The 144,179-nt window shown below is 41.3% G+C and overlaps 3 protein-coding genes and 1 non-coding gene across 6 annotated transcripts; 2 read left to right on the top strand and 2 right to left on the bottom strand.

Annotated features, from left to right (window-relative positions):
- The first annotated feature begins 10,892 nt into the window (after nt 1-10,892).
- Nucleotides 10,893-22,061, top strand: Dnaja1 (DnaJ heat shock protein family (Hsp40) member A1). The gene is made up of 9 exons (XM_046457219.2): nt 10,893-11,049; nt 12,155-12,296; nt 12,427-12,604; nt 14,746-14,850; nt 14,980-15,207; nt 19,065-19,179; nt 20,544-20,659; nt 20,917-21,017; nt 21,677-22,061. Exons 2-9 carry the CDS (start codon nt 12,165-12,167, stop codon nt 21,893-21,895), a joined length of 1,194 nt encoding a protein of 397 aa, XP_046313175.1. The 5' UTR covers nt 10,893-11,049; nt 12,155-12,164; the 3' UTR covers nt 21,896-22,061.
- LOC124101467 (U1 spliceosomal RNA) lies at nt 15,676-15,845 on the top strand. The gene has a single exon (XR_006854619.1). It is a non-coding gene; the product is annotated as a U1 spliceosomal RNA (small nuclear RNA).
- A 4,810-nt stretch (nt 22,062-26,871) lies between the features above and the next one.
- On the bottom strand, nt 26,872-50,166 carry Smu1 (SMU1 DNA replication regulator and spliceosomal factor). 3 transcript variants are annotated; one of them, XM_046457218.2, is made up of 12 exons: nt 50,057-50,166; nt 45,599-45,809; nt 42,892-43,044; nt 41,210-41,320; nt 38,401-38,529; nt 36,862-36,981; nt 34,461-34,577; nt 33,725-33,852; nt 32,683-32,809; nt 30,465-30,632; nt 28,026-28,178; nt 26,872-27,392 (listed from the first exon to the last, which is right to left on the bottom strand). In XM_046457218.2, exons 1-12 carry the CDS (start codon nt 50,080-50,082, stop codon nt 27,294-27,296), a joined length of 1,542 nt encoding a protein of 513 aa, XP_046313174.1. In that variant the 5' UTR covers nt 50,083-50,166; the 3' UTR covers nt 26,872-27,293. The 3 variants fall into 3 exon arrangements, with proteins under 3 accessions (XP_046313174.1, XP_058434030.1, XP_046313173.1); XM_058578047.1 differs by lacking the exon at nt 50,057-50,166 and adding an exon at nt 50,003-50,019; XM_046457217.2 differs by lacking the exon at nt 50,057-50,166 and adding an exon at nt 49,896-50,010.
- Nucleotides 50,167-71,543: 21,377 nt separating this feature from the next.
- On the bottom strand, nt 71,544-124,501 carry B4galt1 (beta-1,4-galactosyltransferase 1). The gene is made up of 6 exons (XM_046457213.2): nt 123,943-124,501; nt 94,102-94,337; nt 79,855-80,042; nt 76,944-77,066; nt 74,689-74,793; nt 71,544-74,468 (listed from the first exon to the last, which is right to left on the bottom strand). Exons 1-6 carry the CDS (start codon nt 124,352-124,354, stop codon nt 74,336-74,338), a joined length of 1,197 nt encoding a protein of 398 aa, XP_046313169.1. The 5' UTR covers nt 124,355-124,501; the 3' UTR covers nt 71,544-74,335.
- Nucleotides 124,502-144,179: the final 19,678 nt, after the last annotated feature.

Below are 144,179 nucleotides of genomic sequence, written 5' to 3'. Positions count from 1 at the left end.
AGTTTTCAACTCTGCAGTTTCTTCAAATTTAGATGCCTATATCCATTCAAAAACACATAAGAGTGCCTCCTCTGCCAGGCAGTAAGCTAGGTTTAGGACAGAGAGGCCATGAAGCCAGACATAGGCCTTCCTCTTAAGGAGCTTTCAGTCTAATAAGGACAGCTCTAGCACACATTCCCTTCTCCCAGTCTACTTCTCTGAACTTACTAGTATCCTACTGCTAGATAATGACTTGCCAGTTCTTTCTCTCATTTGTCTTTCCCATTACATTTTAGATTGGATGCTTAATGGCATTTTCCTGAGCATGGTTTGGCTCCTCTTGACACTAAATTTGTAGCTCTACACTTTTATACTATTCAGCCAACCCTCGGACCCTCCTTCCTTGTTACCCTTTTCACTAGCAAAGCTCCAGCTCTCCATATCAAAATAACTCAATTTCATCAAATATACTCTTTCTTCACCATAGTTTCTTTTTTTTTTTTAGAGAGAGAGAGAGAATTTTTTTAATATTTATTTTTTTAGTTTTCGGCGGACACAACATCTTTGTTTGTATGTGATGCTGAGGATCGAACCCGGGCCGCACGCATGCCAGGCGAGCGCGCTACCACTTGAGCCACATCCCCAGCCCTCTTCACCATAGTTTCAATCAGAGTAAAATTTCAATTAGGTAGAGAGAAGTCATGGGAGGGGAGGGGAGGGGAAGGGGGGAAAGGAAGGACAGAAGACTAAAATAGACATTATTATTGCTGTATGTATATATGTGACTGCATGACCAACGTGATTCTATAACCTGCACACTCAGAAAAATGAGAAATTATACCCTTCTGATTCAAATGTATGATATGTCAAGATCATTGTACTGTCATGTATATCTAATTAAAACAAATAAAAAAAAGATACAGAGTAAAATTTCTACTTACACAGAATATTACTAAATTATATGGCCTATAACAAAAAAATTCAATTTCCAAAGGGCTTTGATATAGGAGAGACCTACTTACCTCTATAAGAAATCTTATAGAAGTCACCACCTATGTGACTTCTCCCCAGATAACTTGTGTGCATGTGTACGTGCGTGCTGCTGTGAATCAAACCCAGGGCCTCCTGCATGTTAGACAAGTGCTCTATCACTGAGCAACATTCCCAGGACTTCATGAGATATTTTAGAGAGAAGGGAATAGCAAATATGATTGAGGGGGAAAAAAGAACACTTTTTTGAAAACATTTATTTAGTCTTTTTCTCTATGGTAGTCTATTACTTCAGTAGATCCAGTGATTCACACTTCTCAGAATTTTCACCTTTGTATAGTTTCGCTCAACATTTGACTCAGGACAAGGCCAAGTGACTGGCTTTGGCTAATGGGACATTAACAAGCTCAATGCAAGCAGAACATTGATAGTGTTTATACACTACAGCCTACATAGTTAAGTTCTTGAGGTGCTCCTGTTCAGAACCCAGCTGCCATGTGGTAAGGAACCCAAACTCAACACATGAAAGAGAACCAAGCACCCAGCTGAGCTCCCAACCAAAAGCCAGCATACAAGAGATCTAGCTTGGAAGTTAGATTCTCCAACTCCAGTTAAGCCAACTCAGCAGATGCTATATGAAACAGAGATAAGCTGTCCCTGCTAAACCCTGTCCCAATTGTAGAATTTTGAGCTATTACATCACCAAATTTGGAGATAGTAGGGCTGGGGATGTGGCTCAAGCGGTAATGCGCCCGCCTGGCATGCGTGGGGCGCTGGGTTCAATCCTCAGCACCACATAAAAATAAAATAAAGATGTTGTGTCCACCGAAAACTGAAAAATAAATATTAAAAAATTCTCTCTCTCTCTCTCTCTTTAAAAAAATTTGGAGGTAGTACATTAAGCAGCATGAAATAACTAGAATATTCCCTTTAAAAAGAAAAAAAGGCACTATACCTACTGTATACTGGCTTTTTGGGGGTGCAGTACTGGAGATTTAACCCAAGAGCACTTTACCACTGAGATACATCTGTAGTTCTTGCTAAGTTCCTGAGGTTCTCACTGAATTACCCAGGCTGGCCTCAAACTTGCAATCCTCCTGCCTCCACCTCCCAAATCACTGGAATTGCAGGCATGTGCCACCACATCACACCTGACTGTGTTCTGGAATTCCTAAAACTAATATTTGAGTCAAGGTTCAATTTTCCTTATAGGAGAACTGCCTTATATACTGTGTAAATGTCAGTTTAATGTCTGTACCCCAACTCTTTCTGTAAGCTCAGAGGGAAAGGATTATGTCCATCATGGTCAACATTGTTTCACTGACCTAGAAAAGACCCTGGTATAGCAGGAATTCAATCAATATTTTAGTTAATCAGTTGGGGGTGTAGTTCACTGGTAGAGAACACTTCAGTGGAAAAAAATAAATCAACATTATATTATACTAACTAGCTATATTATTTCCTCTGCTTGAATTAGTATAGTAATTTCTATGACCATTATTGTTATTAGCAAACACTTATATAATGCTTATTATATGTAGATACTGTTCTAAGCACTTTGTATATAGACTCATACATTGTTTAACAATGGAGATATGTTCTGAGAATTGCATCAATAGGCAATTTTGTCATTGTGTAAACATTGTAGGGTATACTTGGATAAAATATGATAGCCAAGAAGTTACTAAGTAATATAATCTTATGAGTCCACCACTGTATATGTGGTTTATCGTTAAACCAAAACCATTATATTATTTTAATCTTCACAATAACCCAATGAGCTAGATACTATTATTATTCCCTTTTTAAAAATCTTTTATTGATTTTATTTTTTTAAATACACGACAGCAGTGTAATGCAATGCAATTCTTATTATATAGAGCACTTATTATTCCTTTTTACAGATGAGGAAAACTAGACATGCTTATGGTAGGACCAGGATTAAAATCCAGATAGACTGTTTCCAGAATCCATTCTTTTTTAATATTGGGGATCAATCCCAGGACCTCATACAAGCTAAGCATGCATTCTACCACTGAGTTACATTCTCAGCCCTCAGAATCATACTCTTAACTCCTACACTATCTTTCCCTGTTTCCTGTCCTAGGTCTGGCAGTGCCCTTGCACTGTAAGATTGTAAGATTATGCAGCAGAAGAGGAATAGCAGAATAGCATCTTCTTCACCACTTGTCACCATGAAGGCATTATCATGACTAGGCAGGTTGAAAGCTATACATAGGAGTCAACCTCCTGCTCCATAAAGCCTTTATGATGTCAGTGACAAGAGGAAGATTAAAGTCAGGGATGAGAACTGGTAACAACCATCTGGAAAAGACTTTTACACTAGGCCCCATCCTAGGCCTCTAACTCTAGTGGCTAAAATGACTGAACTCCATCCTGTGAGCTTAGCCCAACCCCAGTCTCCCAACAGGACTATAAATAGCTCTGAGTCAGTAGCTGCTTAGCTCAGTGCTAAATCCCTTTTAATGTTACTATGACTCGTGGTTGGGTCTTCCTGATGCTCACATCGAGACTGACAGCAAAGGCCAACTTTGGTACCATTACCAGACCTGCTTTTGCTCTGAGGAACATCCTGGATTCAGGAGTCTAAATATAATTCACGGTTACCTGAAGGCTGACCTCTCAGTTGGATAAGAACAGTACTTTTCAATGCTATCACCACCAGCAAGTGTGTAGGCACACACATAAAAACAATGCTGGTCTCCCTCCCATATTTGGAGAAAATATGAGTAATTTAGCATTAAAATGGTAGCTAATCCAACAATAAAGAAATATTCCCTTAATAGCTACAAAAGAGATGCAGATTGCAGAAGCAGGACTTCAGGTCTTGATAATCACAGAAGTCTTCTAGAAGAAGTCTTTGAACTGGATCTTCTCCTTTAGACATTAACACTTTTTTGATACCTACTATCTGCCAATCACTGTGCTAGATGCTCAAGATAAAACATTAAGCCATGATCATCAAGACAGCCCTCCACTTCAAAAGCATTGCTTTATCCTAGTGAATTGCCTTTTGTTGTGCTGCCATCAGGCTGTAAGAAGCATCCCTCTGAACTGGTCATCTAGTCAGGAACACTGTCAAGAACACTGCTCCTCATATAACACAATGTGCTCTTCACAGGCATTTCTGGGAGACATTCCAATCTGATCTTACTTCCAGGAATAGTTTTACTTCTCCAGAATAAGAGGGTTTGTTTTTGTTTTATTTTTGTGGTGCTGGGGATTGAACCCAGGGCCTTGTGCATGTGAGGCAAGCACTCTTTCAACTGAGCTATATCCCCAATCCTGTTTTTTATTTTCATACGTCATGAATTGTAGGACCAATGATGTTGTCTGCTTAGAGACAAATTCATGGCTCAGCTGTGGTAAATATGAAGATCATTTCTATATGCATATTTAGTTTTGCCTCTGGTTTTATGTTGTCTCTGACCATGTCTTTCAAATTTCTTCATTCTTCACACTTTCAATTTACAGCATCTTGGGGTGTGTGGTTGTTTCGTTTGTTTTGGTTTTTGCATGTGTGTTTGGAAGTGGCTCTTAATTCTTTTGGAAGAAGGCATTTTCATTATCTTCAATGTTTATAATATAGTATATATATATAAATGCAAAGATAAAGTTGTGTCCATAGGGTGATGTAGGACCATGACAGAGCTTATAAATTAGTCAAAAGCATTAGAGAAGTTGGGCATAGGGGCATTCACCCGTAATTTCAGTTACTCTGGAGGCTAAGGCAGGAGGAGGACAAAATCAAGCCAGTCTGAGCAACATAAAAAAAAAAAAGAGAGAGAGAGAGAGAGAGGGAGGGTTTTGCTAAGAGAGAGAGAGAATATTTATTTTTTAGTTTTTGGCAGACACAACATCATTGTTTGTATGTGGTGCTGAGGATCAAACCTGGGCTGCACGCATGCCAGGCGAGCGCGCTACTTGAGCCACATCCCGAGCCCTGCAAAACCCTCTCTTAACAAAAAGTTAAAAGAACTAAAACCTGGGGCTGGGGATGTGGCTCAAGCGGTCACGCGCTCGCCTGGCATGCACAGTTTGATCCTCAGCACCACATACAAGTAAAGATGTTGTGTCCACCGAAAAACTAAAGAATAAATATTAAAAAAATTCTCTCTCTCTCTCTCCTCTCTCCAAAAAAAAAAAAAAAAAAAACTAAGGCTGTAACTCACTGGTAGTGCTTACCTAGCATGCACAAAGTCCTGGGTTCATTCCCCAGTTCCACAAAATAATGATAATAATTTTAAAATAAAGCATTAGAAATCACTGCGCTGGGGTCACTGCTTGAGGTGTTTTTTGTTGTTGTTGTTGTTGTTTTTTGCTGTTCTTTGCTTCACTGAGGATGTTGTAGAGTTTATTCATAATACATCAATCTTCAAAATTAGGTGGTTGCCAAATGCAAGATACTTTTTAAAAATCTTGTAGAAATTAGTGTCATAGCATGGATTTAGGGAACACCACAGAAATTATTTACAGTAAATTGAAGCTATTGCCACGAGTTCCCTTTCATCAATTTTTTTCTCACAAAAAGATTATGGGACAAAACCATTAACATCTATATCAGAATTTATGTGCAGAGAAGGAAATTCAGATGGAATATCCAACTTTACCTAGAAGATATTTGATAGCAAAGTGAGCAGAATCAAAATAATTATCTGGAAGATGTATATACACAAATTACCACTAACTGAATTATTGAAATAAATGATGCCAAATAGGATTAAGGAGTTTCATTTATGCAGACTAAGTGCCTAAGATTTGTCAGTGATATTAAAAGTCATTTTGTTGCTGGGCACAATGGAACACACCTGTAATCCCAGACACTCAGGAGGTTGAGGCAGAAGCATCATCTTTTTTTTTTGGGGGGGGGGAGAACGTACCAAGGATTGAACACAGGGGCACTTGACCACTGAGCCACATCACCAACTCTATTTTGTATTTTATTTAGAGACAGGGTTTCACTGAGTTGCTTAGCACCTCACTTTTTGCTGAGGCTGGCCTTAAACTCATGATCCTCCTGTCTCAGCCTCCAGAGCCACTGATATTCAGGTATGTGCCACAGCCCTCAGCTGAGGATCACCTTCTTAAAAACAGGATCTTCCTAAATTGCTTAGGGCCTCATTAAATTGCTGAGGCTAGCTTAGAATTTGAGATCCTACTGCCTTAGACTCCCAAGTCACTGGGATTACAAGCTTGGGCCACTGCAGCCAGATAAAAACATAATAATAATTAGTTTAATAGATAATTTTTTGGCAATACTAAGAATTGAGCCCAGGGTCTCGAACATACTAGGCAAGCATTCTGCCACTGAGCTACAACCCAGTCCTTTCTATTTTTAGATAGGATCTCACCAAGTTGCTGAGGCTAGTCTCAAATTTGTGGTCTTCCTGCCTCATCTTCCCAAGTAGCTAAGATTAGAGACATATGCCACCATGGAGGATCACATAATTTTTCTTTAAAAGAAAGGAAAAAGTACACCAAGTGTACCTATGTTTACTATTAAATATTTCAGCTATCAGGCTAGATCTTAAAAAGAATACTACTCTGGGGTTGGGGCTGTAGCTCAGTGGCAGAATGTCTGCCTGGCATGTGTGAGGCACTGGATTCAATCCTTAGCGATACATAAAAATAAACAAATAAAATAAAGGCATTCTGTCTGTCTACACTACCAAATTTTTTTTTCTTTTTAAATACTACTACTCTGTCTGCATTGTGCATTCTTAAATTAGGCTAAAACAGAATGCATTACTCTTTATATCCCTCACCCTTTTCTCTTCCTTTTTAGTGCTGCAGATTGAACTCAAGGCCTTCCACGTGCTAAGCCCATGCTATACTACTGAGCTATATTCTCAGACCTATCTTTCACCTTTAAAGCAATTTGAAAAAAAAAAAAAAAAAAAAAAACTTGGGCTGGGGGCTCAATGATAGAGTGCTTGTTTTGCATACAAGAAGCCCAAGATTCTATCCCCAGCACCACAGGAAAAAAAAAAACTTTCAGAAGTTTTAAAATATAATTCAAACTTCTTAGTATAGTGCCCAAGCCCTTATGACTTGGCTCCTGCCATGGCTATAGTCATCTCCAGTTAAACTCCATGGACACTTATGATCTAGCCATACAATTTATTGAAAGTTGCAAAGTATCCCAATGAAATGTGGCTTTTACTTAGCCTTATAAACTTTAAATGGCCAAAATATATATATATATAGACATTAAATGAAAACCTAATACACTAAAGGCAATAACTGTAATGTGTCACAGACTAATATCAACAATCCCTAACATAAAAGTGCCAATATAGCTGGGCATATGCCTGTCATCCTAGTGACTCAGGAAGCCAAGGCAGGAGGAGAGTATGTTCAAGGCCAGCCTGGGCAACACAGAAAGACCTTGTCTCAAAATAAAATATTTAAAAGGCTAAGGATGTAATTCAGCGGTAGAGCATGCCTTGGTTCACTCCCCAGCACTGCAACAACAAAGTGTTTGTAGAACACTGGAAATTGCTGAAATGTTCATCAATGGGAATAGTCATACTATATATTATGAAGTTTTCAAAAAAAGACAAGGTAGATTTATTTATCCTAACAATAAAAAGACAATAAAGTGTAAAAGGCAAATTGTAAACATCATGTGTAATATGATCCCTTTTTTTTCTCTTTTTCCTTGGTGGTACTGGGGATTGAACTCAGGGGTGCTTTCCCATGGAGGTGAATTCCCAGCCCTTTTTATTTTTTCTTTTGGGAGTCTCCCTAAGGTTCCCAGGTTGGCCTTAAACTTGCAATCCTCCTGCCTCAGCCTCCCAAATCCTTGGGATTATAGGTTGGCAATATGATCCCACTTCTATACAAAAAAGATCATATATAAAGTTATTGCTAATGTTTTTATATTTTATGTAAATAAGAATGTTTTTCTTTTTTCTTTTCTTTACAGCAGTGCTGGGGATTAAACCTGGGACTCTCACATGTTAGGCAAGCACTCTACCACTGAGTTTGCTTCTTAAAAATGTTAATTTCTATGACTGAAAAAGAATATTCATAAGTACATTTTCTACATCATTGAAATCTATTAAGAAAAAAAGTCAAAATATGTAATGATAGGTATTTGGGGGGTTTTGTGCTTTTTAGTGAATGCTTAGCTTACATGTTTATCAGTGAGCTACATTCCCAGCACTAATGATAGCTTTGGGGGTGGGGGGCGGTACCAGGGAATGAACCCAGGGGCACTTAACCACTGAGCCACATCCCTTGCTTGGATTTTGTTTGTTTGTTTTTGTTGTTTATGGCCTCATTAAGTTGACTAGGCTGGATTTGAACTTGCAATCCTCCTGCCTCAGCCTCCCAAGCCTTAATGATAGTTTTTAAAGCAACTAAGAATTATCTAACTTTGGGTGAGGTTGACAAGTTACTAATTCAAAGCTTATATAATAAAAAGGGGATGTTATTCTTTTTTAATTTTTTAAACAAGCACTACATTCAAATGAATTAAAAATTCAGAATTTACACAATGGTAAATTGTGAAATCTCTTCCTCCCATCCACTTCTACCCAGTCAGCACCCCCACGTGTAACCATATTACATATTTCAGTGTATCTTTCAAAAACAGTCTCCACACATACAGTTCAAGTAAAAAGTACATTTTTTCTTTAAAAAAAAAAAAATTTATGACCTTTATTGTATTGTTCAAATGAGGAATTCCCAATAAATGAGTTTGTAAACATGAAATGTATTTTCAATGTCAGATATCATAGTCTTATGTTGGCAGTCTGAAGGAGGTATTTTTATGCTGGAATCATACTTGCACCTTTCTCAAGTAGTAGGAATTTCATTGGGTTCCTGAGGGAGAAACAAACACTAAACAATGGTCATCTAAATGATGGCAACATTTACAAAACACCAAACATGGTGATCTTACTGTAAAAACTCCTGGTTCATATGCTTAACCAACATTAGATTCACAGATGCATAGCTCATGTTATAGTAAAAAGTAGGAACTTTAGGACTATAACACCATTGACGATATTTAACTATTGTTCTCTACTAATTTTTCATTTTTTCACACTTGCTGTTCTCTGCCTCAGATGTTCATCTGAGTACTTGTTGGTGCAAGACTCCCCTTTTCTACTAAACATGTCAGTTTACTTTTATTATCACCTATCACACTATACTCCTTCATGTTTCTGGTTTCCTATGTGCTGAGTTTCTTCAAGGCAGGGACCATGACTTTTTTTTCCTTGGTACTGGGGATTGGACCCAGGGGTGTTTTACCACTGAACTACATCCTCAGCCCTTTTTATTTTGAGAGAGGTTCTCCCCTAAGTTGCTGAGGCCGGCCTAGAACTTGCCTTCTTCCTGCCCTCAGCTTCCCGAGTCACTGAGCAACCCCACCCAGCAACTTAAACAGAATTTCTATATTACCAAGCCCTAGTATGATGCCTGGCAGTATTAGATTTTCACTTAAAAGTGTTAAAGGAAAAAAAAAATTATACCAAAGGTGATACTTGAGAAGGTAACACCTAAAGTGTTTGTCAGGCAAAACAAAAGCACAGAGGTAAAAAAAAGTAGTTTGCAAAACTGAAGATAGTTCTGTGTGAATGAAATAACAGTTCAAATTAAGAGAGAAGGTGGAAGAGGTAGCATGGGATACTTCCAAGGTAAGGTTCAAAATCTTTAGCTTAGTCAAGATATTCCAAGAGATGAAGGTGTTCCCAACTAGCTTTGAACCAATTCAGTTCCCTTAGCTATGGCTACAATTGCTTGCAATTTTCTAAAAACATATTCCACCACTTTAGTCTTCCCTTTTGCCTTGTCCTTTATACTTTCTCCCTTCTTCAAAACTCACCTCAATTGCCAACTTCATAGCAAAACTCTACCTGATCTATCTGAAAACAGGAACCTCCCCTGTGCTGACCTCTATTGTAGTTTCTCTTTCAGTTCTTTGACTCATTTGGCTCCACCCTAAAGTCTAAGCCTAAAGTCTAAAGTGAATCGGGTATTTTTAACTTTGTCTCTCCAGTTTCTTCGGTGGTAGATACTGTATTTGTTGTGTTGTTGAATAAGGTAGACAGACTCCATTTCTCACTATGTTTCTGTCATAATATTTGAAAGTCTAAAGACTCACTTTACAGACTGCAAATCCTGGTTAACTGACCGGTGCGACTTAAAAGTGATGTCGAATAATTAATTTGTTAACAGCCTTTATTGCTATTACTCAAACTGGGGGGAAATTTGACCACAATCCATAGTTCTCTTTGCATCAAGGTTTTCCAATCCTCTCCCTGTTCAGCCCCAGGATACCTGTCCTCGACACAAAGCAACCAGCAAGATCCAGGAGCCTGCAAGGTCGGACGCTGATATAACGAGTGTCTAGGAACCCGCAGTCTGGTGAACTACGAAGCTCTGAGCTGCGCGTGGAAAAGAGCAAGAGGCAAGCCTGTGTGAGCTTGGTCTGGGACTAGGCCCGCCTTGCTTGGCGAGTTTCTAGAACCTCCGGGCTCAGAACTAAAGCGATTAAACACGCCGAAAAGAGCGAAGGAGGCGCCGGGGGCTGGGTGCCGCGCTTTGTTCCAAAAGGCTCCCCTTCTGAACACAGCTCCTTTCCAGGACCCTGTACCCGATCCCTTCCTGGTCCTCCTGAACGGTGACCCCACTGATTTGGAACCCCAAATTGCCTCAGAATCACACCGCTCCGAGGCCATACCGGCTCCAGCAGGAGACATCAGTATTTCCTAGCCCGCACAGCGGAGTTAAGGGCTCCAGAAGATTCCACGAGCCTCGGGAACCCGGGCTTGCACCCTTCCCCACAAGGCCGTTCGGCACAGCCCTTCCCGGCCCTAGCGCCCCCGCGCCGTTGCCGGGTAACCGCGGGGCGGCGGCAGGGGCTGAAGGGGCGGGACTTCCGGCGAGTGACGCGCCCCAGCCCGGCTACAAAAGACGACGGCTGCGGCGCGCCGGGCGGAACTTTCCAGAACGCTCGGTGAGAGGCGGAGGAGCGGCGGCTGCCCCGGCTGCACACAGTTACGCGCTCCTTCCCACTCCCTCACAACGGCCCCAGCCCGCTCACCGGTGAGTTTCAGCCCTCGCGCTCCTCTGTCTCCTAGCTAACGCTGTTGGCGGCACCAGGAAGCTGGATGGAGCCGCAGTTGGGAGGCGGTTGGCTCCGCGTGGGCGGGAGGGTTGTCGGTTCCTAGATCCATAATTCCATTTTTTGGAGGGCCGGTGTGGTGCCCCGGCAACCTATTCCCAGGTCGTAGGGAGAGGGTCCAAGACATTTTTTGAGCCTCCCCCACCCAGCCTAAGCTCTCCAAGGAGCAGCCTTGGGTTTCCCCTCCGTGCGCGCCCCCGCGCCCCTCCGCCCGCGCTCGCTCCGGGTGGGCAACTCTGCGCGCACGCGCAGGAGTGAGGCAGGGGCGAGGGGCTGCGGGAGGAGCCGAGCGAGGCTGCTGCTTTCGCTTCTCCTGTCTCCCCTCCCTCTCTTTGTTGAGGGCTGGGCTTCCCCCTCCGCCCCTTCGATCCTGGGTGGGAGGGAGAAAGGAAGGAAACCTTCACAGTCGGCGCCAAGTGCAGGGGGGAACCTAAGGACGATTAACTACGCTCACCTGAGGGGCGAGAGGGGTTCGGCTGTGAAAGTAGGGAGGTTTTAAGCAATGTGACAAAAATATAGTTAAGCGCTCCTTCCCAAATAATTGTGACTCGGCGGTGGGGGGGGCTTGCTTTCTGGAACCAGTTCCATAAACCCCTCCCTCACCGCATGTACCTCGGGGTCTTGGGGATGGTGTATGGCGTTTATCAGTGTAAAGACAGTGAAAATGTAATCAATGGAGTGAATCTATTAGTGCCCCTTTTGATTACTGTTGTCACCACCTCAGGGGGAAGGGAGAACACAAGAATCCAGATTACAGTCGTGTTAACACTACGGAAGCTGTAGTGTGGGAGAGAAGGAACCAGCTGCTAGAACGCTTTTGAATTCCTTGATGATTTTTCGCTTACATTTAGTTAACTAGAACTTGTAGCTGAATTATCAGGAACTGTTACATTTCTGTGAAGTTTAGCGGAGGTGGTGTTTTTAAAATCAGATTTAACAAAGTAACAGTTTGCTGTGCCCTACTCTTGACTTTACTAATTAAAAACTACCAGCTGAAAGCTGATTAAAATTGCATTTTTATTTCAGGCTGTAGAAAATGGTGAAAGAAACCACTTACTATGATGTTTTGGGGGTCAAACCCAATGCCACCCAGGAAGAATTAAAAAAGGCCTACAGAAAACTGGCCTTGAAGTACCACCCTGATAAGAATCCAAATGAAGGAGAAAAGGCAAGTAACTTGTGAACATCTGAGTAGTTCTTTGCCGATATGTAAAGTGTTTCTATTTCTGTCTGAAATTGAGCTTGTTGTTGTTGTTGTTGTTGTTTTTAAGAAAATTGACTCTCCTTTTCTCAAATAGTTTAAACAGATTTCTCAAGCTTATGAAGTTCTCTCTGATGCCAAGAAAAGGGAATTATATGACAAAGGAGGAGAACAGGCAATTAAGGAGGGTGGAGCAGGTGGTGGTTTTGGCTCCCCCATGGACATCTTTGATATGTTTTTTGGAGGAGGAGGAAGGATGCAGAGAGAAAGGAGAGGTAAGAAAGATCTACATGCAGCAAGTTTCATTAGCTGTTGATCAAACAAATTTTTGAGAAATCACTCCTTTTAAATGCTTGTTGACTTGTTGGTATAATGTTGTAGATTGACCCATAAACTGCTTCTGTTTGATTTCTGGTGTAATTTTATAAATGAGATTTTGTGTAACTAAAAATAGCTAAGCCAATCAAATGGTAACAAATGAGTGCTTTTAAAGCCCTTGGTTGGATACATCCAACTCCCTCAGGTTACCAAACATTAATTAAGGAACAAAGCATAGCAACATAGTTTTAAAACGCTTTGCAAATCTTATTTGGTTCCTGTGCCTTGGAACCCATGGTATGTGCCTTTTTCAGTCAGGTGAGTTATTAAAGTTCAGAAATAAATTATCCAAGCTCATAGCAAAAGGAACAGTAGAGGTAGCATTGAAAACATAGGCTCATTGACTATATAGCCCATTATCTTTTTAATCTTGATTCATCTTTGTTTTCTCAAAATATGTACATTGACTATTTAGCAGAAAAGTGATCTGTAGGCTGTACATGGAATAAGTGTTCCAGTCAAGAGAAGACAATCTCACTTTGTTCCCTGTGTAGTTTATACAAGCAAGGGCAGATGTTTTTATATACGGGTCTTCAGGAGAGGATTATGTTAATAGTTTACTAAAAACAAAATCAGAAACCCAGAATCACTTGTTTAATAAACCATTAGATGGTTTGTCATACAGAAAAGTATTTGTAGTTTTTATCTTTTTTAAAATAAAGAATTGGCCTAAAATTTATCACTTGACCAAACTCTAGAAACTTTTACTTTTTCCTTGCCTGTACTTTCCACATAAAAGTTACAGTGAGCTGAGAATGGTGATATATTCCTGTAATTCTAGATACTTGGGGACTGAGGCAGGAGCATCACAAGCCTCCCAGGCCTGCATGAGCAACTTAGCAAGATCCTGATTCAAATTGAAGAAGGGCTTGGGTGTGTAGCACAGAGGTAGAAGAAGGTTCCTGAATTCAGTCCCCAGTACTGTAAAAAGGTTGATGAAAAGGGTGGCTTTCAGCATGCCATAACCAACTACATGGACTGTTTGTGATAATAGAACCCAAAGATATAGCTAGGAGCAGAAGGATATAGTTGTTAATGCTTCACATTCTATTTAGGAAGTTAAAATGTTCAATAGGCATATTGTCCAGAAAAGAGTTTGAGAACTTTTTTCAGTCATGCATAAGGCAATAGTGTTGCAGTGGATAAAGTCCTTGTGGAATCATTAGCTAGAAACTTATTAACTAACCATTGGGAAATGGTTTTATTTCTGTTGTCATACTGTCCTTATGTGATCTCAAAACTCTACTCCCTGTTCTAATATGAAAGTAATGTGTGACACTCCTTTGAAGCCTCAGGCCACCTGGAGATCTTTAAATTTGTATTAATTTGGGATAAAAGAGAAAATGCAATTCTTCAGTTGAAGTAGTCATCACACTTTTATGGGCCCACTAAACACATGTGACTAGTGGCTGCTATACTGGACAGTACAACTAAAACATTTCCATTACTGCAGAAAGTTCTGTTGAGCAATGCAGTTATGAAGGGTATGATAAATTTATCCTTTAAAACAACCAGCGCTGGCCCAGTGGTAAATGTGCTGTTCCTACTGAATCGGGAAGAAGTAGAAATTGATATTTCAGTGGTGTCTTAATTGGCTTCCCTGTCCAATCTTGACTGGTAGGAATTTACTGTGCTAAAGAATTTTGGATGAAGTAATTGACTCTGTTGCTCAATGTCACTGAGTGAAAGCTTCAAAGAAAACATTGGCACAGAAATACGTATTTGAATTATTTGTGAAATGAGCTTACTTAGCTAACCTTGAATTTGGAGGTAATATCTTTGATTGCCATATTTCTAAGATAGTATATCTGTGTCCTTGGGCATGTGAGTCTCTGACCCAATTTTCCTCATCTGTAATTTTATCACAGTTCCACGATCACATGTGATAATGTGGTAAACATTCTGTGAATAGGTGCTCAACTGGTGATGGATCCTTAGGAGGCTCATTTTTCATTATTCTTTACCAATTTTTATAGTGCCTTCAACATAAGATAATAGCATTTTAGATGGATTTTTAATGAGTAGTGTTTTGTTCTAGGTAAAAACGTTGTGCACCAGCTCTCAGTAACATTAGAAGACTTATATAATGGTGCAACAAGAAAACTGGCTCTGCAAAAGAATGTGATTTGTGACAAATGTGAAGGTATGATCTTTTAACATTCCTTTACATAACTGAAAATGGAGCTAAAGACTGAATAGGTAAAACTTGACAGATGTGCATTACTGTATCTGTTGCTAAACTTACACATAAATTTCTTTTAAACACTTTAAGGCCGAGGTGGTAAGAAAGGAGCAGTAGAGTGCTGTCCCAACTGCCGAGGTACTGGAATGCAAATAAGAATTCATCAGATAGGACCTGGAATGGTTCAGCAAATTCAGTCTGTGTGCATGGAGTGCCAGGGCCATGGGGAACGGATCAGTCCTAAAGATAGATGTAAAAGCTGCAATGGAAGGAAGATAGTTCGAGAGAAGAAGATTCTGGAAGTTCATATTGACAAAGGTGAGTTCTGATCCCTAGAGGAAATTCCATGGCAAGTTTAATAATACTATTTAAAAATATATACTGTTTTTATAGGTGGGGTTGTGGCACAATAGTAAAGTGCTTGTCTAGCATGTGTGAGGCACTTGGTTCAATTCTCAGCACCACATGAAAATAAATGAATAAACTAAAGGTCCATCAACATCTTAAAAAAAAAAAAAGGCACTGTTATTAATTAGGAAGATTCAGAAACCCTTCAATGTAAGAGGGTCATTTTTCTGGCATAAGTGATTGAATAATGTCCCATGCAAACTTAATTCCTGTTGCACCAGAATTCTTTTGACCTTTTAAAATTAAATTACAGTTAAGCTGTGTACCCATTCTTAATATCTTTAAGAATTATTAGATTAAAAGATATGCATACTTTTAAGGATTTGGGAGGAGAGAAAGGTTTAAATGAAGAATGGCCTCGTTAAAATTCATCTTAAGATACTTACCTGGCAGGGGAGATACCATGATCAGGAAGGTGGTTTTCCCAGGGCGAGGCTTATCCATTGCACTCCGGATGTGCTGACCCCTGCGATTTCCCCAAATGCCTTATCTTAGTTTGATTTGGAGTATAAAAAGTGGGGGGGGAAGGGGATGGACTTTGGCTTTCTTAGTGTTTTTTTGTTTTGATTTTTTTCCCCCTAAAGGGTGACAGTGCTGATGTTTCTATCAATTTTACACACAATATGTGGCTATAGAACCATATATCTCATGTATCTATAAATCATTGTCTATTATTTAAAAGCCAACAAAACAGTATAGCAGTTTTAAGTTCAATAATGTTAAGTATTGTATAGAAATATATTGGAGGCAAAGTTCAGTTGATGACAATTGTGTATATGTTACTGATGCTGTAAATTATTTTTAATAAAGAAAATTGTATTATCAAAAAAAAATTCATCTTAAGAACATGTTTAAATGTTCTTATTTGTCCACTTCTTAATTGACTCTTCTCCATTATTGTATTAAAATGCTGAATTTCTTGTTCCCTTTTTTCTTTGCCCCGTTTTCTTTGAAAAACATCTCAATGTGTTGCCCAGGTGCCATCAAACCCCTGGGCTTAAGCCATCCCCCTGCCTCAGTCTTGTGACTAACTGGTACTGTAGGTGTATGCTACCATGCCTGTCATAATGTTCCGTTTCTTAATTGATTTGTAAGGATTTAGATGACTCATTCTGGTTTTTTGGCTTTTGAAGTTTTATGCTATCCCTCTCAGTTTCTACCTATTGGGCTCTAGGTTATAACTATGTAACTTTTTTATATTTATGCATTTTAAGATTAAACTATTTTTGTCATTCTCTTAATTTTGTTGGTTTATTTTAAAATTTTAGATGTATTACAGCAATGCATGTTCATTTTAGAAATATGTATAACCCCAGAGAAAAATTGGTTATGTGTAATTCTGTGAAACAGTCAACATTATGGTAATAATCTCTTTCAGAGTGCTTTTATAAAATGAAACTAGTATTGTACCTGTCAAACTGGAACTGATAGTATGAGCATCTTTCCATAGTAATATACAACTCACATTAATTAAGTAGTTATATTAAAGTTACCCTTTGTTGTGCATCTGCAGATTTAGCCAACTTTGGGTTGAAAATATTTGGGGACTGTATATATTCAATACAATATATATTCAGTACAATATTCATTGTACTGAATATGTATAGATTTTTTCCCCCCTTGTCATCGCTTCTTAAAACAATGTAATACAAAAACTATTTGCAACTTAATTGTACTATGTTACAAGTAATTTAGACATGATTAAGTGTGCAGGAAGATGTGCATAGGTTATATGCAAATGCTACATCATTTTATTGTATAAGGGACTTTAGCATCCTCAGTTTTGGTGTTTGAGCCAGATCAAGGACCAGTTTCCTGCTGGTATCAAGGTATAACTATAGTTATATATATATATATATATATTATCAGGAAGAAGTAGAAATTGGTATTTCTGTGGTGTTTTAATATTGGCTTCCCTGGCCAATCAAGGTATAACTATAGTTATATATATTATCGGGAAGATGTAGAATAAATATATATATATATAAAGTCTATCATGTAAATCATGGTAACTGCCCTCTCACAAAAATTTTTAATTAACCAGGTAACTTTTACGTATTTTTATAAATTTGATTTACAAATGAATTTAACTGGCCCATGATGAATAGGGTTTGTGCTGAGTTTTTCTCTTTAGTTTGATGTCTTCTCTTAAACACAGCAATATATACTTAGAGCATTGATTGCAAATGATGCTATTAATGGTGTGCTCTTTACATTGAGAACAACCAAGAAAAATTAGCTGAATTTAACTGTTTTACTGATGTAACAAGACAATTACTTTGCTAGTATATAGTTTAAAGACAGATTATTAAATTTTGTCAGTACTGATCGGTATTGGTTTTAAGTCCATACTGGAGTATTTATGGATTAATTTTGCTTCAGAATAACGTGGGGAGAACATGTGGAAGTACAATACATAAAATATTAATGATAGGTTAACCATGGAATCTCGATTAATCTATGGAAATCCATTGTACTGTTGACTGTATTTGTATGGAGTGGACGTTTATGTATGCATATGTATGCTTATTTCTAAAATGTGGAATCACAATTGTTTATGTTCAGTGACCTTGGTAATCATTAGTTGTTAGAGATGTTATAGCCTTTACTGAACTAAAGTATATGGGGCAGAGAGGAATAGAAGTTGAGGAGAATCAGTAAAAATACTGATCTTTTTAAAAATATCCTGCTGGAAAATCGTCTTCCCTGTGTTTTTTCTTTTGGGGGGGTGGTGCTGGGGATTGAACCCAGAGCCTTATGCATGTGAGGCAAGCACTCTACCAACTGACCTATATCCCCAGGCCCCCATCTGTGTTTTTGACATTGGCCACTAAACCTCTTCCCCCCTTCCCAGTAGTATTTTTATTGCTGTAGTATTGAAGGATCGAAACCAGAGCCTTGCATGCATATGCCAAACAAGTGTTCTACCATCAAGCTATACCCTTAGACCCAATATTGCACATATTAAATATTTTTAGTTTATATCTAGATACTCTATTATAAATGGTACAATAGTGAAAAGAAAGTTGATTTATTACTGTTAGACTTAATATAAATAACTTGAAAAAGCCTTGTTTTAAATTTTTTTTTTAAGATGTTGATGGACCTTTATTTTATTCATTTATTTGTATGCGATGCTGAGAATCAAACCCAGTGCCTCACATGCTAGGCAAGTGCTCTACCACTGGGCCATGATGCAAGCCTCTTGGAAAAGATTCTTAAATGTGATAGTGGAAGTAATTAACATTTATTGGCTATAATGTTTACCATCTGCCAGTTTGGTACTGGCCTAGGTATTTTGGGGTGGGGAGCAGTTTGCACAGTTGCTTTGTACTTTTGTGTATAACTTGATGGCCCTGTCCCTTTTTTTTTTTTCCTCCCTTAATGTGATAGCATAGGCGTTTTTTACTTAAATCCTCTCAAAAGCTCTAATGAGTTAGGTGTCTCTTTGGGAAAGTTGAAACTTAGAGAGGTTATGCAACTTAGTTCCCCAGAGTAGTCCAGCCACTAAATAGCAGCTCTGAGCTTTGAAGTCTTGTCTGTTTGCTTCTAGAGTTTGTTTTCTATTTGATAGCTTTCTTTAGTAACAAACTGAACTGATTAAGAAGTCATTAGACATTTCTCTGATAATTTACCATCCACAAGATTTTAGCATTTGTTTTTCATGTATACACAAACAAATCTGTGTGTTTTAGTAAATTTTGCAGTTCTCACCTCAGTGATGGATGGATATTCAGCAAAAGTACATGTTGTTCTCTTGTTTTTAGGCATGAAAGATGGACAAAAGATAACATTCCATGGTGAAGGAGACCAAGAGCCAGGACTGGAACCAGGAGATATTATCATTGTGTTAGATCAGAAGGACCATGCTGTTTTTACTCGGTAAATACTTAAATGACATATTGTATATTTGGTTGTTTTTATATTTAAAGGAGCTTCCCTTAGAACGTTATTTCTGGAAATCCTAATCTGAAACTTAAAAGGTGTATTTCAATTAGGAGATGTTTTCTATGAGCATGAGTGGGTGCTTGGAGGGAAACATCCCTAGACAAAATTTTACCCTCAGTCATAAGGTCATAGTGCTTTCACCAGTTTTCAATCCTGAGTTAGTGATATATTGAGTTGCTTTTAAGTGTAACTATCTAAAACTATCTCAAAAGAGAAGTTTGGGCTCAGGTGTATGTAAATTCAGGTCTACTGCTATAAAATATTTAACATTGAGTTTATGATGAACTTATGTTGAAACACAAGAAAGTTGATCGTTAACAGTGAACATATTAAATATATCCATCGCTGAAACATGAGAGACTGATAATAGGATTGGGGACAACATCTTCAAAGAACTGGTTTAGAATGGATTATGTGGGGTGGTGTTTCACAAATGTCTCAAAAATAATGAGGAATGCTGACGAGTTCAGGATGACATCAATAAGGAAATTCTTACTATTCCTTGAAATCTGTTGTCTCCATTATTTAATTTCACAGAGCCTAAATAATCTAGGACCCAGCCCAGGTCTGTTTAAATTTATACACTGTAATGTTTTCTGTTCCTGATGTATATTTGCTTTCTTTTTATTTATTTACTTTTTTACTTTTTTTTTTTTTTTTTACTTCTTTAAAAAATGTTTTTTAATCCGTTGTAGATGGATACAATGCCTTTATTTTACTGATTTTTATGTGGTGCTAAGGATCAAATCCAGTGCCAGGCCAGTGCTCTATCATTGAGCCACAGCCCCAGCCCTGTATTTGCTTTCTTTAAACCTCATTCTTATGAGAATTTTTTTCTTTTCCAAGAAACTTTATTTTAAATGTTAAGTGGTACAGGTTACCAGAATGTGTGGAAGGATTTTAAAGCCTTGTCCAGGAACTGCTGTTCCCAGTTCTTAGCTCTGTTCCATTTTTAGGGGGATTGGGAGGGGTTACTGTATGTGAACTGCATCGTTCAAGAAGAAAGCAGCGAGGTGCATGCCTATAATCCCAGTGGCTCGGGAGCCTGAGGCAGGAGGATCACGAGTTCAAAGCTAGCCTCAGCAACAGCGAGGCACTAAGCAACTCGGTGAGACCCTGTCTCTTAAATAAAATACAAAATAGGGCTGGGGATGTAGCTCAATGGTTGAGTGTCCCTGAGTTCAATCCCTGGTACCCAAAAAAATGTTTAAAAAGAAGAAAGCAGTTGCCCACTCTGGTACTTTTAATCATTGGTAGTTTGAAAGATGTAAATATGTGCCATGTTTGCATTGATATAGACGAGGAGAAGACCTTTTCATGTGTATGGACATACAGCTGGTGGAAGCATTATGTGGCTTCCAGAAGCCAATATCTACTCTTGATAATCGAACCATAGTCATCACCTCTCATCCAGGTATGGTAACTAGATGAGTTTTTCCCTATTCTAGTTTTCCTAATCTCCTAATAACTAAGAAGTAGAGGCACTTGGAGATAACTGGTATTTTTACTTCCTCTATTATATATCCTTCCCTAGGTTGATAAGGTCATAAACAGAAGAGACTAGGATTGTTCTGCCTCATAAATGAACTATCAGTTAGGACATTTCCTTTATTGTTTTCCTTGCCATGTAAAAATATAGCCATACTTAGAACTTGACTTTGATGTTTTTAGGTCAGATTGTCAAGCATGGAGATATAAAGTGTGTGCTAAATGAAGGTATGCCAATTTATCGTAGACCATATGAAAAGGGTCGCCTAATCATCGAGTTTAAGGTAAGCTATAATACTCTAGGGTATTTGAGAATGGTTAGCTTAATCATTGATTAGAATTAACATTTTCTGAGTGCCAAATAATCTCATTTCCCCCTTGCATAAAAAGATATATATTGATCTTATTGTTACTTAATAACAAGTTGGGGATGGGTTTATTTGCATCATTAAGAAAGGGATGACCTTTTTAAAGTCAAAAGAGCTTTGTTAATCTCTTAAGGAGGATTAAATGTTTCTGAGGGTGGATTCTTATGTTTTAAATATCTGTTTGCTGAGTGAAGCAGTGCTATAACCAGCGTTTTTTGTTTTGAAGACCTGGCTTTTGCTTGTTGTATTAGCACATGCTTACCAATTATTCATGAGACTGTGGCAGGAGATCACATATGCAAGCCCAGCCTGGGCAACTTAGATCTTCTGTCTCAAATTTTTCTTTAGAAGTTTGGTATGTAGATTAACACTTGGCCCAATATACACAGGGTCCTCGGTTTGATCCCAGTACAGCAAGAACAAAAAAGACCTGACTTTTGTCAAAATTCTTAAACTGGGGTTCACAGTATTGACCTTTGACATATTCGTTTAAAAATTGTTTTTCTGGGGAAAATGAGTCCATGATACTTGAAGAAGCTAATAATGAAATTGAATTAATAAATTTCTTTTTGTAGGTAAACTTTCCTGAAAATGGCTTTCTGTCTCCTGACAAACTCTCTTTGCTGGAAAAACTCCTACCTGAGAGGAAGGAAGTGGAAGAGACTGATGAGATGGATCAGGTAGAACTGGTGGACTTTGATCCAAATCAGGAAAGACGGCGCCATTATAATGGAGAAGCATATGAGGATGATGAACATCATCCCAGAGGTGGTGTTCAGTGTCAAACCTCTTAATGGGGCCAGTGAATAACACTCACTGCAGGCATTTCATATGCAGTAGTGAATGAGTGAAGGACTATAATCATAATATGCTCACTACTTGCTATTGTTTTTGTTTTAATATTCAATTATAGTAGTGTTTTAAAAGTTAAATGAAGAATAAACGCAAATATAAAAGCTCTGACTTTGCCCTGTATGTATGATGACTTCAGTGTGCAAGAAGTTGTTTGATACCTGTAAAAACTACTTTTAAAAAAGTTCCCCTAGCATCTGTTAGGCCATACCTTGTAATTGATTTCAGCTGTGTATGTGGACAAACTTAGACTGAAATACTAGGTATATGTGTTGATTTCAGTGTATGACCCTTCATTGTTAAGCTATAAAATTAAAAGTCTGTATTTAACTTGCAATCAGAAAAAGAAAACTTAATTTGTAGAGGAGTGTTGGTCTGTCTAGTTATTTGTATTAAGTGGGACTCTTGTGATGACTCTGCATTCTATTGCCTCAACTTACTTGAAGGTGACATAATGTATAATTTTGCTTCTGGTATCAGTGAAAGAAATGATACCTTTCAAAAGATGGGGTTTATCATTATATGCTGCTTCTTAAGGGCTTGCACTTGTAGAATTGCATTCCCTTCTATTGTGCCATCTTTTAAAATATATATATATACATACACATATATACAAAACTGTGTTGACCAGTCCTGGTTACATTTTTCCCTTCTCTTTGGACCATGGTAAGCCCTGGTAGTGAAATCCAGACCTATACATGGAAAAGTAGTTTGCATGTATAATATAGGAAGGTGTTCCTTAGGTATGTTACAGGCTTAAACCATTTGACTTATGCTCCAAAGTAACTGTAATTTGATGTTGGTAGTCTAGCAAATATGATGAATAGCTTTAACTGTATGTTTAAAAGTCATCATATGTTCACATGCTTAAATCTGGATATCAGAATTTAAGCAATTCTTGAAATGTATGAATGTCTCCTTAATATACTGATTACAAAGCATTTCCAGTGTGTCACTACAAGCTTTTTTTTTTCCCCCTCAGATCATGAAAGCATTAGATTTTAATTAAGATACATAGCTTCATTTTACTTAAAATTAGCAACAAAATTAATATTAAGATAATTAAATGCTTAATATTAAACTTGGGTGGGGAGTGAAAGTAGAGGGTTGACTTGGTATGAATCAAGAGGAAAGGGGCTTTAAAAACTTGTTAACCACTGGGGTTGAGGATAATAATAACTTCCTGCCTTAAACATTTCCAATCTGGAAGTAGCCTGAAAGTTTCCCTCATGCACTAAAGAGGAGAAACTAAACTTGGGGTAAAAAATAATATCCAAATCTTCAATGTTGGTTTGACACTGGTTCTCAATCTTGGCTATCACTGTCAGGAGGACTTCCCAACATGATGCATACTGTACTTTACAACAACTTCTCAGATAGTGGGAAAGGAAGCTCTAAAAGCACAGAAAAGAGAATGCACAATACAAAAAAATGCCATTCTTGCACCTTTTATCTTTCAAAATGTGTCATCTCGTCCACCTTTGGAGATAGCAGGAATTTAAACACCTTTTTTTTTAATGGGAAAACCACCCTCTCTAGTCTACTGGCTTCTCAAATTTGAACATGTTTGCCAGGCCTCACTACCAATTTGATGCTGTAAGTCTGGGGTAGGACCTAAGAATTTGTCTTTGAAACAAGTTGCCAGGTAACATTAAGACCAGTGTTCTAGTCTGAGTAAAAGCTAGTGACTACAAAGACAGGTCCAGATTCTTGCAATTCATTTATTTCCACTTACCTCACTACCTGTGGTTTGCTTGGGTAAATATTTAACAGAATGTGGAGAAACAATCCATGGTTTCTTTGCCTTAGCCTAAACTCTTAAAAATTGAGGAAAACAGCAGGAGAAGAAGAAATGGAGCTCTGGAATTACCTGGTTTTCAATGTGAGCTCCATGCAAGTTGTGTTATTAAAGTATGTCATGTCTGGAAATCATTTTTTCTTATGTATTTGTGGGGTCTTTTATCTCTTTTTTAATTTATTTAAGTAGGTATATATTACAGCAGAATGCATTTTGATTCATTTTACAAAACAGCAGCACAACTTTGCTTCTCTGGTTGTACACGATATAGCTTTGCACCATATGTCCAGTCATACATATACTAGGGTAATAATGTCTATCTCATTCTACCATCTTTACTGTCCCCAGTCTTTTATTATTTTTTTATGTGGTGTATCTCATACATGTGAAACAAGCATTCTACCACTGAGCTACATGCCCAGCCCCTTATTTGTGGGGTCTTAATAGAATCTCCCTACTGAAGTGGTTCTGAGACTTAAATAAGGCTGATTACATAGTTACAAAGAGCTTAATAAAGGCTATATTAGTGGAAATAGTAAAGAGGATGTATACCTAAAATTTCATGTCATTTAAAAACATGTTGCTTTGGAATACCTTAGGGTGGTATCTCAGATATTAAGTGGAGCATAGGACATAGGTTCTTAATCTAATGAACTTTAATGCCACATATTTTTGAGTTTATGTACTAAACTCCCAGGAACCTAAACCCATATACTTAATTTCAGAATAAGTGCACATAGATCCTTGGCACCCAACTCCCTTTAGCCTCTGCCATCATAATGGTAACATGATCCCTGGCTGGAGGTTGTTGCCCTTCAGAACAAATCCAGGGCCTCCTGCATGCTAGATGAGCATTTTACCTCCAAGCCCAACCTTAGTCCAAGGCTGTAGTTTTTAGAAAGTAAAGGAGTAGCACCACCTGATCTTCAGCCCCTAACCCCATGTAGCTGGGGTGGGCTCTCCTGCCAAAGTGGCCCAGATTCAGGTGCTGATCCCTCTTTCTCTGGAACCTAGGGAGATGCAAAAGATGAAGTGTTGGAAAGAACTAAAGTTAGTCACGAGACAATGAGTGCACTACCATTTTTAACCCTATCTTAAGTTTTGTGTGGAATAAAAGGCAAAAATATTTTCAATTTTGTTTGCTCAACATGCATTACGTTAATTTAAAAATGTAATGGCTTCTAATCCAGGCTTTGGCCTGGTCTCCCAAGACTACCAATTTGTCTAGCACTTACCTTGCTGCCTTGCCAATTTGCCATTCCTGGAAAGGTTCTCTCTCCTTAGATGCCAAACAACTTTACTTTCAACTCTTCCTCCTGGTCCTTCTTTTATGGTCACCTCCAGAAATGTTTTCCTAACCCATCAGCATATCACTCTTTTTGTCTAGCTCTTCTTTACCATAAGGCAGAAACTAGCCTTTTTTGCACCATCCCCAGCACTTGATGCTAGGAATAGAAGTGCTCCATAAAAATTCCTGGAAGAAATGAATGTGTGCTGACTGACTAGATTCTTGATTGTAAACTAGCACAAACTAAGCCATATCCAGTTGCCAGCTCATGAAGTCAAGGACTAAATCAAAAACCTAACTTTTCAAAGGAAAGTTTTTGTAAAGAATTTGAGCATAAGCTGTTTTCATGTCCCAGTTTAAACTTTTTTAAGTAAAAGACTTAACTGGAATGACATTCATGAGAATTCTAAACTAATGGCTACATTCAACTCCCAGCATTTTTTTTTCCCCCAGTACTGGGGGACTGAACCAAGGAGGAATTATATTCCCAACCCTTTCCCCACCTCTTTTCTTTTTGAGACAGTCTGGCTAATTTGCCCAGGCTAACCCCAAACTTAGGATCCCACTTCAGTTTCCAGACTCACTGGAATTGTGTCCCTATACCTGGCTTTCAACTAGCATTTTTAAATGTCAAAATGACATCTTGGACAAAAGCTGCAGGTTTTTTTGGCAAAAGGGAAATAGGTTATAGAATGTGAGAGATTTCTTAATGCTGTGCCAAATTCAGCCAATATTGAGCATTACATGCCAGGCACAGGATCAAACTGCATTTCAAGTAACAATCAAAGGTAAAATAAAGTGCTGAGGATGCAGCTCAGTGGTAGAGCATTTATCTAGCATTTGCCCTGGGTTCAGTCCCAGTAGTATTTAAATAAGAAGTCAGGTGCAATGGCACATACTTAATCCCAGCTACTGGGGAGGCTGATCAGGGCAAGAGGATCACAAGTTCAAGTCCAGGGGCTGGTAATGTAACTCAGGAAGAGTACTCCTGGATTCAATCCCCAGTACTGAAGACAGCTAAGTGAAGTGGCATAAGCCTGTTATCTCAGCGGCTTGAGAGTCTGAGACAGATTGCAGGTTCAAAGCCAGCCTAAGCAATGGTGAGGCAACTCAGACCCTGTCTCTAAATAAAATACAAAATAGGGCTGGGGATGTGGCTCAGTGGTTTGAGTGCCAGGAAAAAAAAAAAAATTTAAAAGGCTGGAAATGGTAAACCTGGGTTCAGTCTCTAGTACCAAAAAAAAAGAAAGAAAAAAATGCTAACATTAAAAGGGAGCATAGAAGGCCTACAGAAACAAGATCACATTCTTGAAAGTGCCTAGCACAGATATATGGCACTTCTGATGTATGAAGTTTCCTATATTTGTTGAAACAAAAAAGGTATCCATATGTAAAATGGTTTTTTCAAGAGTAAATGCATTACTTTAGCTAACTGGTAAAGATGCACATTGCAAGAGATTTCTGTAAGTCTTAGATCTTAGGTTTTCTTAAAAACAGCACATTTTCAATGCTAGACCTTCCTCCACAAAAAAGAGATGACAAGACTCTGAATTCTCATAACTGATCCTGCAGCTAGCTCCATCCAGAAGATGGAGACAATATTCCCTAGAGTTGGTCTGAATGTGTAAGAAGGCCAGCCAAGAATGGGCTGATGAGAACATAACTAAACTGAGACCTTATTCCATCAACTGACCTTTCTCTCTCAGACCAGTCTATCCTCCTATCCCAAGAACAAGCTGGACTTGAGATTCGAGGATAACAATTATTTCTTCCCACCGTGACACCCACCCCCACCTTTTGATCCTAACTAAATATGTTAAGTACATGAGCACTTATTTACAAGATCTCCAGAAAGGTGTAAAGTTTATTAACATCTTTAAAAAAAAAAGAAGCTATTGAATATGGGGATACTTATTTACAAGTTTTAAGATGGGATGGGCACATTTTAATCAGCATTTCAAATAATCAAAGGAGTACATTTTTTTTCCTAGAAATATCATTTTCACTCTCCAGAAAGAAGATAAATGAAAACATTAAGTGAATGCCCCAGTTAGAAGCAGATAAACTAATACCTTAAAAATATTTTTTAGAAAGGGTAACTGCTACTTCGGCAAGAATTTTCACAAAATTATTTCCATGGCTAACTCAGACAATTTCTTTGCTTAGAAAAGCTGGCCTAAAGAAGCAAAAGAGCAACACATGAATATATCCTCACTTAAACACATGCTTTCAAGCTAGTTTCTGAAAAGCTGAATTAGGGTTTCCAGAGCTTTAGGAGTCCATCTTCGCTATAGGTAGCAATCAGGTTCTGATGAGGGTGATGTGCAATACCAATCACATCCTTCTCGTGAACCTGGAACAAGTTAAAGCACAGATTAGGGTATGCAGATCTCTTAACAAATCACTCTTTACAGGCTTCTAGAGCTGGGGTGGGTGGGATGGAAGAGTGATCCTGAGAAGCCACATATTGCAAATGGCACAGCTAGAAGACATAGAAGAGCTATCCAACTCACATTACATTGTGTTATAATAAACTTTTATTATGTTAAGCCCCTGAGATTTGAAGACTGTTACAGTAGCTGGCATTACTTTTTGTACTGACTTTAATATCATGAGAGTTAGAAATTTCAAAAACTTCCTAATCAATTTAATTAAATAATACACAATAATGTGCCTTCAAAAGGGTTCCACAAGAAAAAACTATTTGGCTAGACAAGTGTATATCTTTCCTTCTCTTTGTATGCTCTCATTCTCTCCACCTGAAGTTTGAGGGGCAAGGCAGGGTTGTCACTAAAGGAATGACTTGACTTGATAAAAGGGGCAATGCCACACATTTATAGACGTTTAATTTTATTTAGTGTAAAAATGCCCCCATTACATTTTTTATACTGAGGTTCACAATGACAGCAGAGTGTGGAAATGGTGTGTACTTCTAAGTTTAGAAAGACAAGGTTATCATAATTTCTTCTGATCAAGTAATACTCACTGTCAAGGTTCTCTCCAGTTTGCCAGTCACTGTGCTAAAACAGTACAGCACAAAGTCCTCCCCCACACAGTAGATCCATTCACCACGGGGAGAGAGGGCACAGCAAACAAAGTCACCACCTTCTCTTTTACCAGAGCTGAAGCTTCTGACAATCTAGAGCACACCCATATCCCAAAAAGACAACAATGAAGAGAAAAAGAAAAACATTAAATCAGCAGCAGCTCACCCATGGATAGCATTCTAAACGTTTTTTAAATGACATTCTGAAATAACTTACAGTTCTGGGGATTGAATCCAGGGACACTCTAAGCTATATCAATGAGCTATCTTCAGTCTTTTACTTGTTTGAGACAACAAGTCCTACCAAATTGCAGAGGCTGCCCTCAAACTTTTAATCCTCCTGCCTTAGCCTCCTGAGTAGTTGGGATTATAGGCATGTGCCATCACAATGGCACTAAATATGACAAAACTAAACTAACATTTTTACATTATTAGTTTGCCCCTTGGTATACCATCATTTATAATTAGAGCTCCAATTCTATTCATCATGTGTTAAATCTTCTTACCTGGGAAATAGTCATTGGATAAGCTACCTATAAAGTAAGTGACAAACATGAACTTCAAATTTATACAGCCATGTCACAGATCCTGATCTTTGGTCTACTGACCATATTACCCTGAAGCAAATTCATTACCACAGAACAATTTTAAAAATCAGTATAACACTAGTTCTCAATGCTTTAGACTTATGTTCTCCAACATCCTCTAATAAAATGTGTTGCTTTCCTCATGCAGGATGGAACTGTCTCCAACACTTTACTTAGTCTATGTTCTGCAACATTAAAATCATCATAAATCAATTTCAAAAGAGAAACCAATCTCAAAGGCTAAGTATATACTGTGATTTTATTTATGTACCATATGCAAAATACATTATAACAAAAACAGATTAGTGGTTGCCAGGTGGTTAGTTAGGGTTTGAACAATACCATTTATATTAGCACCAAAAACAAAAATAGGAAATACTTAGATATACTTAGATATAAAAAATAGGAAATACTTAGATATACTTAGATATAAAACAAAATGCAGTGAGCTGGAGTCGTGGCTCAGTGGTAGAGTGCTTGCCTGGCATGTGTGAGGCCCTGGGTTCGACCCTTAGCACTGCATATAAATAAATAAAAGATCCATTGACAACCAAAAAAATACTAAAAAAAAAAAAAATACACATGATTATATGAGGAAAACTATAAGACTGATGAAAGATATCAAAGAACTAAACAGAAATATTCCATGAATAGGAACAAGAAATATTCCATGAATAGGTCAAGATATCTTCCCAACTTAATATATAAATTCAATACAATCCCAATCAAAATCCCAGCAAATTATTGTAGATAATGAGAAAACGATTCTAAAGTTTAAATGGAATAGTCAAAAGATCCAGAATAGCCCAATTCAGTATTGAAGGAGGAGAACAAAGTTGACTGGCACTACCCAACCTCAAGACTTATTATAAAGCTTCAGTTATCAAAACAGTATGGACTGACAACAGAATAGAAAAATAGATCAATGGAACAGATCGGAGTCCAGAAGTAGGGTCACATAAATACAGTTTAATGATTTTTCAGAAAGGCACAAAAGCTCCTTTATGAAAAAGGAGAAAAGATCTTTTTTTGGTATTAGGGACCAAATCCAGGGATGCTTTTACCACTGAGCTACATCCCTTTTAATTTTAAGTTGCTGAGGGTCTTGCTAAATTGCTAAAGCTGATCTTAAACTTATGATCCTCCTGCCTCAGCTTCCCACATCACTGAGATTATATAGGCATGTGCCACCATGCGTGACAAAGATAGCCTTTTCAACAAGTGGTACTGGAACAACTAAATACACGCAAAACCATGAATCTAGACACAGATATTACACTCTCCACAAAAAGTAACTGAAAAAGTAACCTTGATGTATCTAATGCCCCTAACTACCTCATAGTCCACAAAAAGTGAGATTCCTTTAGAACCTCATAGGTGTCCTTGTTGGAAATAAACAATAGGAGAACACTGTTGTCTTTCTCTCGGTATTGGTGTTCCACTTTAGCTCATGTGGTAGCTAGGAAATGTCCTGAGTTGGTAATCCACACCACACTGCATCTCCCTAATGGAGACAAAGATTGTTATCTTAGTCTTCCTTGACATTCTAAATGAGGCTTAAAGAAAGATCAAAGACTCATTTATCCAAAGGAAGAAAAAGAAACAGCAAAATATGCAAATACCCTGAGGGAAGGAAATAATTTTTGAAACACCAGAGAAATTTTGTAGAGCTATAGTTTAAGTGTCTGAAAAATAAATACCCCTTATACGGTTAATCAAGTGGTGAGCCCTTATTTGGTTACGGGGAGGGCCAGAACTGAGTTCTGTGCACAGGTACTTTCTGAGTACTCACCTGCCCTTGCATGTTCATGATGACCACTGTGTTTGATCTGTTGCATACCACAAAATGCTCTGGATTTTTAGGAAGCAGGATCACACTGTTGACAGTAATATCTGTCCCTGCAGTGCTTCCCAGGGATTTAAAGGTATTTGAACATTCTGTAGTCTTCATATTCCAGATCTACCACACAAAAATTTAAATTAAAGCATAAACTTTTTTTAGTATAAGAATTTCTAAAGTTTATGGCTTACAAAATCAATAATTATGTTCTAAAAGTGAGTAAAATTCACTAAGAAAATGTTTTTTATGATTTTTATACAAATATCCAGTAATGCCACGTATACATACAGTAAGCACTCATCTTTGTTAATCAACTGGCATAAACAAAATGAAAGTTACAAATTAAGTTATAAAAAAAACCCCGACTGATGAACTTTCCTTACAAGTTTTTCTTAGCTAACAGAGCCACGTATTTTTGAATCTATGCTATGTATCAACATTGCTATGTCATAAACAACCAGAAGCTACCTTCGGATATCAAAACCCAAAGGGGATGGACTGGGATTGTGGCTCAGCGGTAGAGCGCTTGCCTAGCACATGTGAGGCACAAGATTCGATCCTCAGCACCACATAAAACTAAATAAATAAATAAAGCATATTGTGTCCGACTACAATTTTTTTAAAATTATATATATGTATATTATATATAAATAAAACAAAGGGGATCGTGAGCTTGGGATCCTATCCCAAAACTCACAGTAGGTCTGGGATGAGGCACAGGTATGGGCCTTTTTATAAAGTTTCAAGTTTCAAAAAATGATTCTAACACATAGCTTGTATTGAGAATGATCAAACAAAAGTCACAATGTTAGAAAACACACAGATCCATGAAGAGGGAGCCACTCAGCCAACAAGGTTTTACCTTGTCCTTCCAGGCTCTTAAGAACTGAAGGAGTTAAATCGGAAAACCCAGAAATCTGCAATGTGCTTACAGGAGTGCCAAGAATGCATGGCACTGTCCCAACATCATTCATTTAATGAGGTATAAAAGCCTCTAAAGCACATTTGTGTCACGTTTCCTCTGTGACTAACACAGAGTGTGGCACAACACAGCTGTTTAATAATATCCAAAACAGAAGGGACATAGTCCCCCTAGTTGCTCCAGTGTACCATCACTTGTCCCAGTCTTCTCTCTGAAGCCCAGATGCCTAAAGCAAAAATGAACAATTAAGGGAGCAAGAGTTCTAAGGCTTTTCTGTTCAAAAAGTCAATGAAATGCTTTACACCAATCACTACTGAACTAAGAGGAAAGACCACAAAACAAAGAGGCATAGACAAGCCACCTCACAGTGGCATTTACAAATTGTGAGGCCCATAAGCAGAGCACAAAGGGGGCAAATCCCATAACTAAAGCGCTGAGAGTTGTATGTTTCCCCATCCATCCCAAGGGAGAGTAGACCTATCTTCAAGTCTCTTGTTCAATTCTCAAACAAGAACAAACTATTTCAGAAGGTAGTCTGACATATAAGTGCTTTTGTTAAAAATCTTCTACCAACAAAGCACTCACTTATATAAGGCAATTTAAGAGCAGTAAGTCCAGAATATAAAGGAGTATCTCAAATATCTAGACAATTTTCTACTTCAGTTTTTCATCTTTTCCTGTAAAAAAAAGGCCATCTCTTTAAATCTTTTAAGATACTAGAGCTCGATTACTTTCAGCTGAGAGCTAACAGCAGTGGATAAGTATGTAAGAGGGAGTTTAGCTCTACTCTATACCTCCCCTAGTCCTCTAAAAATGCTGTAAGGTAGACACTAAATGTGGTGGCCTGGTGTAGGATAAAGCTGTGTAACAAAAAGCAATCTATACATTTGGCTACTGAGTCTTGTGCATTTGAATGGTAGGGATGGGCCATATTACAGCATGACAGATTCAACAGCTGTACCTGTGAATGCAAAATCACGCAAGTCCACATATTTCCTCTTTCTCTACATATGATAAAATCTGTTTGGACTATAGATATGAGATTTAGGCTCCTCATGCCAATAAGGATTACCCACAGAATATTACTCCTGGCTCAGATTCAACTGTGGTTCTGACTAAAACAGCTAGTAAAGAGATTTACTCCACCATCATCAACATTATCACCACTGCAATCTTCTCAAAGGACAAAGATTTTTAAAAATAAATAAATTATAACATGACAAAATGAACCAGTAGCAAATACTTAACCTTTACAGTGCCATCAGAGGATGCACTAATAATATAATGTCCATCTTGTGTAAATGTTGCTTCATTAACAAAGGAGGAATGGCCACGAAATTCTTTCAGGGTTTTCCCAGACTTTAAACCATGAATTCTATCACCAATAAAAGAAAATGTAAAGAAAAATTAATATTCTATATTTTATGGTTGGGGCCAAGTAAATGTTGAATGCATTTCAGATGAACTATAGAAACTTATAATATTAAGTGAAGAAAGAGAGCTATGCAACTATGTAAATGGTATAAACCATGAAACAAAACCAAAACAAATTACACAGAGAGACTAGGGGAAAATGTAATGATACCACAAGCTTCTGTTCAGGGTTAGACCTCTAAAAACTCGGGTCCCAGGAATCTATTTGTAACAGGCCTTGGCTCACTAAAGTGATGATGCAGGTGGGTCCACAGACCACACTTGGAAACATGAAACACCCTTAGAGTGTTAGCTTTTTTTTTTCTTCCCCCCCCAAAGAGTAGAGGGTCTTGCTATGTTCCAGGCTGATGTAGAACTCCTGGGCTCAAGCAGTACTCCTGCCTCAGCTTCCTGGGACTACAGATTTGTACCACCAAACCTGGCTTATGTTGGCAATTTTTACAATATTAGTTTGTATTTTGTAAAATTATTTATTCCCAGCAGTATCAGTTGTTCACTAGAAATGCACACACAGCACTGTTATCTGCTTTGGAGGATTAGAGTGGATGCATTTCATTTTCCTGTTTCTAGTGAGTTTCTAGAGACCGAGGTCCACTTGGGTCTTGGCTTCTGTGTTATTAAAAAAAAAGTCAAACACTCTCCTTAGACACCCTTTCAAAACTCTCTTCTGGGGATTGAAGGGAAGAACTCAAATTGACAGAAGAATACTACTATGAATACTATTATGTTACCTGTATTTTGGGCAAAAGAAGGCTCTCATGCCCTAACTTTCCCTATCATCCCATACTAATGAAGTCTCCTCTGTAACCTCATCACATCAAAGCAAAGCAAAGGTAGTTTTGGGATTCTTACTTACCTAATTGTCTGGTCAAAAGAGGCACTAAGGATTTGACTGCTATCCTTAGAAAAACTCAGACAAGTAACACCTTTACTGTGTGCCCTTTCAAATCTCCTTAGACACTGTCCACTCTGAATCTTCCAGACCTTTATTTTAAAAAAGAATAAAAAAAGTTGTAAATAATACCCCATCATAGCCCACAGAATCAAGCAAGATGCAATGTTCACTAATGTACTAAAACAACATTAAAAATGCATGCTAATAGCTGAATATGATATGTTTGGCTCTTGTAATACAATGATAACTGAATCCTTTGTAACTTGAAACTCTCTCCTTATAAATTATTTAAACAAAAATTTAGACTCTAAATCCACTTAGTAGAGATCATTTCTGTATTTTTATCTAGGACAGGGTGTATTACTAGCAATTAAATACAAACCACAGCTAACTGGCTATCTACCACCCACTAGAAAAAATCAAATACAATATATCATACACAGCAAAATAGAGTGGTATGACCGAAAGGCATGAACAGGTTAGGACTAAAGTCCGAAAGCTATCACTCATCTACTGTGTGACCTTAAGCACTGAACCACCCCAAGAAGAGTTATTATTAGGAATAAACAAAAAATACAGTGATTAGCATAAAGTTAATGCTGTATAAGTTGCTGAATATAATGTGTAGGGCATTACCCCATTACAAAAGTCTCAAAATGTCTACACATATATAAGAGCTTGTGTCACTAATCCATACCTTGATTTTTCCATCTTGGGCTCCGGTTGCTAACATTTCTGTATCTCTACTGAAACACATGCAGAGAACAGCATCATCCATCATCATGAAGTTATCTTGGGCCTGGTACTTAAGATCCTAAAGGAAATGATAGATAGTAGTTATCAAAATAACACAGAAGCCAAGATCCCAGTAGACCTGGGTCTCTAGAAACTCACTAGAAACAGGAAAATGAAACGCATCCACTCTAATCCTCCAAAGCAGATAACAGTGCTGTGTGTGCATTTCTAATGAACAACTGATACTGCCGGGAATAAATAGTTTTACACAATACAAACTAATACTGTAAAAAATGCCAACATAAGCCAGGTTTGGTGGTACACATCTGTAGTCCCAGCTACTCAGGAAGCTGAGGCAGGAGGACTGCTTGAGCCCAGGAGTTCTACATCAGCCTGAAACAAAGCAGGACCCTCCACTCTTTTTTTTTTTTTTTTCAAATTTTTAATATTTATTTTTCAGTTTTTGGCAGACACAACATCTTTGTTTGTATGTGGTGCTGAGGATCGAACCTGGGCCGCACGCATACCAGGTGAGCGCGCTACTGCTTGAGCCACATCCCCAGCCCAAGACCCTCCACTCTTTAAAAAAAAAAAAAAAAGCCAACAAAATACCCTAGTCTGTTTACTAATCTTTTCAAGGCAAAATTACTCTATAGTTTCATATTTTACATCTTTAATAAACCTGAATTTACTACTTTGAGTAATGACATGAAAAAGAAAACTAATATTTTCCTCCAAAGTGTCAACTCCTTTTCCTAAAACCATTTGCTAACTATGTTATTTGTGATGCTTCTTATCATAAAAATACTAGAAGAACTTGTAGGAGAAAAGATGGAAAAATTTCATCTGTAAAACAAAACCATAGCAAAATTAAAATATAAAGCCAAAATATTTGCAATGCATATTCTGAGTTCCTCAATACACAGGGCTCCTACAAATCAATTTTTAAAATGTCCAACAGAAAAATGAGTAAAGGATATTAACAGACTTCACAGAATAAGAAACACTGGTAGCTTTTCACATGTAAAACCATGTTGATTCATAATAAGAGAAATAGAATTACGTTAAATTGGGGCTGGGTTGCAACTCAGCAGTAGAGCGCTGCCTAGCATATGCGAGGCACTGGGTTCGATCCTCAGCACCACATAAATAAATAAATAAAGGTATATTTTTTTAAATCACATCAAAAAATATTTTTAAAAATATTATGTTAAACTGAAAACAATCTTAAATATGGTTCAATCCATGCAATGAAATATAATACCAGCAATTATCTGCAAGATATACTATAAAGGGAAAAGTAAGAGGCATAACACAGTATATATATATGCTACGATCTGTATTTTTTAAAAATGGAAAAGGAAATATATTAAGTAACTGCTTGCACAAATATAGAATATTCTGGGAAGGTTACACCAGAAACTGGAAACCCTACCTGGTACAAAGAAAACTGACTGGTTAAGGGGCATGGATGGGAATAAAACTCTTAAATAAACTTATTCTGTTTTTTTTTAATGTGTTATCAGATGAACATATTACCCATTTAAAATATAAGTTTTGGGCTGGGGATGTCATTTAGTGGTAGAGTGCTTGCCTACCATGTATGAAGCCCTAGGTTAAATTCTTACTTAGCATAGCAAAAATAATAATTATACATATATATATATATATATATATATATATACACACACACACACACATACACATTATATATGTAACAAGTCAATTTATTTAAATGTATATATAAAAATAATAGGTAAGCAACTATAGCTAACACAGGTCCTCCCTTTTGTTAATAATAAATTTACAGTTTAATTAAAATTATTGTGTGGCTTGTAATCCCAGCTACTAGGGAGGCTAAGGGAGGACAACTACAAGTTCCAGGCCAGCCTAGCAATTTAGCAAGAACTTGTATCAAAAGAATAAGGGCTGGGGATATAGGTCAGTGGTACAGTAATTGTCTAGCAGGTTTGAGGTCCTAGGTTTAATCCCCAAGCACTACAAAAATAAAAGCAAAAAAACTTCAAAAGGATTTTAAATCACTAAAGTACTACACATGCATTACATACAGAACCTTCTTCAAATAATCTATGTCTTAGAAATAATCAGCCTGGGCTGTAGCTCAGTGGTAAAGCACTTGCCTCACATGTGTGAGACACTGGGTTCAATCCTCAGCACCACACAAAAATAAAGATACTGTGTTTTCATTTACAAGTAAATAAATATTTTTTTAAAAAAAGAAAGAAAAAGAAAATAATCAGCCTGAGGAAAAACACATAGATAATTAGAAATAAGGCATAGATAATTCAAAATCAGTAATTCTTCAACTGGGAAAATTAGTTTACATATTTAAAATACTTTACCTTCCTGATTTTTCCAGTAGTAAAGTTCCATACTTCAATGAATCCATCAACAGACCCAGTGACCAGATACTGACCATCTGGAGAAAATCGAGCACACTCCACATGTGATTTCTGACCAAACTGTTTCAAATGAAACATAAAACATGCATTTTTATCTAGTGAACTTAAAAAACAATTCCCATTTTAACCTTGCATATAATCATAGCTGGTCCATATTATGGAATACTAGAGGGAAGTATCTATACCTGAACAGAGGGAGCTGATAGACAGGTTTCTAATTATAAGATTGTTATTTTGAAAGAAAAAGGAAAAAAACTATTTTAACAGGGTATTTAGAACAAATAATCTTGTTAATTCAGACCATAGTTTTTGCTAGATCAGCTTCTTTAGTATATCTCTCACATTCAACTTACTATGACCTAATATGTTCCTGTGCATCTGGAGAAAAACCTCTTATTTCCAAAATAAAAAAACATATTTTCCTATACTACTTTGCAAACAAACTTCCCATCACTGTTTCATAACCTTCATTTAATCTGTGATAATGTGTTTCTCATCAAATTGAGGACTAATTACAGAACATTAGACAGATGGGAAGAATAGAGAAAAGCTCTACTGTAGATTTTATTTTCAATGCCAAAAATAAAGTATTTATACCAGAAAACCTTGATCTAGAGGCATAATTATAATGGATTTATATTTGTCTGAAGGTTTCAGCCAAGTTAGATAAAGGTGCTCCTCAAAAATATGCTACATATAAATGAGAACATATAATCCAGAAAAGACAAATTCAAAATGCTAAACCAAAGTGAAAGATTTGAAGAATATAAAATATTTTTAAATCAATTTCAATGTAAAACCATGTTGATTCATAATAAGAGAAATAATAAGTTTTTGAGCAAAAACCCAGAGAGAAAATGTAATATAAAGGAAATGCTAAGGTAACATATATTTATAATTCTGGGAACTGCAGCAATTACTTGATTATGCTTTTTCCTAGAAAAGTACCAGATTAAAATTTTAAAATAAGGACTCAGATGAAGGTCAGTGGTAGAGCACTTGCCTATCATGTATGAGGCCTGGAGTTCAATCCCCAGCACCACACACACACACACGAAAAAAAAAAGAATCAGAATTAGACATAAGCCCACTTCATAACCCCACAACTGGCACTTTGCCTGACAGGCACCAGGCAAAAACACAAATATTTAATAAGACAAGTATATAGAAAGTTCAGTTTGTCCCAGGCTTAAACAAGGAATTAACCATTCTTCCAAATGCAGGTTTCATGAGAAGAAATGCAAAGGCAGATGATGGGCCAGATGTCAAATAATATACCAATATGTCCACTTGGTTACACTTCTGAACTATGCCGCTACTAAGACAAAGGAGTACCTCAGTGAACATGAAAAGTAAACTTGAGTGCTGTCAGAGTAGAAGATTGAGTTCACCTCCCCAGTACCAAGCTCCTGACATAGGGTTTAGCTGAGCCATAAATACTCTACAAATGATTACCATCTGGCTGATTAAAGATCTTACCTTAATATGCCTGCTCAGCTGTGTAGGAAACTTTTCCTCTTCCACATCTTTGACAGCTGCTTTGCCACGAAACAAATCTATGGTCATACCAGGAGGAAGCAACCCTTGGTGCTGCTGCCACTTTAGTGCCTATGAAAAAAGAAAGTTCAGCAATCCATTTAGGTGCTTTTAAAGTCTGGGCATGAAAACTCAGATAAAAACCAAGCCTGTAGTGATGAGGTCCAGAGGAAACTGAGTCTTCCAGACCCCAGCAGTCTTTGGCCATCCAAACACAACATAAACTGTGCTTTTCAGTGTGTCTAAGAACACAGGCAGGGAGAGAACTCTAAGAACCAACAAGTCCATCAATTCAATACCTACTTTCCTTACATGAGCAACTCTTTTATTATAAACAAAACTGGGAAAACAGAAACTTCCCAAAGTTCCAAATATTTAAACACAGCAACAGTTAATTTTATATTCTCTTGTTTTCAGCTATCATCAGATCACACACTAAGACATAACTATCACTGGATTGTTATACCTTGTGTGATACCCTGTCTAGTGGATGTTTCAGGGTTTACTTAATCAATATATTAGTGGACATTTACACTGCTTCCAACTTTGTTTTCTTTCCAAAAAACTTTGTTTTTTTATGTGGTGTTGAGGATCAAACCCAGTGCCTCACACATGTGAGGCAAGCACTCTACCACTGAGCCACAACCCCAGCCCTGCTTCCAACTTTTTTCTCATCTAAATAATGCTGCATTGAATCTCTGGATATAAGACAGAGTATATTTCCCCACTGAGTATATTTCTAGAAGAAAAATTTCTGAATCCAAAAAACAGAACACGAATGGTTAAGACTCTTAATGTAGGGCTAGGGATGCAGCTCAGTGGTAGAGTGTTTGTCTAGCATGCTCAAAGTCACAGGTTTGATCCCCAGCACCAAAAAACCTAGACACAAGAAGTTCCCATGTTCTATTAACTGTGGGTGACTACAGATAATCGTAATTTGCTCTATATTTAAAAAATGCTATAAGAAGTGTGGGGCTGTGGGGGTTGTGGCTCAGTGGTAGAGCACTCGCCTAGCACGTGCAAGGCCCTGGGTTTGATCCTCAGCACCACATAAAAATGAATAAATAAAACAAAGGTATTGTGTCCCACTATAACTAAAAAATAAATATTAAAAAAAAAAAAAAGTCAGATGTGGTGGCACACACCCATAATTCCAGTGTCTTGGGGACTGAAGCAGAGGGATCCAAAGTTTGAAGCCAGACTAGCCTTGGCCACTTAGGAAAACCCTATCTCAAACAAACAAAACAAAACAAACAGAGCTGGGGAGCTACAGATATAGCTCCAGGGATCAAGTGCCCCAGGATTCTATCCCCAGCATCACAAAAGAAGAAATTTTTAAAAGGAAAAGAAAAGCTAGGAGTTTAAATGTTTTCACCATAAAGAAACAGTAAGTACTTGAAGAGATAGATATGTTTACCCTGATTTGAACATTATACAATGTATAGATGTATCTAAATATCACAAGTTACCCCATAAGTATGTATAATTTTTTGTGTCAATTAATTAAAGAGGAAAAAGAAGCCTAACTCTGAACCTCAAAATCAACACAAGCCTAGGGTGGGGGTGCAGCTCAGCGGCAAAGTACTTGCCTAGCACGGGCAAGGTCTGTAATTCAATTCCCAGCACCATATACTCATATCCGAAAAAGAAAAAAATCACTACATATAAGTGATAAAATTTTTGGTCCTTTCAAAATGCAGATTTAGCATAAAGAAGCTATTTTTATCCCTATTCACTGGTGATCTTTGCTATTTGTAAAACATCTATTATTCTAGGTCGTTTTATAATAACAACAATGCTAATAAGCCATAAGTCCTCAACAATGATTACCATCTGGCTGATCTAAAGATCCGACCTTAATATGCATTAATATTTAATGTTAAAAATACCACTACTACTATTAAAAAAAAAAAACATCACCAGCAGCTACCATTTACTATTTATTAGGTGCCAGGCAACATATGAAGTACTTCAAGAGCATTATCTCATTTAATCTTTACTACACCACCACAAAGAATGAGATCAGAATAGCTGTGACTCGCCAAGACCACATAGCTGGTGAGTGAGCTTAGATTCTACCCAGAGTGACCATTTATTCCAATTTCCCCAGGACAGTTCTCATTTGCACCTGATATCTTGGCATATTGATCAACAGAATCATCAAAGATATCCCAGACAGGATAATATGTTCAACCTATGGTCACACGAATTCTGACACTAGAGCTTTTTTATTTTTTTATCCCAGCCCAGAGTTTATGTTCTTAACCACTAAATGACATTGCCTCTCCCAGGAAGGGGAAAGGTGGCCCAACACAGCTGCTAACACACAAATGGAGCACAGCTTCTCATTTCTCTGGTAGTATACAATATAGAGTTGCCCATATGTGCAGTCATACATGTACCTACCTAGGGTAATTATTCTCATTCCACCATCTTTCCTACCCCCATGTCCCCTCCCCTCCTCTCCCTCCCCTTTGCCCAATCAGAGTTCTTCCATTCTTCCCATGCCACCCCCCACACTCCCATTATGGATCAGCATCCACTAATCAGGGAGAACATTCAGCCTTTGGTTTTTTGGGATTGCTTACTTCACTTAGCATGATATTCTCCAACTCCATCCATTTTATCTGCAAATGCCAAGTAGTGCCCAATTCTTATGGTGTCTGATTTCTTTAGCTCAGACATATATCTTACATACAGGAAACAGTATGAGAAGTTCACAGTAATTTCATTTCTATGGGTATTTAATTACCTGTCCCAGCAATGCCATGAGACGAGATGGAGGCACCACACTAACTTCCCCAGCTAAGGCCTGGGCAATTGCTGCTCTTCTCTTCTCTTTGCTACTTCCATCTGGATATGCCTAAAAAAAAGGAGAAGAGGTGGCATTATTACCAAGAAACAAGAAGACACGAATGTGCTTATTTAAAACAAAGAAACAAGCAAAAACATTCAAAAAGGGAAACATGAAAAGAAACTACCCAGGTAAACAGAGAATTAATTAAACCAATTTAGTTTGTTGTTGTTGTTTTTTTTTAATGGCTTCCTAATTCTGCCCACTTGCATTTCAAAAGTTTGAGGTAAGAGAACTGAAGATGTCAAATAATCCACACTGTTATTTCTGAAAAAAGAGTCCAGATAAACCATGTCAGAGCAAGAGATGTTTTAACAATTTTTAAAACGTTTCAGGGTCAAGAATTTTTTTTTTTTTTTCAGTACATAGGATTGAACCCAGGGCCTTGCATATGTCAAGCAAGCACTCTACCACCGAGCTATACCCTCAGCCCTTTTTTATATTCTTTAGAAATTTACTTTAATCTAACAACACCTAGATCAGAAGCATTTCACCACTTCCCTAACATAAATTCTGTCCTGGTAGTCAAAACACTCCTTCTTTCATTTTCATGGTTTCTGTAAGCTTACTTTAATTTTCTATTATCCAGTACTTATTAAATTCTTCCTTTTGACAATCTTCTATGGAAGGTTAGGGGTATTTGTCACACACATCCCTACATAAGTAAAAAATGTTTTAGAAGAATAAGATATTTATGCTGGGTGTGATGGTGCATGCCTTAATCCCAGCAACTGAGTGGCTGAGGCAGGACGATCACAAGTTCAAGGCCAGCCTCAGCAATTTAGTGAGCACCTAAGCAACTCAGCAAGACCCTACCTCAAAATAAAAAATAAAGGGGCTGAGGATGTCATTCGGTGTAAAGCACTTCTAGATTCAATCACCACTACCAAAAAAAAAGACATAATCAGCTCAAAGGCAAAAGCACAAGCTTTCTGAGAGGAAGAGGCTAGACGTAAACTGCAACTGTCAGGGGCAAGGGACACAAATGTTCAGTGAACATCCATCAGTCTGGCAGCATTTCAGGGCCAGATAAGTACTTGGGCTAATGTGGAAATGACATCAGAACAAAATTTTTTGCTCCTTTTTTGTGTTTTTATGAAATTCATTTTTAAAATTTATTTATTTATGTACGGGGGATAGAACCCAGAGGTGCTCTACCTTTTTGTTTTTTATTTTGAAACAGGGCCTTTTTCTTTTATTTTGAGACAGGAACTCACTACGTTGATGTGGTTGACAACTTGAACTTGCAATCCTCCAGCCTCAGCCTCCCATGCAGCTGGGATTACAGGTATGTACCACCTTACCTGGCTAATTGTGTTGTTTCTTTACTAACCAACACACAATCCTCAAAAATGATGATGTGTATACAGAAAAGACCCTCAAATACTCAGAAAACTGAACAGGACTATTTTCTTTAACATACGCACATTTTTCAGTCAACATATAAACAGAAAAGCATCATTCTCAAAAATTAAATCAAAACCACAAAGTGTCTAATAAATTATTAAAAATAAAAGACCACATTATTGCATATTTTATATTTTCAGTTAACAAATTTATTTTCATTACCACAGTCATACCTCACGAGGATCAAAATAAGACCTTGCCAAGAGGTTCTCCAGATGAATATACCGCTCTGGCTGTGTTTGTTTTAACATGATCATGGGGTCAGTCTGTCTCAGAAGTGACCTAGCAGCACCCAATTCACGGAGCTCTATCAATTCCAGAACAACCTGGATAATGGAAAGAAAATGGATGTTTCAACACATTGTTATAAATATTTCAATTCCCCAGTTAAATTTCTCCCACATACACAGCCTGCCCAAATGATATCCAATACTGGGAAATGCCCCTTTTCCTTTTCATTAGTAGTTTTTAGTGGACAATTAAAATAACTATAAATAACAACTTCAATTCTTCAAACTCCACCTTTCATTTTTATCTGCTAATCTCTTCTCAGCCTTCTTGCTCATAGTATATATACTAAAAAAAAAATTAAGGTGGGCAAGTTTATGGTGGTGCATACCTATAATCCCAGTGATTCAGGAGGCTGAGGCATGACCATTTCAAGGTCAAGTCCAATTTGGGCAACTCAGAAAGACCATCTCAAAATAAAAAGGTCTGGGGATATAACTCAGAGGCAGAAAAAAGAAAAGTACCATAAAAAAGAAAAGAAAGCAAACTAAAGGTAGGAATACCTCCATGGGCTCCAGAGAAACTTTCTCCAGTTACTAAAACTTTCTTTGGGGAATTACTGAACTTATGTGAATTATAAAGAAACAAATCAATTATTCTATTTTTACTTCAAACAATACTATAATCTTATTTCCAGAAAATCCATTCTGTTCTGTTTTTCTGTTTTCCTACACAACAAAAAACTAATGGTTATTCCCTTCTTGTCAATTCTTATTTTGTAAGATTTTTTTTTTTTTTTTGCATTTTTGTTTTGGGATTTGTTTGTTGGTACTAGGGATTGAACCCAGGGGTACTTTATCACCGAGTTATATCCCCAGCCCTATTTTATTTTGAGACAGGGTCTCACTAAATTAATGTGGCTGGCATAAAACTTGTAAATCTCTTGCCTTAGCCTCCCCCAAGTCTTTGGGATTAAAGGCATGCACCACTACATCCAGCTGCTTGTGTATTTTCTTTTCTTTTCTTTTTGGTGGCAGATGGACATAATACCTTTATTTTACATGGTGCTGAGGATCAAACTTCACACATGCTAGGCAAGTGCTCCACTACTGAGCTGCAACCATAACCCTTGTGTGTTCTTAATATGTAATAATTTGATTTTTGTCCTAGGATCCTAGCTTAAAATCCTTGGCATTTTGCCAGTGACTGGAGTATCTTTGTTACTCATAGGGTCCTTTGGGGGGGCACGGGGAGAGACAGTACCAGGGACTGAATTGAGGAGCACTCGACCACCACTGAGCCACATCCCCAGCCCTATTTTGTATTTTATTTAGAGACAGGGTCTCATTGAGTTGCTCAGAACCATGCTGGCTTTGAACTCAAGATCCTCCTGCCTCAGCCTCCCAAGCCACTGGGATCACAGGTGTGCGCCACCACACCAGCTCATGGCTTCTTGAATCACATTGGAGTTTGTGCTAAGGCAGTGGCTCAGGATAGGGACCAGTTACCAGAAAGACCAACCATGTAACTAGAAGGTTAAGACTTTGAGCCTACCCAACCTCTGGAGACAAGGAGTACTGAAAATTGGGGCTGGAGACTTAATTATCAATCATTTCCACATAGTGAAGCCCCAATAAATAATTCAATGGAATCTCCTGCTTGGTGAACACACTGACATGCCAGGTTGGTGGTATGCCCCAATTCCACAGGGATAGCTCAAAAGCTATACAATCAGAACCCCCTCAGACTTTGCACTGAAGGTCTCTTCATTCAGCTGCTTCTTATCTGTATCCTTAATGATAAAACTATAATCATTAAGTATAGAGTTTTTCTTAGTTCTAGTCAGTTATCAAGCCTGACCATGTCAAAAGAACCCTCAAATTTACAGCCATTTCATCAAAAGCATGGGTGGCCTGAAGACCCCCAAAGTGTAGCTAGTATCTGAAGTGAGGACAACCCTGTGGAAGAAAGAAAGCAAGTCATTCAGTTCAGGAATTCTCACTCTCCAGAAGCCTAAAAGTAAAGCCTACTCCAGCTTATTTCTCTACTTAATGGTCCTCCTTTATCAACTTTCCATCTCTTTATCATGTGAGAAAAACTTCCAAAAAATTGTAGAATCAGCATTTAACTTATGGAGTCTGTGTTAATTACAGGTGTTAGGACAGAATTAAGCCACAGTACAGCAGTTGGTATCAGAATAGTTCATTTAATAATTCATTTAATGATAACTTAAGAAATAATTTCAGATTGCACAGTGGCACACATCTATAATCTCAGCTACCTGGGATGCTAAAGGAGGAAGATGGCAAATTCAAGGCCGAGTAGGCAAGCAGTGAATCTCTGTCTCAAAATTAAAAAAAAAAAAAATTAAAGGGACAGGTATATAGGTCAGTGAGAGTGTTTGCCTAGCACATGTGAGACCCTAGATTCAATTACAAGTATCACAAACAAAACCAAAAAAAGGGAAGAATTTCAATTTTGGAAAATCTTGAGTTTTTCAAGAAAGAAAGACACTGTCAAGCCTTGAAGTGTAAGTTTTACAGGCAGTTATAGCCCTATAGTGTTTAAAGGAATGAATGCTTAAACTTGAAAGACAGGGGGCCATCCCACAACAAACCAATACATGGGGATCAGCAGCATCATCACTCTTACCTGTTCATAAAGGTCAATAAGGGTTTTGTCTGGCAACTTCAAGGACTGTATAGCCTGTAGAACAGTATCCCAATGACCACTGTTAATGTCAGCCACAAAACTCTCAATGCTGTCCACAGTATTCAGAGACACAGTAGTCTCCTCCTGTAAGGTGGCCAATGCCCGATGTAAACTGTTCTCCTTCAGGTACTGCATGATCAGACGGATCACACTGAAAGAAAGCAAGTCATTCAGTTCAGGAATCCTCACTCACCAGAAGCAAAAAAGTAAAGCCTACCCCAACTTATTTCTCTACTTAACGGTCCTCCTTCATCTACTTTCGATCTCTTTATCATGTGAATAAAATTTCAAAAAAATTGTAGAATCAGCTAAGTGTGGTGGCACATGCCTGTGTTGCAGCAACTCGAGAGGCTAAGGCAGAAGGACCTCAAGATCAAAGTCAGCCTTGGCAACTTAGCGAGACCCTATCTCAGAGTAATACAAAAAGAAAAAAATTTAAAAAGGGCCAGAGATGTAGCTCAGTGGTAGAGCACACCTGAGTTTCATCCTCAAAACCAAAAAAAAAACAAAATCACAGAATCTTAGTTCCAAAGGACCCCTCCCCAACCCTGCCCCACATCCTAGAGTAAGGAGAACTGGAATTCAACGAGAAATCATTTGCCAAATGTCTCACAGTCAAAAAGGGAGTTGGTATCAATGTGACTCTTATTTCCTAGGTCAGAACCCACTGTCTTATTAATTCTTATCATTATAATTATTGCACACTTTTCGTGAAAAAAAAAAAAATTCTTTTTCTGAGCTACAGTCCCAGAGCTTTTTCATTTTTCATTTTGAGACAAAGTATTGCTAAGGTGTCCAGCCTCAAACCTAGAATCCTCCTGCCTCAAGTCACTGGGTCTACAAGCATGTACCACCATGCTAGGCCTCACGATATATTTTTTTTAATATCTTTATTTTATTTATTTTTATGTGGTGCTCAGGATCGAACCCAGGTCCTCGCGCATGCTAAGTAAGCTCTCTACCGCTGAGCCACAACCCCAGCCCGTCATGATATATTTTAAACCTATGTTAATCATAGATAGAAAATCATCTAAATGATTAGAGGATGTTTTGGTCCACTGACATTAAGACAAACAAAACAAATCATGAACTAAAATTATCTTACTGGGGATTTGTGGACCACAAATAAGTACAGTCATACTGTATGTATAAATAAAGCTACACATTTGGAAAAATAACACAGTTTTTATTACCAAATCTTCAAGACAAGTGAAATAAAAACATCATGGAACCAATTTCCCAAGAAAAAGAGGACCAAGACAATTTCTGCATATTAAAAGAATAAGAAGGTGGGCGCCATAGCACACACCCATAATCCCAGAACCTTGGGAGGCTGAGGCAGGAGGATTGCAAGTTCAAAACCAACCTCAGCAACTCAGTGAGGCCCTAAACAACTTGGCAAGACTCTGTATCAAAATAAAAAGGGTTAGGGGGCTGGGGCTATAGCTCAGTGGCAGAGTGCTTGCCTAGCATGTGTGAGGCACTGGGTTCTATCCTTAGCACCACATAAAGATAAACAAATAAAATAAATGTATGCTTTCCATACACAACTACAAAAAAAAATATTTTTAAATAAACAAATAAAAGGCATTCTGTCCATCTACAAATACAAAAAGGGGGTTGGGGGGCTGGGGATGTGGCTCATGGTTAAGAGCCCCTGGGCTCAATCCTGGTAACCCTCCCCACCTCCAAAAAAAGAATAAATAATCACTGCCAATATATGACAGAAATAACTTATAAGTATTTTATATTTGTTTTTAATTAAATACAGTTACTTACAGTACAAAAATTTTTAAAGGGCAGGGAATATAGCTTGGTCCCCAGCAAGGGGTAGAGGGAATCACTGAATAGTGTTGATACATTGTTTTCCTTCTCTTTCTTTAAAGAAAGCATGTGGCTCCCACTGTATCTGTATTGGACAGCACTAGTATAGAGGGCCAGAATGTCCTGGCTGTAAAGACTTCAGATTGGAATTTAATCAATTCCCTTTCCCAGAAAATGAATAATAATAATACAATAACCAATAGTATGTATTTACTCTCAGATACTGCTCTAAACCATTTTAGATATATTCATTTACTCCTCAAAAAACCCTATGACAAAGAGAGGTACTGGGGAATGAAATTGGTCAAATTACATTTTTGTTTTAAAAATATTTTTTAGTTGTAGACAGACACAATATCTTTATTTTATTTATTCATTTTTATGTAGTGCTGAGGATCGAACCCAGTGCCTGACACATGCCAGGCAAGCACTCTAGCACTGACGCATAATCCCAGCACCCCAAAAATTATGTTAGATGCATGTATTATCTATACGCATGCCACAATGAAACCCACTAGTCTAAATATTTAATATGTACCAATATAAAAAAAATATATCCCAACCCTCTGACACAGATATCACTATTATCCCCAATTTACATTGGAGGATTTGACTGAATAACAGAGATAATAACTGGAAAAATGAGGATCCAAATTGGCAGTATGGCTCTTGAGCATATATCCCTCTTGGAAAAGCAAACACCCTCTTTTTAAGAACTCAGGCAGAGGGGCTGGAGTGTGACTCAGCGGTAAAGCGCTTACCTCACACATGCAAGGTGCTCGGTTGGATCCTCAGCGTCACATAAAAAAATAAATAAAGTATTGTGTCCAACTACAATTAAAAATATATTTTTTTTAAAAAAAAAGGCTTTAAAAAAAAAAAAAACTCATGCAGAAATGAGCCAAGTACTGTTACCTGCAAAAGTTTTTTTTTTTTTTCCCCCTCATGGCTCTTTCACAAAGTACACAGGGCTACACCTCCAATATTCTAATATGAAAAAATATATATTATAATATGGGACTATCTTCCCTAGCACAATTCCACTGACTTCTACTTTGCATTCTTCCCCTCCCCACAAAGACCTCATACTTCCCACTGCAGAAATCAAATTCACTACCTTCAAACACAATGTAATAGAGAGCTAAGTTTTGGAGATAGCCTGGGATTTTAATCAGAATTCTGTCATTTACTGTGACCTGTTTCCTCATCTGTTAAGAAAAAGGCCTGTCTTGGAGTGTTGATAGAAGAACTGACTAAACTAGTTATAGCATGCTCAGCACAGAAAGTATTTACTAAATAGTATGTATTATTGATAAGAACAAGCAGCAGAGCTGGGGATGTGGCCTGGCTCAAGCGGTAGCGCCCTCGCCTGGCATGCGTGCGGCCCGGGGGTTCGATCCTCAGCACCACATACAAAGATGTTGTGTCCGCCGAAAACTAAAATAAATAAATAAATAAATATTAAAACTCTCTCTCTCAAAAAAAAAAAAAAAACACACACACACATTTAAAGAAAGCTTAGAGTAAAATTTTTAAAAAAAAAAAAGAACACGCAGCAGCCAGTGCTGCTACAGCAGGGTCCAGATCCAGGCTGGAAGAGTGGCTGTTACAGCTATCTTTCAAGCCCAAAAGCATGCAGTCCTTTCCAGCTCTTACCCTGACTTAATTTTAATCTCCAGCATGCCTTATCATTCTTCTTTGCTTTATTTTTCTCCACAATATTTACTACTATGTTACCTTATTGCATCTATTGTTTGCCTTCCCCATTCAAAATGTGCATTCTATAAAGGCAGGGATTTTTGTCTATTTTGTTCACTACTGTACTTCCAGCATCTTGAACTGAACATAATAAACTTTAATGTTTATTGAATGAAAAACTCCCTTCCGCCTATTCATGTCTTCAGGATACGTCCTCTCCCTTACACTCAGAACACAAATGTTATGTCTGCTAATTTAATTTTTAAGTTTTCGCAAGGACAGGTGGAAGGTGAAGTCCTGGAAATGTCCACCATTTCAGTCACTCATCATTTCCCCGCCTCGCTCCCCCACCAACTATCATTGTTCAGGCCAATCTCCAGATTCTGTCTCTTCTTTTTGACTATGCAGAACTCGCAGACAAACCAAAATTCAGCGCCAGACTGAATCTGATAAAAAGGGCTAGTTTTTCGTTCATTCGTAAAGCAGTAACAGAGAGTGCTAAGCACTAGGACTACAAGGAAAAGAAGCCCATAGACACCTTACAGTCCAAGGGTTGCAAGGAGGCAGCAAACACCAATACTGGGAGGTAAGTGTTAAGCAGAGAAAAGCAAAGATTAAAACCAAGTCTGCAAAGTGTGCCTTTTCTCAGCCCCGCACCGCCTCCCGTGGGGCTTTGGGCTTCGTGTGTCTAGTTGCTTCCTTCCTGTGGGCCCACCTCTGAGACAGCTGTATCCAAGAAGCTTCTCTGTGGTTAAGGAAACAGCCCTTCATTCCTTAGTCCCTCGCACGCCTCCCCATGAGTAACCTCCACCCCACTCCCACCATTAACTTCCCGGTCCCTGCCACGCCGCGAACATCAGCCACAGCAGGACTCACTCCGAAGACTCGATTTCGATCGACATAGTGGTAAATTCCCAGGAGGAGGCCCCACTCCACTCCAAAGCCCAGTCGCGCAACACACCGACACCTCCGGCGGCTGCCTTACGTCACTTCCGCTGAGTGTCGGACACCCGCCCTGGAGGTGGTATGAACGGAAGGCGGGGCGTGGTTGCGTGGGGGCGGGGCCTCTGGTGGACAAAGACTTCCGCTTAGAAGCTCTGGATGGGAAATTTTGCTTTTATTTGATGCAATTAATACTTGATTAGGAAATTAGTACATTTTAAACCAATAGAACACTAGCCAGTATTCCTAGAAGGATTTGAGGTTTTTTTTTTAAAAAAAAGGACAATCTACATCCTGGGAACAAATCTTTACTCCTCACACTTCAGATAGAGCCCTAATATCCAGAGTATACAAAGAACTCAAAAAATTAGACAATAAGAGAACAAACAACCCAATCAACAAATGGGCCAAGGACCTGAACAGACACTTCTCAGAGGAGGACACACAGTCAATCAAAAAGTACATGAAAAAATGCTCAACATCTCTAGCTGTCAGAGAAATGCAAATCAAAACCACCCTAAGATACCATCTCACTCCAGTAAGATTGGCAGCCATTAGGAAGTCAAACAACAACAAGTGCTGGCGAGGATGTGGGGAAAAGGGTACACTTGTACATTGCTGGTGGGACTGCAGATTGGTGCAGCCAATTTGGAAAGCAGTATGGAGATTTCTTGGAAAGCTGGGAATGGAGCCACCATTTGACCCAGCTATTCCCCTTCTTGGTCTATTCCCTAAAGACCTAAAAAGAGCATGCTACAGGGACACTGCTACATCGATGTTCATAGCAGCACAGTTCACAATAGCAAGACTGTGGAACCAACCTAGATGCCCTTCAATAGACGAATGGATAAAAAAAATGTGGCATTTATACACAATGGAGTATTACTCTGCATTAAAAAATGACAAAATCATAGAATTTACAGGGAAATGGATGGCATTAGAGCAGATTATGCTAAGTGAAGCTAGCCAATCCCTAAAAAACAAATGCCAAATGTCTTCTTTGATATAAGGAAAGTAACTAAGAACAGAGTAGGGACGAAGAACAGGAGAAGAAGATTAACATTTAACAGGGATGAGAGGTGGGAGGGAAAGGGAGAGAGAAGGGAAATTGCATAGAAATGGAAGGAGACCCTCAGGGTTATACAGTGGAGGGGGTAGAGAGAGAGGAGGGGAGGGGAGGGGAGAGGTGGGGAGGGGGGAGGGGGGAGGATGGGAAAGGCAGCGGAGCACAACAGACACTAGTATGGCAATATGTAAATCAATGGATGTGTAACTGATGTGAATCTGCAATCTGTGTATGGGGTGAAGGTGGGAGTTCATAACCCACTTGAATCAAAGTGTGGAATATGATATGTCAAGAAATTTGTAATGTTTTGAACAACCCACAATAAAAAATTAAAAAAAAAAAAAAAAAAAAAAAAAAAAAAAGGACAAACCAAAACAGTTTAATCAACCTAAGACATGTTTGAGGATTTGCATACCCACGTCTTATCGTTTTTTATTTCCAACTAAGTACTTAGTTTAAAAGGGTTGCACCGCAGTGGAACAGTTATTAGAAAACTAAGCAAATGTGTAAAGAGATTTGAGACTCCTTTTAATAAACTTTAAATAATACATTATTAAATCCGTAGTGACAAAATGTAGAAATATCAATGAATTTCATAAATAAAGACTATTTTTAAAATATTGATGCATATTTTAAAAACTGCTTAAAACAATGATGAATTTATGTTGTGAAATTACGTATTTAAATAAATAACTTGGGGCTGGGTGTGGCTCAGTGGTGGAGTGCTGTCTAGCACACATGAGGCACTGGGTTGGATCCTCAGCACCACATAAAAATAAAATAAAGGTATTGTGTTCACCTACAACTAAAAAGTTAAAAAAAAAAGAAAGAAAGAAAGAACTTATTTGGGGAGTTCCTATACAATTTCACTCTTATCTGAAGTTGTATCTGCCACACAACTTTTTTCTTTGTAGTATCTCTGTCTCTGTGTCTGTCTGTCTATGTGTATGTGTCTCTCTCTCTCTCCCTCTCCCCCTCCCCCTCTCCCTCTCCCTCTCCCTCTCTATGGTTCTGGTTATCAAACCCAGAGGGTTTTCACTGTACACTTTTCACATTGTCCTTTATTTACCATCAACCTCACCTTATTTTTCTCAGTACTGGGGATTTAAACCAGGGGTGCTTTACCACTGAACTACATTTCCAACTCTTTTAATTTTTATTTTTTTATTTTATTATTATTATTATTATTTGAGTCAGGGTCTTGCTGACTTGCTGAGATTGATCTCAAACTTGTGATCCTCCTGCCTTAGCTTCCCCATTCACTGGATTGCTAGTTAAGACATCTAGAACCATTGGAAACCCAGGTTCTAGACGTCTTAACTAGTTATTAAGAAGAGAGAGAGAGGAGAGACATCCCTTGGTCTCCCAGGACCTCCAAACAAAAAGAGGGTAGAAAAGGGAAGGAGGAAGAGAAGAAGAAAGATGAAAGGGTATAAACTGCAGGGATTTGGGGCTGGAACTGTATTCTGTTTACCTTGCTTGCTGCTTGAGAAAATCTCTAGTGCCTAGTACTTTATTTCATGTCAGAACTTGTTATTTACTGCTGTGCCTGTGGTTTATGCATCCGTGTCAGTCAGATCATGGACATCAACCTTAAGACATGAAATGTTACTGCTTTGCTTCTTAAATGTTTTGAATTTTTTAAATTAAATTTAATTTCTTTGTAAGTTAGTAGGGATTGAACCTACAGTTACTGTATCCACTGAACTATATCCCAACCCTTTTTATTTTTTATTTTGAGACAGGGTCTACTAAGTTGCCTAGGTTGGCTTCGAACTTGCAGTCCTTCTGCTTCTGCCTTTGGAGTAGCTGGTGTAATAAATAGGCATGCAACACAAAGCATTGTTGATGTATTGAATTTTTAATCTCTGATTGACAGCTAGTGCCCCTGTGCCTCTGCTTTCTTCATCTATTTTTCCTCTGAGAAGTTGGATTGGATTATGATGTTTTTGTTATCATATATAATGAAACTGCACTCTTTGCTTTTTTGCGTGTGGTACTGGGGATTGAATCACAGGCCTACCATACACTAAAGCGGCACGCTGAAATTCAGCCACATATCCATCCCTGAAACTGCAATTTTCCTAGTTAGGGAAGGGTTGTTACCCCTAAACTAGTTTTTTATATAAGTATCCCAACTATGTAATCAATTTCCATCTCTTTCCAGACCTAGAAGCATAGCTTTTGTTACTTTGTTGATCTCTTGTTAGCAAGTTGATAAACTTTGCCAATTTCTAAAGATCCCTTTGTCTAGGAAACTTTATTTTTAACACTAGACAAGTGAGGTCTCTTATACTTCCCTCATCCATATATGGACAAAAAAAATCTCAAACAGGCACACACAGAGAGACAACTTCTAACCTCTAAACCAGACAGTGGTATTCCCCAGGAATCTTCCCATCCCATTCTCAGAGACTAAGTCAGAGATTTCTGGACATGATTTCTAGAACAAACTGCCCATAGTAACACTGAGGGAAATCCTACTCATGTCCCCACTTTTCCAGAAAGCTGACCCTTCCCAGAAGTCCATTATCGGCAGCTCACCTCCCTAAGCCAGCAGAGGGCAGGACAGCCACAGAAAAGCTACCATTGGAAACCCTGGTTCTAGATGTCTTAACTAGTTATTAAGAAGAGAGAGAGAAGAGAGAGATCCCTTGGTCTCCTGGATAAAAGAAGTAGAAGGCAAAGTCAATATTTGAGAGCCAAACTGGGTGAAAGTTTGACTTTACTTCCTTCTAAACAAGACCAATTTCACCTCACATGATAAGGCAAAGTCTAGAGAAAAATTACCACATGATTCTACCTGCTTGTGGCCAGACATGGCTTAGAGAATCTTCTAACACAAACTACAAACTCCTTCTTTTTTTTTTTCCCAATACTGGGGATTGAAACCAAGGCCTCACACATGAGGGGCAAGTGCTCTACCACTGAACTTCATCCCTAGCCCTTCTTATTCTTTTATTTGAGACAGTGTCTAACTACCCAGGCTGCCCCCAAACTTGGCATCCTCCTGCCTTGGCCACCTGACCTCTGCACCAGAAAATGAAATTCTCTTCATGGGTCAATTTTTATCAGGGACAAAAACCTTTCCCAAACACCCATCCTATTTCTGCAGATACACTGGTCAAGGCAGCAGCACTTGTACTTTACTAAGAGAAAGCCAACACTGGCAAGGATAATGGAATTATCTGACCACATACATGTACCCTGGGACTGTGGAAGGACCATTTTCCAAAGCATCCACACCAGTCTCAGGTCATCTGGCGTTCTGCTCTACAGGACTGCTACAGGGCACTAACGAGCCCCATCACAAAGACAAGAAAGTACAGAGGAGGTAATGAAAGGCCCCACCCAAATCTCACAATGAGGGAGTCTCAAGCTTATAAAAACCTATTTCTGCTGACTCCTGTCCCTTCCCGGCCTTATTTGTCCAATGCCTGAATTAATGACTGCAGATAGCTGTCCTTGATGGACTAGCCAAGTAAGTAGAAAGTGCCCAGGCCCATGGGATTGGAGGGAAGCAGAGGGGGAAGAATTCTTCCTAGGAAGTGAAGAAAATGTGACTGAATTGGGGAACAAAGATTAGTATTAGCCTGAAGGTGTGATGCTTGGACAGAACTTGCATTACACTTACCTGTCATAGAGGCACCTTCTAAAAACAAACAAACAAACAAACAAACATCTCATCCATACCACTATCTAAAAGGACAACTGTAGGTGACTGTGTTTATGCCATGTGATGTCGGTCCCCACCACTAGTCCCAACTGACTGCACTACAGGTAGATATCAGCTCCAAGAGCAGCTGAACCATAGGCTGATCAGTATCTTACAACCTGCACTGGCTCAAGAAAATGAGTTGAGCCACTTAGTTTTTCTCTCTGCCTTAGAAAGACCTGGAAAATGTGGAGAAACCAAGACATTTAGGAGCAAGTGCAAAAAGGTCCTAAGGGAAAGGTCTAGAGACGTGAGATGAGTAAAAAAGGAATGTGGCATTTTTTCAGAAGAGAAAGAAAAGATATTGAGATGAGGAAAGGAAAGCTGGTGAGTACATATATAAACGGAGCATAGAGGACACGGGAAACCTGGGGAGTGAGGTTCATAGAGGCGCAGGGGAGTGGGGAGCCTTGAACTTCACCTTTCTGCTGAGAATGCTAGAGTGAACTTTGAGCCCGAGAGAACTTCCATTACCAGGCTTCTAAATGCTTGGCAGCCCTGTGTTACCTATTCTTAGATTTCCACAGCTTCCATCTCTTTTCTTTTAGCCCACTCCTATCCCTTCTAATCTTCTAGTACCTTCTAGGAAGTTCTGCTTGCTTCCAAAAGAGCCTAAAACAAATACACATTGCCGGAATGAGAGCAGCAGTACGGAGAGCAGTTAAGATCACATATTGCCTGGGTCAGAATCCCAGCTATACAATATACCAGCTGTGTGACTTTAGGTAAATTGCTCAACTTCTCTGTGCCCTGGTCAGAGAAGTTAAAATAAGAATAATGATAATATCTGTCTCAAAATGTATAAGGATTAAATAAGTTTATGCATATAAAACACTTAGAACAGTAAGTGGGGATATAGTAAGCACTGAATAAAGAGTGCTATCATTATTATCTATTAAAAAGTCAAAGCCTTTTTGTTTTTTGTTTTCCTTAAAACAATGAGAAAGTGAATACTGTAAGTCAAAATTAAGTCTAAAACTGGTCAGTGTGGGAATGAAGGACTACTGGTCTCATCAGTGAGATGCCACTCAAACAAATGGGCTTAGGGGGTGGGGATGTGGCTCAAGTGGTAGCGTGCTCGCCTAGCATGCATGAGGCACTGGGTTTGATTCTCAGCACCACATAAAAATAAAATAAAGATATTGTGTCCATCTAAAAATAAAAAATAAATATTAAAAAAAAACAGATGGGCTTATACCTGTGCCACCAAATGGTGGCTGGCTGGTCCTCCACTTTGTTCTGACCACAGGAATCCCTGTGTTCATTCCACTGGTCAATTAAGCCTCTGTGACACAAATCCACAATGAAGCATGAAACCAGCACCTCCTCTGTTTATACAGAAAGCATTTTGCCACAAGGCTGAGTTCAGGTGAGAGGTCAGCTCCCCACACCATGACTTGTTAGCACTTGCAGTTTGCAGAGGTTTCCCTTAGGGCACCTTTGATCTTGGATCTGTGCAAACAGAATCCACAGGGCCAGTCACAACGAGCCCTAGCTTCTTGTACTTTTCCCATGGGATTTCCCAGTGTAATTGTCCTTTTAAATGGCATCTATGACCTCCTTCCCATACTGCTTTTCTACAACTTCCAGGCACTTTAGGGCACAGAATAAGTACTAAACGTATATACCTGGTATGTCTGGCATTCCTTTAACTAGATCAAGGGGAAGATTTCACCCTTATTCCCCATATTATCCCTGCCCACAGAATATCAAGGGATTCTCCATTTCTATCATTGCAGTGGATAGTTTTTGGGGTGTCTGGAAAGCTCACAATTCCCCTTTCTCCCTGTGGTGCTCCAACCACCCCCAGGGATAAGCCAACATAAGCCACATTCTGTCAGGTATTTCTCTTCCCACCATATTTAATGGCCCAGTGGTAGATCCTGACCCAAGATAAGTTGATTGGATTCTCTTTTCTGGACATTAAGACTTGGGACCAAAATAGTCTCATTTCAACTGGCCTGAAGTGATGAAGATTTTGAACAGTCACTTTCTTTTATATGACTAGGAAGCAGAGAAAGCCAGGCTGCATAGAAAAGATTGAAACAAGCTGTGTAGTGCAAAAGAGGCTTGAGAGCCACCAAGAGTACTATCTGGGTTTCTGGTTGTTTTTCTTCCCTACTAAAACTCTATGTGGGCCAGGTGCAATGGCACACACCTCTAATCCCAGTGGCTGGGGAGGTTAAGGCAAGAGGACTGCAAGTTCAAAATTGGCCTCAGCAACTTAGTGATACCTAAGCAACTTTGTGAGACCCTATCTCAAAACAAAACAAAACTGGCTGGGTTGTGGCTCAGTGGGTAAGCACTCCAGAGACTACTAGAGACTATTTATATCCCATTTTACAAATGAGGAAACTGAGGCACATAATTGATCCATGTTCAAACAAATGATCTAGCTTTTCCTAAAAAGGATACAACTTGGGTATCCTGGTTGTGTGACTTGGGAAAAGATCCCTTATTTTCCCTAAACTGGTTTGACTTGGGATTCTGTCATTTTTGGTTAAAAGAATACTGATGAAAGACAGCTGAGATGGATTTTTTTTCAGGGCCTATTTTGCTTTCTTTTTTAACAGACTGGGGACTGAGCCCAGAGTCTTGTGTGCTAGGCAAGTGCTCTACCCCTGAGCTCTGCATATCCCAGCCTAGGATGGACCTAGCCTTGGATATGAGTGAGGACACCAAGACACAGGAAAGGCGATGAGAAGGGGGATGGGCAGCTACAGGTATGTTTAGAAGTGGGAGGGGGCAGGAAATGGAGAAAGTTCATAACCCTCACCTCCGGTTTTTTCTGTGATGTGGTATAAGGCAAGGTCTTTGTGTTGAGATCACAGCACTTGGGGTGGGGAAAGATGGTGCAGGTGGGAAAAGGAATTGCTGAGGGAATAGGAGAGGAAAGGCAGTTTATCAGGTTGAGGAATCCCCAGCTGTGGCTACAGGTGTTCAGTTCCTGGTGGGTCCATTTACCCAGCTGTGAGCTTTTCTTTAAGGCTTAACTGTATTATTGAAGATTAAGTGGATGGGGCCATAGAAGGCGGGGCTAGAACATTAAGGGTGCTGAGAAGAGAACGACTGGGCTGTGAAAGTCTGGAGGCCTCTAGGAGGTGAAGGCAGGTTTGGTAAGATAATGTGCAAGAACTAAAGAGAAAGAGATGTGTGTGAGAATGGAGAGATTGGATTTTGACTCTTCTGAGGTGGAGCCTTTCTTACTTATGACAGGATTCAGGACATGACCACAAGAGGGAGAGGCTGAAATGGAGAGAAGGGGAAATATGAGAGTGGAGGAAACAATGAAATTTGGGGGCAAATACATATAAATATGTATATACACAAACATATCAGATATACCCAGACACAATGCAGACAGACATGCAGATACATACAGACACACAGTATAGGCAGGCATCTACAAATTCATGGATACAGGACACAACACTTCTCCCTTCCAGTATACAACAGAGAGGGGTACACACAATAGGACACATGCACAGATGTGACACATATATAAAGACACGCATATCATGTGACAGACTTGGAAACTTTGACATACACACCACCGTTCTGTGACTTAAGGGAGTTTGATTTTCCCCCGGGTATTGTTTTTCTTGTTGACTCTGGCCACTGTGGTGTCCACGTGGCACATCCACAGTTCTTAGTAAAAGGACAGAAACCCGAAGCCTCTCCCAAGTTAGAAACAGGCCCTGGCACAACCCAGCCCTGGCTCACTAGTCCAGGATGTTTGTTCCTACCTTTGTCTCCCTGGAACTGGCATTCTGGCTCAAATGCTGCCCTAGGGGCTCTTAGGGGGATCAGAGCCTTCCCCCAGTGCAGGGTGCCACTGGGACAGATGGCAGGGCTGAGCAGACAGTCTGACACCCAGAGACTTCACCATCCCCAACCCAAGCATCTCTTTCCCTGATAAACCAGCCTTACCCATACTCGGCAGCCTGCTAGGGAGGAGGATCAAGGATGAGAAAAGTGAAGCCGGAGAGACAGGTTAGAAACTAATGCTTCAGCCTGAAGAAAATAAGGGAGTCTGGAGGTATTACTAAATGGGAGACTGACATGTTTAAATTTCAATTGTAGAGCTCCCAACTCCTAGCACATAATAAATATGGATGTGTAATAAAAAGTGTAAATAAATATAATTAAGAGTGTGTGCCTAGAACATAATTAATGTGAATGACTCTGGTAGCTCCATGTAGGAGGAGTTGGAAACTGGTAGCCCTGGTTCAGTCAGGAGCATTTGATCGGGTAATGGGGGGTTGGTCTATGGCCAAGGATAACATGAGGCAAAAATTGAAAGAAATGGAAGGGGCTGGGGATTTGATAAGAAAGGCTGGCTAAAGCTGGCCTGAACTGGTTTGCTCATACTAACTAAAACACCACTATGAGGCAGACATAGAAAGTTAGCTTGTAATTTACTATGAGAAAGATATCTGTCATAGAGATAGAAAATATATTCACCAGCATAAATTTTTCCATCAGCATATAAACATGCTCTAATGTCTTTCATTGGTAAAATTCTTCCTTGACTCAAATCATTCCATTTCATATCCACTCCATTTCTCTGCTTTCCTTCAAAGACAAATTTCTAGGAAGTTTCTCCCAAATGGTATTTCTACTCCCTTACCCTATTTACTCTACCCTATTCCAATATGACTTTCTTCTACTATTCCACAAAACCTTCTCTTGTCAAGATCACTGATGATTTCCATTTGCTATATCTAATAGGCACACCAAGGATCTCATCTAGAGAAAACTGAGGCTCAGAAAGTCAAGTAGAATTTCACTTCTTGCTTATTGTTCCAGTCCTCTTGCTGAAGACATCTGAAAAATATAAAACAAATATGCTTGAAGGCATAGAAGAGATAATAAATAGGTGTTTGTGACTACTTTTTCCCCTGAGGCTAGCTAAAATGGATGGCCCAGAGGCAAATTACTTTTTTTCTTTTTTAAAATTCAATGGTAAATTGGAAATTCTAGATTTTTTAATTGGTTATTTTTAGTTATACATGACAGTAGAATTTGTTTTGATATAATTGTACAGGCATGAAATATATCCTATTCTAGTTAGGACCCCCTGTAGTTAGGACCCCCCTTCTTATGAGTGTACATGATGGTAGGATTCACTACAATGTATTCATATAAGTACATAGGAAAATTATTTTGGATTCATTTCACTGTCTTTCCTTTTCCTATCCCCCTTCCTTTCCTTTCATTCCCCTTTGTCTAATCTACTGAATATCTATTCCCCCCACCCCATCATTGGTTAATTTCATATATCAGCAAAAACATTTGACCTTTGGTTTGGGGGGATTGGCTTAATGCACTTAGCATAATAGTCTCCAGATCCATCCATTTACTTGAAAAATGTCATTAAGTCATTCTTTTTTAGATTGAAGTCTTAATGTCTTATTTATTTGTTTGTTCTGGGGCTGGGATTAGACCCAGGGCCTTATTCATAGTCTCAAGATTGTAAAGGTATAAAATCTCAGGCTGGGGGTGTAGCTCAGTGGTAGAGTGCATGTGTCAAAGAAAAATAAAAAAACATAAGCCCTAGATTCACAGTCATTTCAATCAAAATTTCACAACTGGTGGGATTGTTTTCAGTGGATGTTGATAAGCTGATTTTATATATGTGTGTGTATATATATCTATATGACTATATCTGTGTGTGTGATGCTGGGGATTGAACCCAGGGCCTCATGCATAACAGGCAAATGCTCTACCACAGAGCTGCATCCCTAATCCTTTGACAAGCTAATTATAACGTTTATATGGAACTGCAAGGGCCAAGACACTCATAAAGAAAAAGAACAAAATCTATTAAGAAGCTGCACTAAGCTGGGCTGCATGCCTATAATCCCAGTGACTTAGGAGGCTGAGGGAGGAGGATGCCTCGGCAATTTAACAAGACCCTCAGCAACTTGACAAGACCTGTCTCAAAATAAAAAATAAAAATGACTGGAAATGTGGCTCAGTAATAAAGTAATAAACCCTTGGGGTTCAATCTCAAATACCCAAAGAAAAAAAAAAGTTACACTAATTGGGCTGGGGATGTGGCTCAAGCGGTAGCGCGCTTGCCTGGCAAGCATGTGGCCCGGTTTGATCCTCAGCACCACATACAAACAAAGATGTTGTGTCCGCCAAAAACTTTAAAAAAAAAAATTAAAAAATTCTCTCTCTCTCTCTCTCAAAAAAAAAAGTTACACTAATTAAGACAATATGGTAGTGGCACTGATAGAGAATGAATTAGAATGTCTAGAACAACTCCTCACAGGTCTGAACACTTTCTTTATAACGAAGGTGGCACTGTAGGACTATGGGGAAGGGATGACAGCCTTGTCAATATATGGGACTGGGATAATTGACTATCAGTATGGAAAAAGCCATTTGCCCAGGGTTGGGGTTGTAGCTCAGTGGTTGAGCACTTGCCTCGCTTGCATGAGGCACTAGGTTCAATCCTCAGCACCACATAATAAATAAATAGATAGATAGATAGACAAACAGATAGATAGATAGATAAAACAAGGATATTGTGTCCATCTACAACTAAAAAAAAATTTTTTTTTAATCATTTGCCCAAAATCCTACAATGATGATTGGTGAAGCCAGGTACTTGAATCCAAATGTGTCTAGCTCTTAAATCCATAGTACACATTTCCAATCACTTGTCACTTCGCAAAATTGTTGTGAGCAACAGGCCCTCCAAGTGTGGGAGTGCTTTGTCACCCAGCAGTGCTATGAACTCTTGTTGGGGAGCCTGTGGCACTGAGGAAATTAATTACTGCCTTCCAGGTAAGCAGGCATGGCCTTGGCCCACAGCCCTAAAGCCCCTGGTGGGTCCCCTCCAATTGTCAAGTGCAGCTGTCACCTGAGCACCAGGTCACCTAGAAAGAGAGTGGCCCTTTGGCTGGCTTCCCACAGGGGGACTGGCAGGAGACCAACCTTTCAGCCCAGGTGCTCATGGCTGGAGAAATCCCACGGAGCAATGAGGGGGTGATGTTTTGAGGTCCCCTTTGGGTCTGCCTCAGGCAGCGTTTGGGAGGAAGCAGGAACTGGGCCATCAGAGACACTCAGAACAAGTTTGATGTCTCACTTTATAAGTGGAATTTTCGTGTTTTTGAGGCTTCAGTCCAAGGGGTGAGGCAAACTGAAGAAGGAAAAGCAACAGGCCCTTCCAGGAAAACTTACAGCAAAGGCCTATTTCCCTTTGGACTCTGCCATTCCCTTGGGGTTCCTTGGATCTGCCAGGGGTTGCCCCTTCTTCCTACTTCCCTACCCAGGTTTCCTGGGTTGACAAAGTGAACCTTTGTTTCTAGCCCTGGGGCCTTAGGGGAGAATGAGAGCCCTTAGGCTTCCAGCAACCTTGAAATTGGCTGGAGGGCTGGAGAAATAAAGTCCAAAATCACCCCAGAGAATTTTCTTAGAATAAGCTGGCAGCTCTAAAGGGCCTTCACAGTCATCCCACCAAGTTTCTAGATAAGGATTAGAGAGGCATGATCTGACCTTATTTCCTCAAGAGTCAACTGTGGTCTCCCAGGCCAGGGCTTCCTCAGTTCCCTGTGCTGCCCACACTCTCCAAAAGTGAGGCATCCCCAGCAGTGTGCTAGCATGTGTCCTTGCCTCAGAAGTGGAGAGGAGCCAGGGAAGGGTTTGTCGGGCCCATGAAGAAAAGCCCTGGAACAATCTCATGGAAGTTATGGATGGTGAACCTGAAAGATAGAGTAGGCACAAGCCAGGAAGAGTGTCGACAGATGTTTGGAGCCAGCAGGGCCAAGTTCCATCAGGCAAACACAAATGGACAAGTCAGGGCAGGGGGAGAGACACACAGCATCAGAGTCAGACACAGACATTCAGAGCTACCAGGAATGGCCACATTGACGTCTGAGATACGTGCCCAACAGTTAAACTGGCTTTGGGGGGGGGGGGTGGCGTAATTCCTCCTGTCCCCAGCCTGTAGTTCTTTTCTCCCCATTCCACAGTCTCACTGTGGCTTGGTAAGTGTTTATCCAGAGCAAACCACATAAAACACAAATCATTGGGGTCTGGAGTTGACAAAGTTATTCCCAAACCTACTTTTTAGAGCTCTTGGTTCAGCCTGTCTAAAAATCATGAATCATCAAAACAAACCACAGCCCCTGGCTTTACTTAGGAAATTGTCTTTGATTGAGAATATGCGGGGGTGGGGAGTAGAATAACAGTGTGGCAATTGACCTCACCGGGTGGAGGAGGAGAGGTGCCCAAAAGGAAAGTTGAGCAGGGATCCAGACTTCAGCAGAGATGCTTCTACCGTCCCTCTGGGTTCCTGCAGCCTTGGGACAGATACTATAGTGAGATCCTGTACACTAGGTGCTGGCCCAGGGCAGGGACAGGTCCGGGAGGATGAAGAACTAGGGACTGGTATTGCTGCCCACGGTGAGGCTTCCAGAGGCAGAAAGCCCTACTTCTTCAGGTTCATGTGACTTCTTTGCCCCCAGAGGATTCCCTTCCACCCTCTTCCCCATGCCTCAGTCCTTCTTGCACCTTTACAGATAATTTCCGCGTTAACCATTCCTATATGTCTCACAAGCAAAAGCAACACTGGTGCCCCAGCACAGGAAGCTGTGGCTGCCAAGTCTTCCAGGTTCCTAAGTCCTCTAAAACTGTAAAGGCAAAGAAAAACAAAACATACAAAGTCTCACTGGAGAGAAGATCCTGGGTCTAGTCCTGTATCTAACACTTATCTCAGCAACACTGCAAAGGCCACTCTGATTGAGACCAGGGGCAATGTACCCCCCAGCCTCCAGCCTCCAGCTCCCATACTGTGTCATGGAAAGAACTAGTGAGGCTGGATGAGAAGCTGGTCCAGTGGCCAGAGGCCTGGGCTGGGACTCAGAAGGTTGGGGTCAGACACTCTGGCAAGTCATGTGACCTCCCTGAGCCTAAGTTTCCAGTGATGGGAATTATTGTAACACAGAGCAGGTGGTAATTTCTGAGTGTGCTCATAAGGGGTGAACCAGAAGAAGGACTAATATTGCACAGCAATTCAGAGTCTACCCATTCCCACTCTCCCCTGCTCCCTCCCGTCTGTTTGCCTTTGGTGAAGCTGGGACCTGCAGGGCTGGAGCCTTAAAGCTAGCCTGTTCCCTGTCCTTTTTGTCATCAGGGGAGACCAAAGACAATGCAACCACAGCAATAGTACACTTTCATGGTCAGGGAGCATTCTAAGGGCCCCTCTAATGGCCCAATGGTCCTGACTGGATAATCTCTGGTGACTCACTCTATCTAAGGCTTTTAGTACAGAAAGCTCCAGCTGGCCTAGCTCCATGGAACTGAGCAGGGTGGGGCAGGGCTGGGCACGGAGCCCTTGGCATTCCACAAGATAGAACTCAAGTGTAGAGGCTTACACTCTTTCTGGTCACAGCCTGGCACACACCTCCCAGGCAAGGACCTGGTCCAGAAGCACAGGCCAACTGTCCAGCATTCCCATCTGGCCCGGAAATGAGTCTTGGACAAAGTCAGGCTCAAGTCTGTGTCAAAATCCAGATGTCAGGGCCTCCCTAGGCAGAATCTGGAGTTCCTAGATCCTAGGACCAAAGTTCCATTGGTAGAGAATCCCCTCACTTCTTCTCAGACTCCTGCTCCTCCCAGAGCCCTCATCAGCCACTTCAGGCCAGAGCCAGGTCACAGCACTTCCTTGTTGTTGGTAGTGGTGGTGGTCTTCTTCTTCTTTAATTTTTTTTTAAATACAAGTGTAATAGGCATGAGAAGTCTGTTGCCTTCAAGAAAGAGTGGCAAGAAATTTCAGAACTTTTCCTAAATCTGAGAGAACTACTAGAAGCCCCCCCAGTCTGTGTTCACCTTTCTTGGATATCCCCACAGCCAGGCCTCATCCTGCCACATGTGAAGAGGGCTCAGTCTACCACTAGTCCCCAGGGGAGGAAGTCCCCATCTCCCTTCCAAGTCTGGGGAAACCTACAGGAAATAAGCCCTCCAGGGGTTCAATGCAGCTTGTTTTCTCTCTCCGAGTACTTTTTCTTTCTTTCTTCTTCTTCTTCTTTTTTTTTTTTTTTTTCAGTGCTGGGGATAGAACCCAGGTCTTTGAACATGTTAGTGCTCTACCACTGAGCTACAACCCGAGCCTCAGCTTGTTGTCTCAATGGGGCCAACAAAAAGTCTTAGTTCTCAGGCAGTTCCAGAAACGTTAAAAGTTGTTACCCCTTTATAGGGGTACCCAGAGCAAGAGCCTGGCCTCAGGCTGTGCAGAGAAGGGAAAATCATCCCCAACTTTTCTCATGCATCTGCTCCCACAATTATGAAGTAATTTCTGCACTAAATTATTCATCCATTTCCCTTCCATGTATGGAAATACCATTCTGTTGTTTGATTTTTCTCCTTGGACCTCTTTCCAATCAATAAATATAGATCCACTTCTTTCTCAGTGGTTGCATAGTACTTGTTTGGATGTACATCATTTTACTTAGCACAGCCACCTATTGCTGGTGATTCTCATTTTCCATGGCTATAGGGGTTACTAGGGTAAATGTGGCTGCCCATGCATATTCAAACAGGGAGTAGGTTGTTTTCTTGGACTGGATTCCTAAAAGCTGAATTGTGGGGTTAGTGGGTAAATCCACTTTTAAGATTTAGTTCTCTACATTCCACTCCCAGAAAGGCTGGCAGCACTCTTGCCAACACCAAATCATGAGTCCATCTCTCCTGAGTGTCCCACTCAACCTCCAGATTCTAGGATCTGACACAGAACTCAGGGTTCCAGTCCTAACATCAAGGGACCCAGTCTCAATCTAGACAGAACCTGTATAGCCGACTCTCTCCATTTTTATCCTCAGGTATAATCTAGTCCCAGCCTGTCATTTCTTCCTTTCAATAGAATGCAGCCCAGGCGGGGTTGTGGCTCAGTGGTAGATCTTTCGCCTAGCATGTGCGAAGCTCTGGGTTTGATCCTCAGCACCACATAAAAATAAATAAATAAAATAATGGTATTGTGTCCAACTGCAACTAAAAAAATAAATATTAAAAAAAAGAATGCAGCCCAATTTCTAGTTTCTGCCAACAATAAATGGGAGCCTAGTGGGCATTCTGGGAATAAATTCCATATTGCTCTCTGATCCTAAGGTACTTCCTGAGCCCAGGCTTCACCTTTTCCACCCAAGCCTTACATGCTAAGGAATCATTCTACCTATGTCATAGCTTTGCTATAGCTTAGCTTCCCTAAAGAAGAACAATGTTTATCTTGGGAAAAAGTAGCAATTGAAAAGCTAATCCTTTGGGGCAGAGTGACAAGCTGGATTCAGCAACCAAGTTGAGTCCCTATGATTTGCCAGTCCTCAGGTGGCATGTCCCATGTGTCCAACCCACCCCTCTCTCAAAACTCCCTGTGAATTCTGGGATTAACCACCATATCCTGTCACTTTCACATTAAAACAGATGAGGTGAGGCCTTGACCTCAGGGAGCCTGCTTTTTTTATTTTTAAAATTGTGATAAAATATAAGTAACAAAATTTATCTCCGTAACCATTTTAAGACCTATCATTCTGTGGCATTCATATTCTTGTGCTACCAGCACCACCATTCACCTCCAGAATCTTTTTTTTTTTTCATCTTCCTCAACTAAAGTTGTGTATTCATCTAACACTAACTCCCCATTCTCCTCTCCCTATGGCAACCACCATTCTACTTTCTGTCTCCATGAAATCTACTATTCTAGATAACACATGTAAGTGGAATCATACAATATTTGTCCTTTTGTGCTGAATTTCACTTAGCATAATGTCTTCAGAGTTCATCCACGTTGTAGTGTATATTAGAATTTCCTTCTACTTTTAAGGTTAAACAATATCCCATTTTATGTATATAGCACATTGTATCCACTCATTCATCTATGGACACTTGGATTATTTTCTTTTGGCTGTTGTTAATAATGCTACTGTGAACAAATATCTGTCCAAGTCCCTGCTTTTATTTCTTTTGGGTATATGCTCAGAAAAGAATTGCTGGATAATATGGTAATTCTGTTTAATTTTTTGAGGAATTGCCTTCCATTTTCCACAGGGGCACGCCATTTTACATTCCCACCAGTAGTATACAAGGAATCTGATGTCTGCATATCCTTGCTAAATTTTATTTTGATTTGTTAATAATAGCCATCCTAATGGGTGCAAATTCTTGTGTTTGTTTTGTTTTGTTTGCATTTCCACTGGGAAACTTCTGAAGGTCAAAAAGTCTGAGGCCCTTTTGTCACAGGCAGAGGGGCCAGCTGAAAGGAATCTGAGTATGGAGGTAGTTTCACTTTTAATCCTACCTCTTCCCAGGAGCTGAGCAAAGGCTCAGATACCCCCTTATTCCTGTACTTTTCCCTCAGGTGCCCTGGGTATTCTGCTGCCTGCTGAGCTTGGTCGGGGGATGATCAGCAAGCCTGAAGGGTTTTTGCTGTTGTTGTGTTGCAGTTGTTGCAAAACCCAAGGTTTTGCACGTGCTAGGCAAGCACTCTATCATTCAGCCACCTCCCGGGCCCAAGGTTGAGTTTTGAAAACTTAAGGAAGAAGCCAGACACTGTAATCTCAGTTACTGAGGAGGCAGAGGCAGGAGGATCACAAATTCAAGCCCAGCCTGGGCAATTTAATGAGACCATGGCTCAAAGTAAAACATAAAAAGCTGGGGATGCTCAGTGATAGAGCATATCTGGGTTCAATCCCAGTACTACCAGAGAAAGAGAGAGATGCTCCTGATGGACAGCAGTCAGCATGGGCAGGAAGAGTCTACTGAGGGGACAGAGGGGCATTGAGTAGAAGAGGGCAATGGCATCAGCAATAACATTCCAGCCTTCCCTCCCTCACCAGGTGGAACTTTAATAGTTCATCCTTGATGCCCAAGGAGACCCTGGGAGGGAGGGAAGGAGCCAGCAGGGATGGTCCTACTGTTTTTACAAATGAAGACTCAGAGATATTTCCTTTAGGATCCCAGAAAAGGTTAGCCTCAAGGGACAAGAGAAAAACCCAAGATCAGAGCAAGTCATAAAATGAAAGAGCAGAGACCCAGAAAGGGAAACGGACTTGCTCAGAAAGCAAGACAGCAGAGAGAGCCAGAGGACCGTTGTTCATATGGTTTCTTCCTGGCTCCCTGCCTGGTGGCCTGAGGTATTCACTTTCTACAAATACACTCTGACATTCTAATGCCCTGTCCCCACTGTGGTGACCCTAGCATGCATCTTTACAAAGTGCGGATATCCTTGTAGTGTCACCTCCCTCTGATTTTCAGTCTATTTACCCTATCATCTCGTAACAACTGTGCCCCACAGCTTCCTCTGCCTCACATCCTGGGTCCAGGTTCTGAAGTTCAGATGGAGGCAGCAGCCACACCCCCTGCCCCGGGACTCTGCCAATGAAGGAAATGAGGCTTGTCTGGCATGACCAGCTCAGTCAGACAAAACTCATTTCCTTTCTGACAGGATAAGAAGTTCCAGTTCTAAGAAGAAACTAGCCTCTGGAAATGTCTGAGCTCCCGCCTTCTGGAAGAACGTAGAAGAGGGGAGCCTGGATATGTGGTAGAAATTGGAAATAAGAATACAATCATTTTCTCATTTCCTAGCCTTCTCCCTGCCCTCCCCATGCACGGCTTGCCTTGGTGAAGAACAGCAAACTCTCCTTGCGGAGGCTCCACTCTTACACCTCACAGACACCCCCCTTCCTGGGCACCACAGTCCTGCCTCCAGAAGATACTTTTAGGTCAAGAACTGTCACCCTGGTCACATTCTTACATGGAAGAGATAATATATAGGGGATCTGGGGTCCACTAAATCAACCTTCTTGGTTAATGGGTTCTGCCCAATTCAGACTTTGTTCTGGGCCCCGTGTGAAGAGGGAGACTAGAGACAGCATTTCTTGAAGACATGGCCAGGACAAGGAGCCTATCCTTGGTGCCCTTCCTCTTATTTCCCTTCCTGGCCCCTTGGAGTCCACCAGGGATGCTCAAGCCCCCTCTCTCCCTGAGACGGTCATTCCAAATATCTTCACTAAGGTGGAGTAGGGAAGGTGTAAAGAAAACACCAATGGTGAGGTCCTGGGTGTCTCCAGAAGAGGAGCAGTCACTTACTCTGATGTTCACCCACCCAACCACCAAGTAGCAAAGTTCCAGACATGCACCCTAGAAGAGGAAGAAGGAAACTCTCCAGCATTTGAGCATGTGAATGTGTATCTGTGTAATATGTACATAGCAATTCATGTACATGTCAACATGTGTGCCCACATGCCTTTAAAAAACTTGAGCAGGGATTTATTAAGACTTATAATGCTTATTATGAGCCAGGCATATTCTAAGTAATTTATAAGCATTAATTAACTTAATATTCATAACAATCATAAGGAAGTAGCTATTACACCTATTATACAGATCAAGAAACTAAAGCTGGGCATCGTGGTACACACCTGTAATCCCAGCGGCTCAGGAGGCTGAGGCAGGAGGATCATGAGTTCAAAGCCAGCCTCAGCAACTTAGCAAGAACCTGTCTCTAAATAAAATATTTTAAAAAAGGGCTGGGAATGTGGCTCCGTGGTTAAGCACCCCTGGGTTCAACCCCTGGTACCAAAATAAAATGAAAAAAATAAATAAACAAACAGAGATAAAGAGACAAAGTCATTTACTCAAAGTCACAACTAATAAGAGGCAGTGGCAGGATTTGAACCCAAGTCTTTTAGTTTTTCATAAGCACATACCAGGCATGTCATATATGTTAGTGCACATGCATCTGTGTGGATGTGTTTTTGAGGAGGGAAGGGTGAAATTGCTTTTCCCTCTGGTCTTTTAACCCAGATCTTTTAGTTGCAAACCCTGTGTAACACTGCAATTTAATAAGAAACATATACTTTGACTTTGACTTAATTTTCTGGCACAGAGTTTCTAAAATCCTTATAATTTCCTGAGCTACAGGGGTGCTAGAAGAATCTTCTGTTCTAATATTTGGTCTTTGACCCTGGTTCCTGATGCAGAGCTCCCAATCCCTTGCAATTTCCTGAGTGATAGGAGTGTCTTTTGTTCTAGTTAGGTGACCCTTGGTGGGCTCCTGGATGGGGGCTAGTCACCAGAAAGATCAAACCATGATTAGAGCTTGAAATATTCAGCCCCCTCCTCCCATATTCTCCAGGAAGGAGAGAGGAGCTGAAATTTGGGTAGATTACCAATGGCCAAATGTAATCAACTATACCTACATGATGAAGCCTCCACAAAACCACAAAAGGACAGGATTTGGAGAAGCTTCTAGACAGCCCACATCAGGAAACGCCTGAGGGTGGTGCACCTGGAGAAGGCACAGAAGGCCCTTTCCTTCCCACAGGGCCTGCCAAATGCATTTCTTCATCTGGCTGTTTGCTGGTATCCTTTGTAATAAACTTTATAATAAACCAATAAACATAAATGTTTCACTGGGTTCTGGGGGCCATCCTAGCAAATTAATTGAATTCAAGGAAGGACTCCTATGACTATGGGAACCCCAATCTGTAGGTGGCTAGTCAGAAGCACAGGCCACAACCTACTACTGGCTATTGGCATTGAAAATAGTAGTATGTGGCTGCCTATCAGATTCACTATGGAATCTAACTGTAGGTACATTGTGTCACAGTAAGTTATCCTGTAGGATACCCAGCTGGTGTCCACTGAATTAATTGCTTGCTGAAAGGGAGAAATTCCCACACATCCGGTGTCAAAAATGAAGTGTAGAGAGCAGTGGAGTATGAGATGAAAAGGAAAAAAAAATTATAAGTCAATACTAAAAAAAATTTTTATAAGACAAAATTTTATAAGACAATACTACAACCAAAGGACCAGAGGCATCTGTTTGACAGTCAGATCTGAACCTTGACCATTTCTGCTCAGGGCTGAGGCAAGCAGGCAGGGATCCCTCCAGTAATTACATAGATGAATAGAGACAGCCAAATGGCCCTGGGATGGCCACAGGAATCTACCCTCCTAACTCCTATATCTTACCTGACACTCAGAGTCATAGTTTCATCCATCAGAGCCTTCAGCTCCCTCAGCCTGACAACAGGGGCCACCTGTCCTACACACTTGTTTCTTCTGGCCCAGGGCCATCAAGAAGGAGGCATCTGGGACACTTACTATCTCAATTGCTAGGGTGATAATTAAGACTTTAGAGCCTCTGGTTAAATTTCCTGGGGCTGACAAGAAACCTTATTTTGGATAATACCATTTAAGTTACCCTACAAACACTTTGGCAAACGGCTCTGAGATCTACATCTGAACTTTCCTGGCCTTTGCTGAAAAAAAGGAGAATGTGACCAGAGAACTGCTAGGGGAAATTCTGTTTTGAAATGGATACTACTAGATTCTATAAAGTGAGTACCTATGAGGTAGGTGTCAGTCATTGGTTTAGATATACCATCTTCTAAGTTTTAAAAAGTCTCAATATTATTAGTCCCATTTCCAGATAAGAAAGTGAAGCTCAAATGGGAAAACTTCTGATTTCAGGGAGGTGTGTATACCCCAACTCTGCCCTGCTACCATGATACCAGTGCGCAAGGCAGACGCGGGCAAGGCATATGTCTACTTTCTTCAGATTCTCCCAGTAGGCATCCCCAGCTCAGGAAGAACCCAAACCCCTTAAATCAGAAGAGAAACCACCATAATTACAAAGATAGGGTCATTTATTCATGTTATATTATTGGATTTCAAAGGCAAAAATACAGTTGTTTGTTCGGAACACCAAAATCAGATACAGCCTCTCCCAGTGGTAAATAGAAGCATTTGCATACATGGAAAATCAAAGTACACAGCACAACAGGTCTTTAGAATATGAAAACTGTCATCCTGGCTGTGTAGGACAGCCCATACCCAGCCCCAGGGGTAACAGAGACCCTGCCCAGGCTGAAGGCAAGCACAGCATTTCCTTTACTCTCCTGTGACACTTCTGCCCTCTGATCATCCCTAAAGGCCATTTGACACAGGATCACTAGCCACAGGATTTACAGACTTAAAGAAAGGCACAGCATGACAACTCATGGTGGTAACTCCCAGGTGAAGGAAATTCTCCAGAACCCTCAGCCCTGGAGTCTCAAGGGAGGACAAAGGACACCATGCAAGGCATGCCTCTGGTAATGCCTTTAGTCTGGAGGGAGAAGGGATGAGGCTCAGAGCACTGGAAGGTCAGCATGTGTGTGTGTGTGGTGGGGGAGACAAGAGAAGCAAATTTTCCATTGTTTCTGAGAATGAAACACATACTTGATATGGATGAAAATGTAACAGGAAGAAAAGAAGGGTGGGGGAGGTGGAATTTTGTTCAAGAGTGAAGGAAGTAACAAAGAAGTAGCCACTCAGAGCATTTGTCTCCTTTTTCTTAAGGCACTTTGGAAGAGTCAGGTTCTGGAAACAGAAAAGACCTCTCTGCATTTCCCAAAAAACTCTCAGTACAATCAGTCTCAGTTTTAATAATTTCCTTATTAAGGCATGGGGAATGACAAGGAATACTTTTTGCATAGCCCAGGTGCTTCTGCAGAGGAAGGTAAGTTCTAACACATACAAAGGTGTCTGGGGAAAAAAAAAATTTAGCATCTGAGATGCTAAAAACGATAAAGGCACAGGTAGGATAGGGCCAAGCATAGCTCAGCCTCCAAACTCAGGGCAGGTATCCAGGAGGGCAATGCTTGAGGTCCTGGCTGCCACTAACAAAGGGCTCAACCCTGGCAACTAAACCTTAGGACCTCAGCCCAAGCTGGACCTGGCAAAGGCCTCTATGGTAGGAAGTGCCTCTTGCCGTCTTACCCAGGTGACTACACATCCCCCCAGCAGAGGCCTGCATTCCTGAAAGACTCCCCTGTGGATTAACCTCATGGGGGTGGGAGCACCTGCTAAAACCCTGAGGGGGGATAGGAGGCTTTAGGCACCAGAGTTCTCAGGAGGAGACAAGGTGTGGGTTCAGATGAACTTTCTAAATTTCTAATTAAAAGGCACAGTCATTCTGGAGAATGAATAGTCTGTTTGACCCTGAGTGCCACAGGCAAGTTTTGGGGAGCAGGCAAGAGGCAAGGAATAAAATGGGAGAGGAAGGAAAGAAGGGCAGTGTAAGAGAGGCAGGGGAAGGAGGAGGAGAACCGGTAATGCAGGGTGGGACAGGGAGTGTGGTGGCAGAGGCTCTCGGAGGCCGCCCTGCCAGAACAGAAGGTCCCTCCAGCTGGGGTGGAGCTAAGGGATGGTAAACAACCTGACTGCAGTTTTTTACAGTCCCACAGCCTAGGGCCCTGAGGGGTCTGTCGGAGGAGGCTGAGGTTCCCTCCGCCCAGCCCACCTGGGGAGGGTGGGTGGGGTAAGGAGTTCTGTCAGGTAGGCAGAGGCTGACTCCCAGGTCTTTGCACTAGAAGTCTGGCAGGATAATGCTGACTGGGAGGTGTAGCCCTCAGCAAGAGACTGAAGGTGATTTTGCTCTTCATAAAACCTGGCCTGCCAGCTAAATCAGAGGCCCATTTGAGGCCATAACAGCATATATAATCCCCGCCCAATCCCACCCCCAAAATGCTCAATTTCCTCCCTATATTTAAAATACCACAATAAAAATACATAGGAAATTCAAGTTTACATAGCATCCCCAGAAAAATACATTGTCATGACTTAACACTAAACAGCTATGCAAATTTGGATCAACACAAAATCATGCTAGATCATAATTAGAACTCAATTTTTTTTCTTTCTTTAAAATACAAGCTGCTTAAAAAAAAAAATCTTTACATTCAGAAACCAGACAATCTGGAGATAGGCCACTGTAAGTGAGAACACCCAAGGTTTTGCTCTGATGGCTAAAGTTACCTTGGAATTCACACATTAGCAGGACAAAAGGTTCAAGGCTCAAGTTTAAAAATTCTTTTGCTAAGACACACACACACACACACACACACACAGTGATTGTAATAGTTGCATACCACTGAAAAGAAATGGGGTGGATAACATGAAACTGGTTGAAATTTTGTGTTTTCTGTTAAAACATTGTTCAAAAATATATCAATCCAATTTCAGCAGCAGTTTCTAATTTTTCATGAAGTAATTCATGAAATTCACCACAATTTAAAGCAAAAATTCTTACCCATTTCACAATTTAGCCATTTTATCAGTGGGAACAAGCCACACAGTCTACAAATTCTGAACTGTGCACAGTTCTGACTCTTTGGGGTGTCACTGTGAAAATGTCAAGAAGCACCCAAATGCTGACAGTCTACACTGACAAACACCTTGTACAGCTAAGAAGTCATATGCCGAGCCAAGTTGGGGGCAAAATATTCCACTTGTCCTGGTCATCTGGAAAGGCATCTGAATGATGAGTGAGGGGACCTATCACTCAGATTGTACAAATGAGAGGGACCAGCCCAGCAGACTGGCCGAGAAACAGCAGAGGTCTCTGGCCATTTTCACGTCCTTAATTTGTACCAAGATGCTAGCTTGGTGTACCGATGTCCACTGTGATTTTGGTATACAATGGGTATCTCTGTACGTCCAACACATGGTAGGTAAGTGAGTTCAAACCATCAAAGCGCATTGTATCCCTTGTGTGTGCAATTCGGTCAAACCTACAAGGAAAGAAAGGAGAAGGTATCAAAACAGAAATCTTAAGAAAAAAACTATTTTCATCTGTACTTTTCCTCCATACCCTCTCTCCCACTTGACCCTGCCCAGACTGAATGCCTCTATTTCCCTGCAGGCATACAACCCTCTCCAGAGCATAAGTCCTGCAGCCTGTCCCATCCTAAAGTGGGGAGAAGACAGAATTGAAATGAATACAGAACGCACCTCTGAGGGTTGGGTTCATTTTTCTTGTCTCTCGAGTGGCGGATCATGCGACACCTCCCGATCACAGCATTTGGGCGAGATATAGACATGCCTCTAAAAACTAATCTGCAAAGAGCAAAGGGACAAGTCATTAAGACAGAGGAGCCATAAGGCTTGGGTCTGATAGTCCCATCTGTGAGACTGTTGCCCCATCTGTCAGCTCTGCTTGCTATTCTCACTCAGCCCAAACCCCAGCATCACGACAAGACCCAGTCCAGCAAGACACTAGTTTAAATTCAATCCTACTCCTTGTTCTTTCACAACTGGTTCTACAGTGTGTGGGGCTGCCTAGCATATACCAACATTGAGGGTATCTGCCCCCACAGAATTTCAGTGTGGATACTTAGAACCTGAGGCCTTTGGTGACAGGCCAGAAGTGAGAAGGGGAATGTAGGGTCAAGGGGTACAGAGGAAGAAATAACCAAGTGAGGCAGCAGAGCCAAGTTGTGAGGATGAAGAGGTGTGTGTCGGCCAGAGCGGTTTGGGCAGCCAGGACAGCACTGGCAAGGCACAGAGCTGAGAGCAAGTATAGACCTAAGATTTGCCCTCAGTGAACAAGAAAAGCTTCCAGAGACTACTGGAAAGAGTAAGGGCTAGGAAGTGACAGGTGGTGAGACTGAAAAAAAAAAAGGGGGGGGCAAAGGCTAAATCATGGAGGCCTCAGAGCATACCAAGGAACAGTACCACTGCCTAAACGTTACAATGTGCAGCATTCCCCAAATGGTTTTGACTGTGGTGAAACCTCTCTGGTGCATATTTTAAAAGAATAGGAGAGCAGAGAACATGACTAGAGGCAACCAGAACAGGGTGGAAGAATCTTGAGTTGGTCCAGGGGAAAAGAATAAGGACCAAAAATTGAAGCCTTAACAGTACAGTACCAAGGTTAGAATCAGGACTGGCTGATCCTGGATGACTAACAGCATTCTAGCCCTGCTTTCTTCTAAGTGTGGATCCTAGGGACATAGCAAGAAGGTCTGTAATTTAGCTGCTTCACACACTGAGATCCTTCTAGTCCTACCAGCTTAGAGTAGCAGTATTTTATGTTCTCTCTGCCCCCAATCATCCTGACCTTTCAGCTGTGGTGTCCTGTCAGCCCAGTATACTACCATAGCAGTCCAGAGTGACTGCCCAGGTGTGGCTCTGTGGAAGCAGGTTTGTTTTTGTCTGGACCCTGTGTGCAGGTCTTTGGTGTCTGCTTCCCTAGGCCTGCCTGGCACAATGCTGTGCAATAGATGCTCAATATGTGCATGCTTAGGAACCAGTCTTCAAACTCTAAAACTGGAGTTCTCGTCAAGGCTATTGTGTGAAAACTTGGGTCTATGTCAAGTTTTCACACAATGGAAACCTTGAATGATGTGGGTGTTGCTTTGACAGACAACATCTGTGAAATCAAATAAATGTATTCCAATTCAAGAAAGCTAGCTGTACCTCAATATATTCTTTTTTCTTTTTTTTTAGTTATAGTTGGACACAACACCTTTATTTCACTTGTTTATTTTTTTATGTGGTGCTGAGGATCGAACCCAGGGTCTCGCACATGCGAGGCGAGAGCTCTACTGCTGAGCCACAACCCTAGCCCCTCGGTATATTCTAATATCAAACTCAGTGACAAGTTCAGACTGGCTCCCAGAAGGAGCTGATAGGCAAGACTGAAGGCTCTTTATCAGGGAGGATTGAGCAGAGTGTAATTTTAAATGCCTCTGATAGATGTTTTTTTACTTGCAATAATAACTGCAGGATAAAGGTCTATTAGTTTAAAAGAGCCCTGGGATGTACATGGGGCAGGACTGGCCATGGTATGACAGCTATGTGACAGGTGGGTCTATAAAAGTTCATCGGATTACTTTTATCTTCTCTATGGTAATAGTATTCCAAATAAAGATGCAGCAGCAAAGATTCTGTGAGGAAAATCAGGATTCTTCCCAAGGAAAATTGTTTCCCATTGAAAGCAGACCACAATGACATGCTGTTTTTCATTTTACATTTTCCAAGGCTAATCCAAAAATCTTGGCTCATTTTTTTCTAAAGATCCTGATAAGTACCTATAGGATCTATAAGTACCTATAGGATCTATAGTAACATAAATCTAAGCATCTCGGCTGACTGGGGACTACAGTCCACCTGAGGGTCAATCCTTGAAGAATAACCAAGCACAGGTTCAAAAACCGGAAGTGAAGATTCACAGGAGAGAAAGAGATCTAAGGTGTGACTATTACCTGTTAAAGATGTCATCATCTTCTCCTCCCCAGCCCCAGTAATTATTAGGAAATCCATTGATGGTCAAAAACTGTTGTTTACTTAGAGCAGAGACACCTCCAAAATACTGAACATAAGGTAGGCTGGGAAGAAAAAAAAAAAAACAGAGGACCCATGTGGTTAGTAAGCCTTGACATTCCTGAAAGAAAGCTTGCTGAATTAATGCTTTAAAAATTACTTTTTATTTTTTGACAGGAGATTTGTGAGGGTTTTCTTCTTCTTCTTCTTCTTCTTTTTTTTTTTTTTTTTGCAGTTCTGGGGATTGAACCCAGGGTCTCACACATGCTAGGCAAGTGCCCTACCACTGAGCTACAACCCCAACCCCTCTGCCCTGTTTTGATTTTACGTCAGGGCTCACATTATTCTAAGACACAGGTATCAAAACACAAAATCTTCCTTTTTCTAATAATAGTGCTGTTTCTGTGGTTATCTAGAAACCAGTCAGTGACAAGAGTGGGCATAAGCCTAATTCTTCCACTGTGGCTCAGGAATCTGCTTTCTATGTGTCCTGCTCTTACAAGAAGTCCTTATTCGGAATCCTGAATCTGAGATTGTTTTGAAGTCTCCCTATGCCTACTCTATCATGCGCCCCTTCCCACAGGCTCCTATCTACCAATCTAGTGTTCACTCTTTTAAAGGCATACTGCTTAAACACTAATCCTAACAGCTGAGGCGCCTTTTCTGGAAATTTGCCCAAATAAAATTTTCTTTGAAATTTCTACTTTATCACAACTTAGCAAAATGCATAACAATAAATCTACTTTTATATTTCCAAGTAGTAGGGCATCGGGGCTCTCATCCTTCCTTACCTTTTTATATTTCAATATTTCAATGGTTATGAACAGTGGACCCCCAAAGGACACAGAATAAGCACTGATGAGAAAGATCAAGAATCAGGACATGACTCAAAGGCCATACAAAGGCCTTCCTGTGGGTCTACCAAATGGTTCAGTCTGTGCTTTCAATCTTAAGATTCTTACTAGACTCCAAAGAGGACTAAAAGCCATCACATAAATTAAGAAAAACTCCAGCTCAGACTTTGAAGGAAGTCACCCAAACCATATAGAACAGTGTGAATTCAAGATATAACTATGATTGTCAAATACATTCAGGAATTCTGACCACAAGTATCCACAAGCAAAGATTCTTAATAAGTTGAAGGTAATTTATTTGTAATTAGGTGTCATCACTTAGAGGCCAAGTCATCCATCTACCTTTTGGCATACCTTACACTACTGTCCAACAGCAGAGGTGTCCAGACCAATAGGGTGTTTTGATAATCACTGTTTTTACAAAAATGGATTCTTAGTTACCTCAGTGGAAGTATACATAGAGTTGATAAGCTTTAGTTTTGCTGCCTTTGCTGATTTCTCTTACCTACCTGCTCCATCCCCCAAACCTGACTGGTTCTCTGTAAACCAACATGGTGCTATGGAAAAGAACTGGGTGATCACTTGGGCCCCATTCTGGAAGAACAAGATGTGTCAGGGGATGAATCTGTGTATTTCAAAGAGAGGAAAATACACAGAAAGGGAGGGACAAAGGGAGGACCCGAAGTGATTATAGCAGAGTCAGAAAATGATATTCCATTTACTTTCCTTCAGCATATTTAGCACCTGAATAGCTTTGATCTGGGGCAGACCTATATATACCCCCAGCCTTAATGGCCCCAAGCCAGGGAGGGTAGGAAAAAGGATGAGAACAAAATGAATCTGACAGAAAGTAGTTGTATCTTCACAAAGGACCTGCTGCCTGCACAGCCCAGTTTCCACTGGTTTTTGGCCTAAAATAGGGGTACCTAACATTCAGGGTACCCTGCAGCATACCTTCCTGGGGCGTCATGTCTACTTAAAGCAAAGAAGGGACCGGTTATGTTAGTCAACTTATGGGTGATTTAAAAGAATTTTATATTAATACAAATATGAATAAATTGAGTGATAAAAGGCATATTTATTTACTTTTAAAATAGAACAATGGACTACAAGGTCACATTTCCGCATGTCAAAATGCTTTGGATTATACCCTTGCCCCTGGGGACAGGTATCACTGGCCTCATCAGTAGAGGCATTTTGGTGGAAAAGTTTGGGCTCCATGCTTAAGCAGAAGCATGTGCACTGTTGGGAAACAGAATCATGTTCCTTCTTAAAGTGCCAAGAAATTCTGCTGAGGCATCCAACCTCAAAAATTCAGTGGTGGTGATGAGGGGATTATTTCGATTTGCTTTCCAAACTGTGTGGGGGCAGGGAAGAACAAAAAAAGAAAACCTAGCAACTGTTTGGGGCCTAAAGATAAGAGTTATCGCAAACATTAAAAACTCTTCTGAGGGGTGTGCAGGTGGGGGTGGGGGGGGGCTAGGGTTGTGGCTCAGTGGTAGGGCGCTTGCCTAGCACGCATAAGGCACTGGGTTCCATCCCCAGCACCACATACAAAACCTAAATAAACAAAATAAAGGTATTGTGAACATCTACTAAAATATTTAAAAAACTAAACTAAAAACATTTTTTGAAAAAACTGTTCTTGGGTCTAGGATTGTGGCTCAGTGGTAGAGTGCTTGTCTCACATGTGTGAAGCACTGGGTTTGATTCTTAGCACCACATAAAAAATAAATCAATAAAATAAAGGTATTTGTCCATCTACAATTTAAAAAATTAAAAAAGAAAATAAATAAATAAATAAATAAACTGTTCTCATCTGCATACACAGAGATTATAGGCATTTCTGGATTGCTTTTTCCTTCTCAAATGATAACTGACTCTATGCCTAAAAAGCTGTCATTTCTCAGAGACAGCGTACTCCTTCAGAGCCTAGAGAAACTGTATTTCTTAGTCAACATATAAGAGTTTACTGCACACTCTGGCGAATATCTCTTACCTAAATCCAAACTTGTCCATTGCAACTGAAATGTGCCGTGGCTGTGGGAAACACCTGTAGGCATTGTGGTCATCCATCGGAATGAGGTCTACATCACTAAACACAAAGCAGTTGTAGTCATAGTCCTTCAGGGCTTCTTGAAAACCAATATTGAGGAGCTTTGCGCGATTGAACATGGTATCTCCAGCCTGGTGCAGAAACAAAGAAACTGATATCAGAGGCCATAAGACCTGTGTGCAAAACATTCACAGGGACAGGTGACTTGTCTGCTACACATGGTCATTAGTCAACTCTTGGACCTCATTTTTTTCTGCCTTTACTTCAGAAATCCACCCTGAATGCCAACCCTGTCATTCAGCAATCCCACTTGTAGAGTTTACCATGCAGAAAGACTTGCATGTATGCAAATAGCTGAAAAATACACAGTGTGCAAAGCAGAAGACTGCAAACATCCCTAGGGAACTGGTTAAGTAAGTTATGGTGCAAACATATGATGGAATAGAGCTGTTAAAAAATAAGGAAGCTCTAAAACAAAAGGTAAAACAGATGTATCATTTATATATTTTTTGCATACATCATACCACAAATAGGTTAACTCAAAGAAAGATAAATAGGAAATTGGTGACAGTTGGAATTTTTCATTTCTACCCTCTTTAACTAAGGTTTGATTACCAATCATGTGCCTTTAATGTGTCCACCAGTCACTAAAGTAAACACCTGAGAAACATGGTGAACCTAACTCAACCTCTGCCCTCACAGTGCTCATAGTGTAGGATAGGAAGCAGTCTGATATACACCATGACAGAATCAGAAGGTATGAGAGAGAAGGTCACTGGGGTCCAGAGCACCAAGTGGTACACGAGTAATTCATATTTTATTGACTTGTTTATTTTCAGTATCCCCCACTGGAATGTAAGTTCAAAGAAGGGTAGAATCTTATGTTCTTTATTCACATGTGTCCCACTGTCATATAATAAGAGCTCAATCAATAGTTGTTGGTTGGCTACATGAATGAATGAATGATAGATGGATGGATGGATGAATGGATTTCAACATACAATGGCAAATGGCAACCCTTTCAGGGAAGATCCAACCAAAGAGGGGGCGGTCCTGCTTGTACCAATTCCTATGGCCTCAGATTAGTAGGGACAGTCCCAGCACTGCAGCCATCATCCCTCATACTTAGCAGTTCACAAAGTCCTCCAATACATGTGCTGTCATTCTGACCTCACAATACCACCATGAGGAAACAATGGCCTAACACTTTGGAATCCTCACTTACTACTTTTCCCCATTATCTTTTGGGATCAACAAATAAGGGTCCTCTCCTTTGGGAAGAAAATGTCCCACAAGGACTTGAAGTCATTACGTAATCTCAAAAGTGCGACGTGTAAAATCTCTCCACACATGGGAAAGAGTACTTGGAAACCAGTACTCCACATGCTGCCTGTGTGTGCACAGAGTGCACTCATGCCCCACTGCTGTTCAGCATCAGACAGGTAACTCAGAAGCAAACATAGAAAGACAGATACCAGGAAGTCAGAAAAAGAAGCCAAGAGAATAGTAAATGAACTAAGAAAACATGATACACATAAGAACGCCTTTCTTCAGCTCCTGACAAAGCTTTCCAACCATGCGTGGTGAAAGGAGAAGGCTGCACCCAAGGCACACTGCCCGACCAGGTAAGAGTCAATTTGGAATTTAGGGCCCAGCTAATTCAGTATTGGTTATGAGGCAAAAAGAAGTTCATGTTTAGAAACTGCATACGAAAACAATGGAGTTATTGAAATTATTGTTATAAAACATACTGCCAATATTCACTAGAAGAATATCATATCAGGTAAGCGTTCCTAAATTCATGGCATATCAATTATCTTGACAGTTCTATAAACACCCTTGCCCCCCTCAACCAGGCTTACTTTTTTTGAATATGAAGCTCCCCTGACCACTTTTTTACAAGTGAACAGGAGGTATTCCCACAAAGTTTTTTATACCTGTGGAAAAGACTCCAAGGCTGGCTGCTCAGCTCATGCCATGCCTGTTTCTCTTGGTACACTCCCCCAAAACTGGTGCAAGGGGCCTCTTGATGGCCATCTCTGTACCACAGGGCCTGCTGGCCAAGACGGCTTTTTTTTTTTTTTTTTAATCAGATACCTAATAGAGATTGAACTAAGCAAACTTTCCTTCTTCAGAACTAAAAATTTGGAACCATGAAAGAGCACCCTGGGGCCAAGTCCCATGAACAATGGCGACCTGGAGAAGCCCAAGAAGACCTTCCTCTGCCCCTTTTCCCTATCAGTGCCCTAACTGCTCCTTCAACTCAGAAGAGCACCCCAACATCTGGCCCACGCTTAGAACTGGTCAGGCAATTTTCCAAAATAACCTGAATTACACATTGTTTCTCCCATCCTCTCAGTATGGCCTCATCTGAATAAACCAGGAAGAGAAGAAGTACATAGTGCATTAGTGGGTGCTATTTTCTACCTGGGCCCCTAGGAACACCAGACCTATAGAAGAGTAGATGAGGAAAGAGTGTTTTCCTCTTTCGTGGAATTCCAGAAAAATGAAACATTGAGTACTCACTGTTCATGACAAGAAAGACAAGCCTGGCAAGCCCCACCTCATCTTCCCCAGGGGTGGGAAGATCCCGAGCCTCATTCCCTCCTGTCCTTACCAGGCATATTCATTCTCTACATGTGCTATTTCATTCACTTAAGTGCACATTTATCAGGCACCTATTGTGAGGCCTCATCAAATATTAAAGTGTGACAAATGCACACATTTTTATCCCAGGAACACCAGCTTCTTCACATTAGCTAAGTAACTTTGGGCATATTACACCTCTAAGACTTAGTTTCTTATTTTATGTCATGGGGATTGTATTAAATGAGACAACACATGGTGACAAGTTAGCTACTATCACAACACCATCCACTTTGAACCATCAGTCCTTTCAAAATGCCTCTCAAGGATCCAATGTGGAGACTCCACCTTTTCTGGTGTTCACTCATGTCCTTCCTAACCAGCTTCAAGATTCTTCCCCCAAATCCTGTTTTTCTGATGGAGAGTTTCAAAAACGGATTAAGGCTTAAGTTAATAAGTCTGTGGCTCACATGATTAATCTTCAACAGCAGAAGAAAGTCAGGAACCTTTAGAGATCTGTGAAATGCATGGAAATTCATACTTGGTGAAAAGGAGCCAGCACTGGGAGCAGGTGTCATTTTAAAGCCCAGATTTTTTTGGGTGGGGTGGGGTGGGATGGAGGTACCAGGGATTGAACCCTAACCACTAAGCAACATCCCCAGCACCCCTGTTTTTTTAAAAAAAAAAAAAAAGAGAGAGAGAGAGAGAGAGAGAGAGAATTTTTTTAGTTTTCGGCAGACACAACATCTTTCTTTGTATGTGGTGCTGAGGATCGAACCCAGGCCGCACGCATGCCAGGCGAGTGCGCTACTGCTTGAGCCACATTCCCAGTCCCTAGCGTACCTGTTTTTTTAAATTTTTTTAAATTGTCAATGGATTTTATTTTGTTTACTCATATGCAGTGCTGAGAATCCAACCCACCCAGTGCCTCACACATGCTAGGCAAGCACTCTACCACTGAGCCACAATCCTAGCCCCAATCCAGGCCCTTTTTATATTTTATTTTGAGATAGGGTCTCGCTAAGTTGCTGAGGTTGGTTTTGAACTCACAATCCTCCTGCCTCAGCCTCCTGAGCTGCTGGGATTACAGGTGTGCGCCACTGCCCCTGGCAAAGCCCCAGATTTTAAAGGTGGGTTTTCACCTTATATTGGTAGACAAGATTTATAGTTATCCTTTCTTTCCAGGGCAACTGGTTGCTCTTAGAGGGAGAAGACAAGGAAAAAAAGGCAGGGGATAATCTAAAATCCCCAAATAACTGAGCATAGGCCATTGCAGAATGAGACCAAACTCACAGGGTGGGTGTGGGAGGGAGAAGACAGTTCTAGGAGCAGAGAAGTCCATTGCATGGTGAGAAAATTTGTAAAGGCTCTGAAGAAAAGAGAGCATTCAAGGAACTACAAGAAAATCAGAATGGGTGAAGCCAGAATGATACCTGAAGGTAGAGGTGGACCAAATCATAGGGTTGGAGGCAAGCTGGGCACTTGCTAAGGTACTTAGTCTTTATCTTTATTTAGGTCATAGAGAGCCTTAAAGAATAATTCCATGTCAAGGAGGGATTTGTGCTTCAATCCAAATAAAGGCAGGGAGACCAGTTAGGAACTGTTGTATGATTCATGTGAGAGACACGGAGCAAGGTAAGATGAAAATACCTCCCTGGGGGCTCTATACAGAGGCTCATCAGGGGATGTGTACTGTACCTGCAAGCAGCCTTTGGACAGGAGGGTGCTGGGAATGTTTTAGGACAGGTACCAGAGTTTGGTCTAATCCCTAGGAAAATCTTTGCTGTAGGTAAGGTAACCCTGACAGATGACCAACTACAGAAAGCCATGCCTCCACACCATGTCCAAGTCCTAACTGTCTCTAGAAGATCTTTTTTTGTCCAACCACCCTGCCTTTCCTGGATGACAGGCCCATGTGTGTCACTAACAGGCATATCCCCAGACCATGATGGCTTGGGGAAAGACCTGGCCTCTCCTCCATCAAAAGACACAGCAGCAATGAGGTTGCTGCCAAGACTCGCAGTGAATCAGAATTTTCATAGGATAAGAGAGATGATGTTGTGCCCACATACATGCATGAGGGGTGGCCTATCATAAAGCCACCTCTGCCCCTGGGGCCCACAGTTACCCCAGGCTCTTAATACCACAGATCTAGAAAAGGCAGCATCCTAGGCAGTGACACATCCTAGTGCTTTTCTGTGCCTACTCAGATTCAGAGAGAAAGGAACTTGGCCGAGTGGGTTGTGAGAAGGTGGTGATAGATCAGGGGTTGAGGCAGCTCTGGCTTGGGCATTCCTTCAGGCCCACATGTGGATCTTGGGAGAATAGACCAGCAAGAAGGTGATGCCTAGAGAATTACTGGGAAGAGCCAGGGATTATACAAATGCTGAACTTGTGGAGGGCTAAAATCCACTCATTCATGAGTTCATAGCAGTTGGGTTCTGGTATTTAACCATAATAATATGGTCATCCTGGACTTAGACACAAACTTCAACAGAACTTGGATTTGAGATATAGCTCTTCATCCAATGAGTGTAAGAACTGGATCCTTCAGTATCAGGAACCAGGCTAAGGAGACAGCTCTCTGTCAGCCAAAGTAATCACTCACAAGAGTAGAATGAACATCACATCCTTGACTCCTGCTGCATAGGACATAGGCCAAAGGCACAGAGCTCACAGAACCAACAACTCAGCAGGGATTCTGGATGAGGCACACACTGAGGAGAGTTTTGACCCAGCTCCACAGAAGCCAGAGTGGGATGCCTGCTTCTTATCAAAGAGGCACTGAGACCATTCTTCCTTTCTGCAGAATACATAAGAGGGTGGCATTAATACTTCCAGAATGTTTAAGATAAAAGTTGGAGAAAGGGCTGGGGATGTGGCTCAAGCGGTAGCGCGCTCGCCTGGCATGCGTGCGGCCCGGGTTTGATCCTCAGCACCACATACAAACAAAGATGTTGTGTCCGCCGAAAACTAAAAAATAAATATTAAAATTCTCTCTCTCTCTTTAAAAAAAAAGTTGGAGAAAAATACTTTTCAGATAAAGGCTTATCTTTCAGAAATTTATTTGCCATCTGTATTAAGACTACAAAAACAAGGGCTGGGGATATAGTTCAATTGGGAGTGCTTGCCTTGCATGCACAAGGCTCTGGGTTCGATCCCCACTATCACAAAAAAAAAAAAAAAAAAAAAAACAACTACAAAAACATATAAACTGTTTCTGAACCCATAATCCTACATCTGAAAATCTAGCCTAGGAGACAATCCTAAATGTGGAAGAAGCCAACACGGAGTAAACATCAGACTCAAAGATGTCCAGTATGGTATTACTTACAGTCTTCTGATAGAAGAAAGGCTAAGTTCATTCTAAGAACTCTGTGATCAGCTACTATGAAGGCATGGAACACAATGAATATGAATACCATGAAATAACATGGGAAGATGTGATGATATGGAATTTTTTTAAAAAGTAAGACAAATATTTATATACATATGGAATGAGCTCAACTCTGGTTTAATTAAAAGAAGGCAAAGTCTCTCAGACTTCTTCTGTACAATGAGCAGGCTTCCAGCAATCTCAGTGTTTCCAAATGAGCCCAAGCCCTTTCCAAGCCCTTCCCTTGCCTGGGAGACCACAGGGCGAGAGGCAGCACACTCACAGAATTATTCACATATTCTAACCAGCAGGGCCTTGGTGCTGAGTTTGATTTGAGGACATTACCAGGGTGGTAGCAGCGGTGGTGGTGGCAGCGATGGCAGCGGCAGTTAGGGTGGCAGCAGTAGTTAAGTCGGCCTTCCTCTCTCTTTCTTTATAGGAGACGGAGAATACAGAAGAGAAGGTAGGTGGAGAGTAAGAAGCAGACCACAGAGAGGGATTCCTCCTTCAGCTTGCTTTGCTATAAGCAGGATTAACAAGTAAATGCAAAAGGCCCCCGCTAGAAGGGAAAAAAAGAGAAGGATGGATGCAAGGGAGAGAGGTAAAAGGGAGAGAGAGGCATGTGTCAAGGCTATAAAAGAAAAGGATCCCATTCTGACCACCCCTGTTTGAGGGTAGAGGCAGCATCCTAGTTGTTTCCTTGTCACAGAGTCAAGGGGAGTGGAGAGAAAATGGCATTTCCCAGAACAATGTCCAGGGAGGCAATTCACCAGCAATGTGAGTATCAGTAAGTGCTTCAACACATTCCCCAGGAGAATGAAGAGACATAGCCAGTGAAGGGAGAACAGAGCAAAGGGACAGCACTCAAATAGTAGAAGTACAGACACTATCAGCTCTCCCATGCCACTTCCACCTAGAGAGGCCCAAGAGCCCAAATGAAGTGGAGGCTGCAGGTAAGAGCCCCATCCGTACATGTATCCATTTGGGCACAAACAGCTCAAGGAGGAAATGGAAGGCAGGGGTGAGGGCTGGCACACAGAGATAGATGATCAAGACAGAAACCAATACAGTCGGGGTCACAGTTCAGGCAGCGTCCTCAGAACTAGGGTGGACCCATGGGTCTGCTTCATCCTCACTTGATCTTGAGCATGTGTAGGAACAGCTGTCTGGACAGATACTCTCATGCACTGAGGATACAAAGGGCTTCTCCAGATCCACACATGAGCAGCCTTGTAATAGTTCCTACCACCCTAAAACAGGGCACAGATGAAAAGGAGAGTGAAATAATTTCAAAGCCAAAGATTCCTCAGGGCAGCAAGCTGGGTACTCCCTATACATTCCCATAGCCCTTTAGGCCAGGGTCTATCCGGCAGTATAATAAGTAGGTAAGGCTCTCAGGGGCTCTGTGTCTGTTACTGCCTCACTCAACCTGACTCTTGTGACCTAGTAAAACTGCATTGGCATGTATATGTGGGGTGTTCTGGTAGTAAACAGGTAAGGTGAGGCATTCCTCAGGCCTCAGGTAACCTTTGTCCAAATCCTGTCTCCACATTTTGCAATCTTCCTTAAGCAGGAACAATGAGACTCATTTGGCTCACTGGAGGGCTATGGTGGTCAAAATTTAAAGGACCATAAAGGAGTTTATGACCATGAACAACCATAGGTCTAAATGAGGTTGTCTATAGTTATCCTAAAAGGGTGGTCACCCTGAGGACTGTGTCACAGGCAGCGTGTACCCTAGTCAACACTGAGCAGGAAGCTTAAGGGAGAGGCCCCAGGGAGGGCCTGTGCAGGTTCCCAAGGGTCACTATCTGGCCAGGACAGGAGAGGAGGCTTCATCTCTAAGAGGTACAGACCCAGCCAGAGGACCCAGACAAAGGGGTCCTGAGAGTGGGTAGAAATAAATGGGCAGGAGTCACAGAGAGAAGGTCCATGTTCCAAGCTCTGAATCAAATCTATAGTGGACTCTATAAGAGCTGCATGGTCAGGGAGGCGGGAAGGAGACAGGCCTAAGGGACTGGGAGACCAGGGACTGGCATGAGTACAAACACAGATAATCACTCCTTTTTAGAAACTTCCAAGTAGCCTGGGAACAATAGGGAGGGAGAAGACAGTTCTAGTCTTTAGAGCTAATGAGGTGTATGTATGTGTGTGTGTGGGCGGGAATGTTTAGAAAGACGCCCCTGGGGGAGGAAAGCAGGCAGAGAGGACAACATAAGAAAAGGCAAAAACAGGAGAACAGAAGTCAGGATGAGGATAGAGTCCAGTGTGGCTGTGGCACACAGTGTGTGAAGCGGGATGAGGAGGAAGGGGCTGGAGGTAGATCAGCATCAGACAGCAGATGGTCTCAGATGCCAAGCTCAGGGCTTTAGACCATTTCAACCCTTGCCTGTGGTCAGTGGGGTCATGCATAAGGTTTTAAGAGAGGGAATAATGTGGTCAAAACTAGAAAGACTTGGGGCAGCTGAGTGAGGAGACCAGAGGCACCAGAAAGTATGTAATGGAACCAGAGATAGCACTCCTGGTTAGTGATTCAGGGGGGCAAAGGGCTGTCACAGTTATGGCGCACGTACATGGCCAGCTATGCCTGCATTTCTCACCCATTTTGTAATTTTTATAAGGGGCAATCCCATAAGCATGTTGTATTTTATTTTTCAGGACTAGTACAGACAGGTGGCAACCTGCCTTTCATTCACCTTGGGTGGTTTTATAGCTTCCTTTCCTGGCTGAAGTATGAGGAAGCACAATGTACATTCCAGTTCGCAGTCTGACATCCATCTCTACATCAAGGTCCTGGTGCTGGACTTAAGGTAGGAGTTCATGACTCAGCGCAGCACTCTTGGCTCCAAGAGAGGTATGTTCTGGGACCCCGTGTTAGTCAGGTTTTTGTCGCTGGGAAAAAATACCTCAGAAAAACAACTTAATAAGAGGATTTCTTTTGGCTCGCAGTTTAAGAGGTTTCAGTTCATGGTTAGCTGGTTCCATTGCTTTTGGGTCTGAAGTGAAGCAGAACATCATGGCTGAAGGGCTCTGTGGAAGGAAGCTTCTCAGCTCATGGTAGCCAAGAAGCAAAGAGAGAGAGAGGGACTGGAGACAAGATATACCTTTCCAGGACATGCCCTCGCTGACCTACTTCCTTTAACTGAGCTCCACTTCCTACAGTTTTCACCACCTCCCCAATAATACCATCAAATTTTTAATCCATCAGTATATTAATCCATGGAAGAAATTAGTGCCCTGTGATCGAAATCACTTCCCCAAAACTTTTAACACCTAAGACTCTGGGGGACATTCCAGATCCAAACTGTAAGAGATCCTAATGGTATTCCCACACACTGGTGGCTAAGGCAGGAGGAGGAGCGGAGACCCTGAGGACAAAGAATCATGCTTGCTCTTCTCCATTTCAACTGGTAACATCCTTCCTGCTCATCCCTCCAACACCGTTATTTTGAGATGTAAGTTGTTATGGTGGTTAGAGGGGCCAACAGCAAACAAGGGTGTTAATAGCTTCCTATGGACAGGAGTACGAGCCACAAAACTTGTGAAAGTTCACCCTGTCTGTGGCCTTGAGATACAATCCTCCTCTGAAGGAGCTTACATAGTTGGTCCCTGAGTCCTCTGAGATTCTGACACTTGACCCACACCATTACCCATTACCCACTGCCCTCTGATCCCATGGAACCCACAAAAAATGGAAGCAAGGTCCTGATGCTGGCACTATCAAATGAAGCAGGGAACAGGGTGAGCAGTTAAGAATGTATCACCATACTACTAGGTAGAGACAACAGGAAGGAAGAATGGAGGGTGGAGAGGAAAGACGCAAATCATAGCAGTAAGACGCAAATCGTAGCAGTAACAGCTAATATTTACTGAGAGTTTATCATGTGCCAGGTGCTTCACATGTGCCTACCAAGGAGGAAACTCAGGTCTGAAGAGCTTACATAGCTACCTAAGGTCGTTGACTGTGAAGTGGCAGAGCCAGAGCTGAACCCTGGTGGTCTGAGCATGGAGCTCACTCCCAGGCCTGGACACGGGCTTTGAGAAACACCCAGAGGGAAGAGACTAAATGACCACAAGGAGAGTTATTGTGATACAGTGAGAGGACACCGAACTTGGTTGGAATCAAAGGCTGGGTGGGGTTTGAGCCATGTAGCCCTACTGTTATTTATGTAACTTTCTACTGGTCACTCGCTATATCTGAGTCCTGGTTTCCTCACCTGTGACGCAGAGTAGAAATTTTCAGTCTGGCTTCTGGGGTCTGGGCAAGTTTTAGCAAACACTGAAGGAGAAACTAAGGAGGTAGAGATAAAGCAGTGCTCCCACTTCAAGTAGAACAGCACTATTGTGACCTGCTGAAATGGGGGATTGTGTAATTCCTCAATGGGGCAGAAAAAAGTTCAGTACTGAAAAAATCTGTTTGAGAACCCCTAGACTAGATATCTCAGAGGCCACTTCCATTTTAAGTGATTTTGTTTCTAATCTCAAGTAGGGTGTTGACACTGAAGAGTTAAAATGACACCAGATGTCTAGAATGGGGATAAGTAAAAGGCTCTAATGAAGCCAAAGAGCCCGTCCGGTTTATTTGCTCAACAAATAATCGGCAAGAGTCAAAGCCTGGCACTACAAATCTCTTTTATCCTCTTCTAGAATATGAGCATAAAGCAGAGAACACAGGAAATTTTTAATTTGTACATAAGGTGTGGTCTAAATGGGGCACTTTTCTTTTTCAAGGTTTGGGTTCCTATCACCGTTTTATTATGTATTAGATAATTTTCCTTCCTGGAAAGGAGGGCAGACTTCAAGCTGCTTCTTGGCTTGGTTATATGGACTCTGATCACATTTTCCCAAAAGGATAATCAGGGTGGAGTTGGAATGGAAGATATAAGATCAGCTGCGGGAGAGGGGAAAGAGGGCAGGATTCTCTTGGTGGAAAGTCAACCCTTGGAAGAAAAGGAAAATATGAAAAGTGAAAAAACATGTATAAGGATAGAAAGGGGGAATTGATACTAATAAGACAGGAAAAAGGGGATGAATATATTTGAAAGACTAAATATGGGGGGCAGGGCACTGGGGGAGGGGATCAAACCCAGGGCCCACACATGCTAGGCAAGTGCTCTAGCACTGAGCTACATCTCCAGCTTCAAAAAATAAAATACTTTTTTATGGTAAGTTGTAAGTGGGAAGAGGAATGGGGAATTCCTGGTATTCAAGGAAAGTAAAGAGGTAGTAGGGAAGAGGTGTTAATTTAGGCCTGCTATTCCCCCAAGTGTGATTCACAAAGCATTTGTCACTTGAGATGATTCTTCAAAAACAGTTCTCTGATTAGACAAGCTTGGGAAATTCTTCTGGGGATAACAGTATGCCAGTGCACACTGAAGAATCTGCAAGAATGAGATCTGAGTTCCTCAAATGTATATAGGAACCCTGGACTGGGTATCTCAGAGGCTATATTGATTTTAAGAATTATTTCTCTCTAATCTTAAAGGGCAGGGGCATCTTAACCAGTGTCCAGTATTAGCTAACACAGTGGTTCTGCTGGTCCATGCTAGGTTGATTAGTTATGCCAACTTGGATTTGGATAGGCAGTGGCATGTAGCTAGTGTAAAACATTCAGAAAACTATTATTTCAAGCCTGCTGTATATTTACATAAATTTTGTTACAGGTACTTAAGCTAATGGCTTAATTTTACTGATCCAATATTTGTTCTGACTTCAGTTAAACAGGGCATGCTCACATTTACCTAAAATTCAACATAGCTATACATTAGCATGTTCTCCTCTTGTCTTCCTTGACCACGGGCAGCTGAATTTAAAAATTCAGCAGCATCATTAACTCACTTTTATTACCTTCTTTATCAAATATGTGTTTTAATCTAACTCTATACTACCCAGAGCACAACGGTCTATCATCTGCTCAAAGCAGATGTGTGGAAGGCCATCAGACGCCTTGCTGAATAAGATCTGACCAAACTGTGTCTACAGTGTATCACTCAGCTACTGGTATAACAACTATCAGAGAGAGAAAAAAAGATGCAGTTGGCATATCCTTGCTGGTGCTTGGTAATGATGACTTCTTCTAGGTGCTCACTGCCATTGTTTTAATAATGAACAGGATCCTGAATCTTGCTATGATCAATGTGTTAAATGGCATTCCAAGCCTGTTATATTATCTATATAAATTGTGTTGTAGGTACTTAAACTGATGGCTAAATTTTACTGTATGTTTTATACTGTATTTAATATTTGAGATTAATGTGGGAGAATAATTAATTAATTTTATTTGTTCTTTTTGGTTACACAGGACAGTAGAATTTATTCTGACATATTTATACAAACATGGAGTAAGTCTTATTCTAATTGGGATCCCAGTCTTGTGGATGTAGGAGGGGAGAGGGGGTGGGGGGTGGAGAGAAGAGAAGTTAAGTGGATTAGACAAAAAAGAACGAAGGGAAGGGAGATAGGAAAGACAGTGGAATGAATCTAACATGACTCTCCACATCATGTACTCCACCAGACAAATGCTTCTTGACAGGACTTTCTGAAACAAACACTTGCTGGATTGAAGTGACCTGGATTTTGCAGAATATTTATCTGTTTACTCTTACATTCTCTAGAATTCTTCCAAGATGAATCACAACTTTGTGGCTGTCTTGTTTACAGGTATTCATAGGACCCTGATCTATACCTTACTTAGTCAGCAGCCTCAAGGGCTTTGCCACCCCTGCTCTTCTATCTTCAATTTCCTTGTAATAGGACTTGTTCTGCCCTTCTCTGGCTGATGGGCTCAGCTCTACCATCTGGCCCTAGAGACTCTGGAGATTTCCCATTCCACTGATTATTTCCATCTCCAGGAATGTAAAGGTTCCTTTCTTCCTTGAGGTCCCCATTCACGGGCTACAGCTGAAATGCTCATCTCTCCCCCAGCCTTTAGAACCTAATTTACATCCCAGTTCTTCCAGGTCACCGCTCTTTCCTTCCTCTGAGCTTTAAAGCACTTGGCAGTTACCACCCAATCACATGCTATTTGGGATTGATAACAAATTATTGCCTGGAAAGGTCCCACTTGCCAAAAGTGGGTTGGAAACTTCAGGACAGGTAAGACCGAGAATTTAGACTTCTTGAGACTCTCTCTGTAATAACTGATGCAGCTCCATGCCACAGCAATCCTCAGAAGTGCTGAATGGACAGACTGTTGTTTCAAGCTTCTCTTATGGTCCAAGGGAAGGCACACAAAGTTCCTCTATTTTAATGGAAGCAGTAAACTGCCAACAATCTTACTACTTCAAGATGACCCAGAGTGCATCTTGAAATGAAAGTTGGACATGGGCATTGTAGAAATGAGCATACTCTTGTCTCTTCAAATGAATTTCAATGAAATTTGGTAAATCAGATGTGTCATTGCACCTAAGAGATTACAGCCTAAGGACATGAATTTAAATATTTGGGATAAACTGAAAATACCAAAGTTATACTCTTGGAAATATAATAATACTCCTCAAGCAGACTGGAATAAACAAAGTAATTTCAATAAAAATGCTCTTAGATCAGTCTGATTCTCCAGGTTGTGGTTATGGGGGCTGATGGTGCTGTCAGCATCAGTTTCCTAAGCAGGACTAAAGCCCAGCACACGCACAGATCAGATATACACTGAGAACTCTTTCTCAGACTCAGCCCAGTCCACAGGCCTCTCAAATGGCCTTGAGTCAGACTTTCCCAGAAATTCACCAGGGGCTGGCATGCAGGCATGTGGCCTCAGCTCAGCTCTCTGTCTCCTGTGGGTGCCCCAGAAGACATTGTCTGACTGGATAAATTCTAAAGCTTCCTAGAAGTCTGATATCTAAATGGGCAGTTTTTGTTTTTTAAAAATAACAGGGAAGTATACAGCTACCCAAAGACAGGAAATAATCAGTGATTTACTTTGGGATAATTAGGGTTTGCATTTTTGTCTCTCAATTTTGCTGGAGGGCTAACTTTCAAAAAAAACCCAAACAAATATGCAAAAAAACACCCCAGCAATTCCCCTTAGTTAACAGAGCTTATAGCAACAAGCAAGGACATTGTTTGGCATTTAGCTCATCTATACGGCTTAAATAAAGTAGTGGTGGTACCACTGGCTCTGCACGATAAAATGCAGGTGTCTAGGAAATCACTCCCCTTCTCCCGCCACTCATTATACACATATGGGCACATATACTTTTCCTCCCTCTTTACATTTTTCCAGACCTCACCTGGTTGATAACATAAATGCCATAATCCAGCTGCTGGCGCTGCAGGATTGGGTGCAAGTAATACAGCCAATACTTGAGGTGCTCCTGCCGGTTGCGGAATGGAATAATGATGGCCACCTTGTGAGGAGAGATGCAGTCCTTGGGGGTGTAACGGCCGCCCACCTTTACCTCTGGGTTCTTCTTTGCCAAAAGTTCCAGATCCACAGGAATGTTAAATTCAATCAGCATGGGGCCAACTAAAGAGATGGAAGGAAGGGGAAGTTAGTAGCTCACTCTATTCTGCAAACTACATCAGATGACCAAACCCCACCTACAGAGGAGACATCTCCTTCTGGGCAGCAGTGTGGTCATGGAAAGGGTGCCCAGCAATAGGTAACACTAGGGTGAAATATCATCTCAGGAAATCCCTAAGTGCTGAAAGCCCTATGTTCTAGCAACAACCCATGCCCACTCCAGAGCTGGGCAAACCTTAGGTTACCCTATGGCGCACTTCAGACTCCACTGGAAAATGGAAATAATTTTGCTCAGACTTCCTGACAGGCCATTGTAAGCATGAGTAATCATAGATGAGAAAGCACTTTCTCTGCTGGATGCAGTGGCACCTGCCTATAATCCCAGCTACTCAGGAGGCTAAGGCAGGAAAATAACTAGTTCATGTACAACCTGGGAAATTAGACCCTGTCTCAAAATAAAAAGTAAAAAGGACTTGGGATATAATTCTGTAGTAGAGCATCCCTGGGCTCAATCCCCAGTACCAAAAAAGAAACTCCTTTCTCAAAAATCTTATATTTGAGACCTAACTCTGTCACTAGCCAGCTGGGAAGTCTTATACAAAGGACTGATGTAGCTCTCTAAACTTGTTTTGAGGAGAGGGGTGTGTGTGTAGGTCACTGTGAAGGACCCCAGCTGCGGATCAGAAGGTAGTGGGGAGTAAAGGGACATGATATAGAGGTTAACCAAACTCCATAGGGAGAGGCAATTAGACCACAAAAGAGACTGAGGGGAAAGAAAAGAAACCCCTGGAAAGAACAAAAGCTTAGAAGCAGTAGTGGGAACTGTCACCAAGAGGATGAAGAAAGTTAGAAAAATCAGAGATGCCTCCAAAATTTCTGGCCTGGAAGAACATGGATCCAGATCAGATCACTAAGAGATCTCTCGGCTCAGAAGAAACAATGATGAGCTATGGTCGGTAGATACTGAGGTAGTGAATATAGAGGCAAAGTAAAAAGTTGAGGTCCAGATACAGGGCATTTGGCACACACGGTGTAGTCCAGGAACACACAGGAATCAGGGATAGAGCCAAGATGTAGACCCAGGCTCACAGTACTCACTGTACATCAGCCTTCCTCTCAAATGGGTTCCAGGAAATAGGCTCAGTGGGAAGACATGTCCCTGGTCAAATCAGGTTGGGAACCCTGCTTCTGGAAAAGCATGACACACACCAAGGGCTCTGAGGAACTGTGCAGTCAAGAAATTCCTTTCACTTTATTAACCCATCATTTCCCAAACTTAGTCACAGGACCGTTTTGTCAGGAAATACATTTTGGGCACTGTTAACTGCAGTGTAACTGGCCTCACCTTTGAAGCACTAAACAAAGCCAGGAAGCTACAGAACTACAGAACGGGGTGGGAATGCTAACCACAAAACTAACATCAAAGTTCACCTGAAAAGTACTGGTGAGAACCAACCACCCACAGCCAGGCCCAGTGTCCTCAGTCTGCCCTGTTTCAATAACCTATGGCTGCTGCCCATGCAGCCCTTGTGCCCTGGGAAGCACTCATCCTCCTGACAGAAGGAAGCTGCGAGCCATCTCCTCTTGCCCAACAGCAGGTATAACTCACAAGCAGCCACCCCCTCCTTTCCTTAGCACACTCCTCACATCTTCCCTCCCTCATCACTGACCCAGTTCCATCATCACAGAACCTGTTGCTATTGGTTCATTTTCTTTGAGACACAGCTCTGATCACTTCACCTTCCCGGTAAAAACCTCCAATGGCTCAGAAGCTGTATGGCTTTGTACAAGAAAATGTCAAACCCCTCCTTAGCTGGGCACCAAAGCCCTCAGCTCTGTCTGCCTCCATCTCCTACAAACAAGTTGATGTCCATACCTTTCCCTTTGCCAGAAATGCCCTTCTCTCTATCCTTGAATGGGTACACTTTTGCATTCAGAGACAGGTCTCAACCAGGCTTCATCTTTTACTCTCTTCATTGCCACAGAGCTGAGGCAGTAGAACCCCTGAGGTAGATCTGCTCCCCAAACTCCCAATGCCCTGCTATCTCCCTGGCCATGATCTCCCTCCTGGACACCAGGGGCCTCATAGATCAGTCTCTCTCACAAGACTGCTGCTGACTGCCAAGATGCCCTCAGGTGAGCAGTCACTATTCTCTGGATGTAAGTCAGTGGTCATCCTGGACCAGTTTTTCCCAAACCTATCATCAGAATCTCCTGAGGCAATTGGTACAAATATAAAAATATTAAGCCCCTCCCTAAAGAATCCAACTCAACAGATCTTGAGAAGGACCTAAGTGGATAATTAACAAGGAGCCCATATGATTCTTACTGGGAAAACTGGGCAATAAGAAGCTGGATGGCTCATCTTCATAAGTCTTGGGACTTTCAGGCAAGAGAATCCACATGGATTTCCACCACTTTACCCTTCCCACAAGATCTGCCAGGCCTGGGCTGCTTAACTTCCCAAACCTATGCAAAGACCTTGAGAGGACCTGTGACACAATGAACTCATGAAAAACATGAAAAGAACATCACTGGGTTTTTCTCACTTCAAAGGAGTTGTTTTCCTCACAACATCTGCAACTAACCCAACCTTTGGTTCTGAAGATGTATTACTAAACAACCCCGTTTTCCGGGAACTCAAGAAGCATCTGGACTGTTACCCTACCAACTTGTTCACAGCTTCTGAAACCAACCAAGAAGACAGGAATTCACATGTGGCCTGCCCAACCTCCCCAGAGCCAACACCTGCAGACCAGAAAGTGTCTTAGTGTTGCTCCCTGTAAGTAGTGCAGAAAGGTGGTCCTGAAGTAAAGAGCCCCAGAAATGAGGAAGAGATGCCTGGACCCTGTCCAGCTCTACCAGTGCCTTTCTGGATGATCCTTGGACAAGTACCATCCACTCTCAGAATACTGGTTTTCCCATTTGTAAACTGCAGGATTTTGACTAGATGAACTCTAAGGTCTCATGAAGCCCTGACATGCCCAGATACTTGATAAACTAGAAGAAAGGGTCCCAAACCAAGATCTTCTGAAAATCTTTGTTCTCACCTTCTCTGTCCCCAAGAATGACAGGATAAAACGATGAGAGGTAGAAAGAAGCCCAAGCATCACATTCCCCCATGTTCCTTCCTACCTTCCCACCCATGCTTTCTCAAGTCTTTCTTTGATGTCCATCTTTGCCACCTTCTTTTATTCTCCTTCAATATTGTCCCTTCTCACTCATCCAGATCTCTGCTTTAAGCATGTGACAGTTCCCAAATCTGTCTCCATCCCACATTTTCTCCTAACCCCACAGCCAATAGGACATGACTAGCTATGTGCCATGGACACCTTAAACTCAATTTGCCCCAAATGAACTCTTATTTAAGACCACCATCAGTGGGGCTGGGGATGTGGCTCAAGTGCTAGCACGCTTGCCTAGCATGCATGAGGTACTGGGTTCGATACTCAGCACCACATTAAAAAAATAAAATAAAAAAAATAAAGACCACCATCAACATCTAAGGCCTGAATGGCTGGATTCTCCTTCAGGGTTCCTTCAGCAACTGACACTGTTGTTCACCCAGCAAAGGAGCTGATACTTGACACCTGGATGGTCCAAATTTTCCAGTCCTCTTCCTCTTTCTCTAAGCTTAGACTTGCACCTGTGTATACACGTTTTCTCACCTATCTCCACCCCCACACGCAGAGATGTAGAGGACTCTCCTCTCTCTCTGCACCGTGGCTGCAATGAACTCAGCAACTTTCTTCCACCTTTCCCTTCCACCAGTGTTCTACCTCACCTTGAGCCTACAGCAATGGAACCAGTCAACCATGAACTGAACCTCTGAAAACAAAGTTTTTCCTCCTCTTAAAAAACAAACAAAAAAACCCAAAACAGGTATACACAGCATGCTGACAATTCATGGGAGCCCATCAAGTATGAAACCAGAATCTTTATTCTGAAATGTTTTTCTTTTTTTTTAAACATTTATTTTTTTAGTTGTAGGTGGACACAATACCTTTATTTTTATGTGGTGCTGAGGATCGAACCCAGTGTCTCATGCATGCTAGGCAAGAGCTCCTCCTCTGAGCCACACCACAACCCCAGCCCCTGAAATGTTTGTTTTAACACAAACTCTTCCTGTGATGTGTTAAGACCACTTTTGATTTGTTTCAATCAATATTTTCAGTGTACCAATTCAGTACCTAGTGTATTAGCCCAAGAGGAGTGGATTGAGGGAGGGATAATGGACAAAGATAATTTCTGCCTTCTAGGGGCTCCCTGCTGAGCATGTCACAAAACCTATATGAAAATTACCCCCACAGCTGGCTGAGGAACTTTCTCCTCCAATGGCTCCACCCAGAGCTTTATCACTGAATAGTCTCTCCCGCTCCCCTCTGCATCCCTCTCACAACCCCAATCAAGTCTCGAACAAACTGAGAGCACCTGGCCCCCAATCCTGCCTTCCTTGCCCAATCTGGTAATTCTTTCTCCACTCCTCTCTCTGAAATCTCTACAGCTCTGGGAATTCTGCAGCGGGTCTGGGAAAGCTTTCTAGGGGAGGTGATGTTTTAAGCTGAAGCCAGGCAATTATTGGATTCGGTGATATCAAAGTCTTGGACACCTCAAGACACCTCTGCAGCTCACACTGCTAAGACTGAAGAGCTCACAAATGCAGCATACCTGAAGTTGAAGGTCTTCTTGGGTCCAATGCCAGACAGGAGGCCTCCCTGAGTACCCCACATACTTCCTGCCATTCTGCAGAGGTTGATCTCTGTCATGCACCTGGTTCAGTCCCAATGAGAACACCTAGAGAGCTCATTCTCCAGGAAGAGACGATCAACACAGTTCAGAATCATGCAAACCTGCTACTAGGTCTCAGAGCCACTGCCTAGGGCTGCAAGGGGAAACTACAGGAAGACGCAGAGAGCTGAGGGCTTCAAGACAGTCCTTAGGCCGGGCCAAGGTGCCCTTGCTGTGAGGCGCATGGCGTGTGCTACCACAGGCCCTCGGCCCTGCTGGGCTGGCTTGTGTGTTTTCTTGGCTCTGGGAGCTGGGAAGCAGGGTTACGTAAGCAGATGAGCAGATGTGAGCTGTCCTTGGCTTTCCCAGCTCAAGCTCTGCCACGTGGGCCTCCCGGCTGGGAGTCCAGGTCACGGCCTTGCGTGTAAGTCACTCAATAACTTCAATGTGTGAGCTCAACTCAGACAAATTCCACTATTCCCTTGCCCGGCACGGCAAACCCAAACACACACATGCCCCTCTATCAAAAGCTATGCTAATCTAAGCCAAACCCAGCACAGACTCCTGCCTTGCTTTCATGCTGGCTAAGCCACTAGTTCAATCCTCTAGCCTCAGCATAACAGGCTGGAACATCCAGTTCCTGCTTTCCAACTGATGGGCCATGAGTAGTTCTTGAGACAATCCTTGGCTTGAAGCTGGGTTGTGACAATGTTTCATTAGCTGGAGAAGAAATGGTAAAAGTAAAGACCATGCAGGTTTTCATCAAGCTAACATAATCAACGTAAAATGCCCTTTCAAGACTAAATGCTTCTTACTTTTTAAATGTTAAAATGTCCTTTTTCTTATGAAATTACCATGGTATATTTTGATGCTGGACTGATTTGATTGATTGATTGTAGCACTGAGCGCTGAACCCACTGAGCTATATCCCCAGTCCTTTTTATTTTCCTTTTGAGATAGGGTCTCAATAAGTTGCTCAGGTTGGCCTTGAACTTGTGATCCTCCTGCATCAGCCTCCTGAGTATCTGGGATAATAGGTGTGCAACACCATGCCCAACTAGATTGATTTAAAAAAAAATTTTTTTTAAATTCTTCCTTGGCAGCCATGGGTCAAGCCCCTAAATTTCTTTTGAAATTTTCCTTGGCAAGAAATTAAAACAGGGAGAAGGGATAAGAAGAAAAAAAGACAGTAGAATGAATCAGACATAACTTTCCCATGTATATACATAAATACACCACAGTGAAACTCTACATCAGCTACAACCACAAGACTGAGATCCTAATTAGAATGTTATATTCCATGTAAGAATAATATGTCAAAATATATTCTACTGTCATGTATATATAAAAAGAACAAATAAAAATAAATAATAAAAATTAAAAATAAAATTTAAAAAAATTTGAGAAACACTGGGGAATATATGGAACTATACAGTGCTGTTATAATGTTATAATTCTGAAAACTGGGATGTCTTCCTAGGCCAGGTCTCAGATCTGACAGTACATTGTGTAGTTCTTCAAACCATCTCCCCCAACAACAATGTTATTCCATAGGCTCATGTGGGTGGACCATTTCTCTCTGTACCAATTCCAAAAGGCAGGTGTGCTCAGGAAGCTGACTTCTGGACACTACCACTGAAATCCTGGCTTGGGAAAGATTCACTTGTAGTAGTTGTGTGAACTCACGCTGTTCTTTGTAGATTCTCAGACTGGAAATTAGAAGTACCATCTACACATGAGGCTCATCCCAAGCCTTCTCTTCAGTTCTTTGAAGAGGCAGGCAACTGTCTAGAGGAGTCCAAGGACTTTGATATCACCGAATCCAACAGCTGCCCGGCTTCAGCTTAAAACATTACCTCCCCTAGAAAGCTTTCCCAGACCACTGGAGGTTGGCTCTAACTCTTCATTCACACACCCTTGGATATTTACAGTATCATATTCATTCAAACATGCACCCAGTTAGAATTTACCATGTGCCACATGTCAGGTGATACTAGGCATGCAGTGGGATAGGCTGAGTTAAGTGGTCTTTGCCCTTAGTGGGCCAGGGAGACAAGCAAGCAGACAAAGAATAAGAGTGTGACAGTGATAAAAATAAGCTCAGCTGTCACAAAAGAAGGGAAATTAACTCCAGGGCCAGGGAAGAGAGTCAAGACTTTGCAGAGAAGTAGCTGCCTCCACTGGGACCCTCATCTCCTCGTGTGGAGGATTCATCATACAGACTTGGGTTCACTTGTTGGTGAGCTCCTTTGTGTGTCATGGGCACAGAATACACCAAAATATTTAGCAGAGTAGATATGCACATCTACTCTTCTTGCTTCTCTGCCACTGGTGCAAGCAAGGTTTCAACAACCTATAAGAAAACTTAATGGAAGAATATAGAACGGAGAACCACCAAAAGGGACTCTCAATTTCCATGTTAACCATTTCTCACTGGGTTTTAAAGTTTAACTCACAATGGCTTCAAAGATACTGAAAATGATTTACTTGTGAAATTGAATATTCATGATAGTTCTTTATAATTTTGTGTATATCTTTAAAATTAAACTGTAACACAAGAATGGAAAAGGTAACCCCTCTTTAGTCTCATTCCCAGTTAGAAAATATCTTACAGGCTGGGGATGTGGCTCAAGCGGTAGCACACTTGCCCGGCATGCACGGGGCGCTGGGTTCGATCCTCAGCACCACATAAAAATAAAAAAATAAAGTTGTTGTGTCCACCGAAAACTTAAAAATATATATTAAAAAATTATCTCTCTCTCTTTTTAAAAAAAAAAGAAAATATCTTACAAAGTAAAAATTCAAAACACAGAACTTGATTATTTGAAAACAGGAATTATCTATTCCTACTGCTGACATGACATATCCTGGCACACACAGAACAAAAGTTCAACACCCACTGTTCTTTCTGCCAACTCACTACCAAAGCCACTTGTAGACCCTGGGGAAAGAAATAGTTTTTCTACAGGAAACAGAGCACATCTGTGTTCTGAGAATCCTACATTTGAAGATATAGAGAAAAACAAAGCATTTGCTAAAAAAGTAAAGGAGCCTGCCAGAGAAACAGAGCTGGACCATATGGTCATGAGAAAAGTCATACCACAGTGGGCTGGTTGCTCCTCTGTCCATTTCCATGCTCAGGAGCAGCTCTGCCACTTGCCTGAAACCACCCAACTTTTTAGTGTTCCAAAATATTGACCTGAACGTGGCCTCACCAGCTATGAACTACCAACCTCAATGCAACTTGCTATTTCACTCATTAACGTTCCACCCAATTTTCAAAGGCTAAACACTAGCCAGGTGTGGTAGCACACACCAGTAATCCCAGCAACTCAGGAGGCTGAGGCAGGAGGATTGAAAGTCTAAGGCCAGCCTCAGCAATGAAACAACTTAGTGAGACCTTCTATCAAAATTTAAAAAATAAATAAATAATGTAGCTCCATGGTTAAGCGCCCCTGAGTTCAATCCCCAACACCAAAGGCCAAGCACTCCAGTTTGCTTTCAAAATTCTTTTGAAAGAATTTCGATCTATTGCAGTGGTCCTCAAACTGTGGAATGTAAGAACCATCTGGGGAAGTATATAAAACAGAGTCTGATTAGCTTAGAGCCCAGGAAGCTGCATTTAAATAAGCATTTAAACAAGTAATTTAAAATTAGTCTAGGTGATTTTATTTATTTGTTAATTTTTTGGTGTTGGAGATTGAACTTAGAGCCTTGTGCATGCTAAGCACATACTCTACCATTGCACTACATCCCCAGCTCCAGGACTGTAGGTAATTTTAATGAAAGTCCCTGAACTCTATTTTGAGAAATATTGGTTTACAGGTTTATTCATTAACCACCATCTCCCTTCCAACCCTGTGAGGCTCTTTAAATAAGAGATATCAAGAAAAACAACTTGGGGCCAGGGGTCTGCCTCAATGGTTGAACACTCCTGGAAGGGAGGAAGAGGAGGAGAAGGAAGAAAACTTACACTTCAGAACCACTATGTATTTTCCTTCTGACAATATATATCATGTAATAGAACAAGTTTCACTTTGTGCTTTTGCAAAGGGTCAGATGTGATAACCATTTTGATTTCAATGTACTGAATATCTACATTTTTTACTTTTCCTCAGTTTTATCTAAGTTTCAGTTCCTTTATTCTAATTTCAATTTATTTATATCAGTCCTTTTCATAGTATTTGTTCTTATAAGCCACCAGAAAAAAATACTTTTGTAAAAGAGGTAAAGTAATAATCTTTCAAAGTTCAAGTCAAATGTCATCTCTTCTTCAAAACTTTCCCCAACCCCTTAGGGGCTAATCAGTCCTTGCTCCACAGGATTACCAAGGACCCGTGCAAGCCTGCATTAGAGTCCTGCTGGGGTGGGACACCTGTTTGCCTCCTCTGTTACTCATCTCCTTGAGGGCTGGGGTTGTGTTTCATTTCTTTCTATGATTGGGATGGTTCCTGACAGAGCAGGATCAGCAAGCACAGCACTTACTCAACTCAGAGTTATAAAGCTGAGTTAACAAAGCAGGGAGCCATCTTGCCTTTGATGTCTTAGAATCTGAGGTTTTTGTCCTAATTACACATCTGGGGCCAAGGCAGGAACAAAAATACTCATTTCTGGGCTCTGATGATTCCTTCTGTTTCCTGGTGTAGCAACTGATTCATCAGCTCGTGCACATCCCCACCTTCAGTTTTTAAAGTTTCCTCCAGGCTCTAGGCCTGTAATTTGGGAGTTTGTGGCAATGGTTGCTCTAACCTCCTAATGTAAACTGCATTTCTAAGCCTCACACTGCCACGCCAAACAGGCCCTTCACCCAATGCCATTAGTTCCTTGAGAGAATAAACAAAAAACAACTCAAAATCTGATGTGGGTCTTAAAATCATCAGAAAAGCTTTGGTTAGTCACTCAGTCCGGTATGCCCTCACCAAAAGTACCAACGCCTAAATCCAATAAGCATGTGAAGCCATGATCAGATTCCATCACCTTGAAGGATCAGGATCTACCTCAATCCAGGACCTAAAGAATGCTGACAGACCAAAATTAGAGAAGCCCCAGGGTTACAGCATTTGAAGGAAAGTGAAAGCCAAGAGGTCGAATTCTTCAAGAACACTCTCAGACTGGTAAAGAAGCTGTCCTAATCTTTCCTTTAATAATCCTACAGGGTTCTGATGTTGGCAGATACAGCCACATGGTAGAATGCAAATCATAGCACACATGCTCCCCTGTTCCTACAGTTCGCCAGTGAGGATTCTTCCTCAGGATCCTTCTCAATCTCAGGTCCCAGGGAGCCAACTGACGAGGGTGGCATAAAAGTGCATCTTATTTGACATCAGTGATCTTAACCCTTCTTAAGGAGAAATTTTGGCTTTGTTCAGTCCTGGCCCAAAGGCAGATTCCTTCTTTTCATTCTCTTAGCTGGAATTTGTGGAAACTGCACACATGCCCACAGCTATCACTCCCAGGAAAAGGTTCTTAAAAACCCTGTTAGCCCCATGAAGATCTAACTGCATCTCTCTTCTCTGAAAAGCACAGGATATCCAGAAGGGAGGGTTTGAGCTTCTCAGAAAATATAAGGCATCTGGTGTTTGATTTTAAGACCTTCATGTCCAAGTTGGAGCAGTCCCCCTGCCTCCTCTGGGCCCTCTTCTCAGTCTGAAGTCGGCTACTAGCAAGCAGTGAGGCCTCAAAGAATTATATGAACCTCAACATCCTCCAGAGTTCCACACCTCATGGCCAAGTAAGGATACTGGAGCAGATCCTATGCTCTGAGCTGCCCTGAGCCATTTGTTGGAAGAAATGTAGACATTTGTCACTATTTTAATTTAATTTATTTATTTAGGGGCACTGAGGACTGAATCCAGGGGTGCTTAACAACAGAACTGCATCCCTAGTTCTTTTTATTTTTCATTTTGAGACAGGGTCTCGCAAAGTCACTTAGGGCCTCTCTAAATTGCTGAGGCTGGCCTTGAACTTGCTGTCTTCCTGTCTCAGCCTCCCAAGCCACTGGGATTACAGTCATGAAACACTGCACCCAGCCATTTATCATTCTCCATAGAAAGAATTCAACAGAGGCTAAGCTGTCATAAAGATAGACTGTTTGCTAAGGTATTCATCAACTTTAGCTGCATCAGCATCCATAAAATGTGGAGGAAGAAAGGTTATTCATATAGTTACAGAAAAAAAAAAAGAATAAAGGTAAGAGAATGCATGAAACAAAGGGAAAAAGGAATTCTCATGTTCAAACAAAATATAGCATGGACAAAGTGAATAGATAAATAACAGATTCAAAAGATAGCTGTAATGTCTGAGACCAGCAAGGTTTTACTATCCTCCAGAATGTATAAGGAATTCCTGTGTTATTTTTTTTTTTAATATTTCTTTCTTTTAGTTGTACCTTTGTTTTTATTTATTTATTTTTATGTGGTGCTGAAGATCGAACCCAGGGCCTCGCCCGCGCTAGGTGAGCACTCTACCGCTGAGCCACAATCCCAGAGCCAGGAATTCCTGTGTTATTTACCCCCCCCCCAAAAAAAACCATAAGAACACAGTGAAAAAACAAGCAAAGAAATATTATGAATAAGCCATTTACCAAAAAGAATCCCAAACGCCACCAAGCATACAATGAGATACTCAAGTTAATTAGTAATCACAGAAAAGAGTTAAACAAAAGAGAGTTATCCCTACATGTCTATTAGTTTATCAGAGTGCCAAAAATAGGAAACTAGTTAATGCCAAGTTTTTGTGGAGACAGACTGCCATATTCTGCGATGAAAATGTAAACTGGGGCAACCATTCTGGAGCCGTATTTGGCACTTCCAAATCACACAAGTATACACACACGTCCACAGAGGACATGTATAAGTATGTTCCTCGTGGCAATACTTGGAAAAGTAGTGTTGGAGGCCGTCCTGGAGTTCCTCATTACAGGAAAGAGAGAAAAACTGGGATGGGTGAACACTGTGGAGAATGACTTGGCAGTTAGAATCAGCACGCAAGATGTACACATAGTAACAAAGATGGACCTTAAAAACAAAAGTGGACACCTGGCACCCAGTTCTTGGTTTCTAAATACTATTTTCTACTGAAAAGAAATAGGGTTCATTGGAGGAGTAGCTAATGCCAGGAAAGAACAGCCTCCTAGAACATCTTCCTGTGCCTAAAAGAAACTGCTCCAGGAACAACAGGATATGTCAAAAGGACATAGGAACTAATTTTAGAAGGGGATCCCATTGGCCAAATACTGGGTAGCCTGCGCATGAGAATAAATGTGACAGTAAATAATTATAACCTACTGAATAGAGTAAGAATCTGTAGGTCTGTATTGATATGTTAATTAACAAGGGAGAGGAAAGGCTCTTCTCTTTAAAAAAAAATTTTTTTAAGTTGTAGATGGACACAATGCCTTTATTTTATTAGTTTATTTATTTTTATGTGGTGCTGAGGATTGAACCTAGTGCCTCACATTCTACCACTGAGCTACAACCCCAGCCCCAGGAAGGCTCTTCTTTACACAAGGATACCAACCAATAAGAACAGAAGGAATAATGGAATTAGAAAATCACCAGCTACCGTAATAATTTATTTAGGCATAAATCAAAAATAAATGCTAAAAAACAGGTGATAAAAGCTTGAGGAAAAACAGGATATTTAAGTAATCTCAAAGAGGATCCCATAAGATAATGGAGTAAGGACAGACACCAGTATGATGAAACGATCAGAGTTCACATTGCCATTAGAGGACAAACTGACAATGCGATAGGACTGAGAAGAACTTGTCATCATTTCGGGCCATGCCCATCAAGGATGTGTGTATAACCCAAACCCAATCATGAGGAAACACTGGACCTAAATTGAGGGATCTTCCAAAAAATAACTGGCCTATACTTTTTTAAAATGTCACTGTCATGAAATACAAAGAAAGACTAAGGAATTGCTTCAGATTAAGAGGATCAAAAACATGATAACTGAATTATAACTCATGATCTTTGATATTCTTTTACTACATAGAACATTATTGGGAGAAGTGATAAAATCCTCAAAAAGTCTGTAGATAATAGAAATGTGCCAATGTTGATTACCTCACTGGTAATTCTATTATGCTTATTTTTTTAAACTTTTTTTTAGTTGTTTTTTTTTTTTTTTTTTTTTAGGTTATTTTATTTATATGTGGTGCTGAGAATTGAACCCAATACCTCACACATGGGAGGCAAGTGCTCTACCACTGAGTCACAACCCCAGCCCTGCTTATATTTTTTTCTAAATTTTTTTTTGTAGTTGTAGGTGAACATGTTTTGTTTTTTATTTTTATGTGGTGCTGAGGATTGAACCCAGTGCCTCAAGCATGCTAGGCAAGTGCTCTACCACTGAGCTACAGCCCCAGCCCTATGCTTATATTTTTTAAAAGTCTTTATTTTAGAAAACACATTCTGAATATTTGGGGGGGGGGGGTCTAAGGATATGGTTTAGTATATACAGAGAGAGAGAGAAAGAGAGAAAGATAGTAAAATATCAACATTTTGAGAATACATAAGATATCCAGAAATTCTTTGTTAGTCTATCAACTTTTAATGAGGTTTATGTTGTATCAGTGTTATGGTTTAGATCTTAAATGTCCCTAAAATGCTCATGTATTGAAGGCTTAGACTCCAATGCAGCAGAGTGTTCAGAGGAGAAGTTTTAGGAGGTGATTAGATTAGAAGGGTTCTGACCTCATCAACAGAATCATCCTCGGATGGATTCATAGCTCTGTGGGCTATTGGATGGAATCTTTAGGAGGTGGGTCCAGCCGGAGAAAGTAGGTCATGGGGGACACGTCCTTAAGGGTATATTTTGTACTGAGTTCCCTCCTTCTCACTCCTCTCACTACTTCTCTCTGTTTCTGGCCATCATGAAGTGAACAGGCCCCTCTTCCACCATAGGCCCAGGAATAATGGAACCAAGTAACCATGGACTGAAACCTCTGAAACTATAAGTGAAAATAATTCTTTCCTTCTTTAAGTAAGTTGATTTAAGGTATTTTGTCATAGATGTAATATAAGATGTTTAAAATTTTTTTAAAATAGATGAAAAAATCAGGATCAAAATGAGGTATAAAATACCATTTACATGTGGTAAAAATACATGTATGCACACTCTGATTCTATTTATATGACATCTTCAAAAAAATAAAACAAGCCACACAAGATAGCACATGCTTGTAATCCCTGCAACTTGGGAGGCTGAGGCAGGAGGATTTCAAGTTTGAGACCAGCCACAGCAACTTGGCGGGCTCTAAGCAACTTAGTGAGGCTCTAAGCAACTTAGTGAGACTCTGTCTCAAAATACAAATAAAAAAGCATTGGGGATGTGGCTCTGTGGTTAAGCACCCCTGCATTCAATCACTGGTACCAAAAAAAAAAAAAAGATAAAACCACAGTCAAGAATAATCAGTAGTTACCTGGGGTAAGGGTGAGAAAGAATGACTAACAAGGGGAATTTGGTGGGGGTTGATGAAACTATTCTGTATGATTATGATAGTATTTATACAAATATAAACGTGTAAATTCATAAAACTATACACCAAAAAATCCAATTTTACTGATTAACCTAAAAAAAATTTTTTAAGTTTAAAATACACATATATATAGCAGTGGCTTCCATAGGGCAAGAGTAAAAACACTACAAACACATTAGAATGATTACCTTCGGTGGGGCTGGTAAATGAAAAATGAGAATGAAAATAAATTACATAAATAAGGTAAGAGAGTCCATGAGTAGACCAGTGATGACAAAGGGCCATGAAATGAAGTTTGGTGGGTGAACTGGAAGGATAAAAATAAGTAAGGAAGGAAGGCAGGGAGGGAGGGAGAGAGGGAGGGGAGGGGGGAGGGAAGGAGGAGGAGGAAAGGGGAAGGGAGGGGAGATAGAGGCAGATGTGTCCTTCGGGGGCTGTACAGGGAGAAGGGAGCCTTGACACCCTAGACCAAGGTCCCTGAGGCAGGCCTGCAATAATGTGGTGCCAGATTTGTCCGCCATGACAGCCTGACAAGATGTGACAGAGTGAACTCACTTCCCTATTCTGTCTTCTAACTCATCAGCTGCCTGATTATACTGTGGCCTTGTAGAGCTTTAGCCGCCAGAGAATTACAAGCCACTTGACAACAGTTCTGCTTCCCAGGAAAGCAGTAACTTAGCATCCCAGCATAGAAGTCTCTTGGGGAGCTGTATTACTAAGTCAGCTAGTCCTTGGATTCTGATTACTATATTACTGATTTTGATTCTGAGCTGTGTTACTAAGTCAGCTAGGTCTGGAGCCCTGATGCAGTTTCTGGACCTGCAATGTTAATTACATCCCTTTCTCTCCATCTAGAACCAGATCTTAGAATATAGAGAGCCTCACGCCCCTATGGGCCATCTGGGCAGTCAGCCAGCCATGCACTCCTGGCAATACCTCTCTGGTATCAGATTCATTTTAAATGCAGCCATCTCCAATTTCCTCCTCTAAGGGGTGGGGATAATTATGCCTTCCTTTCAAGAGGTGAGATAATACATATACATACTTACATGGTGTTTGGCTCTAATAGATGTTCAATATTACTTTGCCTTCTCCCTTGCCTCTTTAGAACTTTGAAGCTTATAGATTATTGTAGCTCTATGAGCACAAAATTTAACATTTTTGGCTAAAATTTCACATTTAAACTCTGATCTACTAGCGTCAATGATAGATTTGGAAGAAGAATCTGGTACTTCAAAGAGCCCCATGAGTATGAGAAAGTTTCTTGCAACAAACACATGAGGACTTGACAACTATTCTGTTCACGTTTGTGAGGAAAAGAAATTCATGTGTTAAAAAACAATTTAGAAGAAAATACAGGAGGAAAAAAAATCATATAATTTTGGGATGGTAATAAAGACCTTCTGAAGTGTGAAAACAACCTGAAATCACAAAGGAAAAGAAAGATATAAATAGCCAAAGATTTAGTACAAATCCATAGTCTTCCAAAAACTAGGAAAGAATACTTCCCTGCTCATTCTTTGAGGCAGTATTACACTAATACTAAAACCAGATATTACAAGGGCAAAAAACTATAAACCAACCTCTTATAAATAAAAAAGAAGGTAAACCAATAAAATCATAGCAAACTCAAACTAGTAACAAAAAAAGAAATCATAAATCATGACCAAGTGATATTTATCCCAGATTGCAAGACTGATTTAATGTCTGGAAATCAATGTGTAATACATCATGCGAATAGAATAAAAGACAAAACTACATATCATCTCAAGAGAGACAAGGACTTGACAAGGACAAATCACTTTTTCAAGATAAAAACACTCAACAAACTAGAAACAGAAAGGAAATTCCTCAATCTGATAAAGGGCATCTACAAAAAGTCCACTGCAAGGATGGATGCAGGGGCCTACTTCTGTAATCCCAGCTACTTTGGAGGCCGAGATGGAGGATCACAAGTTTGAGGCCAGCCTCAACAACTTAGAGACAGTCTCAAACAATAACAACAAGCCCACTGCTAACATATTCTCAATAATGAAAAACCAAATTTTTCCCCCTAAAGAAGAACCTGAAGATGGCCTCTCTCTCCCTTTTTTTTTGGGGGGGGGGCGGGAGGTGGGGTACTGGGGATTGAACTCAGGGTCACTTGACCACTGAGCCACATTCCCAGCCCTATTTTGTATTTTATTTAGAGACAGGGTCTCACAGAGTTGCTTTAATGCCTTGACGTTGCTGAGGCTGGCTTTGAACTCGTGATCCTCCTGTCTCAGCCTCCTGAGCTGCTGGGATTACGAGCATGCACCATCATGCCCAGCTAAAATGGCCTCTATTATCACATCTATTCAACACTGTACTAAAGGTTCTAACCAGGGCTATCAGGCAAGAAAAAGAGCTGCTGTGAGGGTTAATGAAAATAACACAAAGAACTTTTCTCATACTTGGCATGTAGTAAGTACTGAACAAGTATAATCTGAGGTAGGTGGTTGATATGCTTATTGCTGGAGTTTAGGGCTTTGTACTCACAGTGGCTCCCAAAGACTGGGTTTTCAATGTATCTACTCATCTCCTGGCTTCTGATTTTTCTGCTTAGGCACTGGAATTGCCAGTAGGGCTCTAAAGACTATGTGGGTTTGAATTTCTCTGTAAGAGCAATCCTGGTTCTCAGGGGACCCACTGATAACTATCCCAGTGCCATATGGCTGGCCCTAGTGGAGGCAGCAAGCACTTCAGTGTTCCACTGAATTAGACCATTTAACCATATTGGGCAGGACTGCTTGGCTACATCAGCACTCCTACACAGGATTATGATCCAAGGAGCACTGAACTCAATCCTTTATCTCATTTCATTGATAGGTAAACTGAGGTCCAGAGAAAAGACACAATTTCTCCCAGATTACTCAGTAGGTTTGGCCACAAAGCTGAACCTTAGGGCTTGCCATCCTAGATTCTAACACCAGCCCTTTGGTAGAAAACAGAAGGTTACCAACAGGCCAAGGCCTTGGGTTTTCTATTATTACATGGTATACAATCAGACTGAGCTCACCTACATCCAGCTTCTATGTTTTATTTTAAACCATACATCATCTTGCCTCTAGAGATTCCACCAAACATCCAATGTGTCCTTCCAGCTTTGCTTCCTAACTACTTGGCTGTCTGTGTCCTCTCCCTGGAATACTGACAAATTTTATCTATCTGGAGAAGAGAAGACTGTGGGCAGCCACAAAATCCTGGCACACTTGACACATGGCAATACATAACTCCAAGTTCCCAGCATTGTATATCCAATAAGATAGAGCCCTTCTCCTATGGCCTAGAGTAGGTCTGTCCATATGGGCCAGGCCACAATCTCTACTAGTAGCTGGCTCTGAGCTACTCTCTGTCCCTAAGCTGTGGTCACAGCTTCACACCTCTCCTTTCCCTCTTGACTCTGCCCCTGAAGCAGGTGAAAAAAACTACATTATACTGTGTAGCCTAAGGGACTAAAGGTGTGCTTTCTGTGCCCAAGGGAATGAGTTACCATTGATCAAGAGAGATGCAGAGTGATAATGTGATCCTATGCCTCACCTATTCAACTCTCTTATCATTCAAGGTAAGATATTATCTCCCCAGTTTTAAGCAGGACAAAAATCTCACCCTAAACCCCCAGGAACAATATACTGAACAGCAGCTCTGACATGATTCAATGGATCCAGAGTGGCTTGTTAAATTATAATTGAACTGTGAATTCAGTAGAAGAGAGGATATATGAAATGAATATAAGATGAAAGGAGTAGCTGTTGGATCTGTAATTCTGTGGTAATTGAAACACTGACTCTACAATCATTCTACAACATTTGCAATTCAGCAGGTTCCTGTTAGTATGCAAAAGAAGCCCATGAATGTGAGGGATTGTCTACAAGGACAGAACTGATTTCATATTTGCAGACTTTGGGTGATTGGATCAATTTATTTTTATCCAGTATAATGTAAAAGTCTGTCATTTGGACCCTGTGGAGTTCATCCACATGGGTTAAATGATGAGACACCTGAGCTAGCCCATTAATACCTAACATGGCTTCTATGGACAGCTACATGCAGTTTTTCCAGCAACCAAGCCATGAAAGTTTAGATCAATATCATTTTTAAGTCAGATTTTAAAAGCCCATTCTACAAGTTTGGCTCCACATATAAAGGAAGAAGGAAAGTTCTTTTATGTAAGTCAAAACTTGTAAAGTTACGTGGGGTGTTGAAAGAATCAGAGTTAAGGCTCCTTTCATGGATATTGAGTGACCTCCAATGGAACTACCCAGATTTATGTCTACAAAAGTCACAGCATCCAGCTTAGGAAATAATTTCCTTTCCCCCACCCCCACCCCCAGGCTGGAAGTGTCCATGTGAGGCTCCAGATAGTTTCAACTCTCCCTCAGAATCCACATTCTTTAAAAGCCAGGAATTTCCAACTTCAAGAGTGTGAATGATTCCAAACCTCAATAGCAGTATGAACTGATGCTGTTAAGAATGACCATAGAAATTCCTCTCCAGAAATTTACCCCAAGAAGTAATTCAATTGGAGCAAAGAGTTATACCCTAGAAAAATCTGCATCATTATTATCTATGGTAGTGAAACCGGGAATGTATGGTAAAGGAAAATGATAAGGAATAAAGAGACCAGACAACAGCAACAGAAGATAATTAGAATAATTATAAACAACATAATAGTTTAGAAGATGTTGGATAAAAATAGCTGAATAGAAATGGTTTCATGCAAGGACTATAACACAATAAAAACATGCATTTGGAAAATAACAGCGAATTTTGTTAGAATTGTAGATAAAAAATTTTTAACATTTAATGTGGTAACATTCTATTTTCCACTAAAAATAGGAGGAAATCCTATAAAGCAAAAGCCGAAATCATCACTATAAGAATTATAGTAGAGGCTGGGGCTGTAGCTCAGCAGCAGAGCGCTTGCCTAGCATGCGTGAGGCACTGGGTTCAATCCTCAGCGCCACATAAAAATAAACAAAATAAAGGCATTCTGTCCATCTATAACTACCCCTCCCCAAAAAAGAATTATAATAGTTATTCCCCCTCCCCTTATTTAGTTTCTCTTGGTTTTAGTTACCCACTGTCAACTGAGATCTGAAAATATTAAATGGAAAATTCAAGAAACAAAATATTCACAAGTTTTAAATAACTTTTTATTATAGAATATTGTTAGAGTTGTTCTATTTTTACTTGTAGATATTATTAATCTCTTACTATGAATTTAGAAATTAAGCATTCTCAGAATATCTTGGATCATATATTATGGCATCACTTCTATCAATAATAAACAACAGCCAAGAGCACAGTGGCCCACACCTGTAATCTCAGCTATTCAAGAGGCTGAGGCAGAAGGATCCCAAGTTCAAGGCTAGCCTGGACAACTTAGCAAGACCCTGTCTCAAAATAAAAAATAAAAAGTACTGGGGCTATAGCTCAGTTATAGAATGCCAATCCTCAGTACCAAAAACAAACAAACAAACCCCATATATTCAGAGCTACTTGTTGGGCATTGTTATTTTAAGCCCTTTCATAGCTACTACCTAAACTTCACAACTATGAAATAGATACTATTATTAGCTCCATTTTATAGGCAAGAACACTGAGGCATGGAGAGGATAAAAACCTTCTCAAACTATATAGTAGCTTGTGTGATAGAAACATTCCCAGTACTATTACTATGGGTCATTAACTTGCCGAAATCTCTATGGTCATTCACTTTATACCTACTTAGAGGTAATAAAATTCTATATACAGCCAGGTGCACACCTGTAATCCCAGTGGCTTAGGAAACTGAGGCAGGAGGATTCCAAGTTAAAAGCCAACCTCGGCAACTTAACAAGGCCCTAAACAACTTAGTGAGACCTTGTCTCAAAATAAAGAAATAAAATGGGCTGGGCTATGGCTCAGTGGTTAAGCTCCCACCCCACACCCCTACCCCAGGTTCAATTCTTGGTTAAAAAAAAAAAAATCCAGTAGAAGCTCCGAAAAAGGGAGTATGGGTAGGTGGGTAGGTGGGTAATGAGCTTCAGGAAGAATTTCAGAGACCTTTTGTATAATAGGCTCAGATCACCCAAGTTTCAGAAAGGCAAATGAACTACAGAATTCTACACTTGCCTAAAATGATATGATGAATTAAGAAAAACACAAGGACCAAGACTTGGAATCCTCACCCAGTGGCCTTTGAGGCTTGCTCCTACCCTCTGGAGACTATGAAATCCCCCTTCTCGGGCTGGGGTTGTGGCTCAGTGGTAGAGTGCTTGTCTCAAATGTGTGAGGCACTGGGTTCGATTCTCAGCACTACATATAAATAAAAAATAAAGGTCCATCAATAACTAAAATGAATAAAACAAATTTTTTTTTAAAAAAGAAAGAAATCCCCTTTCTCTGTGGCTCTCATCCTGTACTTGCCTCCCATTAGTCCCCTCAGCTTTCCACTGTCCAGAACAGTCCCAACTGTACCAACTTCTTTCTCTTTTATCATCTCCTGCTTCCTTTGCCTTCATTTCTCTCCCCCTTCAGCCCTATGGATAACTGTGAAACAGCTGGAACTTCAGCTGTGTGACTGCAACTAAAAGCAATCTCAAGTGACCTTCAGCAATAGACCCCTGCCCTTCCCAACAAGTGAGACAATTCAAATATATTGACAGGCAGGGATGCCAAAACTCAGTGTTTGGAAGGGAGGCTCTTCATTTTGACTCTGGCCATGGCCCAGACCACATATTTGACTCCCTGAACTTCCTAAGTACCTTCAGAGCACCCAAGTCTTCCTCTCTCTGACTACATTGCATTGCCAGAATCTGTCCATCGAAAGGGGTTTCCAAGAACAGGGGTCAGTCCTCGTTTATATCTTTCTCCCATGCTTCATATAGCATAGTTACCAATAAAACTTTGCAGAATAAGCAAATCAGTCTATTCATTGTCTTCTTGGGTCCCCTAATTCTAACCATTCTTGGCCAGGCAGAGACTCTGTTCAGGCTGTCTAAAGTACTCCTCTGAAGCCAGCAGCTACCCAACACCTGAACACTAAGTCTCGATGCTCCTGTAACACAAATATCATCTTCTCTGAGCCCCCCTTAATTCAGAGTCCTTTCCTGTTTTTTCTCAAGCAGCAGCTCTGTGGTTCAGGATGTCAAAGGCAAAAGGACATTATGCAAAACAGGAAGAAACTTTTACAGAAAATGCTAACGACATTTTTAGAATGCACCCTGTCATGGGGCCAAGCAATTATTACACCCCTGCCAGGGCCCCTCCCCATGACAAGGCCCATTTGGCGAGGCATGAAAGCCTGATCTCAGACTCTATGGGTCATGCTGGTCTGAAAGAATCCTGCCCCTTCCCTCAGTGCAGCCTCACCCTAACTCCCTAGGCCTTGTGCCAAATGACCCCTGTCAAATTCTCAATAATAAATCATACCTCAGAAGAGAATTTGCTCCACTGAGGACACTCAAAATGGAATCATTTCAAAATATACTCCCTGGGAAAAGCTAGGTCCACCAGCCTATGGCTTTATTGATCTAACCCACCAAGTCCCCACCGAGAAATAGGCTCTTCTGGTCTCTGAAATTTCTCCCTAAGAGAATTCCTGGAAACCTAAAGGTTCCCACTCCCTGGCCCCTACCCGGAACTCAAGAACACATGGAAATTGAAAAGCTGTGCTGTATGTGTCAGAATCTGATTTGGTAGCTTTCCCCCAACCCTCCTGTGTGTCACATCTCAGTGATGTCAATAGCACTGGGTTAGCTCACTGTTATGAACCCAGCACCCAGCCCTAAGCCGCAGCAAACCACATAGGCCTAGCCCAGGATCTGGCTGCTAAGAAAACAAATGGGGAAGTTACTAAGAAAGCATCACTCCTACTGATTCTGTTCACAGCAGATCTGTGCTCCGCCTGATCCTAAAATCTGGTCTGGCACTCTGGCCCTCTGCCCCTGCCCCAGGCACTTCCTGGACCTAGTTTCCTTTTTAATCAGAATTCTACACACACTATTCAGCAATAAGCAATATTCATCTGCCAGCACTAAGCAAATCTGTAATTTCTGATGGGTCTATCCCTCTGTAAGACTGTTTAAAAACCTAGCCCTTCACAAAAAGCATTTACCCCTTTTTCCTTTTTAGAAAATTCTTCAAAGAAACCAACAACAACAACAAAATACTAAAATTTTTGCACAGTCTTTACCATACCACTAAGAAAAAATAAAAACTACATATGTGTGTGGGTTCAACAAAAGTTGAGTGAAATAATTCTCAGCTGAAATAAAATAATACTGTTTTTTATGATTTTTTTAAAGGCATAGGACCAAGATTGTGACTGAATCTCAAGTGAAAAATGCTGAATACCAAGCTAACCATGTGAATTTGGACCAGTCTATCTGTTCACCTATACAAAAATCAACCATATTCTTAAACATGTGCAAGAAAAAGACTAATAGGGCTGGGATTATGGTTCACACTTATAATCCCAGCTACTTGGAAGGCTGAGGCAGGAGGATCCCAGGTTGGAAGCTAGCCTGGCAATTTAGCAAGACCCTGCCTCAAAATAAAATTTTCATAAAGGGCTGGGGATGTAGCTCAGTGGTACAGCACACCTGGGTTCAATTCCACACAGGAGGAGGAAGATGGTGGGGGGAGGGGAGCAGCAGGAGACAGGATAACATGTTTCTCTTAGGTGATAGGAACATGGGTGTGCTTTTGTTTCTTTCAACTTTGCAAATTATTTTTGATGAGCATGTTTTACCACCTGCCTCCCCATCAGCTGGGGATCAAACCCAGGGCCTTCTACCACTGTCCTACATCTCCAGCCCCTGCAGTGCTTTTTACAAAAAGAAGGAAGAAATTATCCCCACCCACACTCCAAAATAAAAGGTAAAGCAAAGCAAGACCCAACATCCCAGTCTCAACATCTCTGTCAGGAAAATCATTCTCCTCTCTAGGTTTTGTGAGGGGCTTGGGAGCGGTGGTTAGAGAAAGAGCCACAAAGCACACCCAGACCAGACATTAAACTGTTGCCAGGGGCTGGGGATGTGGCTCGAGCAGTAGCCCACTCGACTGGCATGTGTGCGGCCCTAGTTCAATCCTCAGCACCACATACAAACAAAAAAACAAAGATGTTGGGTCCGCCAAAAACTAAAAAATAAATATTAAAAAATTCTCTTTCTCTCTCTCTCTCTTAAAAAAAAAAAAAAACTGTTGCCAAAGAATTTAAAAATAGTCACTTATATAGCCCTTGGTCTCCATTTGTGGAGGGAGGGGTAGGCTGAGGCCAAGCTGAACAGTAGAACCTGAAACAACAGGTGACTCACCTTCTCAGTTTTCTATGGACAAATCCCTTAAGGCCACATTGACCCCGCCAAACCTGTCCCTCACCCCCAATCCACCACAACCCACCAAGCTGGAGGTCTGTGACTTCCACAACAGGATCTTAATATCTCTGCTCAGGCCTCACCTTGCACTGCACAGTCCCAGTTAAGCAGCTAAGGTCTTTACAGTCACAACCACAGTCTGGCTCTTAGAAACCCTCACCAAGTTTAGGGACAGAAGAGGCCCCATGGAGGTCACTGAATCCAATCTCATGTCTTGCTAACTCCCATAGGAATCAAGATCTAGGTGGCTAACCAGAGACCACACCAGGATCTACCAGACCAAATGTAAACATGTCATAGTTCCAGATTCCAAAGGATTTATGTCCAAAGGGAGTTTATTTGTCTTAAGCAACTGGATTGCCACTCCACTGGAAAAGAAAAAAAAAACAGACTTTCCAGGTGGATATGTATTTGTATAAAATTCTCATCTCTATCTCTAGGCAGGAATAGTCAAGGAATAAGGCACAGAAGGTACTAGGTAAAGGGGCAGTGGGGAAATCACCAGGTTTGACCACAGAATAACTGGGCCTTTCACTCACAGAAGTAGCCCAAGGGGATGAGCCTGCTAACTTTGCTCCCAGAGACTGAATGGTCCCCAGAGTGGAATCCAGGGACCAATGCTTGAACTGCCTTGGCATTAACTGCCCCATCATTCCCAGCCCATAAATTAGCCTGGTTCCAGCCTGGAAATCTCTATCCTGCTGCTACCCAAAGACCTTAATACCCAGGTATCTGGATGTTGATGTCTCATTATAATCATTATAAAGCTGCAAGTTAAGATTATCCAGCAAGAACTAATTCATAGCTTCAGAAATTAGAGGGAATTTTTCATACAATCAAAACCAGAAGGGGAGAACTTTGATATTTACCCTTGAGTTTCTCAAGGAATAAAGGGTGTGGGTTAGGGAGAGGAAAAGGGGTAAAACACACACACACACACACACCACTTTGGTTTTCCTAAATGACATCAACACTCTAATTATATCTTCCTTGCCTAAACTAGGAGTACCTACAGGGGAGACATTTTGTTTTCTTTGTAGCTCTAGTGTTCAACATAGTAACAGTAAAGATACATGTTGAAACTGAATGAAGTTACCAGGTGCCTTTGCCATAAAGAACTCCATGTAAGACCTTCCAGGTGGACCTGATGTAGGGATAAAGTTTAAACTGCTGATGGAAAGGGACTGAATAATGTATGATAAAGATAAATGGTAAGGGGCTGGGGCTCAGCGGTAGGGCCCTTGCCTGGCATGTGTGAGGTACTGGGTTCAATTCTTAGAACCACATACAAATTAATAAAATAAAGGTCTATCAACAACTAAAAAAAAAAAAAATTCAAAAGAAAAAAAGATGAATGGTAAAAGAGACTCCCCAATTACATTTCCATTGTTCAAGATTAAAAAACAAACAAACAAACAAAAAAATATCAGACTGATGCAAGCAGATCGTGTACAATACCTTGACCAAAAGTAACTGGGACCCTCATTTAAAAGCATTTTCATTACCCAGGCACACTGGTGGCACATGCCTATAATCCCAACAGCTTGGGAGGATGAGGCAAAAGGATCATAAATTCAAAGTCAGCCTCAGCAATTCAGTAAGGTACTAAGCAACTTAGTGAGACCAGGACTCTAAATAAAATATTAAAAAGGGGGCTAGGGATTCGACTCAGTGATTAAGCACTCCTGGGTTCAATCTCTGGTACCAAATAAATAAATAAATACATTTCCATGTTAAAAGATACAGGAAGGGGTCACATTTTTGACAGTGTGCACAAAGCCCATTAAGTGATTTGCAACATAATCATGAATATTGCTATGTAACTATAAATATGCAAATTCATGATCCACCCTTTGTTTACCCTTTGACCTCCTTGTCACTCTATCTATGGAGTGGCCACTTTGCTGTCTGGCAATTGTTACTTTAATCAATGCAATAAATAATTTTAACCTTCTCTTTGCTAGCCATGTTTGATTTCTATCCTGCAACAAACTGAAGGACCTGCTGGGCCAGAGACAGACACAGATACACCTTGCAAGGATCAGGCTGCCTCTGAGCCTCTGCACTAGGTGTGTATTGGGCAATACCTTAGGGAAGAGCATTGGAGAGTCCATTTCTGGGATGTTATGGTCCAAGAAGCCATAGTCTGAATCCAATCCCACATTTGACTCTTGTTTCCCCATGCCCCAAAGAGCACCTGATTTATCTGAGGCCCTATTGCAAAAGGAAAGAGGCTGGGGCTGGGGTGTAGCTTGGGGGTAGGATGTTTGCTTAGCACATGTGAGGTCCTAGGTTTGATCCCAAGCACCACAGGAAAGAAAGAGAGAGAGAGAGAGAGAGAGAGAGAGAGAGAAAGGAGAAGGAGGGCCAGGGAAGGCTACCATGCTTGTTAAGAGTCTGGGATAAATTACAAACAGAAATGACTGCCATTGGGCTATATAGGGAAAAGCAACCAGGTTTGGCCTCAAAAGTGAGTCAGATGGTCAGGGAAGGTATTTCTGAATCTCAGTCTATTAGATAATGAGTATCTGTATATATGTCAGTAAATTACTTTCCTCAGGAAAAAAAAGTAACAGAATAAAACTGGCTTAAAGGACTGGTTACCAAAGCCCAAAGCTGCAAGATATGAACATAGGTAAGGAACTCTCACTTCCTGGATGAGATAGCACCCCAAGGCAGAAGGAAATGAAACTCCAAGATTCATTCTTCAAATAGGAAAAGACAGCCCTTCCCAAGTTTCAAAGTACACTGTGATCTGGGGAGGCTACCCAGGGCCATATGTATATGCATGCACATTGAGGCAGGGGGCAGAGAGGAGTATACAGGTAGAAAAACACCTGAGAGCAGAGACCTAGCAAGTGCTTCACCTTCAGGGGGCACAAACTGTGGCAGAAGCTATGTCTTCATAAACACCAGGGAAATTGGTTCATGAACAAGCACTCTCCTGGGTCCCTGGCTACCTGCCACTGCTAGTCCTGATTCCCAGTTCTAGATCAGACCCTTCCCTTTTAAACAAATCAAGAGGATCTCCTCAAAGCACAGCTGGGCAAGAGGGGCCTCTGGGATTCAAGCAATCCAGAACTCACTCCCTGCCCTCTTGAGGGAACTATGCCAAATACTCTAAACCCCAGCTGAGCCCCCAGCAAGCCCTGCCTCCCCCAACCAGTTCAGCCTTATGTGCTGCCCACCTTCCCCCACCCCAACCCTCTCTGGGGCTGCCTGTGCACAGCCAGTCAAGTCATGTTGAGCAGCCGCCAAATCTGAGCAGAGATAAACATTCCGGGAAAAGAAACGCAAAACTGCTGCTCCTCCCATCTCAGGCAAACACCCAGGTGGCCAGAAGAGAGCCTCAGTGCCAGGGTCAGTGGAGTAGATCCTGCAAGGCCCCCTAAGGGCCTGAGACAGGACTAGGGAAAGAAGCCCAAACTACTAGGGAGATTTCCCTTAGGAAAGCTGTAGGACTCCCCAGGAAAGGCCCACCTCCACTCTGTAGCACTCACTTCCAGGGGGGCCTCACATTAGTCAGTACTATGGCTCCAAACATTACAACCTGCCCCAAGTCAAAACAGATGGCATACGTGGAGGCAGGATTCTAACCCAAGCCTATCTAAAGATTGCATTGCTCTGACATCCCAGCGTCACATAGTGACCCATAAGCCCAGTCTAGTGCCTTTCTGCCTCAAACCCACCAGATTTCAGTTGGGAGGGACTGAAGTATCTGGCCCAGATCTCTGGACACTAAAGTAGAGCCAAGTTGGAGAAAGGAACTGCAAGTAGTGAAAAGGCCACAACTCTAAACCCCAGGGATGCTTTCTCCCACCAACCTCAAAACCACCCCGCAAGGACTTTGACTGACACCTGCCCAATTGAACAGATGGGCTCAACTCCCCTAACCCACACAGAATCAGGCAGACTTTCAGCTTTTTGAAGGCCCTTCCTGGACAGGAACCTCCATTCCAAGAGCTGCACCCAACCATTTAAATCTAAGGGTTCAATTAAAATGAAGAAAGGACCTCTATAGTCATTTCTGGGGTTGCTGCCTAGCAGCAGCCTAAACGTCACAGTCCCATGCAAGTCACATGAAGTCAGCCAGCCTAGGGCCTCTCTCTATACCCTCTAAAACATTATCTCACAGGAAGTCCTTTCAAGCAACCGATTTCAGAATCAATTTAGCAACACCAGTAACTGGTAAAAAGCAGATCACTAATGACACCATATTATAAAATAAAATAAAGCAGAGCTATGGTTATCACCACGTCTCCCATACCTTAATGAGAAAACCCAATCTAATAAACTTGGGGTACTTTTCTTTGAATTGCTAATTAATTTCTCTTTCTTTCTGCACAATGCCCAAGCAGCAATCAAAAACAAAAGCAAAACAAACAAAAACTGGGTTCTCTGTGGTCTAGGGACTCTCTCATTCTTCCTCCTTTTCTCTGCTGCTCAGAACCATCTCCATGTGAGTCGGAGAAAATAGAACTACAAAGTCTAAAATCATATTACTATATTATTACTAGCAGCCACATACTGAGTTTGTACTATGTGTCATGAATTTAATGTACACAACCTCTTAGTCCTAAAGGGGTTAAGGTAAGCATCGACAACCCCATTACACGTGAGGATAAAAAAATCTATAACATGTCTGAAGTTAAACATTTAGCAGTAGGGCAGAGTCTACTTAATTTTATGAACTACTCTGTTTCCCAGATTAACCACCAAGTCTGAAGGAATTCAGTTTTCTGCATTAAGAAAGTTCTCTCATTACCACAGTTCATGTTTGACCAATTCCAAGCAGTTCCTCCCAAACTTGGTATTAAAATATTGAAGTAATTATTGGAGAAATTGAGCAAGAGCAAGTAGGAAGGCCTGCTTTGCCAGGGCGCTCTGGGAACGTGACAGAGCTTTTGGCAGGATGCCTGCCAGGGCCCCTAGCTCAGAATAACATTCTCTAAAACCTGGCATTAGAAATAAGCAACCACCTGTCTGAACCCTGGAAGCAACCTGTGGCTGCTTCAGGCCTGCAGGCCTGTGGGTTACAGGTCAAAGAGAGGCTCAGGCTAAGTTAATTGTCCTTTTAACTTAAGGAATGCAAACCCACCTACTCAAGGTCCCTGCCCACACTGAAACAGGCTAGAGGCCAAGACTCAGATCATCTGGGCAAGCAGTACCAGGAAGGGGCAACCCCAGGCTGACTGGTTACATTTTAGCCCTCCAGCCCCCAAGATACACAAGCCCTCGGTCCCCAAAGAGGTCCTGCTCACTTAGGTTGAGAGAAACTACAGGAGGAGGAAGCTGGGGAGCCCCCATTCCCCCAGAAGGGCCTCAGGCCAGGGATCTACACAGAGGAGGAAATGAACACAATAGTGACAACTTACTGAGAACGTACCCTCATTAAAATCAAATCTTTATTTACACTGTTTTGTTTACTCTTCCAAAACAACCTCCCAAATAGGTACCATTTATTATCTTCATACACCAGAAGAGAAACCCGGATGTTTAGAGAAAAGTAACTTGCCCAAAAGTTCGGGAGAAAACTTAATCTACACTCAGGAATGGCTCTATGAAACGACAGATGTGAATGAGTAGGTAGACTCTCTTCCCTACTCGGAGCCTCACTGTCAGTCCTCCAAACTGGAGTGGGTTTCTCTGAGCTGCCTGGAAGTTCCTACCAGAGTGAGCATGGCAAGACTGCTCCAAGCTCTAAGCAAACCCAAACTACAAAACCCTGAACCTTGGGCCAGAACAGGGACGTCTTCAAGGCCTTCTTTGGTTCAGAGGCCAGAGGGGCAGGAGGGCTTCCCTATAGGGTACTTCCCCACCCTGCAAGAATCCCCCCATGGGACACCACCCAAGCTCTCCCACCCATCCGGCCCGAGCCTCTCTTTGGGATTAAGCATTCTTATCCGGAACAGGGAGGCTAGCAGTCGTGGAAGAGGGAATGTACTAAGGATCCCGGTCCCGAAATTCAGGGGGAGTCCCTCTCTTCGAACTGGTGCACCCGAGTTCTTACCAAGCAGCGGGGACTCCTCAGGGCAAGCAAGCAGCGACAGTGCTGAGGTGGAAGACACTGGGGCCGAAGTCAAGTTACCCGCGAGACGAGGGCCAGAATTTGCACCAGGGCTGGAGTCGAGCCCCGGGCGAGGCTCAGAGGAGACTCCTAAAGGAGGCGGCGGTCGGGCCTCGCCGGGCCGGAGCTCCCCGGAGGTCTGCCCGTTGGAGGCGGCGCCGTTCGAGCCACCCTGCAGCGATGTGGAGACTCCGACCAGCTGGGGTAAGCGGCTCAGGTCGCGACCCGCCAGGTAATAGACGAGGGTGACGCCGAGGTGCAGCGCGCAGACGGCCACGAGCAGGCGGCAGGCCCGCTGCAGGGACGCGCCGGGCATCGCGGCGCTGCCGCCTAGAAGTGGCTCCCGAAACCTCATCTTCCCGCCGCTGCTTTAAGAGGGGGGTGGGCTACGGGCGGAGAGGGCGGCCCGCCTGCGGGCCGCCGGCCAGGCGCTGCCAGACCGCGGCGACTGGGGGAGGGTCCAGAGGGGGCGGGGGCGAGGGAGCGCGGGCTGCTGCGGACGCAGACTCTTGGGGCGGTCGGACCCGGGAGCCACCCGAAGGGCGCCGGAGGCGCGGGCGGAGGCGGGGCGGGGCCGCCGGTGGGGGCGGGGCCGCGAGCGGGGTTTTCTGGACGAGAGGGAGAGGGCGGGGTCTCTGGGTTGCTGGAGCGGAGGCGGGGCCGTCAAGGAGGAGTTGAGCTTTGGGGGCGGGGCGGCTCCGAAGGGGCGCGGCGCTCAGCTTTCCGCCCGCAGGCCCTGAAGCCCCAGGGTCGGACTTCGGCTTCTACGTCCAGCTGCAAACCTCTCTCTTCCCGAGTTTTGGCGGTGAGGCTTAGGTCGCTATCAAGCCGCACCTCCTCTACCCGCCCCCCCCCCCACAGTCAAGCTGCCCTGGAGAGGCCCCGCCACTTCCTGGGGTACCCAAGGACTGGGGTGCGGGCTTAGGACTGCAGCGCGCCAGCAGAGAAGAGGGTAGAGAGGAAAGCTAGCGAGACGTTGTTTGCAGGGATTGGGGGCCGCGGCGGCTTTCCAGCCGGTGGTCCTGGGTAGGCCTGAGGGGTGAAGAACGGGGGCAAGAAAGGTTGCCTGGGGAACTGGCTTCTACGCCGCGCGAGGAGTGGGACGGCGGCGGAGGGATTTTCCGTGACGTTCGAAACCCCCCTATCTTAGCGTAACTGGGTCCCGGATGCCTTTGTGGGGGGACCAGTAAAAGGCGATTTACAGAGCCTTGAAGTGAAGATAGTGGACAAGTTGGCATTACTCTCGCTTACTGTCGTATGTGTAGAGAATCTCAGAGGTTATCCCAACTCAGTTCTGGGTTCCGGAGATACCTCCTCGAGTGCATACCATGTCTGGACACAAACTTTGAGTGGGAGAGTGGCTTCAATAATTCCCACAGTGGCGGGCTGAAGAACAGCCGTTTTTTACAGTCTACACTGGGCTGGAACATAATTCTATGCAGTAGAAATTATTCCCAGTTTACAGATAAGAATTCAGGGCCCAGGGAGGTTAGTATCCTACAGCTGATGACCAGCAGAACTCTGGCTTCAAAACCCTTACACCTATGTTTACCCCCTTGTTGACTTGCACGCAAAGGCTGGAGGCTGTGTGGGTGACTTTAACACTGAAGCCGCTGAACCTAGATTTGACCTATCTGGTGCTCGAGTGACCTCATCCCAGAGAAAGACTCTTGTAGGTGCTGTCATTTATGTGGATAGGGAAGCTGAGGGGTTCTCGCAGCTAACTCAGAGGTAGGAAATGTTAGCACTGGCCACTACATTTTGAAGAATTTACATATGCCATGAAATAGGTGTTGTTATTGTTTTCATTAAGTAGAAGAGAAAACTGAGGCTGAGGTGTTGATACCTCGTTGGGATCATACAAAATCTATTTCTTCTCTTGACCTCCTGAATACCATGCCCTCCAGATTCTCTTTATTTTCACTGGTCACTCCTCTGTCTTTTGCACTTCTTTCCCAGTTGTTGAGGAAAGCCCCAGGCCATAATCCATGATTCTCTTTTCTGTCTTACTCTCACTTCCTAGGGGTGATTTAGAATATCTTTATGCAGATGACTGCAAAATGTCTCTCATATCTCTTCCCTGACCTCCAGTCACATACCAGTATCTCAGATTCAACACGTCCTGCTCTAACAACCTAATCACTATATTCCACCCTCAGGAGTGGCACCATTGTTCATTCAGTTTCCCAAGAACAAAAACTGAAAGATGTCCTGGATATGCCTCTTATTCCCAAATGTCATTTCTAGTTCCTGGGTAAGTCTTATCAGTATACCTTCAAAATATCAGAGATCAGCTAGGCACAGTGGCCCACACCTGTAATCCCAATGACCTGGGAGGCTGAGGCAGGAGGATTGCAAGTTCAAAGCCAGTCTCAGCAACTTGGCAAGACCCTATCTCAAATTAAAAAGGGCTGGGATATGGCTGAGTTGTTAAGTGCCCCTGGGTGGGTTCAGTCCCAGGGGCGTAGAAAGAATTTGTTAACTCTGCTGCAATCATTATGGTCCAAGCTACCATGATCTCAGCCTGAGTTCTCTAGTTCCTGGTTAATTGGTAACTCCTCTTACACCTCTTCCATACCTCTCCTCAGTCTTCCTTTCTTCCTGTTTCAGGCTTTTGTACTTTTTATTCACTTAACCTGAAACACTGTCATATTTGAGTTCCTCAGATTCCACCTTATAAGAATGACCTTCTTGAACCCTCCTATGTAGAACAGCCTCCTGCCAAAATCTGCTTAATCAGCTTAATTTTTTTTTCAAAGCAGGTATCAACATCCAGCATATGTGTTTATTTTCTATGGTCACTTTCATTAGAAGACCAACTTCATATGGGCAGGAACTCTTGTCTCTCTCTTGCTCACTGTTAGAAAGAAGAAATGAGCCTGCACATAGTTGGTAGTTAATAAATATTTGTTAAGACATTTGGCAAATGAATACTTGTGAGTTTTGTTGTTTTTGAGCTTTTTGTGATGGGTAGTGGGGTGTTTTTGTTTTTGTTTGGGAGGTTGTATTTTGTTTTTGTTTTGGTGGTGCTGGAAATAGAGCCCAGGGCCTCATATGCACATGCTTGTGGAATAAGTATACTCTACCAACACTAAACTGTACCCCCAGCCTTATGATCATTTTGATGTAGGATGGAGAAAAGGGAGAAATTATAGATAAGTTATTTTAGGACACAAATTCAAGAGTTGTTTTCTAAGGAATTAATAAGGGTGAAACTAACCACAACAGCCTATGCCTGGGGAAAATTCTGCCTGGCCAATGAGTGAGAATGAGGCAGATTCGTCCCCTGACTGAAACATCAGGAAAGGGGAAAATGGACATGTATCTTCTATAGGTATAGACAATGCCAGGAGACATTATTAAAGGAAAATTAGGGTCGTAGACCTGTTCCAGGACCTTCTAAGACTAGGAATCAAGGAAAAGGAACACTTGCTAATTGTCCATCCCTCAAAAAAGTGCAGAATCCACTGAGGCCTGAGCAATAGTCTTTGATTCAAAGGTACTTGGAATCAGTAAATTTCTTCCCAAAAGTCCAGAAACCTTCAAGACAACATTGTTGCTGAGTGTGGTGGTACACACCTGTAATCCCAAAGGCTAGGGAGGCTGAGACAGATGAATAGTGAGTTCAAAGCCAGCCTCACAAAAGCAAGGCACTAAACAACTCAGTGAAACCCTGTCTCTAAATAAAATGCAAAATAGTGCTGGGGATGTGGGTTCATGGTCCAGTGCCCCTGAGTTCAATCCCCAGTGCAAAAAAAAAAAAAAAAAAAAAAGAATTGTCCAGCTTCTAAATAGGAAGTAATATTAAAAAAAGAAAGATATAGGCTCAGACAACTTTTTCCCCAACTGTCCCCAGCTCTTTCCACTCTCAACTTATGTCAAGTAAAAAATTAACCCCATCAAGTAAGTGAGACACCTGGAGAAGTTGCAGAATTGCCTTGCCAAAAATTGGAGTCTGGGTTTGGTAATTGGCTCATCCAGTGCTCATCAGCCTAGAATCATCAGTTCCTTACTTCCATTGCAGCTTGCTTTCAACCTCTTAATAGCCTTTCCTCTGCCCTTTCACAGTGCCCTCATCTACACCTGTCAGTTTACATTTCTGTTTCAGCCTCATATGTCAGAAGGACATAGGACAGTAGCTGGCACATGAGAGACTTTTATCTCAAGATCTATTACAACATAACACATGATCCCAAAACTAAGTGTCTTAAAACAGTGTCTCACAGTGAAGCAGTTAATTGGGCAGTTCTGCCTACAATAGTATTAGCTGGAACATGGGTACAATTGAAAGTTTCAAAGTGGCCTCACTCACATGGCTGGTAATCAGTGCTGACTGGGAGCTCAGAATGGGTTGAGGGTCATGGGACCTTCATTCTCCCCAGTGACCTCTTCCCATAAACACTCTTCCAATGTATCTGCTTGGGTTTCCTCACATACTATGGAATATATTCCAAATTGGAGCATTTCAAGAACAAGACAAGAAGATGCAGATCTTTTAAGGCCTAGCCTTAAGCATCACTTCTGTGAGCATTCTTTTTGTTAAAACAAGTTACAATACTTACCATGCACAGGGCCCTGGGTTCAATCCCCAGCACCCCAAAAAATGAATTAATGAATGTGTACATAAATATAAGTTTTAGGCAGTCTAGATTCGAGGGAAGTAAAAATAGACTATATCTTTTGATGGAAGGAGGGGCAAAGAATTAGCAGACATCTTTAATCTACCATCATTTGACCAGTAGCCATAAATATTTAGAATCTCCCCACATATAAATACGTTGCTCTTCTCCAAAGATCCCCCAAGGGTTCGTCCCATTAAGATTTCAGGTGCAGAATTTCATTATCTAAATCAGCTCCAGGTATGGTTCCTAGGGACCTAAGAATCATAAAAATAAATTATCTTCTTGTTGTTGATGTTCTTCCTCTTCCTGAGCAATCCTGTGCAAAAGTCACTAGGTAGGGTTGAACAAGGTAGGAATCAAAATGGCATATACAATGTTTCAAAGCCAACCAAGAGGAAGAACTGGTGGGAAAGCAGTTCAGCACAAGTGTTAATGCCCAAGCAGAGTAAAAAAGGCCATCCAAGGACCTGAGCATGGTAGGAGGACTTCTGGGAGATAGAGCAGTCCAGGATAGAGCAGTCTAGGAGATAGAGCAGTCCAGGAGATACAGCAGTCCAGGAGATACAGCAGTCCAGGATGAGTTGTATATATGTAGATAAGGACAGTCATCCAAGTCTCTGACAGAGAAATTGTTGTGAGTTTGTGGTTTTCAATTTAAAGATAGATAATGAAAGTAATACAGATGTAAAAGAATATCTCCATCTTTCTCTTTCTCCCCACCCGCTTGTGTGTGTGTGTGTGTGTGTGTGTGTGTCTGTGTATGTAAATAGAAAATACCCAACGTAATGAAAATATTTAGCATCCAAATCTTTATTTATAAATACCATTCTCCAATAAAAAGACCTGGTTATCCTTGGAGAAAAGGCTGGATCCAGGGACAAACCAGGGGTATTATAAAGTGAGCCTGGAAAATCTTGTGCCAGGAAGTAAAGAGATCAAAGGATGATGAGAATATGTCAAAAGAAAACAAAATTCAGTTGGAGGGGACTCCCATTGGCCAAGTGTAGAACAATTTGAGCACAAAAATAGGAACAGATTATGACCAATTGAACAAAATAGGAAATTATGAATCTATAGTAACATAAATGAAAGCTTGATAAGTAAAGGAACTTTATATAATTTCAAAGTACCACTCCATGAAATAATGATGGGAAACATTAGAGAAATCCAAATTGTTAGCCATTTTATTAAATAACCATCATGAAATCTTCCAAAATGTCAATAACCGCTCCCATTACAATTGAAGAAAAATAAAGAGAAATGATAATTAAATGTGATTCTAAAGTGAATCCTTTGCTGTACAGAATATTATTGAGAAAACCAATGAAATTTGAGCAGGGACTACAGATAGGATGATGGTAAGCTATCAATGTTAACTCCCTAATTTTGATGATTATATTGTGGTTATATTGGAAATATGCACTAAAAGATTTGGGGATAATAATCATGTCAAACTTGCTCTTGAATAGTTTGAAGATTATTTGTGCTAAACTTACAACTTTTCTATGAGTTATCTTTCTCCCACTTATCCAACATATAATGGGAAAAGAGGGGTAACTACAAGAGACACCACAATAGATACTCCCATTTAGAAAGGTGGTTAATAAGAGGCACATAATAGGCATTAGTAAATGTGAAAGCCGATCATGTACTTGTGGACAATTCCCTGGGCTCCAGTTTTGAGGTCAAGGAATGTGATTCTGTATGGCTCTTATCTCTTGCTTCTGAGCTCTTGGCTCCATCTTAGAGTTATTCTCCCTTTCCCTAAGAAACAGCCCTTGTTTGCAGCCAGTAACTTGTTCAAGATGATTCACCGGGTGCTCAATGTCCCCTTTTTATTTAAAACTGTCTTTGTTTATTTCTTGGGAGAAAAGCTGTGATTTTCCATGATTTTTTTTTTTTTTAATTTCACTCCACTACATAAAAGACATACCCCCAAATCTCAGGAGAGGCCCTTCCCTTCTTTAGGCTGTGAGTCAGGGTTTTGTGGGACAAACCCTTAATATTTTTAGCAGTATTTTGTCTAGATAAGAACTTTAGGAGTCACTGTTTAAAATCTTAACAAAGGGTTTTACAGCCACATCCTGGACCCAGGAGCCAGTCTTACTGGGAGTGCCCTGGAATTCATTTTTCCTCTAGATTTTAATTTACTTTGAGCACTTTTTGCTGATTATAGAAACTGTCCTGATCCCTCTGTAGTTCCCACAATTTTTCTTCATACAGTATTCTTTCTTCCTGTACTTTTTCATAGGCAGCTAAAAGGAGTCAGTTACAACTTTGTATATTTTGCCTGAGAATCTCCACCCCAAGGCCACAAATTGCTACATTAGAAATATATCATCTATGTTAGTGCCTGTTAGCGATATGTAATCTAGATCTCCAATAACCTCCAATAACAACTTTCTCACTGGACATGCGTCTTCCTCACTGCCCTCCAGGACTTTGAAAGCTTCTCCTTTTTTTTCTTCAGTATCAGGGATTGAACCCAGGGGCACTTAACCACTGAGCCACATCCCAAGCCCATTTTATTTTTCATTCTGATACAGGGTCCCAAGTCAATACTGTATGTTTTAGGTTTTTGTTATGGAAGCACCCCACTTTCAGGTACAGTTTCTATATCAATTATCTATTGAAGGAGTTGGCAAACTAGGTAGGTCCCATTGTCAAAATCGGGCCCACCACCTATTTTTATTAGTGAAAATTTAGTAGAACTCAGCTGTGTTATTTTGTTCGTATATTGTAAATGGTTGCTTTCATGATACAATGGCAGAGTTAAGTAGTTGTAACAGAGGTAATAAACCCACAAAGTGTAAAATATTTACTGATTTTTTTTTTTTTTTGCATTACTTAGAACTAAACCCAGAGCCTTCCTTGCCTTGCACATTCCAGACAAATGCTGTACTACTGAGCTCCATCCCCAGCCCTATCTGATCTCTTTGAGAAAAAAGTTTTCCAACCCCTGGTTTGTTTCTATAAAAAAGAAAAACAAACAAACAAAATGGCTACTCAAAAGTGAGTTTCTTAAAACAATAGCATTTTGTGGTTTCTTTTGATTCTATGCATTAACCAGGTTATTTTCTGCTTCACATAGTGTTAACTAAGATGATAGAAAGTCTGGAAGGTACAAATGGCCCCATTCACATGATTGAAAATTAGTGCTGGTTACCAGTGGGAAGCTAAATTGGAAGTGTTAGCTAGGTGTCTCAGTTCTCCCCCATGTGGGCCTCCACGTGGCAGCTTGGGCTTCCTCACAGATTGGTAGCTGAATTCTAAGAAGGAGCATTCTAAATGCACAGAGAGAAGGGAAAGATCTCTTTAGGGCCAAGTCTTAGAAATTATATAGTGATACATCTGCCACATTCTGTTGGGCAGCATAAGTCACAGAACCAGCCCAGATTTAAGAAGAGAGGAAATAGATTCCACATATTGATAAAAAATGTAGTATCCATCTTACTTATTGCCATAATGAATATTACTTAGCAAATAACCATCAAATCTAAGTACCATACAACAGTTAAGCATTCATTTCTTGTGTGCCCATGGGTGGCTGGAACTGTTCTGCTTAAGGCTCTAGATCTGTTAGGTACATAGATGAGTCTACTCCATCTATAATGTCAGCCAAGGGCATGTTTTTCACATGTTATTGACAGAAGCACAAATGAGGGAACAAAAACATATAATGCTTCATAATAAGGTCTCTGGTTGAAATGATCACCTCAACCAACATTCTCTCAGTCAAAACAAGTTGCATGACCACTCTAAGATTAGTGGGTCAGGTAACTATATTCTGCCTCTAGTGAGAGGAACTTCAAAGTTACATGGCAAAGGATTGGATATAGGGAGCAGTCAAGAATTGGGGATAGTACAATTCTTCATAAAAAAAAAAATTCCTGGAGCTGGGGTTATGGCTCCAAGGTAGAGCACCTAGCACGTTTGAGGTACCAGGTTCAATCCTCAGCATCACATAAAGATAAATAAATAAAGGTATTGTGTCCATCTACAACTAAAAAAATATTTTTAAAAATTTCCTGGATATAGTACTGAGAATTCTGCTCACAATTTGCAAAATTGCTGGTCTCTACACCTTCCATTTCCTGCTCTTCCCATGCTACCCTCAGGACTTGTTCAGATTTCAGGATTACAGAGAATATAAGGACATGAATTCCACTTTTATCCAATAACGAATTTCCATGTATAACATACTCTTTGAGAGTTCATCCAGCTTTGTGTGCATACCTCCATTGACAGGAAGCTCACTATATCGTAACTTAGCTCCATTGTTGATATCACTGATCTAGCTATCAAACATTCTTATATTAAGTTGAAACCCATCCTTATAGCATTTACTAATGATACAAGGTCTATTCCTTGGAGACAGAAAATGAACTGAATTATCTTCTAGATGATCTCTGAGTTATTTAAAGAGATTGGCTATGTGCCTTCTCCCCACTTGAAAACAATTTCTGTGTAAGGTGGTAATACCTATTATTGCCACTATTCTTTACTCTTCATGCTTCATGGTTGAGTTTCTTCTCTGTCCTGGTCATTCTTCGATCAAGCTTTGACTACCTGGGCATTAAGTAGTACCTAGGACCAAATGCATCGTACCAGCTGAGGTGTGAGCAACAGAATGGAATAGGACCATCATCTCCATTGCTCCAAATATTGTACTTTCTTCAGTGCCTTTCAAAACAACATTTACTTTTTTGTTTTTTAAGTGCTGAGTATCAAACCCAAGTTCTTACTGAGCAAGTGCTTTAACCATGAATTACATCCCCAGTCCTACGTTCACTTCTTTTTTTTTTTTTTTGGTACTGGGGATTTAACCCAGGAGTGTTTGACCACTGAGCCACATCCCCAGCCCCCTTTTTTCTTTTTAATTTTAAGAGAGGGTCTCACTAATTTGCTTAAGGCCTAAGTTACTGAGGCAGCTTTGAACTTGCAATCTTCCTGCCTCAATCTCCCAAGTCACTGTGATTATGTGTGCACTATCATGCCCAACAACATTCACTTCTTGATGTTCACGATAAACTAGAATAGCGGACTGAAGACAAAGTTCTAAAACAGTGAAAACACTGTTATTAATGGACTTTAATCCTTTAAATAAAGACATTGTGCAAATTAGCATTTTGTGGTGGTATGTATGTGCGCATGTGTATGTATGTACTGTGGATTGAACCCAGGGCATTATACCACTGAGCTACATCTCTAGCACTTTTATTTATTTATTTATTTGAGACAGGATCTCCCTAAATTGCTCAGGCTGGCCTTGAAGTTATGAACCTCCTACCTTAGCCTCCCAAGTAGAAGGGATTAAAGGCCTATACCACCACACCTAGCCTTATCAGGGTTTTTGACTGCAAAATATGTCCAGTTACAACATTAGTCTGTTATGATTACCACTGCCAACAATTAATCAACACTACCACTTAAATACTATTCATGTACTGCTATTGCTGCCATGAATAACTTCTACACCACCTCTGCTACTTAGCAGAATTCTGTAAGAATTCAAAGTCCTCAATGGGTGTGGCTGAGCCAAATTCACATGCTTGAGCTCTAGCTAGCAGGAAGGGGGAAAAAAAGAATATTTCCTGTTCTGCATCCATGGTAGGAGCAAGGGCACTTCAGCCTTCTAATACTATATACACTGGAAAATTCTTCCAAAATAAGACAGGTGTTACATGCGGGGTAGACAAATATAATGACAAAGATTTACTCTATTCATTTAGCAAGTTGCTTTTCTTCTTAACTGTAGTATTATCCAATACATATTTTCCATTTTATCCACAACAGTGATTATTAAAGTCAGGCACCATGGCACACGCTGCTGGCCTATAATCCCAGCAGCTTGGGAGGCAGAGGCAGGAGGATTGCAAGTTCAAAGCCAGCCTCAGCAACTTAGCAAGGCCCTGAGCAACTCAGTGAGACCTTGTCTCTAAATAAAATGCAAAATAGGGCTGAGGATGTGGCTCAGTGGTTGAGTAGTGCCCTTGAGTTCAATCTCTGGTACCTCTCCCCCCACCCACACACACACAAAAAAAGAGTGATTATTAAAGGCCTTGCTAAAGACCCAGTTTGCCAACAAACCGACTATTAAGTGAAGATCTGTAATCTGTCAGTTCAGGGACCTGTCAAGAAAGGAAATCTGATTATGCATGCCTTGGCTTGTTCTGAGAAATCTCCATTTCCTTTGTATCTTTTCAAAACCTATCTGCAGTCAGGCACGGTGGTGCACACCTGTAATCCCAGCAATTGAGGCAGGAGGTTTGCAAATTCAAGACCAGCCTCAACAACATAGTGAGAACTTGTCTCAAAATTTAAAATTTTAAAAGTAAAAAAGGAAATGGGAGGTGTAGAGACCAGCAGTCTCTAAAAATACAGCTCGTTGGTAAAACTCAGGGTTCAGTCCCCACTTCCAAAAAATAAAAATGAAATAAAACAAAATTTTAAAAACCCTATTCTTGAATAAAGGTATATAGTTTTCAGAATCAACTTTCTCTTCCTGTGTCGTTTGGATCTAGAATGTCCCCTCAAAAGCCCATGTGATAAAGGCTTGGCCCCTAGCTTGGTGCTAGTGGGAACCTTTAGGAGATGGAGCCTACTGGGAGGTCTTCAGGTCATTGGAAGCAAGCCCTTGAAGGGGATTATAGGGTCCTGGCCTCCTTTTCTTTCTTTCACTAGCTCCTATCCAAGAAGTAAGTGTTTTAAACTGCTTTGCCATGTGCTTCCACCATGATTTGCTGCCTTGCCACAAGCCCAAAGAAAGGGGGCCAACTGGTCGTGGACTGAAACCTCCAAAACTGTGTGTGAAAATGAACCCTTTCTATTTATAAATTAATTATCTAGGGTTCTTATTATAGTAGCCAAAGGTTGGCTAACATGCTCCCTGTAAGGATCAGGTGTTGATTATGTCTGCCTTGTATTCCTTACTCCTGGTAGGAGACTCCTACTTTTCTCCATGTGGTAGGGATAGGCTAACCATGGGCTTTTCAACAGACCATAAAACTTGTATATAGACACTCAAAGCACCGAATCCCTTCTAGACACAGTGATTGGTTCAGGGATAATCATGTGGCCTAAGGAGGGCTTATGAGCAATGTCCAATTCTTCCCCTAGAACTTCTTAAGAAGTCAAAAATTCTGAAATGAAAGTATTAGCAGGGCCACACTCCTTCTGAAAGCTCTATGGAAGAATCTTTCCTTGTATCTTCTAGCTTGTTATGACAGCAATACTTGGCATTTCTTGGTTTGTAACTGTCCCAAACTAATCTCTAACTCAGTCTTCACATGATCTCCTCTCTATGTATGATTCTCTTCTGTTAATGTGTCCTCTCCTTTTCTAAAAATATACCAATCATTGTATTGAGGATCTACTCTAATCTGGTATAACCTCATTTTGACTTAACTAATTATATATGCAAACCCTATTTCCAAATAAGGTCAGTTCTGAGGTTTTGAATAGACATGAATTTGGGGGGTACAGTATTCAACCACTACAGCCTCATGTGAGAGAACCTGCCTGAGAATTAAGCCAACGAGGAGGCAAGAGGAATGTGCCCTGGTATGCGTATTTGACTCCCACTGACCTTAACAAATTATATGCACTGGTAAATTCCTCCTCCTTTTTCTCTCCCCTTAAGTTGATTTAAAGTAACAAGAAGAAACTAATTATATCATTTTCTCCTTTTGTAAATTTAGAAAATAATTTGCACACGACCAATGTTCCAAATTTCTCCCTACTGCATACAACCTCCAAAATTGTTTGACAAGGACTGAGCAATTTCATTTAGAATTTCTCTTAAGACCTTGGATTTACTTCAAGGGGCTAGGAAACAAATTTATTTGAGAAATTAAATGATCTCTTACAATGTTTTCAACCATTTTTCCTTTCTTCTAACTTTTATTATGGAAAATAAAATATAAATAGATATATTTATATAAAATAGAATAGTATAATTCCCTATTTACCACCACACTTTTTACAATACCAACAAGTAACCCAAACTTCTTTCACCTCCTGCAGGATTTTTTTATAGCAAAGCTCAGATGCTATATAATTAGTTTACCCTTTTAAATGTATTTGACGAGTTCTGTCCCCTGCAAGAAAGACAAAGCAAGGTAATTCACACATAGAAAGTATACTTTAGCCTGACTGTGGCAGCATATGCCTGTAATCCCAACTATTTGAGAGTACGAGGCTGGAGGATCATAAATTCAAATCCAACCTGGGCAATTTAGCAAGCCCTTGTCTCAAAATTAAAAATAAAAAGGCTGGCATTATTGGGACCTTGGGTTCAATCCCCAGTACTGCAAAGAAAGAAAAAGAGGGGGAGGGAGAAAGGAAAGGAAGGAAAAGAGAATATAGAGGTTTGCTGAATAGAGTCCCTGCCTTCAGAATTTTCAGTCTCTTCTTCTGAGAGATAAGATAAGAATCCCCTCCAAGCATTTAGGGAACTTTAATGTGAGTTGCCTGGGGAACTGTTAAAATGTAGGTATTCCTTGAGAAGGTAAGGCAGGAAACCAGGTCTTAGATGATACTAATGATTCTGGTCTATGAGTCACACTTTGACTGGCAAGACCCTATATCATAATGCAAAGGAGAAAATGATAGGGCACTCTATGATGAAGAGGTGATTGGACACAGAATTTAAGAACTGGCTTGGTGAATGAATAGCTTATCACAGTTACCCAAATTAATTTTTTAAATATTCTAAGGTGAGATTAACATCAAACCAATCACTGAGGGAGACCAAAAATAATTTTTATGACTTCTGGGAAGAGGAAGCTAGCAGGAATTTAGTGGTAAAACACCTGCTTGGTATGTGAGAGGCTCTGGGTTGAATCCTCAGAACCAAGAAAAAGAAAAGAGAAAAAATGGGAAAGAAGAAATTATGGGAGGCACAACCACATGTCAGTTGTATTAAATATGATAAAGAGTGAACATCCAGGGGCTGAGATTAGAACCTCTCAGTGGTAGAGCGCTTGCCTAGCACATGTGAGGCATTGGGTTCGATCCTCAGCACCACATAAAAATAAATAATTAAAATAAAGGTAGTGTGTCCATCTACAACTAAATATTAAAAAAAAAAAGTGAACATCCTATGATTTGGGAGGCTGAGGCAGGAGGATCATAAGTTCAAGGCCAGCTTCAGCAACTTAACAAGACTCAGTAGCTTAATTAGAACCTATCTCAAAATTTAGATAAATAAATAAGGACTGGAGATGTAGCTCAGTGGTAAAGTACCCTGGTTCAATCTCATACCAAAAAAAAAAAAAAAAGGAACATGTCTAGCCAAAACAAGATGACTCTTTTCTCTAAAACTTTACCCCTTTATTTTAGTGCTGCCTTTCCTCACCTACCAAGTGAGGCAATGAGATGGCCTCTTCTGAGTCAGGATTTGAAATACAGGATTGCCAGTCAGTCCTTAGGTGTGGTGTGGTAGAATTTAGATGATGTAAATGTTTCCCCTCTACCAAAGCACAGAGAAACAAAGAAAGCTGAGAATGAAACGGACCACAAAGAGGAATTGCCATAAAAAGGAAGAGATGGCACAGCCCACATTCCTGAGGTTTCCTTGCCCCCATTCCCGTCCTTCCTGAGGCCTATTCTCGCATAAATTTCTGCCCTTGGATTATTCTCCTCAAAACCCAGGGTCTTCTGAAAATCTTCCAGGTTTTGTGCAAGTGAATTTCAGATTTTCAAAATCAGAGACAGACAAATAGAAATAGTTATACAAGTGGGAACAAAGAGGAGAAGAGAAGGGCCTAGTGATGTAGGTCAGTGTGGGAGTCCCCAACATAGGAGGAGGTAGACCATTCCTGAAAGGAACGAAGTTTCAGAAGCCAGAAAAGAAACTCTTCCTGCAGGCAGAGAGGACCATGTTGTGCTTCTGGCCTCCTTTGAAGCTACCAGGTTCATGCTGACTAGCTGCTTGGATATCCCCATCTGGCAATTCCCTTCAGTCTTTCTGGTTGTGTTGGAACCAGTCATTGCCAGAAGGCACTCTGTTCCCATCAAGTGCTGAGGGCCACAATAGGCCTGCTTTACTACAACATGAGGTTGGTCATAGTCTGACTCGCCCACGTGTCTAGGAAAAGCTGTTTCCAACTGGTGGTTGTTCTGCCCACCTTCTTAATCAGCATGCCACCCTCTGAGTGCCCATGTTGGGAGGTGTGAGGTTTGACTGAGCTTCAGGTAGTTCCTGAAGTCAATGGCAGTTACCCATGCCCAGTCCCCTAGGTTACAGATATGTGACCAACTTGTCCTGGTTTGCCCAGGACTACTTTTATTTTTTTTATTTTTATTTTTGTTATGTGTGCAGTAGTAGCAATGGAATGTAGGCCTTGCATATTCTAGGCAAGAGCTACATACCCAGACCCAGCCCATTACTATCCCAGTTTTAAAGTGGAAAGTCCAATATCCTAGGAGCCCTCTCAGACCCTGGAGAACTGGGAGGCTAGTCACCCTAATTACATAGACCCCAGGTCCTCAATGAAATCCTGCCTGAGCATTGTACCCTTAAGATATCATTCCAAGCCTAAGGACACCAAGACTCTAAACCCGACCCTCTTGAGAATTCCCACTGAGGGCTGGGGTTGTGGCTCAGTGGTAGAGTGCTCGTCTAGCATGAGGCACTGGGTTCAATCCTCAGCACCACATACATGTAAAATAAAGATATTGTGTCCACCTAAAACCTTAATAAATTAAATAATTAAAAAGAAGAATTCCCACTGAAACTGATTTCTGAAACTACCATATCTTTCTGTAAGTCTATAGACAATATAGGACTGTCTAATTAAACAGTTTCAAAAAAGTTTCTATTAAATAATTGGGTGACCTTGGACAAATTGTCTAACTTCTCAGTACCTTATCTGAAAAGTAATAACACGAATGGCATATTTACCATGATTTTGTGGGAATACTATCTGAGAACTCCTTTCTGCCTTTCTGATTGTGTTGGAACCAGATACGTCAGAAGACACCTTGTTCCCATGCAGTCCTGAGGGCCACAGTGTCCCTTCTTTATTGCCACTGGAGGTTATAGTTTGTTTCTAAAGAGAATTTCATTCTCTCAGCTTTTTTTTTTTTCTACAAAGTACTGGGTATTGAACCCATCCCTATCCCTTTTTATTTTTGTCATATTTTGAGAAAGGGTCTGGCTAAGTTGCCCAAGGCTAGCCTTGAATTAGGAGGCCTCCTCAGCCTCCCAAGTAGCTGGGATTACAGGTGTGCCACTATATCTGACCATTCTCTTGGCTCTAATTTTTTAAATTTTTGAACAAATAAAAGTCAGTGGTTATTTTCATGCCCTCATACTGATCTAGTCACTACCTCCTCCTCCTGGGGAAGAGAGGGGCTCTCTACTGGGTATACTTTAGAGTGCCAGTAGCAAGGTGTGGACCCTGTACAGGGCAGACGGAAGGCTCAGGCTATCTCTAGAGGCCTCACCTAATTCTTGTTCTCTCTGGGCTTCAGAGGTTAGGCCCTCAGCCAGAAGTTAGGAGGGACTGAGAACTCAAAGACAGAAGAGGCACGAGCATGTTTTGTGTACGTTGGGTGGGGCAGCTTATACAGTCCTTACAGCCGCCAGGAGGTGAGGTCTGTTTGGTGACAAAGGCAGCCTGGCCCACGTAGATTTATTCATTGTTGTTCACCACTGGGAAGTGTATACACCAATGCTGGCTTTGTGTGACATGATGACAGCAAATCCCAAAGCCCAGGTGCTGGGTTTCAGACCCTCTGAGGAGAAAACCCCAGGAGTACGTGGAGGTCTCACCACCTCCCTGTGGGCCAGCCACACCAGGCCAGCTCTCAAAGGCCTCTTGTAACTGTCTTTCTCTCATCTTTCCCCACTTTGATAAATGTCCTGGGATTAGCCCTTCTGTGTTTATTGGATGAGCAATTTGTGTCTCTCTGAAAAGCTACATCTGAATAATATTTGGCACAAGCTGAAGAAACGTGATCCTCAGCATTTCTCTCCAGCCAGCTTTCTGGAGCCAGCCTGTCTCCTGCCAGCAGAGGTATTCAGTTCTACAGCTGAGTTTGGCAGCTAAACATGATTGTAGGGGGCCAGTGAGGGTGGGTGGAAGGGTAGGGGAAGTCCCTAGGGCAGGGCTGGGAACCCAGGGGGTGAAGGGACAGTGCAGTGAATTGGCCAATAGTTCTAGAAGTGCTTGTAATAATTTAAGATCATCACAGATGCCCACAGCAACAACCATAACCTGAGGATAGGGAAACCAGTGTCCCATGCAGTTCAGGAGTCTAGGTGGTTACCTGGGCCCAGAGTCCCAGGTATGAAGAGCAGCAGAAGAGACTCAAGAGAGTCCAGCATCCAGATCCCAGATCTGGTAGGGTAATTGATGCTGAGCTCTTGAGGTTTGTGTGAGATGGGACATGGTTAGGGGGTATGTACTGAGGCTATTTAAATATTTCCTGCCTCTATCAGTGCAGGTCCCAGAATTGAGGAGGACAGAGCTTGTAGCTATGGTAAACAAAGGGTACAGTTATGAGGTACCGAGGAGCAGATGAAAAAAGAACTTAGTGAGTGTGTGTGTGTGTGGGGGGGGTATGCCAACAACCTCCAATGACCATATCCCCCACCCCAAGACTATTGCTGTGCCCCCTTGGCACTCTCTAAGCTCTTTTCTTAGGCCCCACATCACCTCCCCTTGTATCCTTGCTTTCTTTCATCAACATCTTTCCCACTCTCTTCTAGTCAGAGATCAGCTCAAAGGTTGGGCACCTTCCTTGTGTCCCTAACAGCAAGCACAGAACTGGCCACTGAGTGGTTTCATGAATAAAGGAATGAATGGCCAGCCTTCAGTGAGCTCCCAGCACTCAGTGGTCATAGACCTATAAGGAGATAGGAAATGACAGGTCAGACAGCAGCAACCATGCAGGAAATTGATTCAGGAGTGAAAACATGGCCACTATAATACCATCTTCAGAGTCTATGCTGGGCAAAGGCCTGTGTATAAAGCCAGCTCTTCGTGACAGGAAACTTGAGGCACCTAAGCAGCTGTGCACCCATCCTGCTGAAGGTCAAATGTTGTTTCACATGGTCCTAAGATTCAGTAAACAGCTTTGGGATCCCTACCTTGTTCCACACCCCATAGGACACCATCTGTCTCTTCTAACAGAAAAAAATATGTGCACCATCAAAAGGAGGAACCATCTGTGCTCTGGCAGAGGCATAGAAGGGGGATCATGAAAGTTCAGAAAAAGAAGAGATTAATTTCATTAGGAGGAGTCAGGAAGGTTTCATGGGGATGGGGTGACATTAAAACAGCCCTAGGACAAAGTCTGCAAATGCACACCAAGGGTATTGTTTCCCCCCACCCCCCACCACCATCACCACACACACAATTTTTGTTTATTAGGTTGTGTGTGTGTGTGTGTGTGTTTCCAGTGCTGGCATGCAGGGCATTACACTTGCTACGCAAGTGTTCTTCTGCTGAGTTATACCCCTAGTGCACACGCACCAAATTTGGTATCCATGGCAGATTCTGCAAACTGATCCCTTTATTCTTTCACTGAGTCTAGTTATATCCACAGAATTCTTTTCAACATAACTCTCCAGCCTGACAACCAGGAACATCACAGGAGAATAAAATCCACTTGCCTTCCTACATCTTGGGAGGTGTGTACAATTGAAACATTCAGAGACTGGAGACGCAGTGGTGGGAAAATGCTGAATACAAACACTGATGGTGAGCGGGCTGCTTAGACTTGTGGGGACAGTTTGTGATTGGAGAACCTGGATGGCAGGGCTGAGAAACTAGGTTGCAGAAATATCTGGATTCGGGTTTTTGCAGGCTAGGGAATTTAGGCTTAGGCCTGAGAGAGAGAAGGACTGGCACAACTGTTTTCAGGAAGACATTCTGGCAGCAGCAGGCAGGGCGGGCTGGGCTGGGAGAAGCTGGTAGACCAGCCAGACAATCATCTCAGGCAACAAGTGACGAAACCTCCTCCTCCTGCGGCACTTGGCAAAAACATCTGTTCAACACTCATCCCACTGCCTCTCTTGGAGCTGTCTTTTGACAGCCTGACGGCCACAAGCCTGTGGCTTCCCTAACAGCAGGGACTGTTTGCTGCCTCTCTGGGGCCCCTCGGCCCGACATGGTTCTTGGCAGGTGTTCATTATATATTTGTGAAGTTACTGAATAGGGCAGTGAAAAAAAGGACAAGGGGTGTACAGAGAAGGGCACAGATTTCCGGAATAACATCCTGTTTAGCAAGTGCAGTTCCTAAGGCCTGGGCATTGGAGCAGCTGTCTTTTGGTGAGTGTGGAGAAGTAGAGGCATGTGCAGGCAGATGGCAGGGAAGAAACTACAGTCCACTCCAGTTGGAGTGGGAGTTGCCGTCAACTTCTGTGTGTGTGCGTGCGTGCGTGCGTGCGTGCGTGCATCTGTCTGTCTGTGTGTCTTGGGGAGGGTCTCGCAAGAACTTCTTGCTTTTCTCAGAAAGGTGGATGGCCAGGCAGGAGAACTCACAATCTACTGTCCTAAGGTACTTTAAGAAGTATATTAAAAGTCTTTTTTGGTTGCAAATGGTGGAAACTCAATGCAAGTGAGCATAGAGAAAACGAGATGTTTATTGGCTCGTAAGATACATTTGGGAACAGCCAGAACCAGTGATTATCACAGTGCTAACAATGCAAAGTTCTCCTTCCCTCTCTAATGGCTGCTTCTCACTCCACTCACCAGCCTCATTCTTACAAGCCCAGCTTCCTCCAACAGGCTGGAAACTTGGCAGCCTGGGTCTCCTATCTGAGAGCTTTTTCCACAGAGAGGCATCAAAGACTTCCTATCTCACGTCTCAATGTCAGAGATCCCAGGAAACGATTTTGATAGGCTCTGTTTTTGCTAGGATCTTGCCCCTGGCCTAAGACCAAACCTTAGTAGTGGCTAAGGAAGCAGGGCTATATAAGGAAGAAATCAGTTCCACCAAAAGCCTCATAGTCGTAATAGGAAAAGGAGCATTTTCCAGAGGCAGACCCAGCGATAAGACCTCTGAGTCCTTTGCATAAGTTAATTATTTTGCACCATTCCCTTTCATTTTCAGTCCTGGAGATAGAACACAGGGTGCTCTACCACTAAATGACATTCATTTTCTTATTTTCTTTTTTCTTTTTTGGTTGGTTGATTTGTTTGTTGAGGCAGCGTCCAGCTAATTTCCCAGGCTGCCCTTGAATTTGCTATTCTCCTGCCTTACCCTCCCGAGGAACCAGGATTATAGGCATGCTTTGTGGCACCCAGTTTACTATTGTAATCTTTTTTTTTTCTTCCTCTTGGTACTGGGCATTGAACCGAGGACCTCACATATGCTAGCCAATCTCTCTACCAACAAGCTACACCCCAGACCCGACTGTAATCTTGACTATCCTTGGAGATATAATTTCAGGAAACCAAGGCACAGAGAGGAGTAACAAACTGCCATAAATCATCATCTAATAAATGATAAGAATTTAATAAATTAAATGTATTATTATCAAATTTAATAATTAATAACTAGAATTTGAATTCATTCAATCTAACTCTCAACTCTGTGTCTTCC

Source organism: Marmota monax, unplaced genomic scaffold (assembly GCF_021218885.2).
Source record: "Marmota monax isolate L192 unplaced genomic scaffold, Marmota_monax_Labrador192_F-V1.1 WCK01_AAM20220418_F8-fsc00069, whole genome shotgun sequence".
Classification (NCBI taxonomy): Eukaryota; Metazoa; Chordata; class Mammalia; order Rodentia; family Sciuridae; genus Marmota; species Marmota monax.
This window is presented reverse-complemented; position numbering and strand designations above follow the sequence as displayed.

Coding starts and splice junctions, on each gene's coding strand:
- Dnaja1 (XM_046457219.2), top strand. CDS start 12,165: ATGGTGAAAGAAACCACTTACTATGATGTTTTGGGGGTCAAACCCAAT. Junction 12,605..14,745: donor GATGCAGAGAGAAAGGAGAG/GTAAGAAAGATC, acceptor GTTTTGTTCTAG/GTAAAAACGTTGTGCACCAG. Junction 15,208..19,064: donor GGAAGTTCATATTGACAAAG/GTGAGTTCTGAT, acceptor TCTTGTTTTTAG/GCATGAAAGATGGACAAAAG.
- Smu1 (XM_046457217.2), bottom strand. CDS start 49,951: ATGAAGGGCTGTTTCCTTAACCACAGAGAAGCTTCTTGGATACAGCTG. Junction 34,578..36,861: donor CTACTGGAAAAATCAGGAAG/GTAAAGTATTTT, acceptor CATTTCCTTTAG/GATCTTAAGTACCAGGCCCA. Junction 32,810..33,724: donor TCTTTTGACCAGACAATTAG/GTAAGTAAGAAT, acceptor TATTGGTGATAG/AATTCATGGTTTAAAGTCTG.
- B4galt1 (XM_046457213.2), bottom strand. CDS start 124,354: ATGAGGTTTCGGGAGCCACTTCTAGGCGGCAGCGCCGCGATGCCCGGC. Junction 74,794..76,943: donor GATGATGACATCTTTAACAG/GTAATAGTCACA, acceptor TGCTCTTTGCAG/ATTAGTTTTTAGAGGCATGT. Junction 74,469..74,688: donor AATGAACCCAACCCTCAGAG/GTGCGTTCTGTA, acceptor CTTTCCTTGTAG/GTTTGACCGAATTGCACACA.